This window comes from Myiozetetes cayanensis, unplaced genomic scaffold, assembly GCF_022539395.1.
Source record: "Myiozetetes cayanensis isolate MyiCay16 unplaced genomic scaffold, myiCay2020 scf2-11, whole genome shotgun sequence".
Taxonomy (NCBI): domain Eukaryota; kingdom Metazoa; phylum Chordata; class Aves; order Passeriformes; family Tyrannidae; genus Myiozetetes; species Myiozetetes cayanensis.
This window is the reverse complement of record NW_026087411.1, coordinates 17,575,558-17,705,597: the sequence shown is the minus strand read 5'-3', so window position 1 is coordinate 17,705,597 and position 130,040 is coordinate 17,575,558. Positions and strand designations below refer to the sequence as shown.

The 130,040-nt window shown below is 46.8% G+C and overlaps 1 protein-coding gene across 1 annotated transcript; it reads right to left on the bottom strand.

Moving 5' to 3' along the window:
- Positions 1-18,089: 18,089 nt before the first annotated feature.
- GALNT14 (polypeptide N-acetylgalactosaminyltransferase 14) lies at positions 18,090-118,993 on the bottom strand. The gene is made up of 15 exons (XM_050316153.1): positions 118,843-118,993; positions 82,712-82,881; positions 61,557-61,655; positions 52,651-52,718; positions 50,070-50,135; positions 47,834-47,955; positions 43,606-43,693; positions 42,849-42,933; positions 41,588-41,691; positions 37,046-37,172; positions 34,463-34,555; positions 33,009-33,092; positions 31,652-31,796; positions 24,169-24,288; positions 18,090-23,588 (listed from the first exon to the last, which is right to left on the bottom strand). Exons 1-15 carry the CDS (start codon positions 118,969-118,971, stop codon positions 23,430-23,432), a joined length of 1,659 nt encoding a protein of 552 aa, XP_050172110.1. The 5' UTR covers positions 118,972-118,993; the 3' UTR covers positions 18,090-23,429.
- Positions 118,994-130,040: the final 11,047 nt, after the last annotated feature.

Below are 130,040 nucleotides of genomic sequence, written 5' to 3'. Positions count from 1 at the left end.
TGGAAGAATATTATGAATCCATTTCATTTCCTCATTCAGAATTTTGTATATAGGTCAAGTGTTACCATTTATTTGCTTCTCTTACACAAGATGCAGGGAAGCTATAAATATATTATTCATAAACAATCTTCTTTGCTCTGTGCTTATGCACTCCTATTTCTGGCAGGACCTGCCCTTCTAAAGAACAACTTTTATGATTGTATAAACTATCAAGCAAATAACAAAGTCCTTCTTCAGCATCTGTTTTTACCCAGTCCTCACCCACGAGCTGCCCCTCAGTGCAAATTCGCCACAAGCTGCAGCACTTTTGCTGTGTTCACATATGAATCATTTTGCTCACAAATGAAGTACAACCGTTGCCTGAGTGAAATGTGGCAGCTGCTTAATAGTACATAATGAATCCACATAGCTAGGCCCTACTGCCACTTGAGGGAGGGGGGGATTTGGTGTGAAAAATAAATCTCTCCAGAGCCCTGTTTTCAGAAGAAATATCCACCGACTTCAGAACTACAGTGGGAATTCTTCAAGAATAAAAATAAAAATAAAAAAACAGGCAGCCTGCTACTGACACCCATATTAGCACTAGCATTTCCCAGTGGAATATTTTTCCTTCAGAAAAACACAATTCTGTCAAACGTGAAAGCCACTAACAATGAATTTTCACCATGAGAAAGACACAATACATTTCAATAATGCCATTGGGCTCCATTCCGACTTTGCAATAGTTGCATTTTTTGCTTATGAAAAAGCCATCACTTCAGGATCCTCTCTGTATTATCCAAAAGGTTTAACATTGCAATGTAAAAAAGATTTCAAGTGTTACTGCAATAGCTCACTGCATTTGATCTGACATTATTTTTCAGAATGTGGTTTCCCAGGAAATTCTGGACTTTGCTTTTTGTTTGAATGAGGAACAGAATATAAAAGCATTTTCAATGTACTCGACCTCTACAGAAGTTTGGCCCCACAGCAGCTAGCACTGAAATTCTCTTTGAGAATGAGTCCATCTCATCATCAGGAGTGACATCAAGGCATATTTTAAATAGAGTTTTCATGACATTGTCCTGGCAAGTGACAAGGACACCATTTCATCTGGTCATAGCACTGCTGTTTTGCTTTACCAAACTTTGCTAGCAACTACTCAGAAAGGTAAGTAAGGAAGGAGCACTTTTACCCCTCTCTCAGTGTCCCATATCTACCTCTTCATAAACAGTTGCCAGGCATCACGAAATGCCAGGAACAAACCTTTGTGGAGGGCACATCAAAATGAAATTCTTGTTTCCACCCGCACATTAGTCCTTGTTTGGCATTTCAGCGTCCAGCCTTGTTAATGCCCTGTGGGAATGAGAAAATTTATTTCACGCTTTTTTGTTTTGTTTTTGTCTCGGTGTGAACAGATTGCAACAGCCTCACATTTGTTTGTTTTCCAGAAACATTCCCGCCATCCTCTGATGAAGAATCCTTGTCCTGCAGATCATTCAGTAGTAAAAACATTTGAAGTTCACAGTCCTCACCTCAGCCTTTGCTGGCTAGTGACGTATCCTGCACAGTACAGTTTCTTCTTCCTCAACATCTTGCCATTTGTAAGGTGCCAACAAGGGTACATCACTGGTATTCCAGTCAGACAGGCAACTTGCTGTCCACCTTTCCCCCTCGCTCCCACAAGACATCCAACACTTAGAGAAAAAAAGGGCTGCAACTTGAGACAAGCCAGAAAGCTGCTCTGGTACTCCATGTTCTGCAGCATATACTCAAAACCTGAAAATTGCGTTGCTATCCAAATCAGGGCAAGGGTAGAAGAGGGATTTGAAGCTTTTTATGGCAAGCCCTAAAGACGTCACAGCGGAATTCAGACCATGAAGTGGCTGGAAGTCACAGACATAACTTCCTAGATTTGTCCTAGCTTCTCCACCACACAGCAAGGGTGCTGTATGCTGGCAGTGCTGGTTATTGTTTGAATATATTGGTTCCATGAAAAGCAAACAACGGGATAGAAGGAGAAATTATTGAAATAATTTCTCAGACTAACAATCCCATTATCAAATTCCTGGAAATTTAAAAGATTAAAAAAAACAGCCATCAGATATTTTTCGTAACTCTGGATTCCTCTTCCCTTGGTCCAACACAAGTGACTTCATCTGAAGCAATAACACCCAAAAATACATAGCTGCAAGGTACCTAGCAGTTTAGGAAAAAAGACTGTCTTGAAAGAGGATGGTAAGCATGCCTAAAGACAGAAACCCAATGGTAAAAAACAATGTTCATCTCAGTTACCATGCTAGGCAAGAGAGGTATAGGTCTTTCTGCCTTCAGGACAAGACAGCAGGCAGTCCTGGGGAACATAGGTGTTAGGTTCCCAGGATCATGCTGTGCTTCCCTGGAATACACAGGGTGCCTAAAACAGGTGTTCATAGTATTTGGATAGATGTCCCATGGCAGCCTGGAGCTACCATGCAGTGCACTCAATAACTAACACTCCACACTTGCTCTCACAAGTGCTGAGACCACATTCACTCCCATTCCACAGCATCTCCTGCTAAACTAAGATGAACCACAGCACAGGATGGAATGTGGCTTCTGACATTGCCCTGCACTAAGCTGCTGCTAGAGCCTTCTCTAAAAAAGCAGTCCACACTTTTTACCCCACTCACTAGAGACCCATTTGGTCTCTCTCTAAGTATTATTTTGGCCAAGAGAAGAATCATCTCACAGGTTTTGTAACAGTGTCAGCATTTGTCAACATCACAGCATTGGAGAGTTAAAAAAAAAAAAACCCTAAAACATTACCAGCCTGAGTTTTCTCATCCTGATGAGAAAAATGAGCTTGCTCATCTGACTGACAGCAAGTAAAAAGCAAAACACTGCCCATAAAGAAGGCAGCTCAGCTTAATCTTGGGGCTATACCTATTCAGCTCAAACCAAAGGAGAATATGACCTTATTTGAAAGGCATAGGAAGGGTGGCAAATTCACAGAGAAAAGCTCCAGACAGAAGTGATCTCCTCAAGTAATTAGACAGTCTTGCACCTGAGGCCTGCAGTCAAGAGAGGACAAGAGCAGCAAGATGATTTTGCACAGAAAGACTTTAGGAATTTACCTGGATGAATTTTTAATACCTGTACTGTATTTGTTCCTTTGCAGCGTGGCTCTGACGGGTGCTCTAGTGTTTAGGGAGCGTGAAAGACACACTGAAAGAGGAGCAAAAACCAGGTGGTGAAGGTCTAGAGAACAAATGGAGAATTTAAGGCACAGAGCCCAGTGGTGCCCTCCTGAGCAGCACAGCATCAGGACTCAGCCTGGGTTCAAACAGACAAATGCCTGATGGAGAAAGCTGTCCTCCCCAAATTCTGCTTCCCAAGAACTGCAAAGGGCCAGCTGTCACTTGCATGGACAGGTAGACCAGCATATGTCACTGCAGCACCCTTGAAAAGAAAGAGTTTGTGTGTTCTGCTCTCATTTTCCCCCTTGTTGCCACACGCCTGCGTTACGCAGGCACGCTGGCTGGCACAGCATTTCCCAGGCTGACCCTTTACTGTAACCTCTTTCCCCACACTGTGCTGGCAGCGGGGCTCCCATTACGTGCATGAGCAGCTTCAGAGCAGCTCCAGCCCTGAGCTCTTTTTTCAGAATGAAAGGCTCCTCTCAGAGCTGCACAGCATGCTTTGATAACACAGGTCTGCTCTCTTGCCTCTGCTCTATCAGTACATGGAAAAATGAGTACTGGTACTATATCTGAGCTATTAATTAAATACCTTAAATAGCTAGATAAGGCACTTGGTTAGGGCTCAGTGCCATGTAGGAAAAGTAAGATGCCAGTACAGAGAACAGCATATGGTCCCTAGTGAAAGTTTCTGTCACTTTTCATTGACATTTCAACTAATGTTCTTCACTGATTATTTATATTCTACAATGCATTAAGGAAGCACATCAGATATTGCCTTTAACTTTTCCAGCCAAACTGCACTATATTTCTAAACACTTCCTTCTTTTTGAGGGAGGAGGAAGGGAAGCAGTAAACACTATAAAATTTCTATGGTCAAGCACCAGAGGCTATGGGTAACAGTCACAAACCAGGATGGAAACAGGGTCAAAATACAGAACAAAACTGTAAATAGAAGGGCAAAGTCTCAGGTACTTCACAGAGGATCACTTCTGTGAAAATTATTCCATCCAGTAAAAAAGTGTTAAATGCAAGGTAATGCCTAACAAGGAAGAGGAGCACTGGGAGTAGACAAGGCTCAGCAAGACTGGCTGCAGGGTGAGACAGCCTTGGAAATGGTTGCTTCCCACTGAGGTGAGAAAAACTGGTACAATACCAAGCTGGGATGCACCCAGGAGAATCTGAAAATAAACTGGAAAACAATATGATACTGCCTCCATTCCTGGTGCACTAGTTTTAAATTTTTTTTCTTGAAACAGAACGTGTTAATTTTAAATCTGGTGATCTTATTAGAAAATCACAGACCAAATCACTAATCTCACTATACCAGAATCAATATAAGAGAGGGTTCAAGATGGAGCAAGAGCTGGATGAGAAGCTCTCACATCCCCTCCAGCCCATCTGATGAGAAAGATTTCATCCCTCTCCCAGACATCTGATTTCCTTCAGCTACTCTGATGCTGGTGAGCCATGCAGAGATACAGAAAGGGAGTGAGAATAGAACAGAGCTCAGTGAATCAGCTCTCCTGACTCACTAATGGAAAAGAAAAGGTAACATGAATCTAGCAACTCCCAAGAACAAATCAGGAACCCTGACTGCCACGATGAACATCAAAAGTTTGCTCTCCGAAGCAAGAAGATGAGGCACCTTGAACTTAAAAACAAAGTGCTGGGGCCTCTATGCACTGTCACATTTTTTTTTTTACTAATATGAGATAAGACTTCAAGGCACTACTGAATCAAGTCCCTCGTTTACTGCATCCAGGAGAAAACTTTGTATGAGCAAGTGGGTGATGTGCTGAAATGAAGACTAAGCTTTTTCTCTCCTGCAGTCTGAATTTCAATTACTCTGCTTGTTGCAGCATACTGAGACCAGGCCTCAGTAGCCATTAGCTGGAGAATCACACTGTAATGTGTTTGACCCAATATATGCCCTAGTGAGTGACAGAGAATGGTATTGAGGAGGAAATACTGCAGGCTGTGATGGATCAGATTCCTAGGACAAAGAATTACCTTCCTCTTCTCCACTCCCTTTATATCCTCCTGCCAAAGCACTGGGGATGGTCCTATTAACTATGGGCTACAGAGAGCATTGCAGCATCTTAGGAGGAAATCACAAAGATGGGTTTTGTACTAAATAACTGGACTGTCAGAGAGGGAGAGGGAAAAGAGATCACTGCATTGCTGGGAGACAAAAACTGAAAAATACCCTTGCTTCTTTAGGGGTACAGATTTATTATGTGTGTACAGTGCCTCACACGGTAAGACTTTGATCCCTGACTGGATCTTCAAAGACTTCTATAATCCAAACAGTAAGAATAAACAATTACTTCATGTCAGAATGATGAATGGTTAAGAACATTTTACTGTGTTTTAACAATTGAGTATATAAAAACACAAGGAAGTTTCAGATTAGTTAATCTTCAATTTTTATTTTTATCTGACTTCATAAATCTCTGGACATTTTGTTAATGAGTACAGTTATGAGCTGTGGAAAAGCCAAGTGATTATAATAAAAATTAAGTTCTATGAAGATTTCTATGCCTTTGTCCTACTTGCTGTGTTACTAGGCTTGCAGCACAGGCCACAGAGCTCCAGTGAGGATACACTGTCATTTTTAACTCACCCTCCTTTCAAATCCTTACTCTACACCGTTTCTGCCACTACCACTGGTGGTAGTTTAGAGGCACGTTGGACCCTAATCCTTCAACAATGAGCAGTAAGAGAAGAGCAAGAAATCAACACCTCAGTGGACAGGGCTGTAGTTAGTGTCTGAGATTGCCAGGACTGTGCCCCACCATTTGTCACCATGGCCCTGCAAGGATTTTGAGCTGTGTGCTTTATACCCCTTTTTATACCCTTTGTTTTTCTCAGTTCTAGAAAGAAAATTTTACTCATGAAACATTCACAGGGAGACAATCTAAAGCAAAATCAGAAACCATTTAGTTGGAAAATTAATTCCTAGTTATAAATCAAGAACCTATCTCAGAAATATACCTGAAAATCTTGTTTCTCTAACCAGGGATTAGCTCAAAGCCTGGATTTCCAAATAAAACCGTGCACAAGTGCCTGCTGGCTTTACGGTCTAACCCGAAGGCCACTGACTTTGACAGAACAATTTAACAACTTCAGTGTACCCTGGAACACATCTTTTGGGACATGGCAGCAGCACCCTAGCCCTGCCTGGGGTCAGTGGCCACAGCATGAACAAGCCACAAACACCAAGGTTTCATCCCTAATCTTAAATACCACAGGAGACACCAATGGCCTAAGTCTGGCCTTAGGGTCAAGAAGCATGTGGCCCTCCCAGGAACTTATTTTCTGCCCTAAAGAAAGCAGTCTGATCCAGGCTGGCAAGAGATCAGCATATGAAAACTGCCATCTGGTGAATAATAGTGCTTCTTTGCTAGCCAGCAAAACCAATCTTTTTCAGTTAGTTTCAAATCTGAAGAAAAGCCCATATATCTGAACCTTTTCCTGCTTCCTTTCACTGGTATCTATATTGATAGTTCTAACACAAAATACTACATCTCCCTGCCCTTACACCTGCATCTGTGCAAACTCATTTGTTAAAATGTATGCAAAAAGTGTTTGAAAAGTAAATATTTGCAATGACCAGGTCTGCTGACTCTACCTGCTGACTATTGCCTGGGGTTGAGTTCCTCATGGGCAGCAAGTTGGGTGGCACCAAAGAACAGGAACAAAACCTATTGACTTGTGTTGTTGTCGTCACCTGAGGTCAGTGTTAAAGCCAGAACTGTGGTGCCCAATGAAAAATTACAGCTAATGCAACATCCCACAAACACTGGGCTTCAGCCCGAGCTCAGATTTGACTCACACATGCATCTATTTATTCTTGGTTGAGTAAACGACTTGCAAACACCTCCAACCAGCCCTGTGGCCTCGGGAGCAGAAAGGGCAGGGCCACTGGGTGTTCTGCCCCAAACTCACACACCAGCACCTTTGATTTTGCAGGAAGTTACTCCAGGTCTAACCTTCACCCTTGCACATACCTAGGCATCTCCCACTGATTTTTCTGTCTCTTCCCCCAGTGACCCAGAGAACTTATCACCAGGTGGCAGGCAGAAGGTGCCGTTCATAATGACAGGGTAGTTCAGAAAGGCTGTGTACATCCTTGTCTGAAAAATAGCTCACTAGGCTGTTATTCAGTGGAAGTGGCTTATAATGTCCCTATTGTTCTTCTGAGAAATTATCTTTCCTCTTTTTCAAAGAAAGCTGTTAGCTTTTTTGTGCTTTTTTTTTTTGTTGTTTTGTTTTGGGTTTTTTTTGTTTTTTTTTTGGGGGGGTGTGTGTGTGTTTTGTTGGTTTTTTTTTGTTTTGGTTTTTTTTTGTTGTTTTTTGTGTTTTTTTTTTTGTGTGTGTGTGGTTTTTTTTTGTTTGGTTTTTGTTTTTTTTTTTAATTATTGGGGGTTGGGTGTGTGTGTGGGGGTGTGTGTGTGTGTTTTCCCCAGGTTATTGTTAACTTCCTGTTACTTTCTACAAATGCAGCCTAAATAATTTTTCTGGCAATAATGTATTCAAAAATAGTATTCTGAGCAAACATTTCAGTCGCAGAAAATAGTCACAGAAAATAGATTGCACACTGTGTAGTGCTAGTCACTGAAAATAGACCAGGTTTCTATCAATTGGGTGAAAACACACAGAATTTTCACATCAACAGACTAGTGCAGTGTCCAGCCTGTAGCTAATGAAAAGCTTTGCTAGCTTTGCTAGGAACAGTCCTTATTAGAGAAGCTGTTCATACTAAACCAAATCATCCACTCTCACCTGTGTCTTTTTCTGGTAAAATGGAAGAAATAACATGACACATGCTGATAGCTTTGCTCAGGGTGTTTCTGCAAGATTCTCAAATACGGCAAGGAAACACACAGATCAAAAAGCTACCCCTGTCAAAAGAAGCTGGGGAAAGTTCACTGCTATCACTTGTCAATAAGCAGCTCACAGGTGTTCCTTCCCAATTCTGGGTAATATTCTTAAGGCATAGGCCAACTCCTAAGGATTTTAATGACATATTATTTTTAGTAGTACAAAACACTTTAAGGTCACACTCATTTTAGTCACAAAATAGAAACACATCAAGTACCTCAATGCATTCAGACCAGCTAATCAACACAGCAGCACAGCTAGGATTTTGAATCTCAAATACCATACTTTGAGCTGCTCACAGACTGAAAAATTCATAAATCAGAAATGACTAATGGTCGTATTCAGCAAATAATTTCAGACAGCGAATGCATTTAAGAAGCCCTCAATCTGTCCATAGGAAGATCAGAATTGATAAGAAGAGGTGACTTTGCCTGTCCTTCTCTGGCAAATGAGTTACTTATAGGAAGCCCCAGTTGTTTGGCTCCCAAGACACCAGCTCTGAGGAGCTGGGCAAGCCTGTGTCCAGCTCAGGGCATGCTCTTGGCAGTAATAGCAGTCGCCCTGCAGAAACCCTCAGGAAAAAAGTCTGCAGAAGTTATCATATTTATTAAAAAAAAAAAAAAAATCCCTGTCACTCCATCTCCTGTGTTGGCTCAATCCATCACGAAAAGAAACATCTGCTTCTGCAGTGGCTGGCTGATCTCTCCACTGAACTGCACTCATGGTTGTGACAAAGCATTGTGGGGGTTTAAAATTAAATTTTCTACGAGACAGAAACCGGGTAGACCTGCAGCAGCAGCTCTGAAGCCACAGACGCCCAATTAAGAGCTAGCCATCAGGCAGTGGCACTGCAGGGTAACCCCACACCCTCCCTCCTGCTACCTGGCTGCAGAGGGGCTCCCACTTGGGTGTCCCTCCCACTCCCTCCCTAGACCAGGCTGGGAGGAGGCTCTGCAGACACTGGGGCACAGAAGCTCCTTCACTTCCCTGGCTCCGTTGTTCCTCCAAATCACTCAACAGGGAGAAGCCCAAAATCCAAATATCACCAGGTCTTTTTCCTGGTTTTCCAGAAGGGACTTCCAGGGAGGAAGGGAGGCTTGGGCTCCCCTGTCACAGGGCAGCTCAGCATTTGGGAATCCTCTTTATGTCTCCCCCTGTGGCTGCACTCCCAACAGCCCATGCAAAGTGTCACGCCCTGTATCCTTTCCTAGAGACGGAAAGCAGCTTTCTGTTTACCCACCAATGTCTGTCTCCTGTGTGAGACCACACTCGAGCTAGAACACAGGTGACTGTGCACATTTAAATCCTACACATGCACAGAGCGAACAGGAAAGCTCCCTCTTCGAGCGAGGGAGATTTGCCGTGCAAGAACAACGGGGAGCTGAAACATGCCAGGCAAAGAAGGACCACAGAATAGCCACCAGTGCCAGATCTGAACACCTTATTCCATGCTGAAGCACATGCCAGATCCACTCACTTTCTGCCCTCTGGCAGAGATCTAATTAAAATGAAGAGAAGCTGTCACTCATGGCCAGTGGATTGGCCCCAGCCAGCCGTGCAGTTCGATGCTCGGCATAGACTTTACTGTCAGATACTCTAATCAGCTGAGCTGTTTCTCAGATTTTTTTTTTTTTTTTCTCCATTTTGGGATTGTTTTGTTCAGAGCTTTGCTTCACCAGCTGAATTCTGCCGGGCTCCTGGGCAAATCACTCACACCACAGTCAGGGCATGCCACAGACAGAGGGTTTTCATTGGAGTTCGATGTAATTGCTAGCATTTATCACTTTAATGGCCTAATGAAGGTGAGATGTAATTAGAAAGGGTGTCAACTGGAATATGGAGTTTGTTTTACAATTATCTATACAGCGGGCAACCACTGGCAAAGAACAGTGCAGTTTCAAAAGCTGGTAATATGTGGCATAAATGTTCATCACTGGGTGACTTAAAGTGACCTAAAGCTGCGTTCAGTAATTGCTGCCTTTCTTCCTAAGTGCTTGAAACAAACACGAAAAGGTTGAACCCCTCCCAAGGCAGCTTTTCCAACCAATGAAGATGGTTTATGTGCATGCAACTGAGCCCATATAACTGTCACCTCAACATCATTCCCACTTGCAGAGTGATCAGCAGTGATTTTGCTTGAGTGATTTTTGTCTGTGTAAGCAAGCTCAAATGAATGCAACAATAATAAGAACTCCCAGCAGGGCCATTGCCATTGCAAAAAAAAAAAAGCTCACAACCTTCTCAGCACACACAGAAACACACACACAAAATTAAAACAAAAAATCACTGAGAATTAAAAGCAATCAGGAAGTTATATTTATCTCAGTTTTACTCAAAATAGGTGTTCAAGTGAGTTTTATGCATTTGGCAGAATGGCTGACCTTTATTTAAGGCAGAATGTCTTAAGGCACAAAGAACACTTCTCCTGGATAACAATCTCCTACTGCTAAATAGATACCAGAGTTTGTTGCTTGATGGATGTTGTGCAGTAAAGTAACGATGGCTGATGGTGCTGTTAGCAGACAGCTTAATACTGAGTGGGAGACTGGAGATTCAGACAGTCAAAAGCCTCCTGAGCCCAACAACTACAGCACAAAGTATGACTCTCCTCAAAGAGCTAATCTCGTTTCTGAATAAGAAAGTGTAGTTTTAATTTGTGTAATCTCTTGAGGCCTGGACACATTACTGGAAGAGTGATTACTTCGGAGAAACAAGCCCTTCCCTCTCTCTACAGAATGGAAGTGCAGACTTTGGTACTCAGCTAATATCATGAGTGTACCTAGTCACTGTAGCTTTCTCCAGACGTTATAAATGCAGGTTTAATAACCTGTTGTACTGACATCCTTATGACATTATCTTAAATGGATTTAATTTAGTGCAGAAGACTGACAGCAAGTAATGATGAAAATTTCATCTCAAAAAACCAAAACCAGTGAAGATGTAGCCTGCACGTAGGGCTGTGCCCAGCCCTGCTGTAAGACGAAAGCAGAGGGTCTCATACCTGCCTATGAGATGATTCCACCCAGTTCATTCTGACAGGGTTCCCTCAGGTCTGCAGATGCAGCCATGGGTTAGATGTGGGCTAGATTCCTAAAGCACTCCCATGTGACACTGCTGTCATTAGTCCACCAATTAACATTTTCACCAGATGGTAGGAAGCACTCAGATCTTCCAGAAGCATCACCCTAATAGCTATGAACTGAACCCCTTTCTGTATTAGGTGACCAGCTCCAGTGATTTTGAAGAGGGTAGTCACATTCTTAACTAAGCATCAGTCTGCCTCCTGATACACAGTCCCAGCCTGGTCTTCATTTCCCAGCCTAAACGCTGTGTGTATCACTTCCAGGTGGCACTCAGTGTCGTGGTGACATATAAATTGAGTTTATGAAGCTCCTTAAAATTCAAGTCAAGATTCTAGCTTTCCTGTACTTTGTGTAGCCATCTGAAGCTCCACAGAGAGGACATAAAAAATGACCATTTCAGAGAAGCACCATGTTGCAGTCACCTTGCAGGGTTTTAGGTGCTCTCACATAGAAGGAGTAGTAGCTCAGGTATTCCCTTTCTTGTGGTCAGGTGAACACAGCTCTTTGATATCATCAGAAGAAAGCCTTCCTTCTTACAGTTACAATTACAGCAGACAATGGACTTGATATTTGGGGATCGTGTATTTATTTTCTATATGGACATCTCATACTTGAGAATCAGCATAGGGTGCCCCAACAGGTGGGATCCTGCTGTAATGTAGAGGCCCATATGATGACAGTGATGGTTCAGAAAAAGTGATGCTGCTAATTGCAGCAATTAAACAGTAATGACATAATTAATGCAAAAATTATGCATGGCTTGAATCCAAGCTATTGGAGTGCAAGAGGTATTCATCACACCTAGATGAAAATCAGTCCTGTTGAAATGATATCATATCTGCTTTTATGACTTGATCAGGGATAATGGTTATGGGGAATTCAGGGAACAGTGATAGACTATGTTCAGCATTAGAAGTAGCTGATGGGAATGGCAATGAAACACAAAAGACTTTAAATTTGATTGGACAAATTGAACACTGAAAGTGAGGAGAATTGAGAGTCTTGCTATAGCAAGACCCTCCGGATCCATGCCCCAGACAAAAAGATGTGGCCTCACAGAGCCAGATGCAAAGACTGTCTTCAGTTGCAAATATATTCAAATGGACATTAGATATGTTCCTTTCCAAATGCATGGCAAGAATCCAGAAGACAGAAGTCAACTGGTTAATTTTTCTCTTTACAAAGCAACTTTTCATGAAGAGCAGGTTTGAAGATCAGCATTAACTCTGCATAATCCACATCCTGCAATTCCAGTCTAGTATGTTCACAGATCCCCAACTGAGAAAAGAAAGAAGTTAATTGATGTGAAGAAATTTGTATAATATTGCTTAAACTTCAGAAATCAAGTATTCCCATATAGCTGGTGAAAAAAGGGAAAAACTTAAAGTAGTCTGGCATGTTTGCTCCATGCCTGCCCAAGCTCTCAGGTCCTTCTACAATTTAAGCTTCTAAATTTTTGAAAATCTACTTAATCATATTTCAAGGTATCTCCCAACAGGGCCATTAGGAGGACATATTAAAAATATGGCTGAAAAGACCTCATAAATTGCAAAGACAGGATTTTTTTTGGTGATGTTGAAAGACAGTTGTGGCAGCCCACAAATGTAGAGAGTCACATCAGTCAGATGGCTGAGATCAGTAACTCTTTCCCACTTTTAGACCCAAAGACTATTGCTGGGATTGCTATTTGATTGTGCAGCAACAGCAGAACCGTGAAACAGTAAGAGCTGTTTCGCCATGCTACAGGTTGAGAGCATTGTATGTTTGTTGGTCCAGAAACACCCTGGATTTGTGAAGCTGGACTGAAAACGTGGTCAGCCACAAGTCTTTCCCACAAATCCAGCTTAAAATATTACTACATTAAGTGGTAGTTTACTTGAGCTATATTATTTATGCTTCCATATTGGGTACCTTAATGTGGCGATAAATAAACCCAAAATGTTTGCTGTGTATTACCATACATTTCACTGATTGATTCTTCCTATGGACAAGGGCATTGGCCTCAAGGAAAAAGGAAGGACTCAGCAATATCTAGGCTGAAAGTACACAGTACATATTAAAAAATCTAGTTGCTTGTGCAGAGTTTTCTTGCGTGTTTTTTGTTCCATGGCCCACAAGCATTTGCTTTGAACCAATCCCTCTGTGCTGAACCTAGAATCCTTTCTCTGGTTTCTTACCAAGTCACTGGAGTGAAGTTACCAAGGAGTTTTGAGAGTCAGAATTAGCATATGGTGTACAGCTTTGTCCTCCAGTAGCTTCAAACATCTTGGTTTATTAGTCTCTAGCTAGACATAGAAAGCCCTGAGGTCCAGTAAAGTGGACCTAGTATTTGTGTTCGTGCAAGCATACACTATATTGGCCATTTGGCTTTATGAACATACCTTGTTTGGTGTCTAAGGAGGAGTGATGGTTTTCCATTTAGACTGTGGAGTCTACTGCTTAATAATAAATACACTCCTGACATTGTTAAATGATAGCCTGCTTCTAATAAACCCCATGCTGATCCCAGTGTTGGTTAGAGTAGGTAATTCATCTTCCTGGGCTGTTAAAACTTTAGCTGGGATTATAGAGATGACATGAATCAGACACGATCAGCATGTCCCCTGCTGGTTTGCTCATTTTCTCCCCATAACAAAATGCTGGCTAGTTTTCTCTTTGCATTGCAGATCTTGTTATTAGTTGATTTCATTATTAATTGCTCCTAAGCCTTGGGAGGCCTTTTCAAGGCACGTACATAAGGGATCCACATAGTCTATAGCAAAACATCACTGTACTTTCATGCTCACACTTCTCCCAGGGTACTTGATATCAAGTTGTAATCCCTTCGTGTTAGTAAAGAGCCTGGAGCCACATTCTGAATACACAAGAATTAACCGAGTGCTCCAATTTTTTCCTTGATTTGCTACCAGAAAGAAAAAAAGAGGGGAAAAAAAGAGGAGAAAAAAAAAATCTTATTATCCTCAAATCTAATTACAGCCTCAACAGTTCCCGAGGATTTGGCTTTATGAAGTGGTTCATAAAACCTTCCTTGCCATTATGCCCACTAACACCCTTTGGTCTCATGCACTGATAAGGGCTTGTTTGAGTAATTTTAAATTAGCTGATAATATGCTGACAAGTAGACTGCAGGATGCACCAGGCAGCCAAGTGCCCTAGAAAGAGCAACCTCCAAGACACAACTTGAGACTGCCTGAACAGACCTGGCTTCCCGCTCCATCGGGGTCCTGCCAAAGGTAAATGGGCTCCCACTGGCTGTGCTGAGCCTGGCGTCGGTCCCCCCAGGAGCAGGCACGTCATACCAGGGCAGGCACAGCACACCACCAGTGACCTTCCACTAACCAGCACTGATGGAGCCTCCACAGCCTGGGGAGATAGAATCATCGAATAAGTTGGGTTGGAAAGGACCTCTGAGATCATCAAGTCCAACCCTTGATCCAACACTGCCGTGGTTACTAGACCATGGCACTAAGTGCCACATCCAGTCTCATCTTAAAAACCTCTAAGGATGGAGAATTCACCACTTCCCTGGGCAGCCCATTCCAATGCCTGATCACCCTCTCTGTAAAGGGCTCCCCAGGCCCCAGCACAGCCCTGCACACTTGAGCACACAGGACATATGACATGGAAAGCAAAGCTCTTCATTCTCCATTGCCTCACATTAAAGCAGTTCAGCCCTGACCTTTTGAATCACAGACCGGATAACACACGGTCACTTCATGCCCACCCACCCACCCACAGCTACTACCATTATTATTTCCCACAAAAAGTTGACATCAGATAAGGGACGTGTTCTGTTTCCTCCCCCAATCCAGATACTTCTTACAAAACCCAGTGGAGGCACCATGAATTTTTTCTTTCCCTTCTGGATGCTTGTGTTCTTCGGCACCTTTTGAGAACTACCATTATTTATTACGATACTTGAATATGGCAGCTTTCCTTTCCACAACTGCATAAAGTCAAAACAACAGAAGATTTGCTTTCTGCCATCAGAGGCAACAAGCTCAGCTGTGAATGTCACCCTGTTCCCAGCAGAATAACCAGTGCCTGCTCCAGGCCTGGTTAGTCAGGGTCTTTTTCCCTGTCATCTCATGGACAACCTGACTTGGCATCTATTGCTAGGAATCCATCTGCTCCTATTTGGGGAAACTTATCAGTGTTCTTGAGCCAACCCGACACTCCTGCCAAGGGAAAACAGCAATGCAGGACTCACAAACCATACCCAGTCTTACAATAACTGGAGCTGGCAACCTTGTACTTAGGAAAGAGAGGGGGTGACTCCAGCCTGGAGCTGGACTGCAAATGCATCTATATCTTCAATGCCACAGTAGTATCTCAAGCCCTGATACCTCTGTGATATCCTACAGATTAGATCCTAGTACACATCAGGAAAGCCTATAACAAAAACATAAAAGATGGAAGAAGGGAGGGAGGGAAAGGTGATGGTTTTGTTGTGGTTTTTTTCCCCCCCTTGCTGCTTTTCATTTTAAATCATACTTTCTGTTTTGGTCTTTCTGTAGGTTGGCTGCCACCATATCTAAACAAACTGGCACCAGCTGAATAGCAGACTGGAAGGACAGAATCAGGCAAAGGAAGAGAGAGGATACAAGACTATGGAGAGTTGACCTTGGCTGGACACCAGGTACCCATGAAGTAATTCTATTACTCTCCCTTCCCAGTTGGACAGGGGAGAGAAAAACAAGATGGAAAACAACTTGTAGGTTAAAGCAGGTTATGAAGGCAAAAGCAAAAGTTTGCATGTGCACAAGCAAAGAGAAAAGAAATAGGTTTGTTCTCTACTTCCCATCAGCAAGCCATGCCCAACCACTTCTCGGGAAGCTGGGCTTCAGCACCTGTAGTGGTTGCTCCAAAGGTAAGCACTGTAAATAATGAATGCCTTGTCCTCTTTTTCCTGGCTTGTATATCTGAACTGATGTCATATGATATGCAATATCCCTTTGGTTAGTTCAGGTCAGCTGGCCTGGTTGTGTTCCCTATCCAGGATCTTACCCATTCCCAGCCCACAGATGAGGGGGTAGAATGCTGTGCTAACGCTGTGCCTGCACTGCCTAGCAGTAGCCAAAACACTGCTGCATTATCAGCTCCTCTCCAGCCACCAACACACAGCACTGTGAGAGCTGCTACAGGAAAATGAACTGCACCTCAGCCACACCCAATACTGAACCTATCTGAAGAGAAAAGCAAGCCACATGTGTGACCCTCCAGAGCTACCACTTACTGACTAGCAGCGCAGGTAGAATCTCACACACCAGCTGCAGGCGGAGGGAGCAGCACAGCACCTTATTCAAAAGGCAAGTCCCTTAAAGCAGATAAAGCTGCCTTACTTGCCCCAGTTATGTGCTCAGGGTTACACCACCAGGCCTCACGAGTCTCTGTAATATGATTGGGAAGCATGATACACCTGTCCTGAATTAGAGTAGATAGGTTTATCTCATTTCAGAGCTAACTCACGGATGGGTAGAGATCAGATCAGCTGTAAGAAATTCTTTTTATTGTGCAGCTTGTTATTCATGGTAGGGTGAAAATGGCTTCAAAGGTGATCCTGAGCACACTGAGGGATATCTTCTTATCTCTAATGTAGTTTATACAAACGAAATTGGTTTTTGCTTCAAACATCTCTCCGTAGAAGAAAATCAATTTCAGAATGCAGTGGCTGTGATCTTTCAAGCCAAGGATCCATTGCAAACATACCAAGTGTTTGGCAATGCAAAGCTGCAAAGACAGGACAAGTAATGCCCGTTATCAACATATGTGCCATGCCCAAATCAAGGTTTCACATCCAAGGCGCTGAATAAGCCATTGCCACTCTAACAACAGTGGCATTAACAGAAGCAAAAATATGTTGTGACCAGATAAGCAAATTTCTTTTAACCCCTACAGCAGTGTGGGGCAGCAATTTCAAGCACTGGATCATTTATCAGTCAAAATAAAAACCCCTCAAAGTGTAGGGTGCTGACCCAAGATCCACCTAGGCCCTCTGCGCCCCTGGAAGCAGGTGTTTTCATGCTCAGATGACATGTAATGCCCTTGGCTTACTCCCCAGTCTCACCTGATCTGCTGCAGCAGCCTCACACCTCCTCAACTCACTGTGCATCTTGTGAACCCACCCACCTTGCCCTCCATCAGTTCAGGTGTCAGTCAGACTACCTGCCCGTGCTTCCCACCACTACCAAGCCTTCAGGAAAACTCCCGTTCACCTTACCTTGTGCACAGCCATCCCCAGATCAACTTCCCAAGGATTAGTAAGGAGGTGAAAGCAGCCTCAGGATGAGGATTTGGAGCATTCTCTCCCAACACTGCATGCTCTTTTTCTTCTCGTGAGATATCAGTGCTGTGTGTCCTTGTCATCAGTGGCCTCGGGCAGCTGAAGTCCAGTAAAATTTGTAATCACTATCTGAACTGTGTTGGCTTAGGCCAAGAGGGTCAGAGCTAATGTTAGTAACACCCTTGGATCTAGTTGTGACTACATGTATACTTTGGGTCTGATTCTGCATTTAGAGAAAACATTCATCTCTGTAAGAGAACATAGGCTGGATGGGGGTGATCCAGGAATTGTCACCAGGAGCAGAACACATGAGAACTGCTCAAAATGCTTCTAACACTGATTCCTCTGAAAACATTTCAAATGCAAGAATACCAGTGCAGCACCAGGATTCTGATCTCCATTAGAATAGGCTCAACTTCTCAGACGCTGAGAGAAGGAGGTGCTGTCTGCTGCAGACACACACACAAACAGACACGTGGATCATGGCCATGGCCAGAGTTAGTTGGGACCGTGTAGTGCATGTTTAATACTGACAGAAGTATGGCTTCTCTGAAGGACCTCAGGAGGACTGCAGATGCACACAGTCTTAGTAAGAAAACTGAGGATTAGGCAGACTGTGCTCTGGTGCTGTTATAAACCTGAACCTTTCAGCCTGGGAACACTTCTAATTTTGCAATATCTTTCTTTTATTGCATGTATCAAGTTACATACAAACTATCAACATTCTTTCTCCTTTTTTTCCTCCTTGGTTGGTTGGTTGGTTGGTTTTCAACTGAATTTAACTCTGTACAGTAGCAATATCTTGTCAGGACACTTCTTTCATATAAATCACAGGAAAATGAGAGACATTACTCATTGTGATGGACAGCTGATAGATAATTACTAGATGAGTGCTTATGCAAAACCCAGCCTTGAAACTCAGTCATGTTTTCTTTTGTACATCACACTCAACCAGCTTGGATTACTTCAGAGCCCAAATAATACCACAGGAAACAAAACGGCCCCCTACACCACAAAAGCAGCATTCTTACCTGCAAATTTACATGTTGCTTTTCATCAGCTCTAAGCTACAATGCAGCTCAACTTGAAACTTAATTAGACTCAGTTGGAGAGGTGGTAGCTTGCAACAGGTTTTTATTCTTACAGGGTTCTGAAGGCACTTCCAGCGAATAACAGAACAGTGGACATTTAGAAAACATCCATAAATCTGGGAAAATTCCACTTAAGTCTCAACAAAAGCTGGACACTCATACCAGGTTTAGATTACTCTTTGGCCATCTAAAGCAGCTGCATATTAAAACTGGAGCTGGACTGATTATTCAAAATTAATTTAGCCAGCACATTAATGAGCTACAGTTTCTTCTGCTGCTTGTGTGCAATCTGCTTGACCTTCCTTCCTTTACCACTTCTACCAACAATCCTAGCTCATAGCTCTTCACTAGAGATTTTAAGATCTGAAATTTGAGCAACGCAGATTCTATTGCACAGTTGTGATCAGACTATGAGCCTTGAATCCTGATACACTACAGACCCTGGTTGGTTTAGGGCAGTGTGGCGGGCTGACCTTGTCTGGCAAGCCCCTACCCAGACACTCCCTCACTCCCTGCCAAATGGGATGGGAGAAAGAATTAAAAGGGCAAAAGTGAAATAAAAAACTTGTGGGTAAAGATAAAGACAGTCTAATGAGTGAAGGAAAATGAAAGAAAACAAAAACAACCAAGTGACGCAAAGGCGGTCACTCACCACTTGCAGACTGATGCCCAATCAGGTCTCTAAGTAACACCTCCCAAAGCAAAACTCCCCCCCAGTTTTATTGCTGAGTGTCACATTATTTGGTATGATATGTGTCTTTGGTCAGTTTGGGTCAGCTGTCTCAGCTGTGTTGCCTCCCAACCCTCTTCCCCAGCCCTAGCCTACTTGCTACCTAGCAGAGTGAGAGATGAAGGCCTTGACACTGTGCAGGCACAGCAATAACTAAAACATTGTGGTGTGTTATCAAACTAAAATACTGTGGTGTGTTATCAACACTGTTTTGGTCACCAGTCTAAAACACAGGACATTACAGGCTGTTAGGAAGAAAATTAACTCCATCTGAATCAGAGCCTCTTCAGGCAGATAGAAAGGGTTCATGGAGCTACTAGATCTAGAGACTGCCAGTCCAGTACTGCTGGAATTGCATGCAACAAAAACTAATCCTTGGTTTTCTCTCTGTTCAAAACATTCAGTCTTCACTAAAAGTTTGGGAAACTGTGGCAGGGAAATGAAGTAAGCTATCCCAAGCCAATCCTAGAAGCAGAAGAAGGGATTAGCACTCAGGGCTGCTGCTTGTCTTGAACCACCAGTCTTCACCCATCAGCCCTATTTTCCTGTTGCATTGTTGGATAATCAAAACCTCTGAATTCAGTTTCCATCTCTTTACTATTAAATTACTACCTCACCGTGTTGTAACCTGAGGTTCCAAGCACTGATGATTTTTGTTGTTATCTTATGGTACTCACTGATACATAGAGAGAAGATGAGCATTAAAATACCCGGAAATCACATAGCAGCAACATAAGGACTGCAAGACTTCTCCAGCCCAACTAAAGCCAGATAGATTTGTTGTCAGTGGAACATGAGTCTCCTTCACAAGGGAAGGGGAGGTGCTTTTTTGAGTTTTTGTTTGGGTTTTTTTCTGGTGGGGTTTTTTTTTGGTTGGTTGTTTGGTTGTTTGTTTGGGGTTTTTTGTTTGGTTTTGGGTTTTTTTCAGCCTTAATTGGCTCTTTAAAGCCAGTAGTAGTTCTAGCCCCAAGTTTCCTGTTCTGAATCTACTTTTCCCAAAGCACAAGAAGTGACTTACTTGGAGATCATAAAGGCTGTCACAAAGCTCAACAGCCAGGATTAGAATCATATTTTCTACCTTATCTTATTTTCTTTCAAGGCAGTGCAAAATGTCACCAAAAAGCATTACTACCACATGACATTAGGGCTTAAGAAGTATTGGCATGGGAGCCCATCTAGATACCTATCAGTCACATTTATCTGTTCACAGCATGATAATAAAGGCCTACACAAGGAACAAATACAAAGCAAAAATCTGTCTTCAGTCTGTTTTAATAAGTGAAATAAACCTAAAGGTACGAGCTGGATTTCAGCAGCAGTTAACCTTTCCCCTGACATGATGCGAGGTCTCTTTGCAGGGATATTAAGCAGATTTGCTAAATGCCACAGTGGGGCTGACACTGGAGGCTGCCAGAGCATTGCCAGCTTATATAAACCTTCCCAGGAGTTAGGCTGATACTCTCAGGCTTCTCCGAAAACATTGCTGATCCATAGGGATAATCTCATTTCTTGGACCATGAAATAAGTCGTAGCCTACGGGTTACAGCTGATATATGTGTGAGACACAATCACCAGCTTGCCAAGGGGCTGCTTTATCCAGGTCTGTTAGGTGGCTTTTTGGCCTGCAAGAGACTTACCCGAACTTACTTGCTACTCTCTAGTAGGGGACACCATTCCTGATGTCACCCTCCCCACTGCCTGCCTTCCACTGACCCCAAACATGTTCAAAGTGATCACCTTAGTGCATGTTTTGGAATAGGAGGGATTTGGTACAGCATTTGTGTTTTGCAAAAAGCAAGAGAGATGAAAAGCTGGTCAAACAATTCCTTCCTAGAATACATCCCTGCAGGTCCCACGGGTCCCTGTGCTCAAGCACACACCCATGTAGTGAGGTAGCTGTTTCTGCTAAGGCAAAGAGCATTACCTGTTTATAGAGAGCTTTGGCTGTCAGCAGAACGGGTATTTTCAGCTTTGCTGGAAAACAGTAAAGCTAGATAGGTCTGAGGTCCTGCTCAGTATACCTGGCAGGTGCTGAACTTCAAAACTAATGCCAAGATTTTCAGAATCAAAGTGCCAGCAGCTGGGCAGTCCCAGGCTGTAGGCACAGTACAGGTGTGAACGTGTTAAGCTTCAAGCTCCTGGGAGCTTCTTTCCCTTGTAAGCACTAGACTGGGAATTACTACCACTTGCCTGTCACCACTATTGTGAGAAGTAGGTGTGATATTTCCCTGTTCAATTAAAGAGAAGAAGCCCAAGGTCACTGCCCTTCTTTTTGAAGCGGGTCCATTCCATTTTATAAGTGCTTCCCCTTGTCTCCTTTGCAAAGTGGTGGCATGGAAACAATGCCGCCTCCCACCATGAAATGACAGCTTGCTCCAGCCCTTTCATAACAGAGGCCCTTGAGGCTTGCACCAGGGGAGCTTGATGAGGTTAGTAATCACTGCAGCACATGAAAAGCATTTTGCACTGCGACCTTTTGTACATACTGCTTCTGCCTCTAAAGCCAGGGAGATTTACACATATGGCTTTCTCCCAGCACTGAGGGAGGAGAAACTGAGGCAGTAAAATCCTGAAAGCCAGCAATTTATTCAAGAAGGGATGCTGAGAGCACTTGAAGGCTTAAAGCTTATGGTATTTTACCTACAGGTTGCAGCACAGGAAACAAAGGATAAGATTTTCATTAAACCCTAGCATTTTTAGAGACACAAACTATATTTTTCTTTTTCAAATCTCGTTGACAGTCCTGAGAAAGTTCTCTGAGAGTTTTTACTACACAAGAGCTGTGTGCACAGCTCTTGGTGATCCATTGCCTGTTACCTGTTGCTGTAGTGGCAGCTGCCCTGAAAGACAGGCTAGAAAGGACCTTCCAGTCTTCTATGCCTAAGACCCTTTCTGAGGTCATCTGTGCAATTCTCCTTTGGCAGTCGCACCTCACTCCCACATACTGATAGCACTTACCATGACCTCCGGTTAACGACTTATCTCCAAAAGCAGAAGAAATCATTTCTGCCAGGTCTGCCTATGTTAAATGACTTTGAGAGAGAGGTACATCGTGACAAAGACTTCCCTGCTCACAGTATGATTGGGGAATCCCAAACCTTTTCTTCAATACTTCATGTCTTGGACTACAAGATACCTTGGAAGTAAAACCAGGTAATATCCCTTTTCCTTTCTCAGAGCAGTCTCTAATTTTAATTACCTTCACCATTCTTTCAGTAGCAGCACTTCATGGCAGTCCCCTCTTCTGTAGTTTGGAAATTGAGAAACAGAAATATGACACAATTACCTTCAATTACCAAAAATATTACTTTTATGGAATAAAAGTGAAAATTTGATTTAGTCCAGATCTGAAGCAGTGAGAGACACACAGAGAGATTATAGGGGAGTTTTCAGTGACCCATGGCCTCCAGAGAGAAGAAATAATCATGTTACTGCATTTCCTCCCAGCTTCACAGCAGTTTATATCCTTTAATCTCACACACTGAATCCTCTGTTTGCTTGGGCTTTGGAGATTCAACAAGCCCCATGTGCAGTTAGCACAAAGCAGGATTCCCCCACTACTTGCTGTTCTGATCCTGGCCACAGACATAAATGTCTGCTCTGCCTCTGTATACACAACATGTACGTGGATTAGGTACAAATTCAAACGTGCAACATGGCTCCACCCATGCTGTCTGCAGAGACAAAAACATCCACAGCAATAAAAAGTGCAAAGATAAATCAGTGTTTTCCACTTGATCCCTGGAGATGTTTCTTAGCATCCCTTGGCACATCCCACCTCAACCCTCAAAAGCTATTGAGATGCTTGCTTTGCTCAGTCCAAATTTCCCTTTGGTCTTCAAGGCTCTTCTGCCTGTGTTTCCAGGTGGATTAACCAATACTGTGCACACTGAAGTTCTGTACAGCCTATTGCAGGAGCCCCAGTATCCCTCTAAAACATTTCAAGCTTGTTTTTTAGCCATCCTTTCTCTCTGCCTGTATGACTGCCAACAGGCCAATGCCAGCTGCATGTCTCAGAGTCAAAATGCGTTGTTCAACTTGGAGTGCCGTGTCCCATTCTTATTTGAATGATTCTCCTTCTGTCCCACAGCACACAAGGACCCCCAATGGTTTTGCATTTGAGCTCCGGCTGGTGCATCTTGGCTGCGCGTAGCAACATCTCAGTGCCCGTCCCTGCCGTGCGCCTCCTCCAGCAGGTCAAGACATCACCATGTCCCAGCGCTGACTCATGGCTGTGCTCTCACAAGGGTTGATGACAAGCTCTTTAATACTTTCATTCATGTCCCCAATCGTCTCAGTGTCCAAACAGAAGCGTGAGGCTATGTGTTCAATGTGTGACCCAACTTTACCCCATCGCTGAGGAGAGAGACACACAAGAGGAGAAACAGATGAACAAGCTTCCTCACCACTATGTTCTCACTCTACTGTTCCAGCACCAGGGGGACACTGGTCACTAAGCCCTTGTGGCCTGATGCTGGGAAGTACAAGGTCCCCAAACTCGCACCAAGCAGAGCACAGGCTGAGCATTTTTTCCCATCAGAAGCACACTCACTTAAGCTCGGCCTCTGCCTGGCTTCAGGAAGATAATATATTACTAACAGCTTTTTCCCCAGGTCACTGGTTCAAATGCCAGCTCAATGATTAACTGCAGAGAAACATTAGCATCTGCTGCCTGACTGGCAGCCCGTGTGAACTAAATTGCCAGTTTGGGTTTGACTTCTGCAGATAAGTATCCAGATCACCACCCTCACTAATAGACATCCTTATCAACACACTCATTTAAGAGGCAAAGGGCTGAACAGGCCAGAGTCTGTACTCCCGAATTGACTGTGCTTCCCAGATGAAGTCAGAACACACGGGCCATTTACTGTGCAGTAATACTATGATGAAAGAAAGAGAATTTCAAAGAAAATGAGGGATCAGTGAAAGGGCTCACCTGCTTGTTGTCACCCTCTTTACAAGGTGACAGCAGCACCTGGGAACCAGGGAAGAGAGTGTACACAGACAAACACAGCTGCTGCTGGCGAACTTGGTGGTTGTACGTGTATGTCCACTCCTGCAGAGAGGAAGAAAAAAAACGAGGTGAGAGATCAGTGTTAAGTCTTGGTATTCTTCTACCCGGAAAACCAACGCTTCAGCTTGAATCCTGCCCCTTCTAAAGGCTAGCACAAACATCACTGACTTTAAGAGGCACCAGGACAGGTCACTGTTTCAAGCCTTCCCAAAACTGCAGCTGTTATTGGGGGACTGCAGGTACCAAAGAAAATGTCTACAAAAGCAGTTGGAAGAAAATGGTTCATGAGACAAAAGATTACAAAGCTACAGCTGGGCTGTGGTTGGGGGGAAAAAAAGGAAGGGGAAAAAAGCAAAAGAGAGGTAGAAATACTACTAAACACACAATGTGGAATCCCCATTTTCCAGGGAAGAGCAGCAGAAATGTTTTACAGCTGGTAGTAGGAGAAAAGAGGTGATACAAAGCAAACGTTTGCAACTCCTAGGATTCTGTTCCCAAGTATCACAAAAATCAAGGGTAAAGCTCAGCTTTCTTATCAAGGCAGTGGGACCAAACTCCTAAAGTTTGCTATACTGGTTTGCTGTGACCACTGCTACTTCTGTTCCTCTGGGCTATCTTGAAGGTTTTTTTCCTCATACTGCTTGTCATGTTCACCTTCTCTTACCAGCTTCTCAGCCCAAGAAATAAACTTTGGAGGAGCAGAGACTTTGTCCTGCTTACCAAGTGCTCACCAAATGCTTACTAGATGCTTACCAGATGTTTACCAAACAACAGGGGCTCTCTGCGATTATCCTCTTTTTCACTACTGGATGCTTTACTTGGGAAAAAAAAGGGAAATAGCTGATAGTTTGACCAGGATTTCTAAATGTGCAGGACAAAGCATCAGGCCTGTACAGATACACAGCCCAGGAGTATTCCACAGAAGTTTACTTCAACATTTATTCCAGTTGAAATTTCCCATCATTTACCAGTGCTCATATTACCCAAAAGCAGCTACTGAGAGGATCCCAAGCCAGGGATGTCTCTCCTTGCTATTTGTGTGTGCACACAAGCAGACAAGATCTGGTTTGGCTGACTGGCAGCTGCAAACCAGGATTTCACATAACTCTGGAGAGGGACTTCTGGAACAAGTGTTTTGTTTATAATTTTGTGTGAGCATCAACTTTAAAATTAGAAAGAGCAGGGCTGGAAGGGTTTTCTGAGGGCCCCTAGCCAGGGTGCAAAGCAGGGTCAACTCCTGCCGTGTAAATGGCTCTGAGCAGTCAGGTGAGCAGCAGTGGGAGCAAATGGAAAGCAGGTTTCTGAACTGTGGCGGGGTAGGTGAGCAGGACTGGAGGACAAAGAGCAGATGAGCAGGATGTGAGGATGAAGAGCAGGCTGGCTTCACTATCAGAGGGCAATAACCCTGCTGGAGAGAACAAGGCCAGGGAGCAAGAGCTTTTCTGCAACAGCCCCCAGTAGCCAAGGCAGACGCTTTGGTAGGGTAAAGGCAATGAAAATTCGAAACCTGCTGTGAAAGAAAAGGTGCAGAGAGAAAGCAAAATAGTTGAGAACTCAGATATGGAGAGTCAAAGCTCCGTGAGAAGTGATGTGAGCAGCGGTGTTGGCAATGGAGGGGAAGGCAGAGCTCAAACATACAGCTATTAGGCTGGGGCTGGAAAAATGAAGTGTAAAAGGTGCTCCTGGGAGATTTCAGCCCTTTCTGAGTGCTGGAGGGGAATGTGAAGAATGGCTGCCCTGCTCTCAGAGCTGGGATGCCTGCAGCTCCCCTGACTTTGAATGGTGGAGGTTTTTAGTTGCACTAGCATGAATTATTAGAGCAGGGAAACACTTCCACTCCTTTGGTATTTGTCACCGTCAGCAGCTCTAACTCCTCTCCTCAACTTCAAAACAGACAGCTACAGGCATTTAACTCCTGGGAACATAAATCCCACTTTGATTCAGGTTCTTAGCCACCTGGAAGGGAAAACATGCTTTTGCATAGCAGACCCAGCTCCACAAGGACTTCACACTGTGATCCTCATACCCCATGCTTCTTAGCCCACTACTCCCCAGCAGCTCATGGAAATCAAACCCAGCTTTCTGAACAGCCTGCCCACAGGCTTCTCAGTGAGAGCTGCCCAGGATTTGGGCACATAACAAGCATTCACTTTCAAAGCTGTAATCTGCACCCAAAGGGCCTTCTGGCAGCTAGTTCTTCTTTGTCATATGGAGCAGAGTTTACCTGATCCTACAGTGAACATATTCCAGACATCCCAACCATGCATGCTGTCAGCTGCTGTGTAAACCACCAGCCTGGGAAATCAGGTGCCAAATTACTGCTGCATCTGTGAAGAACCAAACCCTACGGGGCAAGCTCCAACATCTGTTCTTGGCGCCCACACTACTACGAGCTGCTTTGAAAACCTGCTTTACATTTTTAACCAGTTGTTCATCATTTTAGCTCAGGACAGGGTTGGAGCTGCACCCACGAGGCTCCTCAGCAGCAGCTAGTTAATCCTGGACTTGTGTACATGTTGGATCCCCCAATTAACTCCCCCCAATTAACTCAGGCCATGGGACTTTTTTTTTTTTTTTTGCTTTGATGTCTTAGCCTCTTTGCTTCACTGAGGTATCTGATGAAGGACTGCTCCTCGCAGAGGTCCTCCATGCTTTTTTTCCAGGTCAGGCTCTGTTCAAGCCTTCCCAATATTCACATCCTCTCAAGGCAGGACCTTTCTCTCATTCAGCAATGGTCCATGGGATAGAAAGGGTGGTGGTAACCATCTTTCCTAAGCTTTGTTCATCATAAGAAGTGAGGACTCCAGAGCTGGATGCATGCTTCAGTTCGACAGCTGACATTGGATCCTACTCTCTTGCCCCCAGGCTGTCCTTCTACTGTCTTTATCTCAACTGACAGATTTTCACACAGCTCATCTATTTTGGCAGAATGGCTCTTTATGAAAGCCAGTCCTGTTGAAAATGTTTTATCCAGCTCTAATCATGTCCTGTCCCCTTTCAGCCCTAGATGAAAGCCAGAGAAAATGATGCAGAAAATGAAGAAATTTGGGGGGGGTAAAAAGGGGGGAGTCAGTTGAACACCACAGAATCCATGAAGGGCTTTGAGTTCAAATGCATGCAAATGGCCATGTAAATTTTTATCTTACCTCATCTCTTTCCTTATTTGTAGCAGTTGGGATTAAAACTTCTGCCTTTTTTTTTTTTTCCCCATGAGAAACTACTTAATTTCCTAAAGCCTGGCCAGCACAGCAGTAATAACAGCAGAGCTTCACAACATGGAGGTTGTGGTGGACAGTGCAGCCCATGGTACCCCTAAGGAGATCTTCAAGGAGCTAGCATGACCTTCAGGGCTGCAGCCTGGCCTGAAGAGATGCCATCAGGGCTTAGAGCTGATCCCGGCACCACCGAAAAACAGACATATGAGGTGAAATTGAGATCAGGATTACCTGCCTTTTCACAAACACAAGTGGTGGTGGAGTAAGGAGGAAGAGGGTGGGCTTGGAGAACAGAGCTACCAGCTGCATACCACAACCAGCAATCCCCTTCCTCTGAAGCCTCAGATGACACTAACCCCCCATCTGAGGCTTGCGACTATTTTTCAAGGCTTTAGCATCATTTGAGCAGGCACCTGTCACTGTTACTCAGCATGATTATGAATTGAGGAAATTATTTTAAAATGTGACCTTCGGCTTGGCATAGCCTCGCTGACAGATGGAGGAAGGAGCCCTCAGCCTAGGAAGGGGCAGTCCCATGGGAACCTGGCATTATGTGACAGAGAGGGCTCTGCTACCAAATAAGAGGTCAGCTGTACCATAAAGCCAGGATAGTAGGTAGAGAAAAAATTTTCTGAGGAAGCTGTGAACAATCTAATCCCCCAATTATCTTTTTAAAATCACAGGGAAGGACTTTGCAAGGCACGTGACTGCACGGGTCACCTAAGAATACCAAAGCGCTCCCCTCGTCCAAAGACCCTGGGATGCAACTGGCACTTACACACATCTCAGGAGAAGGAAAGCGAAGTACACAAGATGCCCATGACAAGCTGGCTGCAGAGGTGACACTGCTACCCCTCTGCTCTGCTAGCTCAGCCTGCCTCCTGTAGCTCTGGCCAGCCAACAGCTGAGCTAGATGTGTCCATGGAGAAGAACGAAGGCTTTTGGGGGGAGGAAGATCAGAAGAGAACGTTTATGGTTGAGTTGTCTCAGGAGGTACACTTAGTTTGGATAGATGCTAAATGTTCTCCTAAGTGCAGATCTAGCCAGCACACAGAGGATCTCAAGAGAACTGGGGTGAGCATCAAAGCCATATCAGGCAGATTATCATATTGCATTTCCTTCACAGGAAGAGTCAAGGACATGCCACTCAAATGCAGTGGCAGCCACTCAGCTCCAAACCCCAGATTTTTTGGAGTGCAGGCCCAGGAAATGGATGCCACAGCCTTCTTACTGTTTCCTTGCTTGTCTAGAAGATGCCTGAACTTTACATTCATCTTGCAGCGACTGCTTACATGTGCGTGAGTATCCAGGTCAAAGCACCTTCTGCTTTTTTTATCTGAAGTATGACAGGTTTCCTGAAGCTGCTGATGATTTAAATAAATCCCAGAGTCAGATGCCTGTTTCAAACCCTGGAAACTAATATCAACTGACACTTGACTTGGAAAAAAACACCCAGCTACTCACATCTTCATTAGATAAATGAGGACAAAATTATGATCAATTATTTTCCCTCAGATGCATTTCTCTTGTGAAAAGCTAAATCAATCTCTTCATTTAGCAAATGAGACATAACAAAGCATAGAGTACAAGGGCTCCAGTGGGCAGGAGTGCAGGCAGAGCCTGCTGTGCCCTGGGGATGAGCACTGCACGAAGATCTCTGCCAGTCAATAACTCAAGAGCCCTCTGAGAGCCATCTCAAGGGACACAGCCTACACTGACTGCTGCCAGACCTTTTGGAGCAGAAAGGGCCAAGTAGATCCCTGGGATGAGAGAACAGAGCTCTCCTACACAAAGATGAGGGGTCTTCTTGTGCCTCAGTGCTCCTTTTAGTAATTTAAGGCCAACATCAGACACCACCAGGGTGGGTTTGTGAGATCTGCTAAGGGTGTAAATCTGATTTCACCACAGAGTACTCTTCTCAATTTACCCAAACTATGGATGTAGCCAGAGGTCTCACAACATCCTTCCCCTGCACTACAGAAAGAAAGTACTAAAATAAAGAGCAACTCATTGCCTTCTCACGGTTCCTTTGTATCTCTCCTTAAACCATGATAATGCATGATAGCTCAGATCTTCTCACATCCAGTCCCAGCACTTCATGCATGTAATGCTGGTAAAGGGCTGGGGGAGCCTAGCAATGAGACAGATACAGAAAGGCAATCAAAGCAACCAAAGTACTGCTACTATAATAGTGATAATAAAGAATTTGGACAGCCAGGATATTTCCATGGTACTTACTGAATGCCAGGAATGCAGAGCTTTGATTCAGCTAAACCTGTTTTTCAAATAAGGAAGCTTAGGGCAAACAAGATGTGACTTCAGTATGCTAAAAGTGAAGATCATTGCTCTATTACGGTATATCAAATGCAAAACTAAGTAGCATTCAGGACTGCTGCACTATAGATCCTACACAGCCTGGTGACTATAACACCCATGTCATCCACAAGTTCAGGTGGTCTTGTCATTAAAATATAAGTTTCTATTCACAATAAAAGTTTAAATATCATGCTTTAATCTGAAATAGTCTCCATGGGTACAAGTAACAGAGAGTTACCTTAGAAAGAGAGAAAGATAAAAGGAAAAAGGTTTTCTCTGTTCCTGTGGAGTACTGGGTATAGCCATTCTGCAATCTGTTTGTAGTGTATTTTTCTGTTCCCTTGCAGAGTTTGTCCTGGATGTGCACAAGAAATGGAGCTGCCATCCAGTGGGAAGTGTTGACCTATTGCAAACTGCTGCAGAATCAGAATGGGAAGATGAAAAGTTTGTGGCATGAAAAATTCCAAAAATTTACTTCACAGAAATGTCAAAACAAAATGTGTTTGCTGGGAATGAAACAATCCAACTTGTTGGCATGACATTTCTCATTTTAAAATACCACATCAAACTGATATTTCAGAAAGACCAATACCATTTCATTTTGAAACGCTAGCTTGCAGCAGCATTTTTCATTCTGATTTTCTCAGATTTTTTTAAAAACATCCAATTCATTTAAAGTTGCAATTGTCATTGAAATATTTTTCTTTTCTTCTGCAGAGCTGGCCCTGCAAAACATGATGACCTGCTCTCATCAGTTTGCTTTTCTTGCTGTTGGTGGGAAAAGTCCATGTAGCAGAGGAAGAAAGGAAAATAACCCCAGAACCTAGACACCAGTGAAACCATAAGAAGTGCAACTGTGCAACACTTGCAATTACATTCACTATATTTTCTGAACTGACTAAGATTCAAGTAATCATTGTTGATTTTACCATGCTGTGAAATAGATATTATTTTCCTGCCTAAGGACAGGCATGCAACTGCATTTGAATGAGATGCACATAATGACAGGCATTTTTTGTATGTACAAATCAGGGGCACTTTCAGCAGTCTCCCTAGGCTGAGGTGCCTTTTATATGCAGAGCTACCTGGCTTGAATGTGTAACCACGAAGCTTAAGAATGTACAGTCAAGTGGAAGCAAGCACACCATTGCCTATTAAATTATTTCACAGCAACAGTGAAGAAGCAAGTGATTGTTATCCTCCCTGTTTTATAGATGGGAACAGTGAGAGAACTTACTGATATGCCCAAAATCACAAAGGGAGGCTGAAGGAAAGGCAGGTTTTGTAGCCGTGTCTTCAGGGTCTTGCTCCAGAAACTCTGCTGCAAGGCACACGAGCCTACTCTTGGCTCTGATGTTTCCTGGACTATGCTTTTGAGAACACCTATTCATACAGCTTTTTCTCATCTCAGTGAGACTGAAAAAAATGAGATCATCCTCATTAAATTCTCACTAGTTTAATGGGCAATCTAATACTGAGGGAATGCAGACTATGAAGTTATAAATACCATTGCGATTCAGTGCATTTTGAAAGAGAAAAGGTTGAAAGATGAGATGAAATTACAGTTCTCTTTGTCTTTGAGCTGTGCAGATGAGCAGAGCGTGGTATTCCTGGCAGTAAGTGGTCAGCACAGGCTGGCACAGAGATGAGTGGTCCACACTGCACTGTGGCTCCTGCCACCAATCCCTGCTGCTGCCCAGGGCTTTCCCCTCAGTCAGGAGGAGTTACCAGGGTTTAACTACATGCCACCTAAGGAAAGGGTCTGTAAGAACAGGTAAATCCTCCAACAGAGCTTTAGCAAACTTAAATGATCTTGAAGCTGGCCCAGAGGCTTCTCTCCAGCCAGCATCATGGGGATACACAACACGTCTTACCTGTGCCTTTGCTACTGTGCCCTTGCTGCTGTTACAAGGATTTAAGCTCAGGATGGGGAGCTCTTGGTCTTCAGACTTGTGTGACTCCAGGCAGCTCTGTCTTTGCCTGATCATCCCAGTTTGATAGAGTGACTCCTCGGGAATCCTGTGAGAAAAGATATTTAAACAACATCCATATTCCCCCCCACAGAGTACTGAGAGAAAGCTCAGTTGGGTAAGGTCGCACCATTTCACCTTCAGAAAATGGGAGTGGCAAGATCTATTAGAACACAGAACCACTGAGAGCAGTACATGGACAGGGACGCTGCAGAAGCAGCGCTCGGAGATGGATGGCTGACCTTTATAAGAGGAAAAAATAAATAACAGTGCACAAGGCAAACAGAGGAGCAAGGAATAGACTTTGAGCAGGCTGAAGGTCAGCCTTCAGCTTAAAGGAGTGGGGAAGTTTATAATAAACTGTCACAGAGTCCTGGCGTTCCCTGTGAATTCTGCTGTGCAATGCCACAGAGGCAAAAAACCCCAAGAAACCAACTATAAATCACCATTTTCACACAGTGATTTTGCACTCAGCCATTGCACCAGCAGGGTCCCCCGCAGTATCTCCAGAACTTTTCCACCCTTTCTGGGGATGGCTCCTGATAGGGACCAGGGGAATGAATGCAATGGTTTCTAGAGTAATTTTGGTAACTAAAAAATACCTGTACAAAAGCAATTGTGGAAGTGGATATTAAGCAAAGCAAGGCAGAGCAATCTGAATACAAGTCATAAAATCCTAGAGTGGATGGTTTCACAACAGAGAAGTCTTGAGTACCACAGAACAGTGTGAAAGGACTGGAAATTAGGTGCTTCTTTAGTAATCGAGAGCCATTAAGTACTGAAACAGCCCAGCAGAGGCTATGGTGGATTTTCTACCTTGGGATACTTTTGAAAGGAAAACTAGCTACTTCCCTATGCAACCTGTCCCACAGCATGGGCAGAAGGACACCTAATGAATCCCCGAGAGCAAATGGGAATAACTGGTGTTTTGCCCCTCACCAACCCTGCAGCAAGGAGCCACAGGGTCTATAAGACTGTTTAGAGAAAGCAGGATCACAAATCATAGGATCACAGAATATCCTGAGTTGGAAGGGTCCCACAAGGATATCTGAAGTCCAACTCCTGGTGCTGCAGCATGTCACGCTGTGTTTGAAGCCAGCACAAAATTTACGCTGCCCTTCTGTGAAGCCCAAGGGAGGGGGTGCCTGAGTCTCTGGGGCAGGGGGACATGGGGGGCACTGGAGGTAAAGAGGAAAGCTCTGTGGGGCAGGAGGGATGGGGCATCCCACTGGAGAGACAGGTGGAGATGGCACATCCGTACCGAAGTTCAGGATAAACGTTTTCCAGGTACCACTTGAAGCTGTGGCATTTCAACTTCTTCCGCAGCTCCACTCTGCTCTGGACACTGTGGGAAGAAAACATCATAGAGATGCAATGGAAATGAAGAATGTGAGACCCAACACACCAGATAGAGAGGCTGAGAGAAACCCAATAGATACACATAGACAGCAAACACAAGAGCATCAGCAGCTTTATTTTCTGCACTCTTCTGCATGAGCTTGAGCAGTTGTTTTGATCTCCATCCCTTTGGAGGTCTCACTTGGTAAAATGGCATGATGACATATTGCCATTTTAACAAGGAGTCTGAAGTTGGGCGGATAAATAGATTAATGGAAAAGTACAGTAATTTAAAAATTATTAGTAAAAAATGTATGCTGTCTACTATATTCAATAAGCATTACTTTAATATATTAATGTACAAGGAAATTAATACATGCTATTTGCTATACTAAGTTACTCTTAGTTTACAGGGCTACATGAGGCCTTGATTTCCAAGAGCACCTAAACACATTTTTAAATCAGCAGAAGCTAATCTTACAGTAAAATACTTTTTTCTTTCATTAACCATGACAAAATTTCTGCTGAGGGATCATGCTGTACAGTGACATTTTCCAAACTCCAGCTCCTCCCTAGGCCAGCCTGTGGAGCTGTTATGAGCTGTTATGAGCTGGCATTTACAGAGTACTTGGAAGCCTCCAGAACCTTCCTTTCGCTTAGGCTAACTTCTCTACACCCTCCTATATGAAGCGGGACAGAGCTGTTACTTCATTTGGTGCTGATTGATGGGAGTAAGATATTAATTCAGTGCAAACAGGTTAGTCACCAGGACTTCAATTTATTTGTCCTGGAGATTGAAGATTAGCTACAAGGAATTTGGGTTTGGATTTGGAAACCGCCTGTGGTCCAAAGGAACTTTCTAAGGCAAGGAGGAGCATATGAAAATGAGAAATATAACACAAATATTTATAGTCCTCCTGACAGGGAGGTGTTTCTGACTGTTCACAGAATGAATGGCAAACTCTCTGCATACAAAGAACTTGCTCCTTTTCAAAAAAGCATTAAGCAGGCCAAAAAATTGATGATTTTCCTTCCCCTCAGCTACCAACAAAAGCTCTGAACTCTCCTGCCAATCTCTGCTTTGGGACCAGAAGTACTTGTACCTAATGCCAAGGGTGGGACACAGGCGAAGGTTTTTCCCCCACCTGGGTTTGGTTCACTCCCTGGGATGAACCAGCACAGCATATAAACTGGCTGTTTATAGGTCTCACTGCTGTGCTCGTAGCATCTGCCTGCCATTAGCATTTAATTGAGCGTTACTACAGAAACAACGCAGGCGGGTTTCCACAGCAGAGCAACGTCACCGTGAACACCCCACTGCAGCAGGCAGGGCACAGGAAGGGCACAGGCATGGCACAGGCAGAGGAAGACCCTTACTTTCCATAAGGCCTCCCCTGGGCTGCGGGACGAGCTGCGTAGTAGTACTGCTTGAACTCATCCATCCACACCTCCGCGGTGCGCTTGGTGTTTCTGAAGGAGGAAGCAAAAGACAGGTGAATCCAGGGAAGCTGCCAAGGTGATATTTTCCAAAATGCATCAACTGATCCATCCTGCTCTCTTCCCACCCTCAACTTGGTCTTTGGTCTCACCCAAACCACCTTTGAGATAGCCCCTCCTTACTACTAGAGAAGGTCCTCACTGCTCCAGGGACCAAACTCATCAGGCCAAATAAAGCTTGTATCCACCAGACTCAGAACTGAAGGTTCTTTTAAGCATCATGTCCCAGGCAAGGGTGTCTAGTGTTTTATTTAGTGGCTTGGATGGAGCTCGGAAAATGGTGAAAAATTTGCCAAAGATTTGCAAATATTTCCCTTGAGTCGATCCTGTATTGTACTCCTGGATTTCACTGAAGCAAACCTCAGCATTCAAAAATTAAGAGGAACCACCCCATCACAGTGCATAAATATCAGTCTTTCACATCAGCCAAGCGTCTGCAGGTTTATGAACCTCAGCAAGTCTTCTGTTGACTTCAGATGTCTCTAACTCTTCTTGCAAATGGCTTTTTTGCTCCATGTCTATCTCCCTATCTAAGCCCAGGCCAGCAGAGTCCTCCAGTCTCCTGCTCCAAGGCAGGCTTATGCCTCTAAGCTATTGTTACCACACCACTAAACTGCAGGTGCCATGGGCAGGCTCTGGATACAGCCAAGCCCCAGGAGGCCAGAAAAGGAGACAGTCAGCATGTGAAGCCAGTACTACACTGGAGCCTGAGCTCACTCTGAAGTAGAGGCTGTGTGGGAAAAAAAAATCAGGATCTGGAAGAAGGGTGAAGATATTTTTTGCTAACATCTCTATTGAAACAGAAGTACTACATGGCATCAGGTTGCCAGAAGCTGCTTCTCCTCTCAGTATATACACTATAATATTAAGTTTAAGGCTGATGGATATCATAGGGTTAATAACATCCAAGCTCCTGATGTCTACAGGTATGTTTCTCTTGACTGCTTTTCAGTTCCTTGCTGATTCACCAGCTTCTTCCCCTCTCTCCAAGGAAATAGTTTAAGTGCTCTTGCTCAAGAGATGACTGAATCAGTGTCTACATCTGTACCTAACCTTCCCCAAAGGGCAGGGTTCTTTTGTTTGTCTTCCTGATCTCATCTGGGTTTACAAGAAACACTGGAATAAATGATGAGGCTCACACCTAAGTGACACAGGCATCCCCTAGGTCCCCAGAGGCCTGTGCCTGAGAAGCAGCCAGGAGAGCTGTACGCATTCAAGCTCTCCTTGCTCCTCCTGCAGGTGATGCAACGCAGACACTGCCTCTTTACTCAGGTTTGCAGCGACTTCAGTGGTGGAGATTTTGCCACATCCCAGCCTCTTCTGTATGAATCTTATTTTAATACTAAAGGCAAGAGCCCTCCTCATGACTCTCAAACTCCTGCTCTCCTTGATGCCAGCAATGCCCTGTGCCCCTCACAAGGTCCTCTTCCTGCGACAAGGTCCCCTTCCTGCCCCATACACTGCATGGCTGGAAACCATGAATTAGGTGTAACTGAGAAGTGCCATTTGCACTCCCTCAGTCTCGTTGTCTCATGTAAAGGATGGGGAAGCTGCAGAGAGCCTGGGTCTTCACAAATGCTGTTGGCTCTTTCTAACACTGGGAAGCCTGCACTAAAAGGAATGCCTGGTGTGTAAGCACTCACAACTGCAGGTTAGCTGAGAAACAACCCTGCATTTAGTGTAAGTGCCCCTGGTGTTTGTCATTTACTTAAGCAACAACCTTCGGCCTCACACTCTAAAAACAGAGGATATCCTTCCCCACCTCATTAGTTGCTCCCATCAACTTTCCATGCTTATTCTCACTTCTGGATTGCCGCCTTCTTTGCCTCATGTTTTCAGGATCTTAGCCCATTTCAGCCAGCCATTTCAGTACCTGATTCAGCCTATGTTTCTGTGTTTGAGGAGAGGTCCCCTTCAGCTGGGATGTCCTGGCAGTTGTAACAGCGTCCATGCCAGCAAGGTGCAGCCCATTGCTGCCTCTGCTCAAGAGACAGCACCAGTCCAGAGGCACAGCCACCCACTCCAGCAAGATGCTTGACTCCCCTCTTGGAGAGACCTTGGGAACCAAATTTTCCGGTTCAGCTGAGCCATGCTGAACCCTCAGCTAAGGTCACTGGGTACTGAGAGACATTGATTTCAGGTCATTATAAATGTGTTCTGATGACCTCAAGGTGCAAATCATTTGCTGTTCTAGTACCTAGTGCTCAGGGATGCGCTGGGGCCATTCCTCCATTTCTGTGCTGATGAAAGGTACCATATAAATGTCCTACTTTTGTCATTTTCTCGACACTGTAGAAATCCTGTGGGACAGTTGTATCAACATGCGTGTTCTTTGGTTGAGGAAATTCCTACCCAAGGATAACTCAGAGTTTTCTAAACAAACTTTCCTCCATGTCTTCTCTTCTCTCCCCTCCCTACAAGGCAGCTCCTCATTCTGTTTCACAATAAAACAGAGCCACTTACTTAATGTATGTATTGGCATTTCCCTCTGGAAAGACGTATGGATGTTTCTTCCGGAAGACATGCCCAACACGGCTGCAGGGGATGATTTCCAGGCTCCCTCCACACATCCACACACGGAAAGAGATTTCTACAAGAGAAGCAGCTTCAGCATTTTGTCTTTTTGTCCTAGAGCAGTCTGGATCCTAGTGTTAGCTCTCACTTCATCCCCTGCCACATTAAACTGGGGTAAATCAATTACCAGAGGGGCTCTCCTAGGCACAACTGCCTTAAAAGTGCATTTCAAAGCTTCTTGAAAGCTGTTTGAAGTCAGTGCACTTGAAACCTGCCTCTAGCACAGCAGGTGCTATCACAATGGCAAGCATGAGACAGTAAGCAGGTCCCTTTTCATGCAGCCCCACTTACACTGCAGAATCATCTTGCCAGTTTTGTGCTCCCCTAATTACTTCTGCACTATTTCAGAGTCACTTCCCTCCAAAGGGCTGTCAAGTTCACCACGAGAGGCTATGAATTCTCTTTATTAATGACTACAACTGTCATTTTCTTTATGAATCCAGCACTGATTCTGCAAACTGAACAGAGAGCTGTGCATCCGTCGCCTGTCCCAAAATGGACTAGAGTTTACCCTGCCCAGGTACTCTGGGCCATTGGTGTCAATGTTGTGGTCCAGTATGGCACACATCCTCACACAAGCAAAGGTCAGTGGTGGGAGGGATTATCTCAAAAGTCTGGATAAACTGTCAGTATGGGAAATGACTCCCAGTCACTCCAAGCCACTCACTGGCTGGCCCATGGGGCTCTTCTCAAAGAAAGTGAGCCTGTGGCACAATTGACACCAGAAGTTAGAGAGCTCTTGGCAGGGAGTTGGATGAGGTAGGATGGGTGAACAGAATGGCTGATCTAATGGGCCCATCTGGCCCTAATGTTTATGAAGCTATGAATCTGCAGCTCTATTGTCAGGAAGTCAGACAGAACAAGCATGGAAAAGAAATTAAAGAAATTAAAATGAAAAGGCTTCTGTGGTTCTTTGAATCCTATTTTATCATCTGTTGACAGTATAGAGCTATAGGTAGCATGTATCTACTCCAAAACTTATAATTCATTTTCACATCCCCCCCCCACTTAACTACAGAATTAAGCTAGGAGGACACCCACCATCTTTGCCAGCTTGTGCTCCCAGCAGTCCCCTCACATATGCCAACACAAGGATGACTTGTCCCCAGGTCGGATGCTGGCAAGACAAGCACCTGTGGCAGGCAGGCCAATTGGACAATGTGGACAGGCCTCCTCCTCTTCCAACGGCAGGTACTGCTGGCCCACAAAGCTGCCATCCCTCCAAAAACAACTCACAGTTTCAGGGAGCAAAGGCAAACTGGAGTCTGGACCTCCAAAGCCTTCTCAGCACACATGGCTCAGTGCCAAGTTGCATGTTGCTGCAGAGGTGGAAGCCAGGTTCATGTTGCTCCCATCCCACTCCCAACACACCCATCTGCTCCTGAGCTGATGGAAATGGGAGGCTGACGCAGCTGCAAAGCCTTGGTGAGTGGGCCCAAAATTCAAGGCTTGATCCCATCCCTAACAGCTGGTACTGGGAGCAGGGACAAACAATGACAGGGGTGGGAAAGCACGGCAGGCAGGAGTATTTCTTTCAAGAAATTCCCTGCCCTTCCTTTCACTGCTGTGTTTACATGCAAGAACTGCAACAGCAGCTGGAGCCTCACCACTTTCCCCAGTGCTGGGTATTAACAAGTCAATAAAACGTGCCTTTGTGTCATGCCCTGGTGCTGTATTGGGAGCAACCTTAATCACAGCTGCAGGGAAATGAGATTACGGCAGGATATGGCCACTCTAAACTGTTTTGCTCGGTTCCCCTTGCATGTGGCTGTTGCTCTCATTTGTCTGTGTGTCACAGCACTGGCCACTCTGATGTGTAAATTAGAAGGATGCCCAATAAAAGGGAACAACCAGACGAGCAGCTGTGGATTGGACCACAACATGGCTACTCCATCATGCCTTCCCCTCCTCTGGTCCTTCTGCTCAGCCTGGGAGAAGAGTAGCTCCATGAAGTGCTACAAGGCAAAGACTAGCACCACTCAGTCCTCCCCTGGTCCTAAGTTAAAGCCTAATGAAGACGTGATCTCTGTGCACTGCAAACTGGACTGAGGACACAGTGCTGGGGAGGCAGGAGAAGGTAAGGACTCTGAGTTCCCTGCTTCAGACTAGTTGTACCCTGCAGACCCTGCTCTAGGTCCAGCAGAAACAATTAAAGCACAGGTTTCCTCCAGTAGGGATGACCCAGGGAGTCACTCATGGCAGCTAAGAAACAGGGTCTCCAGACAGGTAGCCAAGAGCTAAGTACCTCAAGAGAAGGTAAACTGAGGCACCATCTAAAGCCTGGCACAGGGTCAACTCAGAGGAACCAGGGGAATAGGAAATGACAGTGTGCATCACTTGACCCTCGAGAGATGTTGCCAGTGCAGGTGGTCCCTCCACGCAACCCCCAGGAGAGATGTGGGAAGCGCATATTGGGGTGCGCTGGATTTGGCCTTCACTTGGCAAAATATCTTTAGCATTTCTTGCTGGCCTGCAAATCCTTTCTGCCATTACTCATCTAGAGGGAATTAAGTACATTTAAGAAGCAAAACACCTACAATGTCTTCCTTCCAACACAAACACACTCATTTTTGTTTTGCCTACAGTCTCCAGCCCCTTCTAGTTGCACAGTCAATAACATTAAAAGCAGCAGTGATGCTTCTCAGGACCGGAGCACTGCATCCCCTCAGGACTAAGCTACCAGGAAAAGCATGGTTCATTGGAAGTGCCCAAAATGAGAAGCTGCTTAGTCAGCTCCTGCTCTTCATCACCTGCCCAGAACTGACTGGGCCCAGGAGGGTCTCAGCTGCCCTTGCTTATGTGCAAAGGAGAGATGGGACACACTGCCCTCGACCACTGTGCCTGCAGGAGATGCAGCTGTGAGCTGGGCACACTTCTGCTCTCAGGGTGATGGGCAAGAGAGGATCTGCCCTGCTGCTATGCAGAACTGTACTTTTTTGTTGCAAAGTCAACCTGTCTGGCTTTCCTTTGTCACACCAATGTCCTGGCACACCCTGCAGCATGGCCAGTTGTACGTTCAGCTGGGACCAGCCTTCTGGGGCATAGCAGCAGTGAGGGAAACCTTGTGCTCTGCTCTGTAAGATGGGCCATAACCACATGTAAGAAGCACAATGCCTGCCATTACAGGCCATTGGACAAGCTACCAGGATGGAGCTTCCCCTGAGAGCAGGCTGACCTGCCACTGTTCATCTCCCAGGAGCAGTTTGGGCTGGCTGCTGTCAGAAGCAAATGACAAGCAGCGACAGCAGCTCAGACACAGCGTGACAGTCCTTCTTCACCTCTCTTCCTGTCTAGTTCCCTTCTTTGTTTGGGCTATTGATTCAGCGGGGGAGGTAGGAGGGCTGTCACTCCCCTCTTTGGTTTCCTCAGAGCCACCCCACTCAGACACTCTCAGTCAGTCTGGTGGCAAGATACCCACCCACAGAGAGAAAGCATGAAGGAGTGAGATCCTACTGCACAACAAGATATAACTAAATGAAATATATCTAGGGGGAAAAGGCATGTGAAGCAAACAACAGTGCCAGGCAGTGAATGGATTACTGCAAGGTGGCAGCATCTGTTCCCTTGGATGACTGACAGCATCGCTGCATGTGTTCAGACACAAGATCCTTCCTTCCTGGCTAGCCATACTCCCCAGGGGTGCAAGCTATTAAAGCCAGGTTCTGATCTGTCTCACTGACATCGAATGCCTCCCTCTTCTTTCCTGGATACAACTACAGCTTCAAAGAGAGAACAACCAAAACTGATCCAGCTCCACCTGACAAGGAGGACAAGGGACAGGCTGTTACCTCTTTCATGTGCCCTCTCAAGTTTGCATGCAGGAGATTTCTTAATGTCCATCCTGTTCCATGATAAGGGGCAGAGGTGACTGAATTTAGGTCAGCTCTTAACCCATTCTTTTTGGTGCAGGAAAAGTGAGAGCCTGGCAGCATTCAGCCAGTCAGTGACACAGGAATGGATAAGCAGTTGTGTTACTTTGCCACCTGTTTGTAGCATGCTGAGGTAGCTACTGTTCCAGTTACTCTGCAAATTCAAGGAGGCACTGAGGCCTCAGTTCACAGTTTTGAAATGCTGTTGGTAATGGAATAAGACACATCTTTGCTTTATTAAGGGGAAAATAAGATCAGGAAAGAATATAAGGGTAACATCAAAGCTGAAAACTCTGCGGTTTAGGGTATTTACCTACAAAACATCAAAGCAGCATGGAAGACAGGCAGTCCTGAGTCCCAGCAATTGCTCACCTCCCATCATTCCCATCAACAATATGGTTGCTGGATCCCTTGCACTGCTGAGAACATAACCTATGAATGTAAGTGAGGGAAACCATCCAGAGCATTCAAAGCAAAGTCCAAAATGACCTTGTGTCCACCTGGCATGGCTCAGAAAGAGAAACCAACACAGCAAGGCACAGAAGGAACAAGAACGACTCACCAAAGTTCTCCCCACCCCAGATGTCCATGGCACTGTCATATTTCCCCAGGTGGTTGAACCAGGCTTTGTCGATCACAAACAGCCCTCCAGCAATGATGGGTGTCCTGCAGAATGGGTAAGAAAGAGAGGACACACTTTCAAACACTGCCTCAGCACCTGGTTTCACAGAACCTGCCCTTCCCTTTGCCTCCTTTTCCACCACTGGGACATACCTATGTACTTTCTTCTCACCAAAAAAAATGGACAATATACTTCAAAATGCATCTGAGCCTTTCTTTCTGCTACCTTGGTATTTTGCTGTCAATCATAAATTGCCTGGCACTTAATGACTGGCTAATGCACCCGTTAGTACAACTCCTACAAGCCCAAAGTTCACAGCCCTGATTGTAGGCTTCAGCATCCAAAATGCACTTAGCACTTGGGGGGTTATTCACTCAGACCGGCTTTTTGCCTGGAGCCAGCCTATTAAGAGCACCATTCCACTGGGGAGAGGAAGGCAGAGCCAATTCAGAATGGCTTTTTAAAAGCCGTCACTAGCTGTGTGATCTTTATTTCAAAACAGGATTATTTTTCAGACTTTGGATTAGCTAAGAAAACTGCACAGAGAAGGTCCATGGAGGAGGGGAGGGTAGACCCAGAAGACAGCTTGAGGAGAATCGCTGTTCCCTGGCACAAGTCTCCTCCATGCCTCACACCCCAGCGTTTCATGGATGGGGCTGCAGACACCAGCACCAGGCTTGCTGCCAGGAGAGATTTTCAGCAGAGCGAAGAACTCCCTCCATCCCACGGCATGAGGACAGATGGCATCTCTCCTCTTCGGTTTTGCTCTCTCTCCTGCACCCCCATTTCTGAGGAGTCTTCAGTGAGGTCCAGACAAGCAGCACTGATCTGGAAAGACTGGCCTAGACACCGTGTTTTTATCACGTGGGCCAAGGACACCGCCTTATTTTTAAGTGACAGCTGAGCTGAGAGAAGCAGTAGTCTACAGCACTGGGCTTTTCCCTAACCACAATCCTTAGCATTACCAAAAATCAATAACAATAAATATATCCCTTCTACCTTTGTGGCACTCTCAGGCTTCAGTGCTGAGGGTGAAGCTGTACTGCAAAACCCAGGCTAGTCAGAAGCTCGCTATAGGTATTAGAAGTTCAGAGCTGTCCTGGAAGAAGCAACACACTGCTATGGTGCATGGGGACACACATGAGGTCAGAGGAGAAGCCTGTCCTGCCCCACAGGTGCCTCCTACCCCTTCTTGACTTACTTAATGGGTTCGGTGGGATCAAGTCTTTTGGCTTTCTGCTCCGGGGAAAGCTGTTCCCATTTGAAATGCAAACTCCAGTCAAAACCTAAACCAAAGTAGAGAAGTGCCATGGGGACATTAGAAATTGGTATGAATTGGGAGGCAATGCAGGATGCAGAAGTTGTGTTTGGTGAAGCATTTTTTCCACTTTCAAATGACTTAAGCCACAGAGATGCAGCTTTTGGGAGAAGAGTCCAATCACTAACATATTTTACTACTACATATGAACAAGAAACAACACATTGCATTACAATTGCAAAGTCAAGCACTCCAAAGGCAGGAAAAATCAGAATTAAAGCTGCTGTTGAAACCTTACTTAGTCCCCTTGTGCACACAGACACACGCTCTGATGGCTACTGCATGCTACAAATAGCACAGGCATACCAATAAGTGCTACAGTTGCACCCTTCATTTATTGCCTAGACATTCCCCATCTCCTCCTGTCACTTTCAGTGCTGCCCAGGGTGGCTTTGACATGACCCTTCTTTCCCACTCGACTGCCTTATCCACTGTAGCAAACACCATTCCTCACGCCATGCCCACCTGTCTCTAGAATAGCCGGGAAACAGCCAGCGGGGAGCACTGAACAGCGCTAACGTGCTTTTTTTGTGAGGCAGCAGAAACCAGAGGTGTGGTGCAAAGTCACCATCTCCTCAGGCCAGTGCATGCTCACACCATGGATGGACACCAACAGGCCATGCACAACTCTGGGACTTACCTCCTCTCAGGTCTGAGGATGCCGCCACATAAGCAAAAGTGTCCAAGTTGATGATGTCAATCACGGGGCTGACCACTCGGGTGGGATCCTGGAAAGCAGGACCGAGAAGACATATGACTTCAGATGACACCACTCAAACTGGTCGAGGGATTCTCCAAACTGCTGCAGACATCAGGTGGCTGGAAATGTTGGTGTCACTCAGGTTTGTCAGGGATCAGTGCCCATCACTGCCTTCTCCTTCTCCTCCTCAGCCATCACATCAATTCAGCCAAGGAATTAATGGCTGCAGCACCAAGTGGCAGAGGTACTGCTGGGAGCCAGGTGCATGTCAGCAAGAGAGGCTGGAAAGGCAGGCACTGTCTGTCCTGGGAAAGAGGGCTGTGTGCTTCTGGGCTGCTGAGCTGGCATCTCCCACCAGTTTGGGCTTCACCTGCAGTCTCACCCTCCGCAAGCTGGAGGGCTGGATGCAAAGTTCCTTCTGCCTTTTGCAAATTCACCAATGTATTCCCCTTTCACCTCCCTTTTAGCCAGATTTCAGAAATCAAGTGACAAACAGGCAATTGAAATGACAGAGGAAAAACACAGCTCAAATACAGGTATTTTTTAAAATGCACAAACTATGGCAATACAGTTAAGAGTTTTGCCAAAGGTGTGAAAGGGTTAAAAAAAGAAGACCTGATTTATTTAAAATAGTTGGTGGTGATTTCATTAACATCTTGTTATGGGCAAAGAGATTATACAAACAGTTATGAACAAAAATATCTACAGGAGGAAGAGACTCTGACAGCTTTGACTGGTCTCTTATCTCCCTTTTTCTTTTCAAAAATCCCAAACTCCAATTATAGCTCAAACTTCAAGGTTTTACCCTCACTAGATCAAATTGTTTTTCACAGCCATACAAAGGAAAGCATCTGAGCACACACGGGCTTGCTCTCTCATTGGGAAAAGACTTTGTTTTAGAAATTAGTCCTGACAAAGGAGTATTCAAATGCAGCTGTAGGAAGAAGTAACCAAAGGCCATGAGCTGGCAGCTGGACTAGAGTCGATTTTCCAATTGAGCATGACAAATACTTGGTATTTCCATAACAAGGTCAAGTCAGGGGTCTTACCATCATTTTCTGTGAGTCAAACATCTCACTGAAAAGGCAAGGTCTGCTGTGTCTATGTATTGCATGGAGAAACTCAAGATACATCCAAGCACAATGAGCCTTTCAAACCCATCAAACCCATGGTGGCTGCTGCACAGTGCCCCCCAAGCTGCCACAGCCCAGTACAGCAAAGCATCCTTCGGTTGCCTCAGGGTAGGGGAAAGGTTTTAAGCAAAGCATCTGCTTTGTGTGCTGAACATTACAGGGAAAAGATTATATACACTCATTTAAAACTTGCCCCTCAAGCATCTTAATGGTGAGCACTTCTGGTTAGCTGACACTCATCCCCAATTTCAGTTCCACTGCTACTCATTGCACAGTACAACTTCTTGTAAGAAAATCCCCTTCACATCTGGGCTGAGTGCATTACTGCAAAACGCTACCCTTGAGCAGTGCTGTCTTCTCCCTGCCTCACTTTCCCTGCCACGTCCTCAGAACATTTATATTTACTCAGCTTTCGTCAAGGTCTGTCTGACCCTCAAAAGAAAAGCATGGCATGCTCAAGAGCACAGCGTTGTTGCTATGATTTATTTTGGGCTGAGCACCAATCTTATTATAGGCAGCTTCATCTCTCTGTTTTTTTGATACCCACCCATGGCAGGACATGTTAATGTTAACAACACTCAAACCTTCAATCTTTTTCATAAACCCGAGAATTCATTTCTCCTATTCACTTCTCAAACATACGAATGTATGGATCGAAATGAACAGCAAAAAACTCTGAAAATGGTCCTGAAGGTAACAGGTACATTTCAGCCTTGGAGAAGGACTTTGGCTGCAGCTTGTCTCCCAGTCTCTACATCATGACCTTGTAATGGTCAACAAAAAAGGGCCACATTTGCTCCTCTGGCCTCACAGCAGGATCAAGCAAGGTAAGAGGGCCAAGCTGTCCCTCATGTGCATTCCCCTTCCCAAGAGATCACCCGACTGGAGAGGTATTTGAGCTGGAAGTAGGGGGGGGTCACCATTCACTGGTTCATCCCAGTGCCATTTGCAAATCCAGTTGAGTCATACTGTAAAAATACCTCAGGCTGCATAATTACATTTTTAGAAAAGTTATTCACTTGAAATGCACCATTAATGGCTTCAGAGATGTTTGTTCCATAAGTAAAAACAAGAGCCCACGCACTCTCAGTCATGCATTTGCAAACATGCTGGTGCAAGACATCGACCATCGTTGTCACTCCCTGGCATGCACACCCTCCCAGACACAGGTCTGAGACCCCCCAGACTCCCCCTCATTCCCCCACACTCCATCACTTGCTTTTGCTGCTTGTTTCCAAATCCCTGCGCTGGGTATGTGCTGCCCACACCCACAAGTGAATGTCAGACTCGGGGGATACCATCGGCTGCTGGGAAAGCGTGATGTAAAGCTTGAGGGGCACTTTCACATGGATGCACGGTGGCACACGTGGGCTCTGGTGTTTCTGCCATGGAAACTGCAGGAATAGCTGCTCTGGCTGAGAAAACAAGGGAAGTGATGTGCAGGGGTGGGTGGCTGGCGGTGGCAAAAGTGCCCAGCGGTGCTTTGAGGCACTCAGCACCCATTTGCTTGGAACTTAAATCACATTAGCTCAAAACAGATTGTTCCTAGGAGAAGCAGAAGGAGAAAGTGCTCTTCCTAGGTGGCTGATCCTCACGGAGCGGTTGGACAGGGAACCCATCTCTTGCGCACAGCCTGAAGGTGGCAGCAGTAACATTTCATACACTTCACTGATCAATATTTTAACCCTGATGGAAAGGATGGGTACAGTGGGCCTGGGAAGAAGGAAATCAAGGATTCTGCCCTTATCCTGCAGCTCCTGCGAGCAGTTAAAAAGCAAGCAAGTGGGACTCCCCTTGCTTTGCAAGTCCCTCGGCACTCTTTGTACTGTGTCTCACTTGCTGCCTGGGACTGCAAGATAGTGGGCAAGGTGAGGGCAGCATGAGCAGCACTGCAAGCTTATACACCACCCGGCTTCCAACTGGAGAAAGATTCAGTTCAGAAGAGTAAATAAAAAGAGTCCACAGAGGTGACATGTGCATTTAATGCTGTATTCAAACCAGGAGGCAGCGGAACTCCTATGGTGATGCTGCACATGGCACCAGAGCTGCAATTGATAATATGAAAAGACCATTTTAATTCCATTTATCAGCAGCACTGTGGCCCAGCCTGCAAACCAAGGTTGGGACCTCTCCAGCACTGGCAGCACCGACAGCCCTCTCCTGCTGCAGAGGGACGGACAGCCCAGAACAGCTATCACATATAGAGGTGTGAAAAGCAGGATGCCTTGGATGAGGGGCACCGTGAACACCAGCCAGGCAGGTTTCTCCATGACCCACCACCTCAGCTTTCCCTTGCCCTTCAGATGCCCTTATGTCAATATAGTTCAGTAATTTTAAAACCACTGAGTAATAAACACTAGCAATGAGGAGCCAGAGGTGTAACAAGGGTGAAGGAACAAGGCACGGAGAAGGCAAAGGATCATGCATCCGTACTGAAGCTGAAGGCTTCATCCCCTGCACCCTGGTGTCAGCAGGTCACCAGCACAGAGCTTCCCCTGACTGGAGTGCCAAGGCACCGGGAAACCTCTGTGTGCACGTCTGGTGAGAGAGTCGCCGGCGGCTAAAGGAGAATGTCATTGTCTGCTCCGAAATCAGCAGAATTTAAATCCTATTAAATCAATTTATTAGAGTTTAATTTGCATGAAATTAAATTCGGCCCCTATTCAAGGAGCCGTCACTCCCTTAAATCATCATCACTGAGCATTTTACATGAGCCTAATTAAAAACTCTGCTGGAGCACTGCCCACGTATTCCCCTTTCACCACTCAACCTGCGCTTGCTAGTTAAGAGTCCCACTGCCCTAGGAGACACCTTCTCCCACCCACCCACATGCTCTCCCAGTCACAGAGACACCTCATCTGGTTGTTGGGTGGAGGAAGACCAGAAAAGGCCACTTTGTACCCCAAAAGTTCATCGCTTCCTTACTCAGATGCAGTTGGTTATGGGTGGACGGTCACGCCCATCGAGAGGGAAGAGGAGGTGGACATCACTGATACACCCCCTGAGGGTGATCCTGGTCTCTCAGGAACACTCACCTCTTTGATCCTCTGCAGCAGAGGGAGCAGCCAGTCCTTATTCACCTCACAGTGACTGTCCAGAAAGGTCAGGACACCTGCTTTTGCCACATCTGCCCCTCGGATTCGGGACCGGATCAGACCTATTCAGGGACACACCACGTCAGCTGCTGTCCAGATGGCTGGGTAGCACCCCCAGGCTCCTCCAGCATGGTCTCCTGCACTCATGCATTCCCTGGGTTTTGATCTGCCTGAACCTCATTCAGATAAAACACAGCCCAGGTTCATTGCCTCCTTCCTGATGCTGCAAGGTATGCTAACCACTTCCTAAGGTCCCCAAAGCAAATAAATGGCTCCACCAAGATATATGATTTATGCCATTTATGCCAATCCTTAATTTGCACAATTAATTCTGCTGTCACATTCCGGGGCAAAACATGACTCAAATGCTTTCATGACCCCCTTCAGGTAATAAATCTAATACAGAGGTAAGGCAGCGGGGAATGCACCAGGGGAGATGAGGGTGGGATCACTTCATGCCAGAACTAAGCTTTTCTTAGACTGTGAACTTTCCCCTGCTGTGCCCCTTTCTGTGTCCCAGTGACCCCAAGATCTCTCTCCTGCCCTGGAGGCACTTGCAGATCTGCAGCTCAGTGGGAACACATTTTCTACCAAGGAAACAGAGTTGGTTTTCAAGGTGCTAAGAAGCCCACTGGGCTCATCAGGGCCCTGATGGTGAATTTAGAATCCTTTGGAGATGGGAGTGGATTGCTGTACACGTTTGTGAGAGAGAAAAATGAAAAAAGAGGGAGGTCATGAAAGGCAGCTGCACACATGGATTTCACACTAGACTCTTCAGCAAAATCGTTGCTCTTAAAGATGCTCTGTTCCTATTTATGCAGGAGTTAAAAAGCTTTTCAGCATTCCTCCTGCATGCAGTTGATGCTCAAGTGAACTGCAGCACAAGAAAGGAGATGGTCTGTTGGCAAACAAGAGGGGATGCAGGTGACTCAAGGAAAGCAGAGCTTCTGTATGAAAGGGTAACAGTGGCAATATGAGGGGACATAGAGACAGATAAAGAGAGATACAAGGGTTTCAGGTAGCAGTTGCACATCAGGTCCATGCAGAAGGTCACCAACTTTCATATTAAAATTCCCTAGAGGAATAGGGTCAAGGAACAGCCTCTGAGCAGGAGGGAGAGGGACAGGAGAACAAAGTCTGAAATGATCCAGCATTTGCCAAAGTCACCTCCTACAATACAGGTTGTCACTGTATCTCTCTCTACAACTCCTAAGATCTCTTGGGCAGGTGTGTGTTCTGCACCAACCCTAAATCTCCCCAAATCCCAGCAGGCCCTGAGGGATACAACTTAAGCGATGTATTAAGCAATGTAGACCCTGGGTTAGCAACGTATTAAGCAAGGTAAGGCTGGCTTCCCACATTCTGACTGATTTACAGAGCACTAATACCTGTGGGTCTACGTGTTGGAGATAAGCACATGTGCACCTCTATCACACAGGACAGAAAGATGAGAAGGAGGTGAGGGTCTGGGGAGACCTCCCTTACTCTCCTGCCAAAGCAGGTATGTCTCTTACACCCATGAGATTTGATGCCACCCTGTCACCATATCTGCAGAGCTGAAATCATCTGCAGAAAGAAATCACAATGAATCTCCACTCCTCAGTCTCCTCAACCCAACGCCTGCCTGGACTCACACCTTTGATTTGCAGCATGAAAAGACTTAGGGTTTTGTTCTCCTAATACTGCAAAGCAGAATTTGGAAGCACACATGCAGGCTATGGGGAGCTGGAAAACGTCTCAAAAGGTTGCCAGCAGCAGCCCAGTAGGACATACATTCATCCTCCATATAGCCCTTCTTAATCTTTCAAATATAATTAATTATTAAAAAAAAAAGAATCCCACAGAAGCAGCAGGAGCAGATCTCCTCTCTTTCATTAGAGCAAACATTTTTACAAATAAGACCCGGGGCTTTGTTTTGCCTGTTCTAATTTTCTGGCTAATAAGCTACAGCTGAGCCTCACTGGATATCTTAATAGTCCCCTCTTTTTCAGCAAGAAAGGGGAGATCCATTTCAAATCCCAGCCCTTTATCACATTCCCTTTTATCATGGCCCCCTTGTCCCCAGGAGCCACTGACCTCGTTGCTGGCCACTCCATGGAGGTGTCCCTTGACTCCATCGCTCTCACACTTCCCAAAATCTGGGTATCCCACCTGGGTTGTGGCAGGGAGCTCTTACCTTCTCGCCGTCCATTCCGCAAGCACTTCACCTTGGGGAGCTGGCCCAGCAAGCGGCAGTCATCAGCTTGGGAAACACAAAAGGGAGGACATGTCACCCTCAGCCCTCAGGGTGGCTCTGGTAGCAGAAATGGGGAGTCCTAGGGGAGACTGGGAGCAGGGAGAGGACCCTGTCCTGGACTGGTTGATGGCTTGTTACGGTGATAGCACTGCTGGGTCACAACACTCTTACCCCTCAGCTCATGCAGCATAAATTCTGACTGGCAGAGCAGCAGTTTTCATGAAACTAGTGTAAATTCAGCAGATTGACACTGAGAGCAGCTGAGTTATGCTCTAAAATCAGCACAGAAGAGCTGTGGTTGGGGTCAGAATCTGACTTTTTGCACAGTAATGCAAATTACTATTTTTGGTAGCTGCAAAGCAACGCACAAGCTGTTTGACGTGTGTCTGGTTGGCAGGGTAGGAGCTTCCTGTGGTGGCCTGGAGGCTTCAGTGAGGAGAAAGGGATGGTCAAATAGAGTCAAAGGGGAGCAAGCTGGGGGCTCCTTATGCTCTGGGTGGCAGCTTTATGGCCTGACAGCCACCTACACCTGAGCTAGGGAGGTCCTGCAATCCCACACAGTCACTGCCACTGCTCTTGCCCTGGTGCTGCCTGCAGCATCAGCATCCATCTTCACCTGGATTTCTCCCAGCAAAGTGGAGGATGTCAGAGCAGGGCCAGAGCTGGGTCTGCAGGTAGATGCACCCATCACAGTCCCCTCTACCTCTGCACCCTCATGTTGTGACCTCCACAACCCCTTCATGCCTCTCACGGCTCTGCCTCCTTTTCCTTGCTGCTATAAACACACACACACATGCCCCATCCCCTCTGCCCAGCCCCTGCACCTGCACACACCTCCGAGCACTTTCATCTCCTCCAGCAATCTTTGCTGGTAAAGAAACATCGCTGTACCCATACCCTGAGCAATTTGGGGACGAGCTGGGACAGGGAAGCAGAAGTGGCAGGGCTTGGCTATGGACCTACAATGGATTTCTGCTGAGAATAGTGGGAATTCACATGCAGAAAAACTGCATCCCAGTGAATAACAAGGCCAGCAGGCAGAGAGAGGTGAGAAATGAGACACAACTGGGCATGAGATAAAAGCACTAATTGTTTGGGGTGGGTTGCAGGGAAAAAACTGACCATGTGTGTATAGTGTATTATGCAAATACATGCATTTTATGTAAATGCATGCAGAGCAGATGCCAGCAGGCTCAGACTATCACAGGAAAGAAGATGTCAGAGAGCTGAGAAGTGCTGAGTAGCTGAGGGGCTGCTCTAAGTTGCGCAGGAAACATGCTCCCCTTTGGTGGCCCGGGATGAGCTTAAACCCAGCCCTGCTCGTTCTCCGTGGCTCATGGCATTTGGCATGCTTGTAGGAAGGCAAGTGCTTTGTTTCTTTAGCCAAATACCTGGCAATTATTTCCTCCACCCTTCAAAAATCCTGCTCTGCTGTACTCCAGCGTAGCTCAAGTCCTTGCACCTGCTCCTTTTCCCCATCACAGGCTTGTCTAGTCTGCCCATCCCGTGTGCTAGAGCTACTCCAAAGCTCACCGTAATCACGGCAACTCCATCCCCTAGCTTCAGCAACTTCCCAGGGAGGTGTCAATTCCAAGAAACAGGTCTCGTGTGAAATCTGTCCCTAATGCTCACTGAGGCAGAGCCTATTTATAACATCCAAGACCAAAGCCTAGATTCATGTTTTCAAAAGCCTGTCTGGCTTTGTTTTCAGGTTTCCTAGTAAACCACTACATTTTGCAGCTCCTTCAAATGTAAGTGTCACAGACCACTCAGACAGTTTATCATCCTTTTTATGCCTGAGACAGGATTTTTGAGCACTTACTCTCAGCCCCTGGATCTTCAACTTGCACTTTGCACTGGGCAAGGTCTTTACCTGGGGTGGTTCCCTGGGAGTCCCTGGGGCTTCAGCTACCTTCTACTGGAGATCAGACCTATCGATTTAACTTGAGTCATGCTATTAACTGAAAGAACAGCAGGAGGATGTGGGCAGGATATGTGGTGCACAATGCTATTTATGGTGCATCTCAGAAATGGGAAACCCACACAGGGAATCCTCAGGTGAAAAAAAGAAAATAAAAAAATCAAGAGTTGCTGACCACCTCCATAAATGTATGCAGCACATATACATAGGTCCAAAGGGTCAGACTGTCATTATCCCCTGTATTTCCAGTGGTATCAATGCAGAATTGCTCCTGGCTGCAGCTGAGAGTCAGATCAGACACACCATGGCTGGTGGTAGGATACAACCATGTAAGGACTGGATTCACGTCTACTAAGCATAAAAAGGATTTGCCGTGCGCTTTTCTTGTATGGTTTTCATGAAAAGAGATTTGATCATTTGGAATTTGAATTCTCCACGTGGCGATGCAAACCCGGCACAGCAGGGTTTGCTCTCCACAGCTACACAGCTTTGAATTTCCTTCCACTTCAGCAAACTCTCTCCCATCTCTGCATGCATCCCAGTCTCTCACAGGCTCTTTCAGTTTGGCCTCCTGCTTTTAACACAGAAAGGGTCACTTACGATCATCACTGTAGTCATCCACTAGTATGATTTCCTGGATGAGGTGCACTGGGGTGCGGTTCAGCACGCTAAAGGATGAAGAGAGAAAATCCATGACAGTGCTTGACCAAATTAACAACCCAGCAAACGGAGTGGAAAAGCCTAGGAACTGGTCTCTGCCAAAGCACAGAAAACCAGGCTTCGATTTCCAGAAAGGGTATACCAGATAAGGCCCAGAAACCACTCCCCACCACCCCCCAGTAATCTACAGTGCCTGGCTATCAATTCCCTGTAGCCTGATCTAAGAGCCAAGCACTCAGCATTCCTGGGAAATGCCTGAGATTCACCTTTATCACCCTTGTGAGCAAAAGCAGAGCACCACGTAAAGCCACGAAAAACGGGCTTTTCAGCAACACGCACATTTCACCGAGATTCCTAGCTGGGCTTACAGCAAAGCTGCTGTCACCCCAACACCTCCTCTGGGGCTAATGATACGGTGTCCAGCAACAGCAGGGCCAACACAGAGAAAATTACCCAGCTCAAACCCATCCTTACACAGCTCACAGCTGCGGCAGGACAACTCCTGTTTTTATCCATGAGCTGATTGTGTTTGAGAGGCTGCCGAGAGGATAAGAGCAGGGTTGGAGCGCACCTAGTTAATGAAAGAGAGAGGCTGGAGGACGTGGTTCACAGCTCCATTCCTGCGAAACATGGTTGAAAGCTACAGTCTTCCCTTAATTATGCCACCAAAGGTTTTTTTTAGTATTATGATTATTATTAAAAAGCCTAGACCTGTTCTTTCTCTTTCTCTCACAGCGCAGAGGTTTGCAGAATTACACAAGCTTAAAATCCTGCCCCAGCAAAGGGTCAAGGCTGACTTCTTGAAACAGAAACCCCAGGACATCCCAAAAGTCTCCTAAGTGCTCGGCTTGGGCTTCGATAATGCCAGTTGGGTTGTTCAGGCTTTTCCATCATTTATACTTCTTTGTCTTCATCCTAAGCATGGTTCGTTTTTCACACAGGATTTAAAATCCCCCCAAACTTCAGACCTTCAAAATTCCCACTGGCATAAGAGGGCAGTCACCTGACTAGCTAACAGCCTTAAAGCCCCTAATCCCTGCAGATTCTCATCAACAGGTTTTCCCAGTCTCTCAGGCTCCCAAAACTCCCGCAAAAAAAAAAAAACCTCACAAAAAACCCAAAACAAAACAAAAAAACCCCTCACACACACACAGAAAAAAAAAAAAAAAAACAACCACCTGAAAATCTGGAAAAACCACATCCCTGGCCCAGACCCTAGTCAAGAGAGCTACAAAGGGCAGGATCCCCAGGGCACATGAGTGCTTGGGAGCCACACTGGCAGAAATGCAGAAGGGTCTTACAGCCTCACCCCTGGATATCTGAGGACATTCACCAAAGGGCTGCATTTCTCTGATGAAACCTTCTTGATGAGAACCTACAAGAGCACTCCCTCCAGAGGGTGGCCCTTGCCAGGTTGACACCTGTACTTGCCAGGCTGCCTGTACTGGTGTACACCCCACACACACACTTCAGGTACTGGAATTACAACTCTCCAGAGAACTGAGCCGGAATTTTTTGGAAGGTGTACAGGACATCACAAGGCAGATGCTTGAAACAGAATCACAGAATAACAGAATGATTTGGTTTGGAAGGGACCTTAAAGATCATGTAGTTCCGCCCCCACTGTCATGGGAAGGCATGCCTTCCACTAGACCAGAGTACTCGATGCCCCAGCTAATCTGGTCTTGAACACCTCCAGTAAACGGACATCTACAAATTCTCTGTGCCAGTGCCTCACCACCCTCACAGCAAAGAATTTCTTCCATATATAATGGATGCTCCCTGTATGTTGGTTTTGGTTTTTTTTTTCCCCCAGCAGAAATCCTGAAAGAAAGGGGTTTCATATCAGATGGAGTGGGTAAGCCTGGCACCACCCTTCTGGATGTCCTCAAAAATCACTTCCAAGTATGACTTTCCCTGGAAACACAAACTCTTCCAGTTTCAGGATCTTAGCAAAAAACATTATTTTACCCCACTTCAGATGCCTTGCATGTTAATGTTGGAGCAAGGAGGCAAAGGAAGATGCTGTCCCCTGTGCAACAGCAGCTGTGGCCCCCCTGACATCACTACGGCTTGTACCAAGCAGAGTTAGACAACACCGCCTCACCAACACCCAGAGCCTGCATGGAGTACTAGGAAAAAGTGGCTGAGCGCCCCTCCTCCCGCTGGGGCACACAGAACAATTTAGTTGTGCTGTTTCCACCTGTCAAGTGTTTTTTAATTATTATTATTAATAGGTTTGTTATTTTTTAAAAATCCCCACACGCGAGAGCTGAGTTCAGCAAATTACCACAGCCGAGCGTCAGCAGAGAGAGACAGGAGAGCAATATCACGCTCAGTGGAATATTTAACAAGCGCTGATTGCCTGGAAACCTAACTCAGTGAAACCTGCAGGAAAGAAGCAGGCTTGTAAAAAAGCCAGCAAAATAAATAAATAACCCATGGAGAGCGGGAGGGGAGGAGGCAGCGGGCAACTTGAACATTCAAATCCTGCCTCTGCCTAGTCTCCCCTACGGATTCGGCTGCCAGAAGTGCAATGCAGGGCTTAACTCCACAGGAAGACAGACACAAAGGGGCCGAATCTTGCTTTTGCTGGTACCAGCCAGAATAAAACTGTGGCACTAGGCTGTGTATACTCAGACCCGGGCTCTAAGTGGTACTCCATGCCTTTGGAGGAATTTCCCCAAAGGCAGCTCTTATGGAAGAAAATTCAGCATGAGAATTCCCATGGTGCTGGGTTTGGGAAGGTGTGTAGCCCCACACCTACTCTGCTGCTCCTTCTGTTCCCAGGTTAAGGAACTGGCTGCCAACTCTGTGCCTGGATGTGCCACACCATAGGTCATGGAACATGTCCCCTGAATGCCAGCAATGGCCATTTCTGGGATGCAGAGCATTGACCAGAGGGAGAGGGAAAATTTAGCCAGCACGCTGACCTATAAGGAAAGGACATCTCCAAGAGCTGGTCTGGCTCCATAAACCTTCATCCTTCCATGGGGTTAATGACAGACACCAGTGTGAGTGACACAGCATCCCCTCACCCTGTATCATCACAGCCCTATCCCATCAAATCTCTTGTGGGACTCCCTTACCACGTGACACTTTTCCAAAACACCATTAAACAACTCACCCTGGTGAGGGTGGTCCAAAGGCTGGCTCTAAGAGCCCTGATGTCCACTGATTTCAGCACGCTTTGAGCTCATTATTGCCCTCACAAGTCTGTGCACAGACCCCAGCAAACCCAAAAACTGCTGATAAGCTAAAGGCCCCTTGATGCAGGCACAAAGAGATCCAAAGGCTGCAAGACCACAACCACAGCCCACTTCCCAACTCAGCCAAGAGCAAGCACACTGGCTTTCCAGCAGAGCCACATCCACAACTCCAACACATTTTCTTCCTGCGCTCTATTAATCACACGATAATGCACATGATGTTGGAAACACAGAAGACTATAAACACCCCTCCTGCGGCACTCCTTGGGGAGGATGGGAAACAGAGACACCAAATCCTGCACATTTTCGACGTTACGGGAATTTTATTTTCAGACAGACTATAAAAGCACTTCTAAAAATTCAAAGCCGGCTTTTCTATTACTTTTGCCTCTGCTTGGCTTTGATTTTTTTTTTTAATACTTTCTTTTCTTTATGTCTGTGCATGGCTTTTTTTCCTCTTTTATATGGGTAAAATCAGAAGACAATATTGTAGTGCTTTGAAGTCCCTCTGTTATTTATAGATTTCTTTCCCTGAAATCATAGGTAGGTATATACTGCATTGATGGGCACATTTTAACAAATGAAACAGCTTTTATATTCTGTTGCGACAGAGATCACATTTTCTCCCTTAAATTGCCACAAGTCCTGTTGTTGCCATCGAAATGAAAACTCATGCTTTTAGTCCAGAAAGTGCTTACATTTACTCAATCCATTAAGACCACATTTGCTGCTGAATTATCTTGAAAAGTCAATGCTGAAATTTTCTTTGTTTCAATGGATTTAGCAGACCTTATGCAGATTTAGCCATGGAGAATTTCACCTTAAATTTTCATTGTTAAGGTCCTTCTTCCATCCTCCTCAACAATTTGTTGGGATCCCTTTCCACCTACCTGGAGATAAGTACTGGATCCAGCAATTTCAACTCCAAATAAACACCAGTGCAAAAGTCACCCTGACATATAAGATATGGAAAATGTTTGCCTGGAGGAGTTCAGACCTTCTGACCAAAAGTCAGTATATTTTCAGTCACCACCCAGAATACCACTTGCTTTGGAGAGATGACTGTGGACATTTATTCTTTGGAACTCATGAACCCATTAATTCTCTCCATGGTAACATATTTGGACTTGGTGGGGGGGAAAAAAACCCACCTTTGGGAGTATAATAAAGTGTGCAAAGGGCTAAGGGTCACAATTATCGAAATCAGACCATGAGTGCAGAGAGAAAATGCCCGCCAAAATGAGCTGCTTCAACAACCCCAAATGGCTAATTACGTAGGAAGAGAGACATCACACCAAGAATAACCATAATGAGCTTTGATTACACTGCGGCTTTCGCATTTTATTCTTTCAAATACCCACCAAGCTCTTTGAAATTCAAGGGTTCTCTTATGTTAACATCAAAAGGTAAAAGCGAATGGAGGGCTGTGTACTCAGTCACCACGAGAGATGATTAGCAAATTAAGAAAAAAAAAAAGCCCAGGGTTTAAGCAAAAAGCAGGGGAAAAAAAAAAAAAAAGAAATGAAAAAATAGTCAGCACAAAGTGCTAATTATACAGTGTCTGTGCAACACCTGGCTTGTTTTTGCTTCTCTAATCAGGCTCATTTCAGTTATGGCACAGACTCTATATGGTGCCAACGCTGCCGAAGCAAGGAGGTGTGCGGCTTTGTCACCTCCCTGCCTTGGATGTGTCTGGATGCAGACAAGTTAGTGGCATAAAAGGAAGGTGTGAGGTGCTGGCTGTCCAGGACATCACTTCTCTTACTTATAAGCACAGGAAAATGAAAGGCATGATATTCTCCCTGCTAATTAATGACCTAAATATTTGATGCGGTATTCACAGCACTCGCATCAGGACTTTTGCCAAAGGATGTGTTTTGGTTTGTCAGCCAGAGGTAAATAATTAAAGTTTCCTTATTTCTCCTCTGAGCTCCCCAGCTGCAAGTTTGAAGAATAAATAAATGAAAACCACTCAGCAGAGTAAACGGGACTGTCTCACTCTCTGCCCGGCAGATCACCCACACAACAGGATTAAGATTCCCTTGTTAAATGCGGGATAGCATAGGATGGAAAGACAGGAAAGAAGAAATTGCTTGTTTTGTGTTAATTTTAAATGCCTCTGTACTGCTTGTTTTCTCCCTTGCTGCTGCCTTCCCACGTCGGGTTTACTTACATGGTCCCATCCCTGTACTGTTGGAGACTCTCACCATCTTTAAGGTACTTGGAGCTTGAAATACATGAAGCCAAACCAGAGAGGATTAAGGAATTTGTTCAAGGTCATTCAAAAAGTGAGTGGTTGAAACAACCCAATGGTACTTTCTCCCATCTGCACAGTTTAAAAAAATACTAAAAAATCTCAAGAGCTGCTTTGCTATTCACCATCTCCTCCTTTCTGGCCTCTTCTCCCCTTTTTATTTGTCTTTCTCATGACAGCCATCCCCTACTACCTGGGCAGCTGTATGTATTCGCAAGCATAGTTGCGCCACATGCATTTATAAGTGCTGACTACACCATTTGCAGAGATTTGGGCATTCGATTAACGTGGCCTTTTTTTTTTTTCCCCCCTGCTTTACTTTCAGCTGGCAAATGGTCAAAGATCATGAAACTTTTAAATGAATTCATTATTCAACACAGTCCACTAGCTTTTCCCAATAGCTCTGACAACGCAAAATGTTCATAAACGAACCGTCCCAAACACAACGTGACTTGCGTAAGGGGTGGCTGTGGAGGCCACGTGTTGCTGCCTCTGCTTCACAGGTCAGTGCACTCACATCCCTACCAAGGGCCACATGAAACACACTGAGCCTGCCACACAGCTCAGCCTCAGCACTCAGGAAACATTAAAGCTCTCAAGCACCCAGGAAAATCACAGGAACAGCAAAATCCTTCCTGCTCATCACATACATAGTCTCTTCTGCAAGAGGCCATTTCCTCCCCTGATAGATGGTGCCTTTACCAGCATTTCCCTCTGCCACTCCTCTGTGTTTACATGGAGTCCTGTAGGAAGTGCCCCCTTTGCAGGGATGGTGCCTTGTGGCATCACGGCTTTGGACAAGCCAAGCAATGTCCCTTTGCCCTGCTTCTTGCTCCTGCTACGGCAATTAGCTGAAAACATTGTTCCTGTGACAAGGCTGGAAAATCCAGCCTGGAACTCAGGAAACCAGGTTTGCAGTTCAGAATCTTCTGCCAGTCACAGACAGATCTGTTTCTCAGTCCATCCACCTGGGTTATCCCAAGAGTGCACCATGGAGATGTACTAGGGAGAATAGGGTAGAACAAGTGTCCAATTTAGTCACCACTACACTCAAAGCACTTGGCCACAGACTGCCCCAAAAGGCACAAAGCACTGTCAGGAGGAGAGGGGTTATTTTGAACAGCCATGGAAAATGATCCATGTTGTTACAGCCACTGTGGGATGGACTTATCTGGAAGATCTAATTAAACTAAGTATTTGCTGAGCAAGAGGGAAAAAAACCAAGCAGTCAGAAGGCACAGCAAATTAACCTACAGAGGCTAAAGAGGCAGATGTGCTCTCAGCTGGATTCAAAAAGAGGCAGGGAGGTGGCAATACGTGCACAATCACCACTAGAGAGAAGCAGAACAGGAGCCATGTCACCAGCACAACTTGCCACCAAGGGCTGGTGTTCCTAACACTGGTTGTATCAAAGCAAGCCCCTGTGCACTGCATCCAGGAGGAAAACAGTAAACCCTGATGCCAAGAGGCCACCTCCAAACCATGGGGACCAGAAAAAGGAGGGTCAGCTCAGGATCTCAGCCCAGGGGGAGGCAGAGAAGACGTGGGACCCAAGGCTGTCGTCTCAGTTCCTCACTGCCCAGGTTTGCCTCCGTGGTGCAGCTCAGTCGAATGCTCCGCAGGGCTCTGGCATTGTTTGGAGATCAACCTAAGAGAACGAGGGCTCAGAAGGAGCCCCAGAATTTAGGAAAAACTTCCCAGACAAACAGGAGTGCTGGAATTGCCAGGGCACATAAGCAAGAAGGAGCAGTGCACATGGGCAAAACTGTGGTGGAAATCACACGCAGCCAGGTAAGGAAGGCAGTAAAGCCAACTAATCAAGTTGAGCAAAGAAAATAAGAGGAACAAGGAAGAAAGTCTTTTCATAGCTGGAAATCAGAAACTTCAGAAGACAATAACCCAGAAGAAGGAAAAATTCAATCTATCTGTATTTCTAACCTTGCCATTACTGCAATGAACAGTTCTCCAGTGAAGCCAGATATAGGGGATCCAGGTATAAGAGCTGTATCATGCATCTAACATTTTTCATGTGACAACATTACTCATGATTTTACCTGGCAGGACAGTCAAGTGCTGAGTTATGAGGAGAAATGAGATTAAAGTCCATCCCTGCACTTAAAGCTTCCTATATCTCAGTGGGAGCCAGAGGACTGCACCTGCCATCTCTGTTACAATTGGGTTTGGAGAATGGCAAATTTATGCAAGGCACTGTAAAGACAAAAGAGAAGGTTCAAGATCAAGGAGGTGGTATAGAGTGCCAAGCATCAGTATCACCCAAAATCCACACATCCTAGAGAGAGAAGGCAGTGACAGATTATTAAGTGTGAAGGAAGGAGATGGGATTGGGCATGAAACCATAAAGCAAAGAAGGATTTCAATTTCAGGACTGTCAAACTCACTTGTGGCCCTGGGTGTGCTCACCTGAGGAAGGATGCTGTTTTCAGAGAAAAGCTCAGCAAGGATGTGACAGTGAACAGGGAACGGTTGAAGCCTCCCTGTAACCAGCAACCCCAGTTTGACCAGTACCAATGATGGCAAGGGGTCCCTGAGGATGCCAGGGCTTAAGAAACAAGACTTTCAGCAGGGCACAAACCCTTACAAGGTGGGCATGAGATGCACCTGCAACACACTTACTATTGGCACAGATCAGAGTGCACCCATGCTTGCTGCTGAGGAACCCACCAGCCTAGATGTGGAGACAGATCCCTCAAAGGTGGGGTGGGCACACCTCACCAGTTCTTCCCACAAGAGAATTTGCAGATTCAAAGCGCATATTGGGATTAAACACTGATTTCAAAAACCTGCTGTGAAAACGAAGCTTTTAGTCTATTCACTACAGCAAAACACAGCCAAGAACAAACTGACAAATGAAGGAATGGCCACATGCCCAGTGCGCTCCACCATGGACCCGCAGGAGTACAGAAACCGTCTTTGAAAATCTAGTCTGCATGTGTGCCATCAGGGCTTCTCAATTAGCAAGCCTTTCTGGCACTCGATGGGTCACTGGAGAAGCTCAAACAGCACTACCAGAGCAAATATCTGTAGAGTGATAGCTGTCCCTAGAGGACCGGGAGAAAACACAGCTGATCTCTGATACCCAGATGGATATAAAAGCTCTTATCCCAGACTCTGTCTAATCTGCTAATGCTCCCTCAAGAGTTTCCCATGCTAGACCCTGCAAAGGGAGCACAGCTCCGTACTTTCCTGAATATCCCACTGTAAAAGCTACTTCTCTAAGACCAGCTTTCACTCTAATTTCTCCCAGACATCATCTGAGACTGCAGCTAGTCCCACTGCTGCCATGAGTGCAAACAGATTCTGCCTTTATTAGTGAAAACCTCTAGCTCACTCACAATTTTTTAAGAGATCACCAGAGCTCTTACCTCCGAATTGTCCTTAGCAGGGTTGACCTGGCCTCGTTGTGGAAAGTGATGATGACACTTGTTGGTGGGAGGTCCTGGCCATAGTGCAAAGTCGTACACCTGGGGAAAGAGAAAGAAGAAAAGGCCATTCAAGTACTGGAATTCAAAGTGGGAGCTCACTTGATTTACACAGGCAGCAGAGGCCATCAGTAAATGGTCCTCCAGCCACTATTACAAATAAATAAATAAATACATGTTTTTCTGTCTGAATCAAAAAAATGCAAAGTAAGTCACTGAGGATTAAAGCAGCAAAGAACTTAACTGTCATTAATAGGAAGGGATGAGATCAGAGGTACCCAGTGGGCAGCCCATTCCTCTAACCAATGCTTTCACAGCTAGCACTATCACATCCACCCAGCTGGTGGCACCAGCAGAGGTAAGAGCATCCTTGCAGCTCCAGCACCAAGCCACCTCACTCCCAACCTCCCAAGGCAGCAATTTCCACCAGCGGGTTGCAAGGTAAGCCAAGTCCTTGTTTCTAAACTGATTGTTTCCTTATTCATTCTGCCTTAATGGCATAACCAAACTACAGGGAAGATTGGGATTTAAAACTTTCCAAACCCACAACTGTGACCATGGCCCCTGCTGCCTCCTTCCCAGAAGGAAATGTCACAGACTCTGTAATTACTTTGACCTTTAGCTGATTACATTTGTGGCTTTTATAGACCGACACCAATATATTCCTTGCTCAGAAAATCCAGATACATCTCTTACATCTATGATGCTCTTTCCAGGTCCCTATCAGTCTCTGTGATGACACAACAGCAGCAGGAGCCCATACCCAACCTGAGGAGCTCCCCATCACAGCCATTATGTCCCTTCCCATCCACATGCCAATCACCTGCTGCTGTGTCACTGCCCAGGTGCTACCACTACTATCGTCAAATGAAGCAGAAAAAAGGACTGAGCAACCACCATTAGTTTGCTCCCACCAAGTTCTCGGACACAGTGTCTGCAAGATGAAGTAAAAACAGATGGAAAAATTAGGCTGGGGATGGAGAGGAGAAAGCAGGTAAGAGTAACCAGCAAGATATTGCTGATTTATGCTATTGAACATGGCATGTTGCACGTGTGAAGTGCCAAAATGCTTGAGATATTATTTTTTGATGAGATTTTCCATCTTTTAATTTTGAAATTGCATTTCCGATTATTTACAAAGTGAACTAAATTAAAGGAGAAAAGAGTGCACAACAGGTGTAACAATTCCAGAGATAAGAAAAAAATGATATCTTGAGTGGGACAAAATATTTCCAAGATCACACTAAATCACTTGTTGCTTTCTCTCATTGTTTCACTCAAAACATTTTCCAAATCCTGCTTCAACCTGACCAAAAACAGTTTTCTCATTCTTTTAGCCAGAAATTCACAATCAAGACAATTCTAATTCTAGGTACATCCCCAAAGGATGCCAAAGTTGCACAGCTATTCCATATGCAGGAGAAAGTTCAGTAACATTGCCCTGTGCGACAGCACCCTCATTCATCAAAATTACATCTCAGGGATGCTGAAAACAGAGGGTTTCTGAATTATGAAACAGTACTGGGTCATGCCCTGAGCTGCTCCTCTGGGTCACTGCAGCACCATGCACCATCCAGTAACCAACTCCAGCTCAGCCTTCCCAAACTGATATGATGAGAAAGAAGTGGCTGTTCAGCTCCTGATTTGCCATGCTCAGGCTCAGCTCTCGCTTGCTTTGTGGAGCTCCAGGGACAGACTGTGGCAACTGCCTCTCCCTGTGCTATTTTTACATCGTTCCCAGATGCATGTCCTTCCACCCACTTTCAGCGCGGTTCTGTGGAGCAAACAAGGGAAGCTATTTCTGGAAAAGAATGAAAGAGGGTGGAAAACATAAAGTCATCAATACTTTACTTATGTTATTCCAACAGCTAAGGAGCTAATAAATAAAGCAGCAGCGTGTGCATGCTGTACCACCCACCAGTGGGAGTGCTGGGAATATTGCACCCTGGCTGAGCCCTCCAGCAGCCCAACAAAGGCTCCTCATGCACAACAACTTGCTTTTACAACTCCAGATGTCTGTGCACCAGATTGGCCTCACTAGACAATGTGCATCTGGGAAAGGCTGAAGTGTCTCATATGAGCACCTCCAGAGCCTGGTCACTGGTGCTGCCATCCATCCCTGGCCTCTGTTTAACGAGACTCATTGCATCCCAAAGAAGGGACCAATGACTGTGCTGCTGCTGCGGAGCAGGCAGGGGCCTGGCAGCACCCCCTGCCTCTCTTTGTCTCTGTGACACCACAGCTGGGACTTGCCTCTCCAAAAACCAGCTCGAAAAGTGTTAGGCTGAGCTGCTGCCTCTGCCAGCGCCCCTCCTCCGTGGTTCCTATGCGGCCCTGAGTCTGCCCTTGCCCAATATTTTACCCCTGGACTATTCTTTCAGGAGCCCTCCCAAAGTTTACTCCAGTTGGTCCCTCTTTTTTTTTCCTTCCTCCCCAGTGTAACTGCAGCGAAACATCCTGGCTCCCCAGAAGGCAGATTTCAGTTTAAGTTGTTGACTACAAGTGTTTTTTTGGCACTTACTTGGGTAATAAAAACCACAGCTTGGAAAAGCATTAAATCCAGCATGTCCAGAATTATTTTGTGTGACAATTACATCTGGGGTAATTTCAATTTAATACCTCACTGCAAGTGAAAATTGCAGCATGCAGCCCTAAAATTGCTGTAATAATGAAAATAAACCTGCTAAGAGCTGCCTGTGCTACCTCAGGCTGTCGCTGGATAAACGTTTTGTGCTGCTTATGGTATTTCATAGGTCACCCAATTGCCAACAAAAAAAGAAAAAAAAATGAAAAAAAGGAAAACCAAACAAACAAAACACAAAACAAACAAACAAAAAAATCCCAAAACAACAACTAAAAACCAACCAAACAAAACCCAAACCAGAAACAACACCCAAAACATTTTCAGGAAACCAATGAAAGTTTGGTTTGGTTTGTTTTAAATTGTTTAAAAAAAAAAAAATAAAAAAAGACAGTAAAAAAAGAGTAATAACTGCACTACCTATATTTGCAGCGTGTTGAAACTCTTTGGCTAAAGTCATTTAAAATTTGATGCTTTGAAACCTTGCAGCAGGACTGGGGAGCAATCCTAGCACAGCAAGTGCTAGCAGGACTGCTGCCAGGCTGAACTGCCTGCAATGTGGGCTGCTCCACCAGCTCCTAACATCTGGGAGACTGAAAGAGGACAGAAGCCAGGCTGACCTGCCCTAAACACCCCAGAGAGAGCACCCAGATGAAGAAACAATTGTTATTTCCTCCTGCAAACCCAGAAGTCAATCTTCCATTTTAAGGAAGTTTCATTTTTCTTGTTTTAAGGTTTTTTCCCCATTAAAACCTGAAATAATTTCAGAACTAAAAAGTTATTAGAAGGGTATTCTGGCTGAAAACACCTTGGGGATCACCCTTGGAAAATCCCAGTCTGAACTTGTTACACTTCTTTCAGGGGGGACAGAGCAGCTCATCTCATCTCCATGTTCCCTATGTGCCATTAACAGCTCAGGAATAAATTACGGAGAACTTGTTTGTGGGGGCAGGAAGCAGACAGCCAGAGCCCTGCACTCATAGCAGGAACTGCATAAAGTCCCAAACTTTGGACACCCCAGAATTCCTCACAGGCCCACGAAGTTCCTTACTCAAGATTTTTTCTTGATTTTCTTTGACCCTTGTGCTCCTGGTGAATGGTCTAGTATCACAGATCCGTGGCCTATGCACACAGCTACCCCTGCATCCCTAGATATCCTCCTGATGGGGCAACACACATGCTCATTCCCAGGGAATTTCAACCCATTTAACATTTAAAATTACAAACTTAATTCATAGTGCTTCCCACCAAACCAAGGCCCACCTTGCAAACATGGCTACACAGCACAATGGTAAAGACTAACAGCGTGAACGGAGATCGACCCTGTTCTGCAACCCCTCCTGGTCCTCCACAGGTCATCCAGAGGGTTTTCTCCTTGACACCTGACATCCCATGCCCACAGAGCTGTGACACATCTCTTAAACCCCACCTCTTACATTCACCCTCTCCACTGTCTCATTAACTTCCTTCAAGAAATCAAGAAATAATTATCATCATCCCACTACCCTGCCAGGCTTCTGCTCATTCTTCTGTTCTACTTCAACGGCCATCACCTGCCAACAACTCTGCTTTGAATTTTTAATGTTTTTCATGAAGTCCAAACTCTCCCTTCAGCACAGCTCACCACTTCCAAAGCACCCTCTGCATATTTATTTCCAACAGCCAGCTGCATCAGACAGAGCTACATCATCTTTTCAACTCCTGCCTGGCTCCTCTCTTCTCCCTGGAAACACGTGGGAGGGCAGTCTCATCACCACACATCTAAACCAAGGGTATTTGGGTTTTTCTCCACACTGAGCACTCACGGTGACCCAGAGGACAGAGATGTGCCATCACAAACATCATCAGTTCATACCACCCCCAATGGACAAACTACTTTGGGTTCCAGATGACATTCCTCAGGTCTGACGAGCTCTCCAAACTAGATGGCTCTCTCGAGTGAAGACACGTGCAAGAGTCACGTCACAGCAGTGCAGACACCACGAGCTGCGTGTTAGACCTGGATGCTCCACCAGAAGCAGAGAAGAACTTGGCGGAGAAAGGGGGAAAAGCATAAAAAGTCCTTTTAGCTCACAGAAAGAGTGAAATAAATTACACAAATCACAAAGGAAGAGTTAATATTAGTGCCAAAGCTCTTTGCTCACACCCATGCTGAAAGGAAGGCTCTTGCCAGCCTGGTCTTCTGAAGGGACTCAGCCAGTCAGGACTGGAGCAAGCTTGGCCTTGGCCTGGACCAAGTTATTCCTGCCTGGGAGAAGCCTATATAGCTTTGCTCAGGCTACACACCAGCCAGTTAATGACTGCCTTCCAGAGACACTGGTGTCACCCCACACCCAGCTGGAGAGACAGAGTGGCAGGGAAAGTGGAGGAGAAAGATCAGAGATGCTGAAAACACATCTGTACCTTACCAAAGGGACAGGAACCAATCCACTACTGGAAATGGATGGCAGTTCAGGAAAGAAAAATGAGGACAGCTTTCTTTAATAATTTTTCTTTCTTATCACAAAAAACAGCTCAGCCTTCTCTGGTTTGAACTCCTTCACTTAACTACTACAGTCATGCATCCTTGGTGTAGTCACACCAATTCCTTCCACCAGGACCCCAGAGGAAACTGAAGCAAGTCTTGACAACCAACAGGTGTGAAAAATTACTCCCTCAAAGGCAAATTAAAAGTACTGCCCCAGGGAGCAAGGGAGCCACCCACACTAGGCAAGTAAACAATTGCTAACAGGAAGGAAAGGACTAGAGCCCCAGCTGCCCTGCCTTGGCCAGTAGCAAACATACCCAGGTTCTGCACACCTTGGGATGGCAGGACATGCAGGCACTTTGTTCATACCTGTCAGGGTGGCGTACAGGACAACCTCTCAGGGTGGCATAACCCTAGGCAGTGGGAAACCATTGTGCCTAAACCCTTTGAGCTGAAACAAAAATAATAAAATCATAAAATCATAGAATGTTTTGGGTTGGAAGGTACCTTAAAGATCATCTAGTTCCAACCACCTGCCATGGGCAGGGACACCTTGCACTAGACCACGTTGCTCTAAGGCCCATCCAACACCTGAACACTTACAGGGATGGGGCATCCACAACATCTCTGGGCAACTTGTGGCAGTGCCTCACCACTCTCACAGTAAAGAATGTCTTCCTACTAACCTCATCTATTTTTTCCATGAAAATACCTAAAAATAGGTATCCCAGACACGGTGCGATATAAAACTATATAGCAATATATGTGCCAACTCGTGTGGAAGCTAGTAAATTCATAGAGCTAACTGCTGGACACCTCCATGCACCGCCTCACTTGACCTCTGGGTAACACAGTCTCTGGCATTTTTCCCAGTTATTTCTGCATTTCTCAGTTATCCATGCATTAAGCCCAGTGACTTGTGTCTCACTGCAGAGTACCTTTCAAAAAATCATTACCTGATGACCTCCACAGATGGAAAATCCAAGGAGAGCTGTTCATGTTACAGTCAGTGCATCAGTCTCATACAGCAGTATAAATGGGATATGACAATTCAGTATTTGCATGACCGGAGCACGATGAGGGGTCAGTGATCTTCTTTATGGTTTTCACCTCAGTCAACACCTTTGGTTCTTCTTGGCTCTCCCCAAGCCATCCTTCCTGCATGCTGCCTCAAAATACTTTTTCACTCAGGTTTGACAGACCTTCAGAATCCTACTCTGTCTTCCCAAGACATGCCCTCCTCCTTCTCTGGATATGCTTTGCCCCTCCTCAGTCAGGATGAGGCTGCCAAACAGAGGCCTGACCATAGTCTGACTTGCTGCCCATCTCCAGCATTGCAGCACCCAGGCCTTTGCTAGGGGACAGCTGCCAGCAGTGAACCAGCTGCTGGCACATCCTGCACTTGGAGCTGGGTCTGGGACAAAGATCTACTGAGAAAGCTCTGGGGTTCCCTCCAAAAGGCCAGGAGCTTTGATGTTGACCACTCTACCAGGACACACCACAGTTTGAGCATGAATGTTGCTGCTCAGAGCACGTGACACCTTTGTAGCATGATAGTAAAAGCAGTGGCTGCAGGAATTGCAACCAACTACAGACCTTCTTGTGTCTATCCTGGCCCTGCAGGTCCACCTTGGGCTGGCTATGACTGTTGGCAGGTTGGTGCTGCTGAAACACCAAAAGACCTAGAGCAAAGAGAGGCAGAGGCTGAAAAAAACAGCTGGAAGGCAGAATAATCCGGAAAACAGCCGTGCCAAAAGGAAAGAAGAAGGGACGAGGAGTCAGATGTCAGCTGGCAGTGCCATGTGATTGCAGGGATTGCCAGCTCAGGTTTGGCTTGCCAAAGTGAAAAAATATCCTTGAGAAAGGTCAGCAGGATTTCTCTGTGCTGGACTGGCATGTGCCTCAGGTTTGCATTCCCAAAAAGGGACTGAAAAATCCCTAGGGTGGCATGCAACAGGGACTGCTGGGGCTGGGAGAAACAGGGGTGATCCAAAGTGAGGAATCCTTGTTTGAGCAGATGACTTGAGGGTCTACAAGGGCTTGAGCAACAGTGGGAAGGCACATCTGCAACCAAAATTCAATGATGTTTAGCCTCAGAGCTAACAAGGAGTTATTTAGCAGGCTCTAACTAGATGCAATTGGATAAAACTGTAAGGAAGACCATCAGGAAAAATCTGCCAGGGCAGTGAACCAGTTCTGGCTGTAAATTAAGAATCCCAGAGGAACCTGTCCAAGCCTCCACCTCTCCCCTCCCCAGCACATGCTACCACAAAAACACCAGAAAATGCACAAAAGAAGAGAGCCCTTCTGAGGGCAGGACATGATAAAGCCCCTTCCCTTCAGCCTCCTCATTCTTCTGAAGTCTGTGTGCTACCACGGGTGTGACAGTCACAGTCTGAAGGCAAGCAGCTCCAAGCCCTGGCAGGGGACCACCACACACTCTGCCCACTGGGACTGGGTCCTGCAAATTGGCTGAACTCAACCGTGGATTGACCAAGAAGGACATTTTTCTACACAGCTTCTGGAATTTGAAACAGTGCTATATTTGGCTACCACACAATTAGTATTTCCTCTAACTCACTGCCTCTTTCGGTTCTCTTTCTTTCTTTTCCCTGTAAGATAGATATCTAAAAAATTAATCAAATGGCTAAATTTGAAGTAAGGGGGAAATGCAAGAAGGCAAAAATAACCTTCTGTGCACATGACGTGCTGCTGCCTGTGAACCTCAAAACTGATGAGACGTTCGTCTTTATAATTTATTAAAAATTTTCTGGATTTTTGTCTTTGGAAAAGGGGAGGGGGAAAAAGAGAATCTATTAAACAGGAAAGAAAGAATAGCAGGGCTGCATTTAAAAACAAGTTAAACCAGAACGTGTGTCTTGATTTTCAAAGCAGCTCATGAATAATTCAGACTTTCAGGGCCCTCCACACAGACTCAGGGTCTGTCTTACTTCTTGACTCTCTCCACTTTTCCTTCCTCAAAACTGATGCAAAAAGAAAAATGGAGCCAGCAAAAGCAAAAAGAAGAAAACAAAATGAAAAAAAAAAAAAAGAACCTTCTTTATTTTCAGTAGGCTTTTAATCTGTGGCCAAATTTATGACACCAGTTTTACTGGAATACCAGAGCTGATGGCAAAGGTTTTCACCTGGTAAGAGTAAAAGCAACATCTGGCACCTTGTACCTTCCAGGAAATCCACCAATCCATTATTAAAGTTCTTTAGAAGCCAGGACAGCCTGAAATTACATTTCAGAGGGCTGGAACCACGATACAAAGATTCCTTAGGGAGGATGCTTTCTGACCAGAGCTTCTTGGCACCACATGGCAAATTAAAGCAGAGGAAGTCCCCATCCTCACAATATCTCCTTAGTCTCAGCTGGAGAAGCACAAACCCAGCTCTGTGCTGTGATAGCTCAAAGACACTTTAAACATTTCGGGAGCTGCAGTGCTTATAGCAAAACTCCACGCAAATAGCCCCAAACCAGTGCCTGTGATTGCCCTTTTGCTGCAGTTGATGGAGTAGGGACTTTAAGGTGCAGGATAGCTGAAAAAAACAAATGAGAGTTTGATGGAGGAAACTGTCTCATGGCCTTAATTATCAACAGGAGCGAGCCTCGGAGAATTAGTTCCATTATTTACTAATACTTGACTTTGATTTCAGCCTACACAAACATATTGGGTCAATAGAAATACTGAGACAAGCACGGAAGTTAAACAAACAACTTCATTCTGTCAGAATTACTTGGAGCAAGTTATCAAAGTAATCGATGGCACGTAATAACCATAAGACAAGCGGTCAATACGATATAGCAGTCTAAGGCAGCAGATGGTTTTAGCAGAGAGTGATCAATGGTGCCCCAGGAGTGCCAAAGCACTTGGTGATGAAGTGATGCCCATCACGAAATCATCAGTGGGCCCTGGTGTGGCTCGTGTGGGTGCAGTATCACTCTCTGTGAAGTGCACCAAGACAAGCAAGGTTTTCTCTTCCCTATAAAACCCCAGGATCCTTCATAGGGGGTTTAAAAAGGAGATCCCATGCCTCCATGGATTGACTGGTGCTGGCACAGCCACCCCGGGGGCTGCGGTCAATCCTGGTCTATCAGAGACCCCCATTCCTCTCTCCATTGGGAAGAAGCCCCTCTCCCTGGTGCAGTGACTGCCACAGTGATACCTCATCCTCCCACCAGTGGTTTCTGCATCCGCCAACACACATTGCAGCATCACTTCCACTCCAGCACATCGTTTGTTGCCGAGGAGCCCAATGTGTACTTTTCATCTGATACTCAAAATCACTTGCTTTTAAATACAGCTTGTCATTTTTAGATGACTAGAGTGTCAAAAACTTGAGATCTAAATGAAATTTTTCCCTTTTCAGGATGAGAAAAACAGATTCCTTCAGCTTTAAGTTTTCCCATCTTTTTACTTTTAGATTCACCAAGAGCTTTGCTTCTGGTTTATCCTGAAATTGCTACCTCCTGGCTTTTCTTTTTCTTAAATAACTGAAGAAACATGGTTATTCACTCAGCTCTACTGAGCCCTGTCTACCCACACAGCCGCCAAAATCAGGCTCCAGAGGTGTGGCACTGACAACATGGACATAAGCCAGGTGTGGGGAGTGGAGTGGATCCCACCACCCACTCTGTCTCAATTTCCAGCTTCAGGCTCTTGAACACAAGCAGCAGTGCCCATACCCAGGCATAGTTCACCTTGAAATGGAGCAGCTCATCCTCAGGGTGCAGTGACTGGCAGGTCACTGTCTTTTATTAAATTCCCAACTCTCCCTCCTCCACGTTCCCCATCGTGACAGGGACACACGGTAAGATCATTGCTCCACAGACAGATATCTCGGGAACGAGCTTTTATCTCCAGGTGAATGTGTCACAAAACTGGAGCTAATTAACTGGGGCTCTGTTTTTGAAAAAGGTTAATATTTTATCACATGTCTTCTGTCTTGAGGAATAATTAGCCCTGGCAGTACTAGCTCTGCTATTTCCCAAGGGACTGAGCAAGAGACTGGAGGCTGGAGAGAGACACGTGGTATTGATGGATAGGCTGGGGCTCAACTCTGGGCTAACAGTACCTCTAACCAGCAGTCACTCCTCAACAGAAACCAACCTGCTACAGAATATTAACAGAGGCAAAATCCTGTTCCTGTACATAATCTGCTTGTCCATTCCATGCCCTCAGGTGGAGGGGGTACTTTAAAGCACGGCACTGCGACTCAGCCATGAGTTTCACAGCATTGACACTGAGCACCAGTCCAAGTCCCTTCTCCCCAAGCACTGCTGCCAGTGCCAGCTCTGAGGCACTCTTCTCTTGTTGCTCCAGCACCCCTGTCTGCATAACAAAAGGGAAATCCCAAAGGGCCTCCTAACTCTTCCATCCCCAAAACAAACCTGTTCTCATGGGGGGTAACCAACTGCTGAAGCAAATTCCCATAGGGACTGCACAGAAGAAGGTTCCCACAGTAAGTCCTCATCAAAGGTACAGCGCACAACATCTCTCCATGAGGCTGCTAAGAACAGGGCCGGGATACAAGCAGGGTAGATGAATGAACTGAAAAAGGATGAGGGAAGGGTCATTTCAGATTGATCCAGAACTATTTTGTGCATGTATTTTTCTAGGCAAAATGCAGAGGGTGGGTGGGTGGGGAATTTCCAAAATGAAATCAAAACTGTCTCATAGGGAAACAAAGCCAAAATAACTTAAGGGAAATAAATCTGTCACTTGGAGAGGGGGGAGAAACTGTTCTCAGCTTTCTTCTCTCTGAAACAGCAACTTTTGGCAAGGAAAATGTAAGTCCACAAAATAAAGGTTTTCTCCAGGGAAGGGACAGCTGGGATTGAAGCTGTGCCTGCTCCCAAGTGAGGTCCTCAGATTCTTTCTAGGAGGGTGCCTGTCCTGTGCAGATGCTCTTCCTACCCAGTAAGGCACTGTGCAGCCGGGAGAAGGGACAACTTGGATAAACAAAACACAGCAATGAGAAATTTAATATTATACCACGATGTTTGCTGGAACAGTCCCGTCACCCCCACTGCCAGCAGCCGGGTTCTGAGACACAGGTTCTGAAACACAGAGTCTGAGGCACCTACAGACTCCCTCGGTACCCACGCTGCCGATTCCCTTTGCCCTGCAGACACCTTCTAGCCAAGAACACAACTCACGAATCGTTTCTGCTCACTGTGCAGACAGGTGCCATAACTCACACTCCTAGCACAGCCCTCTCAGATATAACTAGCTTTACCCTTCAGAAAAAAAAATGAGTAACACAGCCACTTAAGTGACACATCTTCCTGCATCTACAACACCCGCCTGTACACTTCCATCAGCTCCTCATACAGTCTAGCTCACTCCTCAGCTCATTCTCAAGGGTTGCCCCCATTCTCCTCATATAAGAAAAGGAAAAGGAGAGGGGAGGAATAGCACTGCAGAATAAGCACCACTACGTGTGCCATCACCCTACGGCATCCACAATCGAGACACAACCAACTCTGCTCCTGGAGAAACACCAGCCTACCCCTACTCCAGCACCCCTTCCCAGAACCAGTTTTAATGAAAGCCCCTCAGCCTGCCTTTTCTCAAGGCAGCCCCTCAAGATACAAAACTGCACCATCTCATGGCACTTCAGCTCCTTCCCCCTTGGTGACCACGAACATTCACAGTCAGAGCTCCAGGGCGTGACTCGTGACCTGGGATCAGTGGAGCTGTGGTCCAAAATCCTGAGTGGAGCCACCCCACTGCCAAGGTAAGGAAGGCATAGCATCGCTGGAACCAAAAAGTTAGGAAGAGGTCCTGTTGCTGCGATGCAGTTGGACTGGTAATGACAGCGACCCTCTGTCTGTGCCAAGAAGGCATGTTGACTGACCTGACCCACCACCTCTAGCTCTAGGGAGTGATTAGGTAGGGCTTGGAGAGCAGGGCAGTACCACAGGCTGTGTCAGACATCAAAGCAAAATCTGGGATTGGGTTGTGACCTCAGTGCTTGGAAGCATCTCTTCTCCCCAGGGTGATCTGTGCAAGTCACACAGGGTGGTTCGGATGTCTGTGATACCCAGGGAACACACTAACTCCTGGGAAAAGCATGGGCAGAGCCAACATGGGCAATGTCAGAAGCCTTGTCACATCTGAGGAGGGAAGAAGGGGCTCTTCAGGACAACTGAATGTTGGGATGATGGTCCAGGAGCATTGGCCAAGGATAGCTCTCGGCTCAGACATGGGCAGCCATCTCAGAGGTGATGTAACTTCTCTCAGTGCTCAAACCCATTATACTTCTTGCATAAGCTCTCCAGGAGCAGTAGGTGCAACTGTTGGAAAGAGGCACCTTAATGCAGGTGTTCCCACATCTATTCCAAACACCAACTCCAGCAGAAGCAGCTGAACGTGAAACACTAGATTTTTTGCATTGCCAAAATGATCCACTTTTATTTCCCTCCACTTTCAGGCAACCTAATGGAGTAGAGACTCCATGGGATTTTTGTCTTTGACTAAGTTTTCTCAAGCTTTTCTCAACCCCACCATTGGCAAAGCCTTGTAATGTTAAGCCAGAGAAGATACACAAGTGTGGTAATTAAGTGCATCACTCTTAAGTGATGAACCCCAAAAGAGGAGACAACAGAATTCCCCTCACTGCTGTCCCACAAAGAATGACCTGAGGCCACCAAAAATATCAACATCACCCAAGCAGCAGCACAGAGTCCTGTGCCTGTTAATCACACGGATGAAGGTCTCCAGTCACCTCGTCAGTCCTCCTTCGGGACGACCACACAGCGATGCACAGATTTGATACACAGATTTTCTACTGACATAACGATCAATCCTGGGAAAACCGTCAGGCAGTGAGGACAGGAAGCTTTATCAGGCACGGTTCGATGTGCACCTACCGCTGCTCTCATTGAAATGCACTTGCTACGAGTGACTGGACAAGATACAGTTAACACAAGCACTGCAAGGACAGCAACTCCAGCAACTTCAAAGCTTATTACCCAACCACAGGCAGCTGGGGGAAAAGAACTACAAATTCCATGTGCTGCAACCAAGGTTTTTACATTACATACAGCTTTTACAAAATGCTGGGGTGAGCCTGAGGTGCAGGAGTCCCAGTGGGCTCATTGGTTTCTGCACTGAGACAAACCTGGGCTGATTACATAGCTGACCCAGCTTTGAGCAGGAGGTTGGATTAGAGACCTCCTGTGGTCTCTTCTAGCCTGAATTAGCCTATGATCTTATGAAATGCCTGCTTCTGATTAATAGCTGTCTTTCTTTCCTTGCTTAGCTGCCAAGAATTGCAAACCTCAGTACTCCTTGTTCTCTGTGCTACCTGAAAACAATCTCTCTGTGTTTCAATCACACACCTGTTCCTTAAACCTCACTGGAGTTTGAAGTTCAAATTCACCCAGAAAACGAAGTGCAAAATGCCACTATGTGTGGTGAGCACTTCAGATGGACTGAATCTACAATGTGCAGAACTGAGCTCTTTTGAGTGAAACAGATTTGGGTCCACCTGTACTCTTAGATTGGTCAGGTTTAGCCAATGGACACACAAAAAACCAGTGTCAGCCCAAGAGCTACTATGGGCAACAAACTGGCCATTACAACCATGAGATGCTGGTACAGTTCCCTGACAGAGGCTGGGAGGCCAAAATAACCAGTGCATGGCAGTTTGGGGGATGCAGTGCACACCCCTGGTCAAACTATGCCTCACCCTTAAGTCTTTGGCCAGATAGGACCTTCCCAGTTTGCATCCTCTAATTGTACTTCAGGCTTCAGGCTTCAGTTCATTCAAAAGCCTCAGCCCACCAGCAACACGTAGGTCCAACCTGTAAGTGGCAGTAAGTGTAAACTAGCACAAAGCTATAGATAGTGGGGTTTGATCAGGGGAGCTCCATACTGGGCCTTCTGTTAGCAGACTGCAAATTTTCCCAGCTAGGGGAACTGACTGCTAATAACCTTCATGTTTAAGATGTAAATTCCTGAAGAGCTTGACAACAGGGTAACTTAATAAGAAGAGGTAATAACGACAATTCCCTAAAAAAGAAAATAAATCCCAGATCACATGACAATCCATTCTTTTACATAGACAGTACAGCTGGATCTCAAATAGTTGGTCAGGGGTTGGCAATAGTGTGTGCAGAGCAAGCTGGCTGCCCAAAGCTGTCTCTCTTACAGACTTTCACCTGCCCAACTGCATTAATAGAAGCTACACCACATACTAAGATACTTCCTTCACATTCCCAGCTCGTGCTAGCTATTTGTACCATAGTCAAAGGGTTATCAGGCTGCACACAAGAGGCATGAGCAATTCTCTCTCTACCAAGCCTGTGAAAGTTTCAAACTGAAGCCACAAAAGCCATCTCACCAGTGGCAGTAAACAAAACCTTGGCCAATACAGGCAGTTCTAGTTTATCCCCAAGACATAAGCCAGCCTCTGCTCTACTTAATGGACTGTTCTCATATCTTCATCCCAAGAGATCTCAGCCTAAGGAGGTGATGGAAAAACACAGTGTAGAGTGCTAACCTCTTGGGGTCTGGTGTCCAAGAGATGAAAGCAATCACGCTGTTTCCTAATGGAGATATTTTTGTCTCAAATGCATTTTCCACCATAGATTTGAGCAACTGCTCGCCTGCAGGATCATGCTGTGCTCTTGTTGTCACTAGAAATAAGGACACCAAGACCAAAGACAGGGGGATCCCACATCTTCTCTTACCCAGCTATTTCAGCTTCAAAGTGCTTTGTATCTTTTGAGAGATCCAGGGACAAACCTCATGCATACATGACTTTGCCCAAATGGGATAAATTTTATTTTGTAATGAAATTACAAATATCCTGGCTCTGCCCAGAGAACAGTGTAACAACCATAATAACAGACCAAGGGACAGAAAAACTCTTGAGAATATTGCTGGCAGCCAGACAGCAGCTAATAATGAACACCAAAAGCAAGAAGAGACCTGTACCCCCTTACGTTCAGCCACTCCAAGCCCACATGAGGTACTGCCACCCTTCTCCCATCAGAATATCACACATTTCTCATGGGGGAGCACTCACACAGGGATCCCCAGCGCACAGAAGAGGGTGTAGGACAGAGCAAAGCCAGCAGAATGCACACATGGCCACACAGGGACACCTTTTCCAGCTTTCAACAGTGCCACGTTGAGATGTGGCAGCATTTGAGCACTACCTCTCCCCCATCCTCCTCACCTGGCTCCCTCCTTCACATCTTAGACTGTACAGCTCCATCCATCCTCACAGAGAGGTGTCCATCCATTCTGCACTGTACTCAAGGCTCCTCTACTCAGACCTGTCCCACTCCCTCCCACCCCAGCAGCCCTCTGCCCCGAGCAGATGCACCCAGAAGCATCAGGGAGGCCACAGGTGCATGCACCCATACCCACACCATTTCTTGCCCTGGTCTACCACACAGCTCATCTCAAGTCAGCAACTCACAAGACACTGCTTCAGTAAGCAATTTTTAAAAATAATAATCCCTTGGGACTTAGTCCGCATTAAACAGGGTTGTGGATTAGCTCAGCTACAGTCCAGAGGCAAAAGTGAAAAAATGTATGGAGTCAGCAAAGGGAAAGGCAACAGTAGACCAGGAAAACCTCTAGGTTTGGTTCTGCTCTCAACTGTTCAAGGTCCACCTGGGTAACATCCCTGCAAGCCTTCCCTTTAATGGGTGGGTTTGGCCCTTGAGTGGGTTTGGCCACATGCTAGGTATTTACCTGTTTCTGCAGATCTAAGGTTCAGGTAGAACTGAGGACAACAGAGTGGAGCAGAGCCTCTGATCCGCCCTGTCTGAGGTTTCCCACACATGTACGTTCTCCAGACACTAAGTTCTGCTGGGGACTCTCAAGAAACCAGGTGAGAAAGGTAGGATGCTTAAACTCCTATGTGAGGTACAAAATGCATTTCTAGATGCTGAGACCCAGTGTTCACCTCCAGTCACCTCAAAATGGTTTTGGTCTAGCAGAAAAAGGAAGTTGAAAGAAGACACGGCAATGTGAAAAGCCCAACGGCATCATAAGCATCCTAACCCAAAGGCAATACTGTCAAAAACCACTTTTCCCCTCTTCGACTCTTCACTTCCAAGAAGATGTTACAATATTTTCAGCGCACTTGACTACTTGCCACTCCTGGGATGCAGTCAGTCATCAACTCATCCAAAAATGGAGCCACTTCAAGCTCTGCACGCAACACAGCTGCCCTCTTGCAGTCGGCACGCGGATGTCGACACACGCTCTCACGTGCTGTGTGCCGAACGTGCTCACACGGGACACAGGGATGCGGGGAAGGTGTTCAGTGGCAGAGATGCACTCTCAGCCCCACATGCCCATGTACACAGGTACCAGACCCAGCAGAGCTGACCCTCAGGACCATGTGCTCTTCCCAGTCGTTCCCATGCACAGCGCACAGTCACGTATTTTTGACCACCCCAACTACAGCTGCTCCATCGTAACACTGAACGTGCAAGCTCTGCACCCTTGGGACATGCTGAAATTAACGGCTCAAAACAACACTGCAGGGTGTAATGCTTCTGCTTGAGGACTGAAATCCTGACATTTCTGGACCTTGAAAATGCAAGACAGCAGCTCTCTGCTCCAGGGGAACATCACAGCCATCGCGTACTTCTTCCCATCCCTCCACGAACAGTTCATACGAGCAGAGCAACCAGCCCTGGGCAGCCCTCCTACCCAACGGACACTCTCCAGCTGGCACTGCAAGGCGATTTGAGTGAAGAAATCTGGAGGAAATCTTATGGTGTGTGTTGTTCCCTGAAAAGGGAATAGGACAGACTACAAGGGCAGAGCTTTTCCAGGGGGCACAAGCTAGTGTGACCTGGCTTCTGGGCTGCCAGGATGCTCTCAATTTCAGCAGACAATGCAACACATGGTCTTCCTATCTGCAGTATTCCTGCCAGCCTCGTGTTTCAATTGCAACTTGATTTTAGCAGCTGCTTTCTCTCGCTGAGACACACACATACTCACACAACCACACCCCTTAAGCAGCTGTAAAATTAAACTTTAGCCAGGTAGGTAGGACCTCTTGTAAAGCACTGGGGACTCAGGGAGGGAACTTCAAAAATCCAGTCTTTTGCTGGAATTTGAGAGGTTTCCATCCCTGGCCTGCTTGCTCTATCAGCTCTTGAGACAGCACTACTAAACGTATATCGGCAGTGTGGAGGTAAAAAGTAAGGCAAATAGAAGAAAACAGACAGTGGAAGACGCTTGAAGCTGTCTGACATGATTTGCAATAGCTAAAGAAGCCTGCTGGAGGCTCTCACCTCTCCTCCAGCCTCTCCTCTCTTCTCCTTGTCCCTGAATTCACCTCTCCGCTTCGCTGCCATCAGCCAGCACAAACCCCCGCTCAGGCTGGTGCTGGCCATGACTCGTGATCCCAGCCCAGCCTGGCAGCCACAACTGTGGCATCTGCACATCTATCAAACCCACCGGAGCATTTGGGAGGCAGAGGTCAGCCTAAGCAGCATATGGAGCAGTTGCGTGGTGAATACCGGCCTCCTCAGGAGCTGTCTGCCACAGATGGAAAAAGCCCAGGAGCCATCACGACAAAATCTTATGGCCGGGGGCGACGCATCCTCCCTGTCAGCTTTCCAAGCCGCTGAGCAATATTGGAAACCTCAGCTCCTCTCCTACCAGTGCACACGCCCAGCACTGACTCATTCACCGCCGTTTCGGTCCTGCGGTTTGCCAGTGGGAGTTGTAGAAAGTAGGATGTGGAGATGAGTTAATCCCAATGGCATGTGGCTACCACGATGGAGGGGGACTAGCCACCCACTCCGGCGGTATGAGCTGGCTGTGCACAGTGTGGATGTGCCATGAAGATCCAGGTCCAACCTGCTGATGCAGTCATAGGGATTTTTTAACCTTAACTCTTGGTGGGGATGGGATATACCACCACAGGACCATACAAGGTCCTCTCCTGGAGAAAGGTATCCCTTTATGTGGTCCCAGGACTTAGTCAACACGCAACCAGGAATGGAGTTAATGGCAGCAAAATTCAAGGGGGTCACCAGGAGCAATGCTCCAGCTGCGAGATCTCACAGGCCAAGTGGCACAAGGCAGTGCACAGAAGGCATGACATTTCCCTGGCTAAAATAAACCTCAAACCAAGCCCAAGTTCAAATCCCCACACTAGCTAGAGACAGGCAAAGAGAGCCACCACAGTTTCTCCAGCTCTGATTCCTTGGAGTACTGCAATTCCTCTCCATCTGAAACTATTCCACTGGTTGTAATTTAAAAACAAAATCAATCCAGCAAACATTGCTAAGCAACTGGCTGTCAGTGCCACATCCCATCCCATCGAAAGCATTTGCCCTCTCCATGCCCTTCTGGCAAGGAGCTTACTGCTCAGCCTTTGCCAGATTTTGCAGCTATTGTTGGAAAGGTCCAGGTGCTTGGCTGAATTAGCAAAGAAAACTCCAGGAAATCTTCTGCAACCAGAAGGATAAAACCAGAAGGAAAAATAGCCCACAGAGAAGCTGCAAGGAGCAGCATTCCCACATCCCAGCCCTTAGGATCCAGACTTCAGGGTGTGGGTCTTGGGACATTACCATGGTCTATAGGCCTATGCATCTCAGTGCTGCCACGTGTCATACAGAGGGGATAAAGGATGGGGAGCCAACACACTGGAAACCTGGTCACAGAGCAGAGCAATCTGCTTTGAGCAACATCTGACTGAGAGGCTGAAGGAGAACCTGCTTGCTCATGGGTATGAGCTGAAGAGATGGGCGAGACCCTCTCAAAAGCCTCCTAACCCCTTATGTGAGCCAGGCAGGAGCCCCTCGACATGGTGGTGCCCCTTAAATGTAGGATCTGCGACAGGATGTATCTTCCCCCAAAGTCAGCTGGAGCAGAATCAAGGTCCAAATCCTCGGGTTCACTCTCAAATAAGGAAGCCTGAATGCTTCCAGTCTGGCTTGCATAAAGCGGCTTAATCTAGGTTTTCCGTTGAAATCAAGCCTCTAAACACAACCTCCAGTAGGTCATGCAGCATGAGCCCTGGGGGTGTCCCTTCTCTGTTGTCCACAGGATTCTCCTCTTCCTTTTGCAGGAGGGGCATCTCCTACTCAACACCATGCTCCACCCTCTTTATATATTTCTGTGTATATTCTTGCAAAGCCAACAGCAATTTCTCTCTGTTTCAAGAGCAGGCCATGCTTATCCATGCTTCCCCACACAGTTGTACTGGACAATTCAAGACCAGCTTCTAAGTTGCACGGTAGCGCCTGAGCATCACCTGCGGCAGCTCCCGGGACACCTGTGATCTAAACAAGGATTATCTTTCCTGAGCGGGCTTAGTTACGCACTTTCCTCCCTCCCTCAACCAACAATCCCAGATCCTTTTCCCTCCTCCATACTTCCCATCAGCGCCTGCCTCCCCCAGATCTCCCGGCAGCCCCATTTCCTCTGTGGCCGCTCTAATGCTCGGCTAATGGTGCATCAGCCGCAGCATTCTCCAGACATATTCAATAAATCAGAATCCAATTACCGGGTTAAGGAAATTGGAAACAAATTAAATTAGCCCTAGCCCCTCCCAGGTGCTGTGCCCTCACTTCCTCCTTAATGAGAACTTTTCTTTCACAGGAGCACTCAGCACCGCATCTGCCCACCCAGGAACAAGGTGGTTGCCACTGCGCAGCACGGGTACGGCAAAGGGGCAGCCGAGTCGGTCTTCCCTTTTAGTAGGGCAGATGGTTAATATCCCTGGCATTAATTCTCTCCAGGAATAGCACACTAGCTCTCTGCTCAGCTATAACAGGTGTCTGTCAGGGCTGACAGCTCCTCTCCAGAGAAAAGAGCATCTGGTCCTTACTACAAAAAGAAGCTAAATAAATAAATAAGCACGTTATAGGGCAGGAGAACTCGTGCTGTTTCAGCATTTCAGCCTAAGTGCTGCCTTTGAACTGGAATAGGGGAAATTCAGAGTTGGGTCAGATGCCAGGAGTGGAGTTGTTCTGATCTGGGAACAAGGTGCAGCATGGGCAGCAAGGTGCCATGACTGGGTCCAGCACAGAGCTCCCACCAAAACAGGACTTCCCCCAAAGGGCTCCCAAGAGAAGACTGTAGAGAATGGCTGCTGCCAGCAAGTTGGGACACGATGCCAGGCAGAGCTCCTTGGAAAGGGTTTGCACCGTCTGTAGGTTGGTGAGTGACAGCAGGGGCCAGGCATATGCTGTGCCCTCAGAAGACAATGAGGAGAACTGCATTGAGGGAACCTTGGGAATTTTTCCTTCACCAGTGGGACACCTCTGCATCACTCCATCCAGAAAACTAACCATTAACCTCACTGACCTTCAACAACCTGCACCCACGAAGGGCAGCTCTTCCCTGAGGAGTTAGGAGAGGCAACCACAGGAGGTTACAGCTGCGCTCTCAGCAAGAAATGGTGCACCAAAACTCCCATCCCACCCTTCTCATGCTGACAAGGTAGTAGGGCTCTGTCTACAAGACAACCCTTGCTGCAATCCTCCCTGCCTCTCCCAAGGGGTCCTTTGGGTGCCAAAGGATATTTTTGAACTCAGTGGTGCTGAAGCAACCAGTAATCCAGAAAGTTCTTACCTCTCCCTCTCACTCAGCAATTGCCTCTCATTCCCCACTCCTCTCTCTACAGAGCCAAATCAATGTTTAACAGTTATTTTATCCGCCTTGCACCACTTCACTGCATTGCCTGCAGAGTAAGAGCTCCCAGCACCAGTGAAAACTTTGACCATCATGGAGAAGTGTTCTTGCGCACCCATTACTTTTCTGAAGGTCAAAAAAAGGGTTTTCCTTTCTTTCCTTATAATTCCAGGAAAATTTATATAGGTTTTAATTAATAGGTTTAAGACTTCCAGACATGCCAGGATATCAAGCAAAGTGAGTCAATCCTAAAAATATAACTCAGACAGAAGCAATCTCAAGAACACCCTCTGCTCTGTGGGCCAAGGGCCCAGACCCACCTAGCAACCCAAAACCACGGCCCTGAAGAGAAACGAACTATCCACCCAAATATAGTGAAGTTTCACAAGATCAGGAGAAAGCAGGGGGGAGGCAGAACCTGTGATGGCGGGTGTCACGGACAGCACGGTCACTGGGGATCCTCTCGCTCTCCCGCTGGTTAAAGGCGTGCAGCCGGTACGGGTCCTCGCCGCCCTTCCACCTCCGGGCACTCAGGTACCTCCGCTCTTCAAACTGATCCCAAAGGTCGTCCCAGTCCACATCCGACTCCTGCACGCACAAAGTCAGCCCCATTAGACAGAGGAGAGACCAGGGGACACCTGACCCCACTCCAGAGATCCTCCCAAGTCCCACCGGAAGGTCGGTCAGCACTGCAACATGGGTAAGCATTGCAAGAGCAGGCCAACAAGGAGTCCCATTAGGTCTTCGGGGTTTATTTTTTCCCCTTAGGTCCCAAAACACCATGTCAGAGAGAGCCTGCCAATTTGAATTTAAAATGACTAATTTGAAACCAAATTCAGGTCTCTGGGGGATGCCGCTCTCAAGCAGCATGGCCTCAAGAAATATAAAAGCGCAAAGGTTTTGTGAGGGTTTTAATTTCTCTCCAGCCAAGAAACAAAGGTATTTTACATCACTTGACCCATCGCCCCTGTAACTCTTCAGAAAAGGGCCATCAACAGGAGATGTTTCATAAAGCACAGTCCCACATTTCCACAGTCACTCCCTAGGCCGAGGACTAGCTCAAGTAACAGGATTCTAGAAGAACAGGTGCCACCATCCTTCCAGCCCAGTTTCAGTCCATCTTCGCCACAACAAGTCTCCCACTAAGGTCTTCAGCCCTACCACAGAGAGAAGAGCAAGCAAGCACGTGCTTGTGCGGCCCCCCCTCCAGAAGGATGGAGGAGCTGCATTTCGGGGCTACCCAACAGCTCTGACAACCATCGGGGGTTTAAGCATCTCTTGGTGGGTTGGTGCTGTTGGGGGGGGTTTAAACATCCCTCCGTAGCATGATGCTGTCAGGGGGTTCAAGCACCCTTTGGCAGTGTCTGAGCCAGCCAGCACAACACCATGCGGATAAGATCTCGTTGCAGCAGCACAACCTCTTTGATCTTGGCCTACCTGTAGCACTGAGAGATGCAAACATTTACAGACATCTCAGCCCTAAAGAAAATTGTGATCTTATCCAATAATTGATCTTTTCTTCTTCTTTTCTTTTTTTTTCACCCTCCTCAGTTCACACCATCTCAAAGCCGATTTTGCCTGCTAATAGCACAAAATGAAGCTTTTGAAATGGGTGATTTTTATCCTGTAATTGATTTTTCTCGCATCTGGCAGTGCATTTTCTGTAGTCAGAGGAAGGGGAGGAGGGAGCACTGGCTCCTGCAAGTGAATCACTGCAGGACCAAGCCAGGCACTTCCAAACACAGGATGCCCCCATTGCTCTGGGTTACAGCAACATGAGTACTTCCAAAAAGGCAGCAAAGCCCAGGCATGGAGGGGTTTCCAGACACAGGGCTATATTCATCCTCCCCTGGTGTGACCCCATGGCCTTCTCAGGAGCTTCTCCAGCATTTACCCCATTGTGGGAATATCAGAAGAAACTACAGGGCCACCAACCACACTGGAAGAAAGTCACTCAAGACCAAGGGAAAGTTAACCAAGGCTGGGAGAAAGTTATGAAACCAGCGAGGTCACTGCAGGAGGTTTACGAGAAGGATGCACAGAACCCGCCTGCGGACTTTTGGGAGGACCGACGTGCTCAGGGTGATAAATACTGTTTATGCTTTTTTCTAAGGCATCTTGCAAAACGTGATTTACTGCCACAGTAAAAGATCAGGGAAAAGAGAGCCGATTGCATCGCAGAGCCACCGACAGCCTGATGTTTATAAGATTTCATGATGACCCCGGGAGGCCTAGCGCTGCTAAAACAACCGCCACGGAGTTGCAGTCCCTAAATTTTAATGCTGTGAAGAAAAATAAAACTTGGTTTTATCAAACTTAATAAGAAAAATGGCTTTCAGAAGCGGCCACGTAGCACTTGAGGCTGTAAGATGCGTGCATATATATGTTTGTTTGTTTTTTAATATCAGTTAAACCCAATAGCTTTGGATCAGCTAGAAGGGCACAGCAGGGCAAGAATCTGATGGCTCAGGTGGGAGGGCTGGTGGATTCCTGCAAGCAACCGTGGCTCCAGGAAAACTGGAGCTTCTGCACCTGCTACAAGGGCAGCGAGGCTCTGGTCAGGCAGCAGAAGCAGGGGTTCAACACACAGGAGAGTCCTGGCATGTGCTTCAGGGTCTGGGATGGCATTTTCCCAGCATCCATCTAACCCCAGTAATGTTCTGTTGCTGGGAGGTCCCAGCAGTAAACTGGACAAATACCGGTGGCTCATCCAGCAGTATTTGCTTCTCCTCCTACCCTGGATATACCTTGCACCCAAGGGTTGAATTCTTGGTTTGCTCTGTAGTGAGTAACTAATTCTCCTATGAAATCCCCACCTGAAAGGCATCAGCCCACCTTGATTCACCCAGGCTCTCCTTCTTGGGTTGAGGAAAGATATCAGAAGGATGGTTACTAAATATTGGGTAATTAAATACACACCTGAGATCAAGAGCAAATAGATGCCAGAGATTAAAGAGTTATTTTAATCCCTGTCTGGCCACAAAACAAACCTGGGTTAACTTTCTCAGACAGAAGTAGATACCCAGGTGTGGTAATTCACTTTCAGTCCACATCACCTGTCCAAATCTTCTAGGTGCTCTTTCCATCCCAAGCCTCCCTACCAAAATCAGAGCAGGATGCTCAGACACGTGCACACTGAACTCTGCAAAAAAAAACCTGCACAAAGTAAAGAAGGAAAGCAAGGCAGCATCCTCAGATGAAAAGCTGACAGCTATGTAAGCCGTGGGAGGCAGGAGACCTCACCAACGCAGAGACTCACCTGTTTCTTGGCACCTGATCAGGGACAGGGAGTGAGAGTTAAAGCATCAGGAGAAATCCCCTTTGCTCACCCAGGGACAGCACATGGGTTACAGGTTACCAGATAAGGTCTTCATTATAATATTTCCGTCATGTATTATCACCTCTTCCTCACACCAGAATTCTGTCTTGGGAGTTATTTAACTGATATGCAGAAATCTAAATTTAATTTATTATGATCTAACTCACTTCAGAGGCCAAATTACCCTGCACTAGAGAAGGATCAAGTCAATACTCCACTTGCCTTTCTATTTATCTTCTACAGGGCTCATCTCTCCAAGTTTCATATTCATTTTCTCTCATGTACGAATAATAAATTTTCTTTTTCTTTTTTTTTTGTTGGAATTAGGTAATTTCTCTTTCGACATTGAAGTTTAATGGCTGGTATTAATTATAGGAAACACAGTCAACGCTTAAAAAGAGTTTAAGAGACTCAACGAGTCTGAAGGAAAGAAATGAAAAATGTATCCAAGGGGTAGCTGTCTGCTCTCAGCAAACAAGTGTTGCCCCCTCTGACACCGCACTGGGGGATCCCCAGGACATGGACAAAACTCATTGTGGAGAGGAGCTCCCTTCTCACATCAGCATCCGGACAAGAGAAAGGCTCACCAAGAGCTTTCTCTGCTATCTCACTTAAAGTATCCCCCCCAAAAAAGATCCACTAAAGGCACCCTCCTCCAAAACTGCCTGCCCCCTTGCTGGCAGAGGGCAAATGGCCCAGAGCCAGCATGGAGCCACCTTTTCACAACAACCGCACATTAAAGATTAAAAGCCTCTCAGTGCAAAGATGTAATTCGTCATCTGCCTCCTAAATCACGGCTCAGAAACAAAACAAAAAAAAAAAAGGGGGGGGGGAATAATATTAAAAAAAAAAGAGCGGTGGTGCAGGGGGAAAGTGGGTCATTAGCAGTAAAACTACAATTTTCTGGCAAGTGCTAATGCCTTGTTTATGTGGATTTCTGCGAATATGACATTTTAATGGCATAATAATTGTGTGATTACAGTACGGCAGGGATTGCTGGAGCGGGAAGGAGGAACAAGCAACTCAGCCGGCTACTGATGCGGGCCCGCAGCGTCCCCATGGGAAGCTCTGCTCCTGCAGGCAGCCCCCAGCACCCCTCACTGGCACAGGAGGCCAGAGCAGGCTGGACACTGGGCACTGGACACAGGCATGTTGTGGCAGCACTTGGGCTATTGTGAGGCAGCCCAGCAATGAAAGGGCATTTCAGGTGAAAAGCCTGACCCAAGCACAGCCAGCAGTGACTGGGGATGGGCAGCCACACCAGACCCCAGGACCAGCCTCCAGCTGCCCAGGAAAACAAGGAGTGGGTGGCGCAAGCCAAAAGCAGATTCTGATTCACTTTCTTCTTTCATGGCACTGTTTTAAAATAGAGAACTTAAGCCTTTGCTAAAATACAAGTAATTTTCCTTTTGGGCATGCTGAGTTTTGCCTTTAGACCAGAGTGAATCGGATTGGCACCATGAGCATCTTCGCAGGAGGCAGCAAACCCAAGCCTGCCCAGTGGGCTGGTAGAGCTGACAGGGTTTGACAGGGAGCCCCATCTTTGGCCAGAAAAGAGGTTTTGCCTGTGCAGGTGCAATGATGACCCCAAAGGGGTCTGGCAGCAGCCAAACATGGCTCTACCTCTATTTCCCTCACACCCAGCTTTCCCTGGAAAATCTCTTCCCTACATAACCTCTGACTGAGCACTCACCACTGAGCCTCTGTCCTGCCTTCCCTGGGACTCAGGCATTAAAAAATAGGAGGGGAGGGGAAGTAAAAAATTACATCTGGCTATCAAAAGTTCCAACAAACAAGTGAAAGCTCTAGAAACTCCGAAGCTGTGTGGCATGTTGCTGCCTGGCCACAGTCTGTCACTCCTCTGCCTGCCAGGACGTCTTTGTGTTCAGCACAGTTCAGGGGCACCGGAGGCAGAGGGCAATCGTCCAGCAGGAATTGCAACCAGACATTATACAAATGAGATTTAAATGTCCCACTGAAGCGTGGGGCCTCTGCAAGCAGGAGGTTCAGTTATAAAGCTGTTACTGGCCAAGGCATTAATGCCATCTGAAAGGATTATAATACTTCAAACAGGATAGGGCTCATCCCTTCTCGTCTCCCGGTGCCAGGACGTGTACTAAGAGGGTCAGCAGCACCAGAAGGAAAAGAAGTGGGACAGCATCACACTGCCTTCATCCTCATCCTTGAATAACCCACCGAGGACCCTTGAATAACCCTTGATGGACCACCGAGGTACAAGATCCTTCAGTCAAGCTTTGGTACAGTTTTCTTGACATCAGAGCGCAGGGCCTTGGCTTAGCCCTGTATAAGCAGTGCTATGCATCCCCCCAAGATACAAGGGGGAGACACTGCCCCATCCAAACTGCATGTAGTGGTGCCAAAATCAGGCGGTGGGTCTCTGGAGACCGTACTTCATACCCATCCAGCATCACATCCTCCAGTACATCAGGGATCATTCAGCAGCAAATCAATAGGGACCCTGGAAGTGTCACAACACCTCCTTCTTCTTACACTCCTTCCCCAAACTGCACAATACTTAAGCCAATCAAGCACTTATATACAAACTTAAGCAGATATTGAAGGAATCCATGGAAATCCCTGTTTAAATGAAGATAAGCACTTGTTTAAGTGCTTCAATGGCTCAGTGCTGCCTTCTGCTTTGTGCTCACACAAATCATGCACGAGAAACGGAGGTAGCTCTGGGCCCTGGCCATCATCCGCCCTAATTGGTCCTCTGACACATGAAGATTTTAGGTCCAGTTTGAGGCCTCTGAAACTCCTCTTCCTCTTGCACTGGTACCTGGGCACAACATTCATGTGCACCCTGGCGGCAGCTCCTCTGGGACCCCATGGGCACACACAGCAAGTCCAGGATCCCACTCTGCTCCAAGGAGGACCAGCATCTCCCTCCGTTTGGAAGTGATTTATTGTCTCTCAAGGAAAACCTGCAGATCTAAGTCTGCTCTGACCCCACTCTGTGGGAAGAAAGAACAGAACAAAAAAAAAAATTCAAATAAAATTTTAATACAGATACCTAATTAAAGCAAAGTACTTCTCCTGTCCTGCAGCTTGGGTCCCTGGAGAAGCTTTGAGCATTCACCACTGACCCTTCCCTGCTCATGCACATCCACAGACACACTGCTCCATCTTCAAAGGACAGAGCATCATCTTCTCCTCTGCTAGCTCGGCAGGGAACACAAGTCCCTGAGGACTTTTCAGTAAGTGTCCCACTTTCTCACTTGGCCCTGAGGCCAAGATCATACTATCACTACTTTTTCTGCTCTTCCTGCCCACCACCCTTCTATTATTCTCTCCTGTCATAGCACAAAAACATTTATGCAATTGAGACACCTACTACATCAGGCAACAGGAATTATAAAGGTTGGAAGGGGCTATGGAAGAAGACTTGATCTTCAGGAACTACAGCTGTTCAGTGGTGAACTGAAAAGGGGTGTCATTCTGCTTTTGGTGTTGAATCATGCTAAAACCAGTCTGACTCACCAACTCTAAAGTTAAAAATCCTGATACTGAGGTGAAGATGTGGCAGATATGGTAAAGTATCCTTATCTAAAAATGCTAAGCTGACACAGCTGACCTGGGGACACAGGAATGACAATCAATCACTTTATACTGAAAAAGTCCAGTCCCACTTTCAAACAGCAGGTTCTTCTAACATACCCTTTCTTGGAGTGTGTGTGGGGATTCCTCCCTTCGCTGGGGATGCCCCTCAAGGTTACTCCTCAAGGCTGAGCAAAAGAGATTTGCCCATGGTTGTTGGTATGGGTGAGTGACATCAATCTCTACTTAATAATTTTTTCTTTTTTGCTAGCTTTAATATATGTGCTTTAATAGAATTGCTTTGGTATAGTATACTATACTACACTACACTATCCTAGTAGTTTTAGCTTCTCTACTGTGTAGTTAAGATATTTTTGCCTAATCATTTACCATAATAAATCACTCATTTTTATATAAATATCTAGTTTGCCATCCTTAATCCTATGGAACAAAGTCATACAAAGGTTCAATCACACATCTATAATTCCTCAGACTTAAACCATTGACAAAGTCTGGGGCTCAGACTGGAACCAGCCACACCCAGGCTCCAGTCTGAGAAGGAGTTTAGAAAGCAAGGGAGTCCTTTCTGCACCTTGTAACTCAGCGGGAGGGCTCCTCTAATAAACTCTGTCTGAAGCTCCCACTCCACCTGTGACATCAGGCTCTACAGAAGGCTCTTCAGTGTCTTCCTCTTATCGTCCCCACACTCAACCAGCATCAGCTCAGGTTGTTGGCCACCGATTCAGTGCAAGGAGATGACTCAGGGCTAGAGAAACTGAGCCGTTATTGAGTCAATAACAGCAAGAACCAGCAATTCGTGTATATTCTTGTCTGTATCTGTGGTAAACAATATACACGGTCTGAAACACCCTCCAGAGGCTTAAATCTGCTAAAGTCTCCAGCCAAATACAACAGCATGAAAAGCCACTGGAGAATTACTGATGCTTTTCCCAGTAAGGGCACCAAAGCTTTAATTTTAAAATGGATGTCCAGGGCAGCCACCAAAACAGGGAATTTATTTGCAAATCAGGAGCGGGGGACTCCCAGTTGCAGGAAGGAAAGATGACAGATTGATTGCCTTGATGAAAAGCCAAATTTTGTTTCCAGGGCTTCCCTCAGGAGAAAGCAAGTCAGCTCAGAGTTCATATCACACTTATCAACAAGCAACTGCCGCACTGGCAGCAGCGTCAGGTTAAAATATACACACATCTCCCACAGGCAGCCTGGGCCACAGCTTCGTGTGTGGACAATGCTTCTATTCACAGGCTGTAGCATCAAGCCACCAGCCTGCCTCTGTAGAGGGACAGGCAATGCATGCTACCAGCCAGCATCACACTCTCCAGCCAGATGCCAAGGAATTCCCCTGGTGACCCTCATCAACTCCAGCATACTGAAGAACCTCCTGCCTCTCTATGCTAATGGAAAGGAGGGCAGGATCTGTGCCACTGACCTTTAGAAACAACATCCAGCAACAAAATTCCCTGTGTCCACTTAGAAAGAAGGTCTTCCTTCTTGGACCCCCAAAATCAGGTGCGTATGTCTCACTGTGTAAAGAAATTTTTATTTTAATTTCTTTGAAATAAAAAATTAGCCCATAGGATAGTCTGACACATGGAGACAAATCCTGTATAATTAAAAAGGAAAGGAAGCCGATTATATCCTCCTGGAGAATATTGCTGCCTGCTTCTGTTTTATTTATATGTTACAGTGTATAATGAGCTGAATATTTAGGAGGTCAGCACAAACCAAGCTGCTGACTGGACAAAAGAGAAGACCCAGCTCTGTCTGTGCTGGGAGCCAAGCAGAAGGATAGCAAGGATTTTTGGTCATGTCCTCCTCCCCCTACCCACAGTTCTCCTGAGATGCTGCAGGACTGCTCAGTTCACCTGCTTGTGCTTGGGCTGCATCAGTCTTCCTGATGTTTCCTCCCAAGTCTCCATCAAAAAAGGTCTTCTGGGTTTTCCCACAGCCACCGGGAAAGGATGAGCGATGCCAGTGCAAGTCCATTGGCCCCTGTGAACTCTTCTAATGGGGTTGCAAATGGTAATTCTGGATAGCAAACAAGACCAAATTGGTTTTAAGAGTCTATAATAGAGTCTCTGCTTCCATTGAGATTTTTTTATTTTTATTCCAGCTTTAAAAATCTAAAAAGGTGGAAAACCTCTGGACTGGCAGCAGCTCTGATCCACAAAGAGTTGTGCACCAATTCTCAACCCAACTCCCCCAGGCTGATGGGAATGGTCCCCCACTGGTGCCCCCACTGCCGCTCCCATCAGCAGTGGGACACTCGCAGCTCCCTCAGTCTCTCTCCATGTTTCTCCACTTGCTAGCTCCCACAAGTGCCTTTGCCCCCTCACAGAAGGGATTCCCTCGGCAACCCTGTCCAAGCTCACCAGGGTGCCAGGAGATGCCAAAGAGCATCTTTGTAGCCATGGTGCTGCATTAACTGGAGCACCACAGGCAGCCCCTCCACAGCCTGCTGCCACCACTCAGTGCCCTCGTCTGCTGCCTGCATGACCAGTGGGTGGGTGAGTGCAAGACACGGTCCCCAAAGGTCATCTGCAAGTACAAAGGGCACTAATTGGGAAAGAAATGAAGGCAACATCCCGTGTCCCCTCCACGCCAGCCAGGTTCAGCCCATTCCCAGGATCATCAGAGGTCAAACACATTGGAAGAGCCCAGATGCTTGGTGGGTAAACAGAGTGGCAAAAGGGAGCTCCTACATTGACAGACAGTGATTTGTTTTCCTTCTGTGCCTTTTAGGACAGAAATGAGCTGCTTTCCAGCCATGAAGGTCAAACCAGCCTTCTCAGACTTCAGCAGGAGCCACAGATGATTTAGTACTTAGGAGCCCATAGCTGTACTCAGTCTCCAGCTGAGCTTTGCTCCTCCTTCTGCAAAAAAGCCAAAAGTCCTACCAAACAACAGAGCTTGAGCATCTCAGAGGTCAGGGAAGGTCTTTCTCTTCCCCATGGAACTGTGGATTCCCACATTCCCAAGGACAGCCCAGGATGGGGCACATCAGGAGAAAAAGAAAATGGGAAAGTGGACCAGGGAGGGAAGAGTAAAGAAGCCAGCAGACGGATCCCTGCTCTAAATGCCCTGCTTTGAACCCAGCCCTTTAAAAAGCAGGTGACTAATCTGCACCACACCTCCCAAGAAGGAAGGGATCGTACTGTTAATACAGTCAGCATCCCCGACCCAACATGGCCTTTACACAGCAGCAAAGTCAGGGGTAATCCATCTGGTAATTGCTTCCATGAGGATCTTCACACAGCTTTAGAAACTAATGCTACTATTCTTTCCTGAGCAGCCACCTTTCCAGAACCAAGCAGCAATGAGGGGCAACAGTTAACAGCAGCATATTAATGTGAAGTGCCTCCAAGGGAGGAAAAGGTTATAAAAAACACATATGCTAGAAAAGCAGATATTCAAGGAAATGAAATAATTCCAAATACACAGGACAGTTACATGCATGGCTTTAGCTGCCTTCAGGAAGCCACCAGCCCACCTTTTACTCTCCCTCTGTCAGCTAACTGCTTTGGGGAGCAGAGATTTATCAGGTGGGCACCAAGGTACAACTGCTCCAAGGAAGGAGCTCAGTAAGGACAAGAAATGCCATCAGCCAAAACTCCTCACTACTGCACTTTATTTTCAGCTCTAGGAAAGCCCTGGACTCTCCCAAGCCATGCCTCAGTTTTCCTGCTCCTACAATTAACTCATAAGGTGGAAGGCTCTCGAGGGAACATCACCTCTGCTGAGCAGTTCCAGCACAAGGGTTTTTCCCCTCTTCCCATCTTTCATTCTTTGCAGAGTGGGAAGAGCAGAGGAAAACCCTTGCTGGTGACTAACCAAAATGCCCTAATCCCTCCCAGCTTTCCTGGCATATGCAGTGATGTGCTGCAGCCCAGCCCAAATAATGCTAAGCAGCTATCCTGATAGCAGTGGAGATACTTCTGGTCAGAGCACGACTTCTCCAACACACTTCAAAGCATCACCAGGGCTGCCCTAACCCTCATGACGCAGAAAGCTGCAGGATGCAGGAGCAGGTTCTCTGCAGCTGTCAGGGCGCAGCTGGAGCTCAGGACCTGCCAGTGCCTGCCTGTCAGACACCACTCCACCATCAAAAAGTGCTGGTGACCTGGATCCTTGTCTCACACAGACACATTTTGCAGAGAGACAAGCATTTCTGTAACCCAAGCCTGGTCCTCAACACACAGGTGGAGGGAGATGAAGCTCAGGTCACAGCAACAATGCTCCAGGGTTCATGTACTACCCAGCTGCCAGCCCATCCTCCCCTCAACTCCCTTCAAGGAGACATTAGATATAAAACATTTGTGACAGCAAGAAACCTTTGATCCTTAGGTACCTGCTGCTGGAGTGTCTGCAAGATCTCAGACCTGGGTACAACATGACTGACAGCACTGGAGATACAGCAACGTAATTTAGAGTGTGTTTGTCAGCCCAAACTGCCCCTATCTCAGCTCCGTAATAGGAATTAAAAAAAAATCAACCCTGGCTAGCAAGAAAAGCACTGTAGCAAGGTATGGCAAGTTTGAAAATAAATAAGCCTTTTGGGGAAGGACTGTGGGTCATGGTCAGCCACAAGCACAGGTGCTGTGGGAGCCTCAAGGAGATGCTGTGCCTTAGGATGATGCAGGCTTGGCTGGGGATGGGGGAAAACAGAGGCAGGACACGGCTGGTGTGGCCTGGCTGGGCAGATCACAGGCAGGTCTCCAGGCTCTGGCCATCTTCCAGCAGCACAGCACTGCTGCTTGCATGAGCAAACCCTAAGCAGAGCTGTGGCTGGGCACGGGAGCCACACCTTGGGACATGCCAGGTCCATGCCAGGCAAACAAACACGGAGATGAATGTCCCTCACTCTCTCCTGCTGTGCTCATGCCCTCCTCCCCCCCCAGCCCCATTGCCAGGAAGACCAGAGATGTAAAAGGAAAACAGAAAAGGGAGGAGGGCAGTGGAAATATAAAACAAAACAACCAAAGCTGTAACTGGGCTTGTAGCAAACAACATCTGTAATTTGGAGGACAGCTGTGTTACTACCAAGGGCCCATTACCAGAGCTCTCACACCCAAGAAGATTCTGGTCCAAGGAGTATGGCAAGGCCACAGCCTGGAAACACAGAACAACCTTTCTTTCCCCCTTTCCCTAACACGTTGGTAAGATCTGAACGATGTTTTTTCCCATCTCTAGAAGATAAAAAATAATTTTTCAAACATCCGCTCAACATCAAACCAAAAACCAAACCCGCGCTAAGTCACCTGATGCAGCAAACTAAAACATCTCCTGAGAGCATGCGGAACTGGATAGAAACCAGCAAACAGGCACTGAGCTTTGTTGTTATTATCAGAAAAGAAAATAAAATTTGCATTTGGCACTGATTCTCACATACATACAAGCATTTCACTGCAATGAGGAAAAGAGCATTTTTGGAGTCCTCAGTTATGGAAACATTGCATGGAAGACTTAATGGGTAGCTCCTGCTTGGGCATGGACCAGCCCCCTTGGCTTAGGCAGAAGATGTTTTCTCCACCAAGGCATTATGGTTCATGGCATGCTCCTGCTCACCTTCACAGTTCCACACACTGGGGCTAACCCATGTCCGGAGACAGCAAGCCCTGGCAGGTATCCCAGTGTATCAAACCCCAAAACCTCATCCTCTTCAATGCAGACACCAAGACACTCCTGTAGATGGCATTTTGTATTAGCGCATGATGAGAGGAGGCATGTGGGCAAGCAGAACAAACATGATACAAGCCAGTAGCAGGGATCAAATATGGGCAGAGATAAGCCACCCTGAATCTGTTGGGTCTTGATCCTTGGAAGCATCGGGCTTGGAGGGTGGCAGTAGCTGTGGGCATGATACAGCTTCTCGCAGCATGGTTGGGTGGCAAGTCAACACAGAGCTGTCACCACACAAGACTTGTCCAGCCACCTAACAGGAACAAGTTGGTAGGCAACACCTCCAGCACCTCAAAGAGTTCAGCACTGAAACAGCCCAGTGATTGCTTTCACGGAGAGCATTTTGTGCCAGGTGGACACAGAAACACCACAGCAGAAGCTGTGTGGTTTCTACTGAAGGCAAAGGTTCCTGCCCTCAGAAAGCCATGGAGGGAGAGCGGAAGTCCCTCACACGATGCAAGTAGTGGAGAGCAGAGGCTGGACCCAATTTCAGGCGGCCTCATCACCCATCTGGGCCACGTACCATCCTGCATGCCTTTGATCCCTCTTGCTCCCACAGTGACACGCTCCCCTTGCTGGCAGAGATGCATTAAGGATTAGGTGGGATCAGACATGGGATAATACAAAAAAATGAGGTCGTCTTTGCTGCTGGCAGTAGCTGCAAGGAAATGAGGAGCCAGTCTTTCTAGCTGGAGGGAAACGAGATGCTGTTAAACTTTGGCCAGGCAGGCAAGGAAAGGAGGGGTACGGCTAAGACCAGGTTAATGCAGCTTCTCTGCCCACAGGTTTGGATATATCACTACAGCACCTGACAGCCTTCAGTTACAGAGGAAGGGACTCTCCTTGCTGAGGAGCTATGTCTCTAGCTGGGCCTCCTGGTGGAACTCAGGAGAGTGGAATCAGTGCTGCTGTGCTGCTGGAGGGAAGTCCCTCACATTACTCTTGCAGGGTCTGTGTAACTGGAAATGAAACACAACCTTTTGTTGTCTGGGTGGTCCTGAAAGCACAAGTCAAGCCCCAAATTGGCGACGCTGCTTCCCTTACCATTGGGCATCCACTGGCTTGCTTCTCCTCACAGATCTTTTTCCATCCTTACCCTCTCCAGCTCCAGGCATGCCTCTATCTCCCCTTGCTCCCCTGACCATTGGCACTAGTCACAGTGTGCCTACAAACATAAGGGAGAAGATGCCCAGAGGCACATTCAGGCTTTGACAAGCACGCTGGCATGCTGGAGCAAGCAAAAGCTACAAGAGACCTCAAAGAAGAGCAGAAACCCAGTGGACAGAGAAGACCTGCTAAGGAGCAGACATGCTAGTCCACAAACTCTTCCCAGAAACACAGCAGCCAGTGCGAAGGTCCTACCAGCTGTGTATGAGGCAGGCAGGCTTGAGCATCATAACCAGCACTGGTCCTGATGGCTCTAAATAAAAACCACCTGACTGCTTTCATATTTGAGTTACTGCTTGTAAAGGCACCTCCAGAGCACAAGCCCCAGCTGGGCGTTTTCATACTCTTTCTACCTCCGCTGGTGCCCAAAGGAGAAAACACTCCCATGAGACGTGAACAGCTCTGGATGCACCACAACAGGCTCCCAGCTCTGAGCTGGATGACCTGCCACCAACTCATGCACAGCCCTGGGAAAGGCAGGGACACACAGCTCCAGCAGCAACGCTTGCCACAGCCCCAGCAAGCCTGCACGCAGATGGCGACAAGACTGGTCCCTCTGCAGCCGGCAGCATATGCTGCTGCTGCTGCTGCCCACATCAACGCAGATGCCTGGAGAGATGCACCAGAAATAACTGGTTACACAAGCCAAGACTTTTTATCCTGTGCAGCCAAAGAGAGTTTTAATCCCAAACTACTGGGTACAGCTCAGCGTCTGAATGCACCCCCGCTTTTTGCAGTGGAAGGAACAACATCTCAAGGGCAATGAAATGGACCTAAAAGTGAGCTGAGACAAAAGAAGGCCAGTGGGAAGTAACCGGTGGCTAGAGACAGCTAGACTGGTGAACATCTGTATGGCAAAGAGTTTCTGCTCCTGGTCTGCCAGCGACCTTTATGTCTGCTCTAAAACAGGGCAATAATGTTCACTTAGGAGTCTCATGCTGAATTAATCATTGCAAAGTGCTCTACAGTTCAGCCAGGAGAGATAGGAAGGCAGTGCTAAGTACGATCACAGCTGTACTCAGCAAGACTAATGGTCTGTGCTGAGGTATGGCCCTGCTAAGCTGTGTCTAACACTGCTTAAAGCTTTGGAGCAGGATGCACAGCAGTCCCGGTGGCCGGGATGCACCCTCCTCCCTGCCCAGCTTCCTGCATGGACAGGGGGCTCATCCCAGCCAGGCACAGCCACTGTGGTGGTACCTGGTTGTACTGCCCGGCTCTTAAACTGCTGAGCTGAGGAACAGGGTGTTCAGAGCAGCAGGGAAAAAGGAAGACCTTCTCATTAAACACCTGCATGGACCTTTTTCCCATGTGTGTCTCTGGTTATCATCAAATCCAGGCAGGCTTTCAGCACCCAGAAGATGCTGCTGCAGGGGCTACACAAGCAGTTTGCAACCAAACTCACTGAACCTGCCCTTGCCAGCTCTCTTTGATGATCCCAGGTTTTGTCCAGGAAGAGATGAGAGTTATTTCCTATCCACCATTTGTCTGCCATTAAAGATTTTCTGGATCTCCAACACAGTTTCCCTCCTCCATCCCAGGCTAAACAGCCCAAGCCTGCTTCTTGTGGAGAATCCATCCCCTTCTGTTTCCTCTCTGCACCATTTCCACCTCTCTGAGATGGCAGGGAGCAAAAGCAGGCCAAATTTGCTGGCAGTTCACATGGCAGCACCCTGCTTGTCCTCACAAGGAGAACCCAAGTCCAAGTCACCCAGGAAAGGAAGGGCTGTTCAACAGTCCTGTCCTCTGCCTCACTACTTAAATGTGACTACAAAAAAGACAAGCAGCAAAAGCCTTATTATTCTAAAATATGAATCCAGGCTGCTAAAAGGCACCAGGATCCTGGTACACCAGGACAAGACGTTTTTCCCCTCCACAGGGCATTTGGCAGGGGCTCTGCTATTTCCAACACCACAGCTGAGCTCCAGCAGGCTCGCTGTGGCTTATCCCTCACTCCTGTCCAGCATCAGTGATGCCAAACAGGAATGGGCAGCCAGCACTACTGGAGCAGGGCTCTGCTGCCAGCATCAGGGTAAGCCCACTAACCCTTTCCTTCCTGAGACACGAGTGGTGAAGGTGAGGAATAAAATTAAAATTCTCCTTCGTGCTTCAATTTAACATTTTATCTGCACTGGAAGCATCGGGGAAAACACATGGGAAATATGAAACAAGTAACTACCCCGCCTCAATAGCAGGAGAAGCCAGAAAAAACACTAGGGCATCTAGGGCAAGTTCTGAGAGGCTCATTTTAAAATGTTCCCTCCGCCAACACAGATAAGTATTTGAGAAAAAAAAAGTTACATGAAAATTCAGTTGACTCATGAAGAGCAAGCATGTTAAATATAGAAAATAAATTAAATAATTAAAGGGCAAAAGAAACTGGATTTTAGCCCTGCTTTGCGCACAATTTTCATTTCAGCCTTAGACAGAGAGCTACCAAGCTGCTTTTAACCATCAAAGTGGGTGAAGTAAGTGGCAAAGTGAGCTTTTGCCATGCTCCCAGGCCACATTTTCCCCTGTGGGAAAGCACAGAGCACTGCAATTAGTATAGGGAGCTCCCTCAGCCACTGCCCTGTGCCCCTAGGGCACAGCACAGCTTCACCCAGTGCTCCCCATCCCTTCTCCATGTCTCGATGGGGTAGCTAAAGTGTGGAGACAGTGACTGCTTTGCCCATTGAGGCCCAGAAATTCTCAATGGGATGTAAACCCACTGGGAATGTGCTATAAGCTGTTAGCCCAGCTGCTGGGATCTCCCACAGTGATGGGTATATGTGGCAGCTCTTTGAATACAGTCCAATTCAAGCTCAAAAAAAAAAAATCTTTAAAAAAATCCAGCTCCAACTAGTCTCAGAAGCCTTGGGACAGGATGAAACTTAGGCTACAGATGTCACAGCCAAATCCTGTTATTGCCAGGAGCCCAGCCCTGCAATTCAAAGGTGCCCTGGCACAAACTCACTCCAAATGCGGCTCCCAGACTCTGCTGCACTCAGAAATTACACATGGCAAAAAGGGCAAGCTCAAAGCATCTGCACCACTTTTGGGAGCTCAGCACTGAGCTGGCTTACCCAGTTTTACCAGTTCCCAGGCAGAGCAGCAGAACTCCTCACTCAGCCCAGCGGCAAAGCCCGAGGCTGCTAAGGGATAAAAGAGCCATGTGCTCTTCAAACCCAAGAAACTATTCCCCGACAGTGAGGCAGGAAAACACTCACTGCAAGGCTGTGCTGGCAGGTGCCTGCCATGGACAGGGAAAAAGCAGGGATTTTGGGCACCAATGTCCACCTCAACAGCTTTCTACTTTCACAGCCTGCAAGATACAGTGGACAAAGGATGTGAGCAGCATCATAACAGCCAGGGAGAGGATAAGCTCAGAGTCAGGCTCTTTTATTAACATTCCTCTCTTTTCTTCTGACCCTCAAAAAGGTCCTTTTCTCTTCCTGAATTGACATCCTCAGAGTCTCCACTGCAACAAGAGTGACAACGCAGAGGTGACCTGGTCAGCCCACAGAGGTAAAACACGAGAAACAACTTGAAAACACATTTTTGTGTCTTTTTTTTAGTGTGTGTGATCAGGTGGCTTGAAACCAGCAGAATCAACTCCCTAAATAACATGTGGCATCTGATACTACACCGCTGATCTTGGCAACAACCCCTTCTCTCTCAGCTACAGAAAACCTATATATAGGAAAACATACATATCTATATATATACATATATATGACTTTCATATTACTTTGCCTTTCCTAAACAGTCCAGTAAGGCATCGCATATTTGCTCTTCCCAAGCAGGAGATTGGCATGACCATGGCTAAGCAATGTCCCCCACTTGCTGTGCCACACTGAAAGTGTCAGCCTGTTGCCTTTCCTGCCTCACTTCAACGTGTGTGGCTCAGTTTTGGTTTTAATTGCAAAGTCCCCACATTCTGCAAACCAAATGCAGCTGGAATTGAAATTGAAAACTAAAACCACCCATCAATGAAAATCAAAGCACTGCACTGCCAAAATTGAGTGGGATGCACAAAGCAGGGAGCTTAAACAGGGAGGGGAAAAATGGAAATTACATTAATAGCATGTTTTCATTTGTAATAATGTGAGAGCCTGGTAATGACACTGGAAGGTAAGCTACCCTCAGCCCAAGGAGATGTAGCTGTTTATGAAACCATCTGGGCTGTCAGCAGCTCAAACACCATGAGAAGGAAAAGTGTAAAATGGGCAGGTAGAGCCAGGCTGTCAGCAGCCCTCTGGGCAGGGAGAGGATGCTCTGTCCTCTATCTGGCATAGGGGGAAGAGAAAAAAAACCCAGAAATTGTCTGCATCATGGGGAAGAGCAGCAGTCTATGGTTTATGGGTTTGGTTGGGGTTTTTCTCATTGTACGTAACTTGTTTATTTAGGAAGAGGTTTATAAATCATTGTTTCTCAAAAGCTGACACAGAGAAACGACTCCAGGAGAGTATTTCTTTGCTTTTAAGGAAGCATTGCACAAAAATGATCAGATCTATGTAATGGGCTGTTGAAACAGTGTAATGCCAGCCTCTTACATTATCATGGCTCCTAATGATTTTACTAACCAAAGAGCTGGAAGGAGATCGACTTGGCATTCCTGGCCCCTGCCATTACATGCTGATCAGACATGAGAAGTATAGCTGAGCAGCAACAGGTAGGATGATATTTCATGCCCACCTCTATATCTTGACATTGTCTGGTTTGAAATAGAGTCCTCATGCCACTTACTGGCAGTGAAACTAATAGGATTCTGTAAAGATCAATCCATAAATGCACAGACGTTAAAATGAATGGTTTCCTTTCTGTTCCATTTACGGGAGGGCTCTTTTATGGATATCTATATGCTGGCATAAAAATTGCAGGAACAACTTTCTAAGTCTTCATTAAATTCATGGGGACTTTCATAGAGAAGATTGCTTCAAAAGAAACTGCTATTTCCCACAGCAGTTCATTATTACCCACAAACCCAAAAGAGCTACACTTGCTCGTGAGAGCTGCCCCAGCCACACCATATTCTTGATGGGCACACAGGAACCACAGCAGGAAAACCAAAGTCAAGGTTAAGATGGGACAGCGAGCCTCGTGCCCAACACAGGTGCTACTGAACTGAAATGATGGGTTACTCTTCACTCATATCCTAAATGCTGCCTAACACTGCCTTGCCCTGCCAGCACAGGGACTGCTGTCACTGGAAGGCTTCCAGAGTAGAGAAAAAAAATCATTAACAAAAACCGCGTGCTTCTGGGCAGGCCAAGGTGAATGCTTCTTGATAGCACATTTAATGAAAGCAAATAATAAAAAAAAAAAAAAGTGTGTTTCTTCCTCGCCCTACCCACTGTGTCAGTGATGAGGGTGTGTTTGGGGGCTGGGGTTTTTTGCAGGAAGCTCAAAAACTGCTTGACCTGTTTCCTGCATCTGAAAACAACAGTTTATCTGAGCAGTCTGCAAACTGAGAGATTATTCAGATTTCTGCCTCCACAGCAATATTTCTTCCAAGACCACTTTCCTGAAAACCTCACAATAATTTCTGCCCCAGAAGTGAGGTGGGGATGCTGGGCAAACCCCTGCATTGCTCACTGAACCAATTCTGCATCCCCTTCTCACCTCCCAGAGGTGCAGGCTCTAGGGTTAGCCTTAAGTCCTACTCTGTGGCCCCCAGCTCTGCTGCTGCAGGCAGAGATGCTGCCACAGGGCTTCCCCTGGCATCTGCTCTACTGACTCTGTACCATTCAGATGAAATAATTCTGACATCTCCAAGGGCTGAAAATAGAGGATAAGAGCCAGGTCAGGCATGCACAGTCCACAAAACCACATCTTCAGTCCCTCCTGATCCTCAGGGAACATAAGCTTCCCAGCTAATGGAGGAGGAGATGGTGACCCCATGGATCGTACTGCTGGCCAGTAACACTGCCACCTCTTGGTTAGTACACTGGAATCACCTCTGGAAAAAGCCAAAAGGCAGAAAGCCACTGGCACATCACCAGATCCTCTACCAGGAAAAATATCCCACAGGGCTTACAACTATCTCGAACATAAATTGGGATAAAAGGAAAAATGTACATCCAAGTCCTTTGTATTTCCGCAACAATCCATCTTGTCTCTGTCAGCTTAACATCTGCAGAAAGGTGTAGCTCTGCTGTAGGAAAAATAGCACTTAAGTGCTCCTGGTCATGACAGATCCCAAGGCATACAGCAGAAGTTCACCACATCCCCCTGGCCAACAGCCAGGCTCACAGAATTGGATTTCATCTTACCCTCTTTCACCTCCTCCTTCAGCCACGGAGGCTTTTTTCATCTTCCTTCCTCTTTCTTCTTCTCTCCATTTCACTTCCAAGGGCGTGGGACTATAGCAGCACTATTTTTTCTCCATACTCAACCTCAGAAAATGAATCATTCCCAAACCATCCAACCAGACACCTTGCCTCCAACACCTGGCAGGAAGATGCAAGCCTCTCCAAACTGGCAGCTACACGCAACTCCCCCAGGAGTGATGCTCTTCCCCAATTTTTTTGCCAGCAAGACACCCTCCTGACTCACAAGACTTTATTTTTTTTCCCCATCTCTTTTTCCTCCTCTTACAAAAGCTGTGGCTGAGGTGTTGAATGCAGGTGTCAAATCCTCCTTGATGCTGCCAGCCATCAAGTGCTTGATACCACAGCAGCCTGGCAGCAGTAAGGCCCACAAGTGAAATTCCCCTCTCTCCCTGCAGATAACCTTCCAGCATCCACCTTAATTTCTTCCAACTCAGGACCCATCCCAGTGAGATGCCCAAAACTCAGCAGCATACTCAAGGCAGGGGCACACTCCTGAACTACCGAGTGGTGTTACAACGTCAGCAGCATTAATAACTTTTCACCTTCCCTTCCAATTCCTGCTTTTCCCCCCATCAAGAATTCTCCAATGATTTTAGCTGAATGTAGCTAATTTTTAGTTAATTTGGCTAAGATTTTGCTAAAGTTAGCTAAGCAGCTAATTTTACAGAGCATCTCCCATTAAATCTTCCCATGCCTTGAAGTCCCTGTCTATAAAAAGAGACTCATTATCACCGATTTGTCTCTAAATGACAGAGACTTTAAATCACTGCCATACAACATCTGGTTTGCAGCCCATAGGGAGCCACCAGGCTTAGTTCAGCTGGATAACTACCCACCAGTAGACATGCCACTGACTCAGCTCCAAACTTCCTTCTACCACCCCCAAGCATGGGCCAGGGCTGAAGGACACCATATGGGCAGCTCAGGGACTGAGAAACAGCTGAAATCAGTGGAAGGCTTAAACCTTGGAGGCTCTCAGCCTTTCACCAGCAGGAAAGTGCTTTAAAATTCTAAAAAAAAGGAAACCCTGCTAAGGCAGGCAGCAAACAGGGAGGCTGCAACCTGAAGAGCTGCATAGACATTTGAACAATAGTATCTCTGCTCAAACCTTCCCCACATCTGTAGGCAGCAAGACTATAAATTGGCCTATGATTTAGCTCCATTTGGTGACCTCTGCTCAGTCCTACACCTCGGCCCACGCAGCGGATACCAGCTTCCATCCTTATCTCCACTACCCATTAGCTGCTGTCAGCAAGTAGGAAGGGAAGGCGGGTGCCAGCACAGCTCTGCACACAGGGGAACCGTCCCTCCCACTGCAGCACCTTATGCCATCTTTAGGACCACGCTGCTGTGGTGAGGGGCTGTAACAGGGTGTGTTCAAAAGATTGAAAACCAAGACACTGCTGAAAGCTCAACAATAAACCCAATATTTATTATAGAAGTGGCCAAGTAAAAGGGAACCCAAGAGACAAGAAAGGAGTGAACTAAGCCCTCAGTGAAACCCCCACTGAGGTTGTGTAAAACACACGCAGGTGTGTTTTACAACGTTGTCTTACCGACCCCAGAATAACTAGAATTCCCCATAGCAGAAGCTGCATCCTCGGAGGGTCAGCAGGCTCACAAAGATAGCGGGTGTCCCCACAAAGGCAACGTTGTCCTTCATGTGAAGCCTGAGAGTCCCAAGCACGAGCCACCTGTATTTTTTATCTAATTAGCCAGTGACGTCTCCCTGGGCCAGTGTGGCAGCACCACCCAGCCAGAGGCCTTCAGTCCCTCACCCCCCGGTTATGTCAGCGTACCCTTTCAGTGCACGCATGAGAACTTTGGGATTCCCCTCTCACATGCGCTGTTTCACTCAAGGGGTCTTATCTGTTTGGGTCTGGGGACTTGACTTCATCTTCTCCTCTTCAGTGTCTCCTTCAAATGCCCTCTACAGACAATGAGCCAACCACAGAACACCAATTAAAACAGTTCATACAAGAAACTCTCTCTCTCCAAGGACAAGGCTCCTGTTTATCAGTGAACTTGGCAGGAAAAGAACAAAACTTTCAAAGGTGGCTGGGCCAAACATAGACCAAAAAATATCAACATTCCCTGACACAGGGGCCTTGGTCAAGGTAGGTATTTCAGCTCATAGGCCATCCACTGTTCAGTACACTATATTCTTCCCAATTTTTCCTTTTGTTTCCCCTCTTTTTTTTCCTCTACTCCCCCCTGGTTCACATCACACTCATCATTTATATCCACAGCACCAGCAAGTTGATTTACTGCCTCGATCAATGCAGCTCCAGCATGATCAACATGCTCAGCAAGCTCAACACACAAGAGGGACCAAGCCGTGGGAACCTGGCAGGATAAGAGGGAGGGACAGGGAAAAAAATCATCCCACAAATCAAAAGCACCAATGGCGCAACTATCTGCACTCATTCTCAGTGCTGCAAGTCTGCAAGGACAGGGCAGTGCCAGAGTAGATGGACAGATGTCCTGCCGGGCACCCCTCGAAGATAGGAGATTGGAGGCTGAGTGCTCTGGGAGCAGAGGAGACTTGGGCAAGAATGTTTTTTCCTTCCTAACCAGGCAGCAGAGAAACCCGCACTCCATCAGGATCAACTCAGAGCACTTCTCCTAAGCACCTAGTTTGCTCTCCCACTCCTAATGAACAGCGTGACAAGCTCAAAAATCAATGGAGGCTCGGCAGACCTTGAGCACAGCCTCCTGCCGGCGCCCAGCCAGGCGTCCCCGCCACGCTGCTCTCTCTAACTGAAACCGACGGGAGCGATTAACCAACAGGTTCGTTAATGGCCACCCCGTCAGGACTCTCCTCAGCGAGACCTCGTGAGAGCAAGCCATGGAAACAAGCCATTTGTGGAGGTGCCAGCCTCCTCCCCAGCAATACCTGCACAGGAAAGAGGGGCTGCTGAAGCCACTGAGGTGCCGCTGGGAACTGGCCTCAGAAAAGTCCCCAGCATTTCCCTGCAGACAAGGATTCTTGGCTCAGCATCTCTCTCTCAGACACCCACAAGGGTTTCAAAGCCCCTGGTCCCAAGAGCTGAATACAAGCCTTTGTGGTCAGATGGACACTGCACATTTTTGGGCCAAATTGGAAGTGTGAGGACACTTCCAAGACAAGCCACCTGTTTGTGATACCTGTAGTCAAGCACAGAAGCACACAAGAAAGTGAGAACACAGCCTTCTGGGAGAGAGGGATGGGGAGCAGTCCAACAAGCGAAACAGGGTGCCAAGAATCTGCTTTTGGCTCTTTTCCCTAAAATACCTGGCAGGCTGAAGACCCTCTCAGGCGCCTGAGGCTGCATACAAGGGACAAGGCTTTGCTGGGGAAACAGCTGTATCCCAGCACCAGATAAGGAAACCACGGAGCTGAGAACAGTACAGGCATGGTGGGGAATGAACAATCCCCAAACCCAACACCAACTGGGAGCAGCTCCCCTGAGCAACCAGAAGAGATTAGGCTGCAACGGGGCTCTCTCATGATAAGCAGCTGCTGGCTTCAGCTCCAAAAGCTGCCCCATACCATCATCAGCGCACCCCCTGCCATCCCCCCATCTGCTGCCCCACCAAGTGTATGTACACACACATATATATATATTACTCAGTTTGCCGCTTTTCCCATCAATTCCTGAAAAGAGGACAAGGAGAAGCAGCGTGCACAGCAGTGCTGCATCACGCATGTGCTGCCCTGAGCCCTCCAGCTCCTTTCCCTCGCAGTGCCCATGCCCTGTTCTCTTAACCTCTCTGCAAGAGGCTCATTTCCCGTCTCATTTCATGGCTCCAAACTGTTCCTCTGTGCTTTGTTTGTTTAAAGAATGTTGTTAAGATACAGCAAAAAAAAAAAAAAAAAAGAAAAGAAGTGGGCAAACAGGAGGGATTTAACTCTGCCTTTGCATCTCCTGGCTGGAGGGGCTTCACAGGCTCCTCATTGCGGCATTGGTGATTTAATCATCGATGCAATGCTACTGCAAACAACAGCAGACAGCAGAGCCGGCAGGAGTAATGCTCTCTCCAACAGCGTGAATATTAAGGGCATTTAACAGCCCTTGTAATCACACTGTGGCTCCTTGCAAGAACACAGCCAGGCAGCACGAGGGAAGGCACTGAACCATGCTGCTGGGTTATCAAACTCCACCGTGCTCCTTACAGCACTGAAATCAGCCCTGCGTACAGGAAAGTGAGCGCTGGCTTCCCTGTAGTTTCTCTCAAAACCAAATCCCATGTGGCAAAAGCCCTTAAGCACGTGCTGGGATGAACTGGGTGGCTTGAAAGCCTCCTTCAGTGAAAGGCAGCCTCTTGTGGAATTTGGGTCTCTGTAACACAGAGCAAACATTAAGAGCTTGAGCAAATCGATCTGCTGTACCTGTTTGATGCACTGGGAAAGGATTACAGGGGGAGGAAAAGAAATCCTGAGCATGGCATGGGTTTAGCTGTGCCTCAGGACTAGAGATATATCGTACTTTTCAGGTCAAGCATTAGTTTGTTCTCAAAGAAGATGTCTCCAGCTTTTACACTTTGAAAGTTTTAACTCTTTTATTGGATTAATATAATTCTGAGAAGTTCCCTGTGATTTTGACACAGAAACAGCCAGTTATCTACTGCATCCTACCATGATGAAACACCTGTGAAACACAGCCAGTCCTTGCCTACAGACTTGAAACACAGTTTCTGGAAATAAGGAAAAAAAGTGGGAACTAATCTGCTTTATCTTTCAGATACAGCAATAGCTGCTGGTTCTACATGAAAATGGGAAGAACATCTTGAGACCCAAGCCTGCATTCAGAGAAATGTTGGCTAGCCTAAAGCCACATACACAGCTGGTGCCAATGCCCAAACTGATGTCAATACCAGGAGATCTGCATCAAAAATTAGCTGATCCCAGTTAGTATTTACACAGGGAAACTCAAAACTGTTTGGCTGTTTCAGCTGGACTAACACCCGCATTGCCAAGAGCTCCCAATCCCTGAGTTATCTTAGTGCAGCCTGTGCTCCAGAGGGAAGGGAATTAGCTACCTAGCCTTTCATTCACACCTTTAATTAGTCAGCTTATATTGATATAAAATTAATTGAAGCAGAATAAGCTTTTATCCTAAATACAGGTGCCCACATGCAGGAATCACAGAGATTAAAAGGTGCAAATTACACTTTATTTAATTAGTTAAAATCCCCATGCTGGACCTGCCTCTGCTGCTGCGCCTATGGCGAGTATTTTTACACCAACTCTGCCCCAGTGCTGCGACTGCCATCTCAGCACCACGCTCTGGTTAAACAGAAAATGTGCAAGGGTTTGGCTGCACAGCAGAGATGTTCTTCACTGCTGGGCAGCGTTTCATTTACAGGGTCAGGATTTGGCAGTGGGAGCCAATCTCCCAAGGATGCAATAACGCACCAAGAGCAAAGAAAGCCCGTTTTACAGAACACTGCCTGTGCCTGCTGGGGAAGGTTGACCGCCCTTCACCTCCCAGCTGCTGGTGCCCTCAAGTGCCAATGTGTTTTCCTCCTGTTTCCCGCACACAAGCAGAGCTTCTGCCCACAAAGGCCAAATTGGAACTGACTTTCCTTTGCTGACATTGCCTTCAGAGGGGAAGGTGTCTTCTCATTCCTGAGTCCTGCCATGCCTCAGGTGACGAACAACATCTGAATGACCTTCCCTGGCATTCAAATGCCTGCTCGAGCTCACTCTCACCTCACAAGGATTGCGTTTGTATTTTATGTTTCCTTTTGGAAACGTTGTGCTTCCTCAGTGTACAGGTATATCCAGGAGGTCCCTGCTGCGAAGACACATCCATACCCATGCACAGTAAAAAAGGCCCTGTAACCAGGTATCATAACACTTTTCTCATAATGTGATTCCCTCTTTTGCCACTTGCAAGTCTAATTTTAAATTTCCGATTACTTCACCTGGTGACCTCTGTTTTGAGACGCTATTCCTTCTCCAAGATGTGGAGCTGGGACTTCAGATTGGGCAGATGACCATCTCTCTAATAAGCTCAGATAGTTCACTTTCCCCTTGAGAATGCCACCAAACCAGGCAAAGTGAGAAGCCTTTGCAAAGCCTAACTCTGCACAAATGTCTGACGCTTCCTAAGATCGCAGCAGCTGAAGTCTCAGCAGATTTCAGGCTCTTTGCCTTCAGGCTTGATCTTCTCACCTGACCAAACCCTTCACACATCACTTCTGCAAGGGGGACATACATCCTTATTTATTCAGAGCTCTGTGAATACAATTACTACTGCTTTTGAAGCCCTTAGTTGCATGAGCACAGCAGAACAGTCTGCATAGAAGTATGCAACATTGTGCTTCATCTGTGGGCTCTGGTGTCTGCAGGGAGCAGAAAGGAAATAAGTCACTCGAAAAGAGAGCAGAGGCCACCCAGTGTGCTGGGTGGGTACTCTCGTACATCATTGCAACAGGGAGGGTTCCATCTTCAGCCATTTCCAATGGTTAAATTAAAATGGTGATGGGTACAACAGCGTGCTCCACTTTAAAACCTCAGTGCTGGTGTTCCAGAACAATATTTTTTGTGGGAAGTTAATTATGTGGTAAAAAATGTCAAAACTTAAGAAAAAAAAAAAGGGAAATTGATATTCTTGATATTTTTGCTTCCCAAAACTGCAACTTCACAGCAGTGAAGCACCACTAACAGCTTCCCCAGATGCCTGCCATCCCTCTGCTGCAGCAAGCATTCCACAGAATCATAGAATCAACCAGGTTGGAAAACACCTCCAAGATCATCAAGTCCAACCCTTGATCCAACACCATCGGTCCATCCATCTGTCCCAACTCTCCCTCACTCCATGTCATGGCAGTGGGGCAGGGAGACCTGGTGCTGGCTGGCCCAGCAAATACTTTTTGTCTCCTCCACCCCAAAATCAGCTCCCCTCATGCCACAGCCAGCAGGCAGAGCTGCCAGCGCACCGCTGTGCTGAGGGCCCATCCCCAAGGGCTGCACGGTGGTTGCTCTTTTTTCTCTGAAGATACCCAAAGCAGAGATCTTCCTTCAGGATGGGAAGGCAGGACAGGAGGGCTCTTCACAAAGCATTTCACAGTACCACCAGGAGCAAACCATATGCAGCCTACACGCCGTGAGAGGTTTAATGCTGAGCGTTATATGGATATTCATCCATTTGGATCCCAGTCACAGCAGCAGATGGCTGGTTAACGCATGTTTGAGTCTGTCTCTCTCCAGATTACACTGCATTATGGCGCCAGGAAAATGCAACGGGCATTATAAACGCCACAACTCTTCCCTGCTCCTTCTCCATCCAGCTCCGCTCTTGTCAAAGGCAGGACCATGCTACGTAACAGCTTCCCTCCCAGCTTGGCTCCCACACCAGCTCCAGCAGCCTCCCTGTGTCTTCCTGCTGCCTGACCCGCTGGAAAACCACCTGCCTTCCCCAACAAGACCCTGAGTTTTGCATTTCGTCTGGGCAAGGTCAAAGTGCAAAGGGGCTGCCTACCAAACATCCCCGAAGGCAGATCCTAAAGGATATTATTCCACCCTGAAGGACCCTGAATCAACTCACTGGGTAAAGTAGATTACCTTGACCCAGATGAAGAAACCTGTTTAAAATAAAAATACTTTTTAAAATAAATAAAAAATATTAAAAATATTTTTTAAAAAATCAGCTTTTAATAAGAAGAACTGAGCCAACCATTGAAAATTAGTCTGCTGACACCTGTAACTCCTCCCTCCCATCTTACCTCCATCTCACCTAACAAAAAGGAACTAAAAATTCACTGCACAAGAAAGACGAGGTGTGCAGGAACTCCCCCAGCCCGGGGGGGCCGCAACCAAGGCCCGCGCCACTGAACATATTCATGTCTTATTTGCGCGCCGTGTGTCTCCATAATGGGTTATGAGGTGTGTTTGTAACCGGCGGATGCTGACAGTGGTCCTTCAGGAGGAAATGGTCTGTGTCTAAATGCAGGCAAAGCTATTTGGAAAGCCAGGACAAAGCAGCCTTGCTTTCCCGGCTTGGGCCAAATTACATCCTTTGGACTTATTCCTTCAGTGGCTTCAAAAGAAAAAGAATCATCCGTCTCAATTTTCTTGGCTCTGTGAATAATGTTTGGAGAATAGAAGGTGATTTCATAGCTCGTTTGTTTTTGCACTGCATGAACCCTGCTCTCCTCGCATCACTTTCCAATCAGGTTTATTACTGGCGTTTCCAGTAGAAAACCAAAGAGGGAAAGCTACTAGTCATACTTGAGATGGAGGGGAAAAATAAAATTTAAAAAAAAAAAAAAAGAAGAAGAATATCTCTTTCCCTTGTCTTTCAGCTTGATCTGAAAATGAACCTGTTTTCCTTCTGAATCAATTCTCTTTTGGCACTGCACTTCCCGCAGTACTTTCTGAGACGAGATGCAATCATTAGCTCACTTGCTACTCCAAATAATATAACAAAGCTTGAGCTTGAGATGCTTTGCAGTAAATCATAACTAATTTCTGCCTATGTGTGGTAAGGCAGGGTTTGGCAGGGGACACAAGCCCCACCAATGCATCTGCACACCTGCTGGGGACAGACCCCCCTCCAGCATGTAATCTCCCCCCATGGAGGAGTGGCACTGGCACCTTGTCCCTTCCCAAACAAACGACCACCACACCTCTCACTCCCTCGGGGATGCAGTAAGGGTTAACTACAGCTCATAAGGGGCTTTCAAACAGTGGGACTGAAGGCAAACTATTAGTATTACTAATGTTGCCTCCATAAACAAAGGGGTGAACTCCTGCTGAACCTGTCACCACTGATCATTTTCTGAAGGCACGTGTTAACAATGAAAAATCATCATCCTCCTCCTACCAGCACCCCTCTGCCGCTGGCACCGAGAGCCCCAGCCCTCCCCCAGGACACCCAGTGTCCATTCCACACTAGAAGGCTTCCCAGGTACCCTATAGACTTATCCAGCCTGACCTAGGGCTGCCCTTCCCACCAGAGCAGTAGCTATACAGGGAAAACCTTTATCTAGGCACCCCCCCCTTTCCTGGCTCCTTTGGAAATGCATGTGAAGAGTGGAGCAATACTGATTTAGAGGAGCAGAAGACAGGGCTCAAGATCTCCTCCTTGCCTCACTCTTCCCATAAAGCTGACCCCTGCTGAGATTTTGGAAACAAAAAGGCAAAAGGGGGTGGGAAAATCAATTTAATTGCAGCTTAGTAAGCAACTGCACTAAGTGTCGCTGGCAAAATCTGAACATCTCATTGTGAGAGAAAGGGGGAGAAATGACTTTTTCATTGCATGGGAAAGTGGATTGAGAGCAAACTCCCCCCCATCATCTGCTCCTCACCCTTTCCTTCTTCAAGCAGGAGGAAACCAGCAAGAAACACAGAGCTAATGCCAGCAATCTCCCGCTCGTGCTACTCCAATTAATAATCAATCCACTGCACCCTTTGTCATTAGGCTACACGTAATTACTCCTCCATGAAAACATCTTCCTTAAACAGATCCTACTTCTGCTTTCTCCACAGATACATTTCCCGTACTTGGTTTTACTGCACCAAATTCTGGGCTGCCCTCACAGATGAGACTTTCCCAGACGAGGTGCGTTGCTTTTGCATTTCCACAACTTCTCCCAAGCTCGCTTTTCCCACTGGCAAGGAGACTAGAGCAGAGACAAAAATGCCCAGAGGTGCCAAAGCAGCTTCCCATGAGCTGTGTGCACGGAGTGCACACATCCATGGACTCAAGAAAGACACTTGGTTCAAAATACCCCCATAATCAGCTTCCCAGGGATTTGTCAGCCTGGGACAATAATGCTGCACCTGCACTTATACAGGATTATAAATCGGTGTCAGTTGTAAGGCTGCCCCTCCCCACACTGCCCTTCCCGTGCCAGAGCTCACCCAGCTCACGCCTGCAGAACCACTGCAGGTCGGCAGAGCATGCCCCACGTGCTCTGCCCTGGTCTCTACGCCTACAACCAACCTTTCAGCTTCAGGAGGGACAGAAAAATTCTAGTCACAGCACCATAAATGTTCCTTAGACCTGACCTCCCCAGGCACATTTATATTCCCATTTATAGTTCTCACCCTGCAGCCACCCCATGTGCTGAGGCCCCTGCCCGTAGGGAGGCACAGGTCACACCGCAGAGCCAGGGACAAGGGATGTCTCAGCAGAGCAAGAAGCCAACCCAGACAAGGCAGGCCCTGGGCCATGAGCCCATCAAAATAAATCAGGATGATGTTTTCTTATCAAGGAAAGGAAGAGCGAGGAGAAAACAGACAGTTTTTTTGAGTAAATAATCCACCTCTGTGCGTATCTGAGGTGGTGCAAGGATAAATAGGAAAACACATCTTCCCTGATAGTCAACATGTTTCTCAACAGTGGAGATGCTTCACAACATACGTGCTGTGTCCATGAAGCCTCGACATCCAGACACAGCTGATTTTGGACACCTCCTTGCTCAAAAAACAGAAGTTGCTTTTGTCAAGCTTACCCCCAAAGGTCACCAAGGGCTCTGGGCCATGAGCCAGAGCTGAGTCCTCCTAGAAACCCAGGGGAAGGGCTTGAGCCCTTCCCTGTTAGCTACAACCAGAAGACACCACACAATGTCACGCCAGCTGCTGAGGGATGCTGCAGCCCAGAGTGATTCCAGGTGCAGGGTGCTCCACAGGGACCTTGACAGAAAAAACAGATTACAAGACACTCTGGAGCCCAGCTCAGCCTGGGAGCATCACCACCTCCAACACCCCTTTAGACTGAAGCAGCAGGACTTTTTCAATTCTTTTTATCCTTCTCAAGCACAATAAGAAGTATTTTTCTTCTTCTGGTGCTCAACACCTCTTGTCAACAAAACACATACCACCTGCACAGAAATTTATTTATATTCTTACCAACAAAGAAGCAGAATCCTTGCACCCTCTCCCTCCTTCTCTGATACTTTTTTTAAAAGCACCAACCTAGGACAGGCACCTGTATATCCCAATGCTCACTGTTTTGCAAAGCAAACAAGCCTTGTTCAATCAATATTTATGCCCCCATCAGTCACAGCTACAACACGGAGCTCTGCCAGAATGTAACAGGGGCAAAATTCATTCACTGCAATTACCAGTGAAAAATTAAGAGGGTTTTCACTGACTGGTTATTGTTTCACAGGTCTCTCAGAGAGCGCCCTGATGCACAGTGGGCAGGTCAATTAAACACGATGCACAAGGCACGCTGCTCACCCTTTGTCCACAGCTGCTTTAGTCGCCGAGGTGACTGGGTGCTGACTTTGGCAAGATTATCTCCCCCCATTCCTGCTCCACAAGGGCACAGGTATTGCAAGGAGGTGCTGGAAACCTCTCTCCCAGTCCCACCAGAAGGAAACCAAATGCTTGAGAAACAGCACCATTGATGCACCAGTCCTGTCCCGTTTGGTCCCACAGATGAGGACAGCTTGGGTATGGTTTTCTCTTTTATCCATCACTAAATACATAAGCAGGAGAGAGGAACTCGATTCCACCCCACCTCCTGCATTGCCAAAGCTCTGCACATTCTAGAAAGCCTGAGTTTGCTCTTAGAGATTTCAGGGTGGGAATTCAGCAGCAAAGCATGACAGAAGTTTTCCCTTCTCTCACATCCTGGACCTATCCATGCCCCCAGCCAAGTCTCAAGTCCCAGTCAACACAAGCTTCCTGGGTATTAAGCACTGCTTTTTTGTTGTTGTTGTTCCCTACAGCTTTGCCACTTCAATCCCTTAATTGTCAGGATCTGAATTTTTGCAGGATACACAGTTATTTTAATCTGTTAAGTGGCTCTGCTGCTATAAAACTGACAGGAATTTAATATCTGGAGACTATCAACTGAGCTCCAGGTGCTGAGGCTTTCTAGATGGCGATGATGCAGAAGGAAATGCAAGGCTGGTGCAAGACACACAAGCACAAAGCTGGCAAGGGTCCCTCTGCATCGAGGTCTGACCCTGCAGGGTGCTGAGCACCCCAGACCACTTGGAGTAGGCAGCAAGGGTGCTGAGCCTCTCATCATCTCCCAGGAGCTGCACTTGAGCACAATCAGAAAAGGAGTTGCTACACTGCAAACACTAACACAAGCCAAGTATAACAGGTCACTTTTTTTAATAAAGGAAACTTTTCCTCCGTAGCTTTTCTCTTGCAATCAAGCCTGTGACAGACTCACTTTCCCTCCAGAGGCTGTCAGCTGTGCTTTAGCCATCCATCAGAGGGAGCAAACCAGCATGCAGGAGGGAATGAAGAAAAATAAAAACCCAAACCCAACAGAAACTATCTTCCTGGCCCTCCCACACATGCTGGTGGCCCTGAGCAAGGGAGCCCAGTTCCCTGCCAACCCCTGCCTACTGCAGGGCTCTGCTATACAGCCAACATTCACTGTGGTCTGATACAGATTCACCAGGTGGAGAAGATGAGATGACCAAGAGGTTGTCACCCACCTACTCCTCTCCTGCTCCCTTATTAGCATCCCCCCAAGGCCACACAGCCACAGCCTGGCACAGGAGCAGCACACTAGCAAAACATCGCTGCAGAGCCAGCTACATGTACTACTCACAATTAATTTGGGATTTTGCTTGTAATTAATCCCTCGTATCAGTTCCCTTCATTATTCCTTAATGTAATTACGTTATTAGCCTATATGTTCCCTTGGCCCCCTGCTCACCTCCCCCCCCCTCCCCACCCAAAGCAGAACAGTGGGATTTATCGGGGGGGGGCAGGGGACATGCCAGGCAGTAGCACCGGGCCATGAGCCCCTATTACCAGAGCAATGCCAAGCCACATCACCTCCTCCCTGTGTTACTTCAGAGGGGTCACTGGCTACCTGATTGTCCAAGAGGGTTGAATGATTCCAATTCCTCTGGAGTCAGTAAGACCCACAAGGATACAAAGTTCAATTAGCCTCTCTGGGTCCTGGTTTATCCATCCGGAAAACTGCTGGGACAAGGAGACAGGCTGGAACTAATTAAAGCTTGAAAACTATTTCGAAATCCTCCACCAAAGGCAGGAAAGGCAGGAGGCATCCACAAGTCCCAGCTGATCCATGACCCCAACCAGCCCCATGTCCTTACACTCTCATCCATCAGACTGGGCTTCCCTGTAGGCTGAGCCCATGGCTGCTAACCAGGCACCCAGCTGGTTAGCTGGGTAATGCTCCCTTGGCAGAGGCAGGCACACTCCAATGGCTCCTCTTCCCAGCCAAGTCACAGGACTCTTCCCAGCCAATCAAAGGCCAGGGAAAGGGCAAGAGTTACAGCACTAATAGTGCTTGATCTTCCCTTTGGAAAAGGAAAAAAAAACAATAATCCCCAAACCTCAAGGGACAGCAGTAAAAACAGCACCAGAGGGACTGGGGAAGTCATCCCAGGAACAATTTCATGGTCCTAAACACTGCAAGTGATTTTCTTCCATACCCTACCAGTCCTGCAAGGTTACTACACTCCTCACACACGAGGGAGTCCCACACCCTAAAATCCAGCCTCAACCTGTTTCCACCGCCCTGGCACATACCACCAGCAGCTGCAGGCAGCAGGAACAAGGAGGGAAGGGAAGCGACAGGGACTGAGGGGAGCAAGGGCTGGCAAAAAGGGGGGCCCTCTAAGTCTGCCTGCCGCCCGGGCAGCAGTGAGAGATCCACAGAGATGGATTAAAGGAGAAACAGAAAAAAACCAAACCAAAACAAAACAACTGGGGAGGTGAAACCAAATGAATTACAACAGAGGGCTGTGCCTACCTCTTCAGGCACAAGCAGCTTGGGAAAGCTCTCAAAGTGGTGTTAGACCCACCCCAAATGCCTGCCTCCACTGTGACCACAAAATGACAAGTCAGCAGGTGCAGGAAGGACTCAAAAACTGCATCAGACCCCTCACACCAAGGTCCTGGTCCTTGGAGACTCTGCCCACCCCAACACTGAGTTCTCCAGCTATAAGAAAAGCATCGCAAGCCATCCTTCGGGAAGCTGAAGCCTGGATCTTGCAGAGTATTTGGGATAAATGAAGGGGGGGAAAAGAACCAAAAATAACAGTGATGGATGGGCACCCGCACAGCCAAGGGCAGCAGCTCTGCTGCTGGCCCTTGGCAAGCCACCAACATGCCACAGCCAGCCGGGAGCTTGGGAACTCCAGCCTTCCAGCACTGGATGTGTGCTGTGAGCCCTGCCAGGAGACAAGCATGGGCAGGAGGCAGCATGACCAGTTAGAGCCTAACTAAGAAGGGTCTAAAGGTTAAACCTACATGAGGCATGATACATGGTGTGCATATGTTCACAGACATACAGCTCAACTGAGGGAGAAGGCAGAAGCAGGGAGGTGGGGGAGGGGGTGGGAAACACGTTGGAAAATGCTGCCAGGAAAGTTTATGTGGATTTGCTCTGTGGCCGTGTTACAATGTTTGCACTGCTGTTAGGAACTTCCACCTCCTCTTGTACCTCTAGGAATTTGGGAGGACAACTCTTAACTGCTCAAGTTTTCATCTGTGGCAGCCAGTCCCACCAGCCAGGGCAATGGGACACACCACCAGGCTCCTCTCTGGACTGCAGCATCCCTGTCTCTTGTACCCAAGTCAGCTCTGCAGCCTTTCAAAGGTGTTAACTGAAGTGACACCACATCCCCATGCCCATAAGCAACTTACAAGTCATACTGCTCAAAAGCAGTTTCCAAAGCCAAAAAACGCAATGAATTAAAAAACAAAAAAGAATCTGCACTCTATGGATCTCAAGGGGATGCAACTGTTTTGATGGAATTTTGGAAGAAATGAAGGAGAGGCAATTTAAGCAGTCAAATTGCTGGAGTTATGGCAACTTGGCAGCTGCAGCTTCAAAACTCAGGGCCTGATCCTGTCTGATGGGAGAAGTTCACCTACTGTAGCAGCCAAGACTGGCCCATAAGAGCATAAGCAACCTGCACCCTGAGGTGGGGGGAGCTTTGAATGGGAGTAGAGAGTCAAACAGGCTGCAAAAATGGCAGTAATTCAGCTGCAGCTGGTACTAATCAAGAAGCAAGGTTCATTTCAAGGAGAATATAGGAGCCCCCCATCACACAGGGAAGGTCTTCTTTCGCAATTTTTAAGAATGCAGTTCTGTCAGAAACCTATTGTTGCCAAAGCCTAGTTATGGTTAAGAAAGCATTTGTCCTCTAGCTCTGCTTTCAGTGACTTATTGCCTTTCCCCCGCTTAAATAAATAAATAAATGTATATATTATTATTTTATTTTTGGGGCCTGAAATTGCATAGATTCATTCCCCTCTGCTAGGATTGAAAGATTTCCGAAAGCCTGAAAAAAACCCTCTTCAATCATTTTTATTTAAAAAACATGGAAAACCAATAATTCCTCAAGATGAAAAAATCAAAGTAAGCTTTATGAGTTCTGACTTTTTTTTTCCCAATCAGGTCGTTAATTCAGTTGCAGAGGTGACAGACACATATGAGACTCTACAAAGATGTGGCGAACACATATAGCTGTCACAAGTCACGGGCCAAACGATGTTGGGTGTCACTGGTGCAAAAAAGGAGGCTGAGGGCTTGCACTCTGCCACAGTAACCCTAATCTCAGAGTATTTTCAGGATCTGGGCTCTAACCGAGATTAACTAATTCAAGATTTACACAATACAACTAAGAGCAGCATTTAATCCTTGTCCTTTGGAAAGTTAACCCTCGGCTAACCCTCAGCAGCTCTCAGCCGTTGGGAGAGGACACAGGACCTCGAGAGGGATCTCGTTCAGCCGAAGCTGCTGGCAGGTCCCCTGCTTTTCGCAGCGTATGGGCAGCGAAACTCCTCTGATGCACTCACTGTGTCGAGTGAGATGCTCTTCGCATCTCTCCCGTGCTGTCACTCCTGTGCACTCCAGGGACTCGAGATATGACATAGAAAGGCGCGAGTGCAAACGCACGCTCCTTCCACCCAGGCTGGGACTCACAGGGCATCCTGCCCGTGCTTAGTTCTTCCATCACAACCAGCCACGGAAAGCCGCAGCGGTTTATCCGGACTCGGCCAGCCCGTGTACCCCAACCACGGACCACCTGAGTGCTCGCCGTCTGCTCCCCTCTCGTTCCAGCCCGGGCACAGGATCGCACCCTTCTCCTTTGGGGCAGAGCTCGGAAACACGGTGTGACCCACGGGGGAAAGGAGTCGCCGGTTCCCCACCCGTGACACAAACCACGCGTTTCGTTTCCTTGGGGCGCACCGGTGTTCCCGCTCCCCAGGGTCCGGAGCGAGGGATGCTCGAAGTTGGCAGCGGGGCAGAGGGTCGGCGCGGCCGGGGGAGCCCCGACAGCCCCCGAAGGAGCAGGGCGAGAGGGAGGCTGTGGCTGCCACTGTCCGAGACCGTGGGCAGTGGGGGGGGCCACGACCGGGCGGGTATGGAAAGGGCCAGACCGCGCCTCCCCCCATCCCACGCAGGCACAGAGCCGGCACCAAACTTTAAGGGGAACGCGATCGGGGGGGTCCCGAAAACCGCTGGGAACTTCTTCCCCGGGCAGCGGCGGCATCGCGCCCGAGTCCCGCCCGACCAGCCCCAGCCCCGCCGCCCCTTCCTTTCTTACCTCCGGCGTGTGTCCCTCGGGCTCCGCCGCCTCCAACTTCCTCCGCGCCTCGAAGAAGAAGAGGAGGAGGGCGGCGAGCCAGAGCACCCCCATCAGAGACAGCGCCAGCCGCCGCGTCGGCCGCCTCATCCTCGGGAGGAGGGAAAAGTCCGGCCCGGGGACAGGCAGGAGGCACGGGGGAGCCGCGGGCACCTCCCGGGGCAGCGGGAGCGGGGCTAGTCGGGGAGGAGGGTCTCGCCCGCCCGCCTCGGAGCCGGCGATGCGAGTCCCGGGCTGTGCATGCTCTGCAGGGGAGGGGAGGGGAGGGGAGGAGGAACAGGAGGAGGAGGAGGCGCCGGGAGGAGGGGGGCTGGAGCGGGGAAAGGTGCGGCGGGCAGACCGTCGGGCTGGTCCCCCGAGGGAACCGCGGAGCAGACGCTGCCCTGTCCGTTCCCTGTCCGGGAGGCAGCTCCCGGGGACGGAGACGTGGAGCCGGAGGGGAAAGGTGTATGGAGGCGGGGGGAATGTGTGTGTGTAATCGGGGACGCCCATCTCTCTCCCACAGACCGTGAGTGGGTCTGGGCCACTTCCACGCGAAAGGATGCTCGGGTCTGGGCTGCGCCGCTGCGAAGTTGGCCCGGGTCGGTCCCCGTCCCGGTCGTCGCCCGGCTCCGGGGCGAGGGGAGGCCACCGTTCAACAACACACAGAGGAGGCTCAGACATGATGGGAAGATTAATTTAACCAATTGAAACAGCAGGGGGAATTCAGGTAGGTGGAATTTAATTACTGGATTTGGAAGAGACGATGTGAGTCTCCGGAGCTGTCAAGAACACTTAAAAAATAAAATCATAATCATCAGCTGTTGGTATGCCAGCAGCAGCTTGGTGCCATGCCGTGGTCTCCTTCAGGAATGGTCCTCAGCTGTCATCCCTGTCCCATGGGGTGTTCCTTGCTGGCTCCATATACTGCCCCAGCACAGCAGGCCTGTCTGCACAGGGTAGCCAAAGTGGGAATTAGAGACCTCGCTAAGGGGAAAAAAAAACCCACCACAGAGTAGGACCCCAGAAACGAGCTGCCTCATGCAGCTATCCCTGCTCACCTGCCTGACACTGCTCCTCAGATCTTACCACTGACAAGTACTGCACAAGCTGAGCAAACCCTTGCAGAAGACATTAGAGAATAAATTAAGTATTGGAGCAGATGTGAGCCATTCATGTTAGTACAAAAACTATAGAACAAACCCTATAAAAACAGGAAACCTTGCATAAAGTAACATATGGAATGAAATGGAGATAAGATGTCAAATGCTGGAAAGTCCGATGCACATGTTGTAAACAACCTCTCCTATGCATTTCCCACACACTCCTCCTGGTTTTATTATTTCCTGCAGTTGTTTTCTGTCACTTGCTAATTTATCATTTGTGATCTTCATCCTCTGTCCTCCTCTGATTTATTTCCAGGGCTCCGTAAGCCCTTCTCCTCTAACATAATCCATGCCTCTCAGGCCCAACATTCACAGAAAGATGCCCAGATAAAAATTTCATTAGCATCCACAAGAAGGGACATTTCTCTTTCTTTGTTTTAAAGCTGTGTGACTTTGAAACACCTTTACCAGAACAAGGAAATCCAGGTCTAGCAGGCAGGCTTAGGCTGAACTTTGTTTTATGACACTGGCAGTAGCACAGCCTGGCAGGAGCAGAATTAACCAGGTGGGAAGAGAGCAGAAAACCCTCGTGCCCTGCTGAGCCAGCAGCTTGATGCTACATGGGAAGCCCACCCCAGCCTGAAAATGCAACCTGTTCCCATTGTTCACTTGTTGTGCTGATCAATGTTCCTCAGCCCCACATTCAGGGCAGCTGGACCATCACACTCTGCCACCATGAGACATCTCTGCTCAGCCTAGTTAGGACCTACAGAGTCTGCTCTCTTCCCCAAACTGTTGCCTCACACTTTTTCCTGACAGCTAAGGTGGAACACCTGAGCAGCTTTCAGCAGCTTTAGTACATCAGTGGTGGTTTTCATGTGGTTTGTAGTTGTCTTCTTTACCTTCTGCCCATCCCAGCTGTTGGTCAGACTGGTTGTTGCCTCTCACGTACCTCCTTTGGCTCAGGAATGGCTTTCTAACCAAAAAGATCATCTTGCCCCAAGTAGAAAATAGGTGCTGGTGTTCTCCTGGCCTGGGACAAAGCGACCTTGGTTGCTGTTACTCAGGGTTCCCCCAAAACATTTGCAGAGGGTGCTGAGCTTTTCCTAGCAAACCTCCCTCTGTGCCAGGAGAGCTTTTCCAGATAAAAGCACTCAGAGGGTGTTATCGCTGGTGGATAAAAAACCTTGTCTTTTTTGTAGGTCAGGCTTTCAGTGGAAGTTATGGAAAAACATAGGGGGGAAGTATAGAAAATATCAGGGAAATACATTACAAATTAGATTACAGGTAAGGTAATAAATAGGACATACCTGACAAAAATGCAATCAGATAATGGTTTCTTATTACCTTGAGAAACAACTCCCTCTGCTGAGGGAAAGCTTCACTGGCAGGGTTTGGTGCCATGATGGATAACCTGCTGTGCCCAGCAAAGAACGGTAGGAGGCCTGACGCTTCCCTGCTGGCACTGCTGCCGCTCCAGCGAGGAGGGGGATACTGAGCAAATCCCCACTCGTGCAGCTGTCCCGCCATGAGGCAAGAGATTCGAGGAGTTCTAGTAATGCACACTGTCTCCAAGGAAGTATATTGCTCCTGACTGTGTGCCTGTGTTCTGGGACAGATGATATATCATGCAGATGATGGTAACGGCTATTTAAGCAAGAATAAGGCAAGAATACAAATCTGGAGGTTCAGAGTTATTTGAAGTCATAGACTTTCAGAGACTCATATAAAAATCCTACTGTAATTCCATTAAAAACATAGCAATAAAAAAATCTTCTGTTGTATTATTGACCCATATATTTCCCATTTTTCTAATTTTTCATCTGCCAATCTCAGATGCTTCACAAGTGAGGTCCATAACATATTATCTGTTTCCAACAGAAAAGAATTTAAGGGCAGTACAGCCAGAGGCAGAAAAAAAAAAATAGTCTAAGAAATGGGTGGGTAGCATTTGTTGGTATCAGCATTGAAAAGCTGATGAAAGTGATTGTTTCATGAAAGCAAAATAGAAAATTATTTCTGAGTGGAAAGGAGACTTCACAATCCCAGCTTCAGGTCACAGCCCCTTTGGGGTCCCCTAAGGAAAGGGTGGTATGGGAAAGTAGCTCTCCTTGCTATTTCAAGGGCATCTGTAAAGCACATTTCAAGGGACTCTAATCTCACCAAGTCTACAAACGAGCTTGGTACTGCTTCAGTGCAGTTTTTACTCCTGGGTTTGAGTTCGGTTCACATCTTATGCTCCATCCATAGAGAAAAAACATGCTTTTTTTTCTAAGAGGATCACAAATACTTGTGTGGTTTGTTCTGAGAAAGTTGAAACGGGCTTAAACGGATATACTCAGGAAGTGGTCAGAGAAAAGGATCAAAATCTACCCAGAGCTGGGATGCTGAGGAGTCTCAACTGAACATGGGAAATTATTCTAAGGAGGAGCAGGCTCACTGAGCTCTGGCTGAAAAGGGGCTTATAGGACACAGAGCTCCACTGCCAGGGAAGGATCTGGTGTAGTCAGCGATTTGGGGCAGCCCAGCTCTCACTGCTGTTCATGGCAGTGCACCTTCTCCAAGACGAGGTGCTGCTTGCAGTAGCAGGTATATCAGAAAGAATATGTTTGTTTGCAAAAATAAGAGATCAGCTTTTGAGAGGGTCAGAGTGGTAATATGTGGTTATACAGGGTGATGGATTCCATTAAGTAGTCAATGGGGTTTGTGCTCCAGGCTCAGGGAAAGAAGCTCATTCAGAAGTTTCTCTCCCACCCCTGGAAGAAGGTGTGCTACCCTCACTGAATTTAACCATGCTGAGCACATCACGCTGCTCCCAAATAGCTGTTTTGGCAAGTTCTGAGCTTTGGCATGTTTCAGAAGGAGCCCAGCTGTCCCTTGTCACCCAGCAGCTGAGGTGGCAGCGTGGATACAGAGCCTCCAGGAGAGCAGGCCAGCACATGCCCCTAGCCCAGGCACCACCCCAACAGCCCCAACCTGCTCCCAGAGATGACTCAGAAACCATTTGATACTCTTCTAGGGGTGGAGCTGTGCTTCGAATGTGAACAGTCATGTCAGTGACTTTTCCAGGTATATATTTAATACTAGAACCAAATTTGCTTTTTGGATCTGTAGCTGTTTAAAAAGCCTCTGGGTCACTTGATCTGTTCCTAATCCAGTCAATGCAGGGAGAGGAAGGGGAGAAGCCAGCAAGTCCTTTGCACAGGAGCAAGGACAGATTGTTGCTTTGCCATGGGGGTCCACCACCTCTGCAGCACTTGACACTACCGTGCCTTGGCCCTGTGGTAAGTTGCTGCAAGGGTGCAAGTGTGTACTGAGCTCGTGGTTCCCTGCCACAGCTGCCGTCACACACAGCCCTCAGGGTTGCGAAGGGCAGCGAGGGCTCTCTGCCACCTCAGGCAGTACCCTACCATCTCAAAGAGAGGCTTCCATGAAAGCTATTGAAGATACCATGAACTGTATTCCACATTTTTGTGGCAGGTAAGCATTGTCTTTGCTTTTGTGCTGCAATGGGAGCCAAAAAAACCAGACCAGTGCGTATGTGAACAATGTTCTCTCTGTGTGCCCTTAGAGAAGACCACAGATGTTAGAGACAGCTCTGGCCTAATACCAAGAGAACTGTAAGTTAGAATTCTTTTTAAAAAAAAGTAAAAACTTTATAGTTGGCTTTCTCCTTTCCTGTTCCTTGCTGAGGTAACAGAACTGTAGCTTGTCCTACATCTGCAGCTTAAATTGGAGGGTCAAACATGAAGCTGTGAAGCACTCACGTTCTCCTCTTGGGTGATGATATTGCTCTGCACCTCCTCACCTACTGCTGCAGTCAGAAAGGGAAATGGAAGAGTTCCTGCAGGCTTTTTGCCACTATTAAAGACGTAAGCAGATCTCTTCCAGTACCTATAAAAGATTTTTTTTCTTTTTAATTAAACCACAAGCATTCTTCTCTAGCAAACTTTCCACGATGGCATCTCCAGTTAATTAAAGGTTTGAGCTGTCAGGAAATGCTATGCATTAAAAAAAAATAAAATAAAGAGGAGAGCTACTTTAATAGCATTTGTTAATTGAAGCTCTCATCGAGTCAGCTGCAGAAACACAAGCTGTTCCCCAAGTAGACGGGCACCAGCACCATCCAGGCGTTTGCCTGCAGTTCCTATAAGTCAGATTCCTGCCTCCAGGATAGCTTGTGTGGCACTGATGGATGAGGCAGCACTGAGCTCCCTCACCATTGGGACAAATGCAAAAACTTCTCCATAGTAAGACTAGAGGAGGGTTGGGGGCAGTTCTTGCCTAGCACAAGGTATTGCATCTTGCATCTTTAGCAACTGCAATCAAGTGGGCACTCACTTGTGTTTAATTCACATTCTCCGCAGTCCTTGCCTCCTCCCTTTGGTGGAGCACAGGTTTCTCTGGATTAGATGCAGCCTGTTCACTAGCTCACAGCATTGCTAGGTGCCCAGTGACACTAATACAAGCAGGTGTGGTAACAAGGGCCAAAGCAATGGGAGATTTGAAGGGAGACACATTGACTTCAGCTTGTGGCTGGAGAACATATTATGGAGCACAAGAACAGATCCCTTGGACAGTGCTCTTCACTGTGACCACCTTCAACACTGGTCATTTGTTGCTTTTGACCAGCCCTGATTCTGTGTTGCTATAATAGAGTTGAGTTTTCTGGATCCTATCTGTCTCCAGATATCTCTGGTGGTTGTTAGTCTCTTCCTCTCTCTGATGCTCCCATTTTCTCAGAAAATCCTGTGAGTAAGTGATGGCTGTTGATCCCACAGCCTGATTTTTCCAGTGTTCTGGCTGGAGGAAGCTCTCTAGCTCCAGGTCACTGCATCAGCTACCCATGGCAGCCACTCCAAATGGCCACAAAGGGGCTTTTGAGACCAAAGGCAGCAGAGGGCTTTATGGGCCAAGTTTCAGCAAACAATCAATAAGCAAACATAGCACAGGGCAAGTGAATCTTTGCCAGCAGCACCTGAGCCTGTAAGGTCCTGGGCACCCTGCAGACACAGGTTTCAGCGAGACCCCCATGCTGCTGTGACTCTACAGGGGAAGAAAAGCTGCTCAGGTGTCTCCCAAGGATATGTGCTCCTTTGTGCATGCACACGTGTGCACACACACCCCATCCATCTCTGAAAGCGGAGAACCCTGCCAGAATTCAGACCAAACTCTTTTGTTACTTTGAATATGCTAAATCAGTCCCGTTAGCCAGCTGCAGGACTGTGTTCTTTAGACACACTGAAGCCCATAATTGTGGTTTGGACAGGTGACAATCAAACAAATAAAGCACAAGTCAGGTGACGGGTGAGAGAGCATATTTGCTAAGATAAAGCTTAGTCTTTAAAGCACCTTTAATGCCTCTGTCCCTTTGTGTGCAGGTGTTAAGCAGATTTCAGAATTAAATCTCTGTTTCTGTGATATGTAAGTGTGGCCCAATGCCAACTGGGATTGAGGCATTTATTAACACAGCTGGCAATATGTCATATTGCACCAGGCGCTTTTGGGGAAGGAGGGTTTTCACAGCTGGATGGAAAGTTTTAGCTTCATCTTCCTCCTATAAAATTTTTCAAGGAAAAAATTCTTGACTGTTTTTCCCTCCTCTCTCCTGAGGGATACAGAAACTGAAGATGGCAAGCCACATACCACCTTACTTAGGTTTTTAATCCCATTATTCAGGTGAAGTGTCTAGGAATATCCATTGCTTAATATACAGTACAATGCTTTAAGTATAAAGACAGAGTGATTTATATTTGATCAGGCAGCCTCCTGCTCTCAGTGCAAAAGCTTCAAGGGGCTAACAACTAACCCCACAACTCCTTGAAAAATAGTTAAAAACAAGCAGTTACATTGTGCAAAAAGTGTTTAACATCAAGGTCTGGGCATGCTCCATGTCGATTTTTTTCATAGGATCCGCTGTGATCTCCTGCATGAGAACGCACGTGGTGCTACAAATCTTGCCTATCTCCAAGGGACCAATATTCTACCCTGAACGTGCACAGGTGGATTAACATCTCCTCTCCCATCACCAAATCATTGCTGTTGGTTAGAAAGCAAAGCAGCAGCTTGATTTCCCCACTTGCAGGACAAAATTTCAAGGCTGCTGTTTAGAAAACAAAGTAATGTTTAATTGCACACATTTGTTTTGCTGTTATTGAGCAAGAACAAGTTAGAAGCCCAACAGCATTATTTTTCCTTCCCCACATAACACCTCATGAATGCATTCAAACCTGTTGGATTTTGTTAGTCCCAGAGGGTCTTGTTGAACCAGAACAATCAATAGATGCAAACAGAGCAAGTAAAGAGGCAATCAGGGTCCTAGAAACTTGAAATATTTTCCATTAGGACATGTAATAACTTCCCCTAAACAAGTATTTCAGTAGCTGGTGCTACAAGCATGGAGGCATCCCAGGTAGGAGCAGCCCAGGCGGGGGATGAAACACTATCTTGATTTAACTGCCCAGAGCAAAATGTGCTCTGGACAGCTAGATGTTCTTCAAACAGCTTGGGCTATCCCATGCAGGAGAGGTACTTCACAGGAAATTCTGCATATGGAAGATAATTGGAGGGAACTGCTCCAACGTTTCGGGTTCTGATCTCCTCACAGTAATGAGTGCACAAGCAGAGGATGCATATGTATGAGAACATAATTAAGAGTGGTAAAACCTGGAAGATTTTCAAACTCTATGGCAATTACCAACTTAAACACACAAAAAATTAAGATAGCCTTATACCCAAAGGAAAGTTATTATTCAAAGTGCCTTGCCTCATTATTGTTAGCTGGAGCTCAAACAGCAGGCTAGTGAGCAGGGGAGAGTTGCCTTCCATTAGCAGCAGGTGCTCTCCCTGGGATGGAGGCAGGATGCTGACATCCTTCTGCTCTTTCCAAGACATCTCAGATGGTCCCAAAATGCTTTATCGGAACAAAAATAGAAAGCAGAGGGCACACATGACTGGCAGCTTGGGCTCCCCTGTTGCTCTTTGGGCCTCTCTGGTGAAGAGCATTCATGGACAGAGAGCTACCCTGTGTAAATAGATTCACTAAATAAATGTGGTAATTATACTGAATATTATTCTCAGTAGAAATAGCAGCAGGGAAATGATTTGCATAAGAAATGCGGATTATTCATGTAAATGAATGTGTTATTTGTTTATAGAAAAGATTAAGTCTTGTCTAAAGACCTAGAACTCAGCTATACATGAAAGCAAACACTTAACCAGCATCTCATGCCTTCACTGTGTTCTGCCCACCTTCATCAAATTCATCTTTACAGTACTAGCTGTATGTTTTTCTCATCAGTCCATTTTGCTAAAGCTCAAACTCCCCTCAGCCCAGGGGAGAGTTAATCTTCTCTAGGGAGCCTGTTTGGGCTGCCACTGAAATATCTTTACAGGAATCCAGGCTTTTAATCTTTGTTTTAGCAAGCTGAGCCTAGTGGCAGGAGAAAAAATGAGTGGTTTTTAGGTTTGAAGAGCTGTACAAAAAGCCTGACTTGGGAGGATGGCTCCTTTAATTTCTCTCCTTCGTTGCTGAATGCAAGGAGGGGCCCGGGTCCCAGGTGGCTGTCCCTGCAGCCCCAGAAGCAGCCAGGACTAGCCTCAGTTTTGGGGCCAATAGTATGTCAGGGCAGACTAGAATATCCTTGGCAGCCCCAAAGAGCCAGGCTACTGATGGAGACACTGTGTGCCCACCTCCCACGCTCTGTGCCACCCCATGGCTTGCTCACCCTTGGAGTAATATCACCCTGTTACCCAAGCAATGCAGGAGGGGTTTAAACCATTGCAACCACCTCCTATTAACATCAGAACAGTCTCATCCCTCACCACAGCAATCCCAAGTCCAGGGGTATTTGCCAAAGGAAAAACACTGACTTAACAAAAAGAGCAGAAAAGCAGCCTCAGCTGTTGCAAGACCTTCACCCTGCCATTCGCCCCTGCAAAACAGCCAGCTCAGCTCCTGGACCCATCCTAGGAAGGGCACAAGCATCCAGCACAGCCTCTTAGGAAAGCAGCTTTACCAGTCATCAGGACACCTCCTCACTGGGCTTTGCCCTCAGGAACCTGCTAACTAGAGGCAGCTCTTCTTATATTGCCAGCAGCATCCTGCATCAAAAGAAGCACAGCCAGCAGGTCGAGGGACACGATTCCCTCCCTCTACTCATGAGACTCTGCTCTCGTGAGACCCCACCTGGACTATTGCACCCAGCTCTGGGACCCCCAACAGAAGAAGGTTGTGAACCTGTTGGAGTGAGTCCAGAGGAGGCCATGAAGATGCTCAGAGGGCTGGGGCACCTCTCCTTTGAAGACAGAGAATTGGAGTTGTCCAGCCTGAAGAAGAAAAGGCTTTGAGGAGACCTTATAGCAGCTCCCCGTAGCTAAAGGGGGCTACAAGGAAGTTGGAGGGGAACTTTTTACATGGGCAGGCAGTGATAGGACAAGGGGGAATGGCTTTAAACTGAAAGAGGGTAGATTTACACTAGATATAAGGAAGACCATTTTTCCAATGAGGATGGTGCACCACTGGAACCTGTTGCCCAGACAGGTGGCAGATGACCTGTCCCTGGTAACATTCAAAGCCAGGTTGGACGAGGCTCTGAGTACCCTGGTCTAGTTGAAAATATCCCTGCTCATTGCAGGGGGGTTGGACTGGATGACCTTTAAAAGTCCCTTCCAACCCAAACTATTCTGTGATTCTATATGGCAAGTAATTGAGGAGAAACACTCCCAGCTGATCCTATCTTTCATGTGTATGCAATAGCATGGGCTGCCCAAGGATCTGTTGCCTCTGGTTCCTTTAAATAATTTGAGAGAGGAAGAATGTCCACCTCACAGCAGGAAGGGCTTATTTCCTGTCATAGTAAGTTCTCCAGTGACAGCTGTACCTGGCTCAGGTTCTGGCACCTTAACTCAGCAAGGCAATGTGGACTTCTCAGCTTACTTCAGCTGCTTCAGCTGGTCAGAGTCGATAGAAGTTCTCTGATGGTCTTCAAATCTATTGCAACATTTTCATAATTTAAAGAGTAGCGTTGATGAATGGCACCCCCACATGGCCTTTCTACCAAATTTCTCTTGCCATTTTGTATTTCCACGTACTTGTAAACCATAAAAATAAAAACAAAAAATTAAAAATAAATTGCATTTCCTTCTACCAGACTCAGCAGTTTATTCTTGCAGCATATGAATTATTTTCTGTTAATTTATCCCCTAAATTCTTTATGTGCTTAGTTATGTGTTAGTTTGATAGAGTATCCCTTTCTTTTTTTGCATTTGATACAATTAAAGTTCTGCAAAACTCAGCGCTTTAAAGTCTTGGAAACTTGTGCACATTGGAAAATATTGATCCAGACGGTAGAGGCTGTGAAGTGCCCAAGCCTTGCTCCCACACTCTGCCCTGCACAAGCAGAAAAGCAAGCTGAAGTGGAAATTGAGTTCTCAGTAATGCTCAACTCAGCTGTTCAAAAATAATAATGAGCCCTTCAGATCAAACTCCTTCGGAGATGCTCATGGTTATTTATTGTCCGTATGGACCTGCTGAGTGTTGGCAAGCCAGGAGTCATGGCTTGTCAGAGTCCCTGAGGACGAGCATCTTAGCATCAGGCTGACATTGGTCCAGCATCGCCGACAGGCAGGGAGCGCAGTGCTGGTAGCTGTCCACAAGGGATGCACTCAGCATGGACATCACCTGGCCTCAGAGAAGGGCTCTGTGACCACCATGGTTCCAAGTGAAAACAGAACCTCCAGTGGTCTGACCCACCACTCATCTCGTGTGTGCTGGGACACATGGTGCAACATGAGTCAGTTCTGCATAACTTCAGACATTGGTTTGCCAAGCTGGAGCTAATGAACAACTGGAACTACTGTCATTTGGGGGATCAGGGAGAATATCTTGAGCACAAGTCCTGTGAGGAGAAGCTGAGGGAGCTGGGGTTGTTCAGTCTGGAGAAGAGAAGGTTCAGGGGTGACCTCATCACTCTCTACAACTCCCTGAAAGGAGGTTGTAGCCAGGTGGGAGTCGGTCTCTTCTCCCAGGTAATCAGCAATAGGACAAGAGGGCACGGGCTTAAGCTGTGCCAG

Coding starts and splice junctions, on each gene's coding strand:
- GALNT14 (XM_050316153.1), bottom strand. CDS start 118,971: ATGAGGCGGCCGACGCGGCGGCTGGCGCTGTCTCTGATGGGGGTGCTC. Junction 61,656..82,711: donor CGTGACACCCGCCATCACAG/GTTCTGCCTCCC, acceptor CTCTTTCCCCAG/GTGTACGACTTTGCACTATG. Junction 50,136..52,650: donor GGATGACTACAGTGATGATC/GTAAGTGACCCT, acceptor GTGTTTCCCAAG/CTGATGACTGCCGCTTGCTG.